Source organism: Ranitomeya variabilis, chromosome 1, assembly GCF_051348905.1.
Source record: "Ranitomeya variabilis isolate aRanVar5 chromosome 1, aRanVar5.hap1, whole genome shotgun sequence".
NCBI lineage: Eukaryota > Metazoa > Chordata > Amphibia > Anura > Dendrobatidae > Ranitomeya > Ranitomeya variabilis.
In genome coordinates this window covers 917892977-918037155 of record NC_135232.1, presented here as the reverse complement: position 1 = coordinate 918037155, position 144179 = coordinate 917892977, and positions in this window count along the sequence as shown.

Genomic DNA, 144179 nt, shown 5'->3' with positions numbered 1-144179 from the left:
AAAAACCCATAGCCACAGAGGAGAATTTTCAGGGAGGCGAATCCCAGCATTTAACCCGCACAGAGGGAGAAAGATAAATCTTCAGAAATAAGGCAAAGGAAAGGTATCCTCTACTGCAGGGAAACCAGGGCTGTCCCAGGCAAATATCATCAATATCTTGCGGAATTACCGGCCTACAGAAAAATTTGGCTTCCAAGTACTTAATAAGTATTAGAAAAATGAGCCTGCACCGGCTAATACTTTTAAAGAAATACAAACAACTTCTTTAAGCTGAATCTTGCATTATAGAAAAAGAAAAAAATAAATATCAGATTAAGTTAAGTCTAACAAGTCAACAAAGTCCATTTTGGGGTGTTCCTCTCTTGCCACCCCTGCTAATCAGACAATACTTTCTTCTTTTCTGAGTCCAACTGGAGGCAGAGGTGGATCCCCAGGGGCAGGAATGTCCCATTCTGGACTTTTAGGGACCTGGAGCCCCAATGCACCACAAAAGGCTGGAAGGTCCTCCAGAGAGCACAAAGTCGCTGAGACATCCTCTTTCAGGGCTGTTAGAGCTAAAGGAAAACCCCACCTGTAAGGGATTTTAAGGTCCTTCAGGATGGACAGCAAAGGCCTGAGGATTCTTTTTTTTTTGCAAAGTAATACGAGACAAGACTGGAAATAATTCAATTGCGGTATAAATATACAATATCTCCCACTGGCACCTGGCCTTCGTCATAATTCTTTCCTTGGTTTCAAAATCATGAAGGCAACAAATAATGTCTCGTGGATATGGTGATGATCCCTTAGGCTGTAGGGTCCGATGGGCTCGGTCAAATTTAATGGGTGTTGAGGCTGGGTCTCCTAGGATGGAGTTAAAGATGTCCTATTGGATTATTTTGATATTTTCCTGTTCATTAGGTTCAGGGACACCTCTCACCGTAATGTTAATTCTGCTGCCCTTATTATCCAAGTCCTCTAGCTGAACCTGAAGGTCTCTCACCATTTTCTGCTGCAAAATAGATGTCTGGTGTAACTCAGCCATATGAGATGTGGTGAGGTCATGTTCCCCCTCCAAAGAATCAATCCTGGATGACAAATGCGGAAAGTCTTGACACACACAAGCAATTTCAGACCTGCATGTGTCTTTAACTTCTGTTATTAGAGCTTTAAAGTCTTTCTTTGAGGGGAAACGTGAAAAGAACCTCATTCATTGTCAGGGCAGGTTCTCATCCATGTTTCCCTCTTCATCAGATGACCCCTCCATATAGTCACTTCCATCATCCTCATTCTCTGTTCTTGGGGTTGACCTAAGGGGACCCTTTTGGGAAATTAATAGCCCTTTTTTCCCAGTATTACTGCTCCCTTCCATGGGGGTCACTATACTTCCAGGCAATAACACAGGCTCTGCAGCTTGAGTCAGTCCAGGGGTGGGGGAGAGGTGGCCTCTACATCTGCCTGCGGCGATTCACCATTTTGTGCATCATTATGTTCAGAGGAGATCATTGTCTGCAGGACCCCATTAGTGCTGCGCTGCCTTGGGACTTCTCCCATGTTTGCATCCTCCTTACTCCCTTGTGGATCCAGCATCCGCTGGGTCCGATCGCTGTTCTCCTTCATCCAGGGCACCGTGTGCTGCGACCTGATTACTTTTAGCAGCCCACTCCTCCCGGTAAGATGGAGCCCGGATCATGGTGCCACTTTGTTCCCACAGGAAGACATCCAGAGCGGTTGCAGAGCCGGTAGACACCGCTTTGGAGAGTGCTGGAATTCTCACCCTTCTGGGACCCATCGGTGAGCGTGACAGAGCGCCGATGCAGGGCTCTTCAGTCGGTAAATGGAAATGCCTGGCAGGAGCTCTGCAGCCGCGCGTCCTCTCAGTCCAATATCCAGACACTCCCCCCGACACCATTGGTTTTAACATATCGTCTACTGGAAAATGGGGGGAAAATTCCAAGTGCGATGAAATTGCAAAGAAAGTGTGATCCCACAGTTGTTTTTTTTTATTTTTTTACCATGTTCACTAAATGCTAAAACTGACATGCCATTATGATTTTCCAGGTCATTATGAGTTCATAGGCACCAAACATGTATAGGTTATTTTTTATTTAAGTGGTGAAAAAAAATTCAAAAGATGGTTAAAAAAAATGGGTCTGTTTTCCGATATCCATAGCGTCTACATTTTCATGATCTCGGGTTGGGTGAAGACTTATTTTTTGCATGCCGAGCTGACGTTTTTAATGATACCATTTTAGTGCAGATACAGTATGATTTTTGAATCGCCCGTTATTGCATTTTAATTCAATGACGTGGCGACCAGAAAAACTAAATTCTGGGGTTTTGACTTTTTTTGTCGTTACGCTGTTTAATGATTGGGTTAGTTCTTTTTTTTATATTGATATAGAGGGTGATTCTGAACACGGCGATACCAAATATGTGTATGTTTGATTTTTGAATTTTTTTTATTGCTCTATTTTGAATGGGGCAAAAGGGGGGGTGATTTGAACTTTTATATTTTTTTATTTTTTCAATACTTTTAAAAGCAACTTTTTAGAAACTTTTTGCATGCTTCTATACTCTCCATGGGAGACTAGAAGCTGCAGTACTTTGATCAGCTCTGCTACATACAAGCAATGATCAGATCGCCTGTATGTAGCAGAAATTGTCACTTGCTATGAGCGCCAAGAACCAGGCTGTTAGAAGCATATGTCAGCTGTTCAAAACAGCTGACATGTGCTGGAAAAGATGTGGGCTTAGTGCCGGAAAGGGGTTAATACAGGTGTTCTCCTTTGTCGACCTATCACCTTTTGGGTTCAGCTTTATATTCTGTCCCCAAGCGTGCATTTCCTGCTCGTGATAGATTTATGTAGAAGTTCTGACATTGTATTGATGTTTGGAGCCAGTTTGTGAATTTTGAGCTAAGGATTTTCACCTTGTTGTTTCCTTGCTATAGGTAGCACCTCTCTTCTGTTTAACTTTAGTAAGTAAGCTGTATATTTGTTAAGAGTAAATACTTTATTCTTTTATTGGTATTTTGTTATTTACTTTACTATGGTTTTCGTTGTTCGGAACACTACTCTTTGTGTAGTTAATTCACACTCTGCTATGCCCTCTGGTGAAGCAACCTGACAGACTTTTAGGAAGTTTAGTTCCAAGTTGCAATCTAATAGTTCTTTAATTAGGGCTATCTCTTTACCCGCAGGCACCACTAGGGACTGTGGTGTCAGGATCTTTAGTCTGTACAGGAATCAGCAGACTCAGTTGTTGTTTTTTTTAATGTGTATCCTATTAATCCCAAGTGAGTTGCTACACAGGCATAACATAAACGCTGCCACCTACTAATACAAACCATATCAGATGGCGATGCTGGATGTTCTGCCTTTCTCAGTAAGGTTTTACGTATTTCTGCAATGCTAACTATCTCTTCCATTATGCTGGCGATGCCCCAACTGTGTTGGCGACTTCTTCCTCCTCCTCTTCTGCCTTTTGCTTCCACTGAGCTTCTACTGTGAGGTGAGGATGCCTTTAGTGGTGCAGCGTGCCCTTGTATATCCACATTTTCCAATATCTCTCTATTGACTGAAGAAAGAATGGTATGTTGTGCTTGTAGTGGGGATCCAGAAGGGTGGCCACTCAGCAATCAGCAAATGTCACCATCCCACCAACTCGGCGCTAGTTGCACAGGCACATCAGCAATGCAGTGTGAACCCAGCCTTCCCAGATGCAAGGACAAGTTGTTCTCGGTGGGAGGTGTATTGTCTGGGTCCTCTGTATTGTCTGCATCCCTCCAGCCATGCTCCAGTAAAGCCCTTTAGCTGCTTTGAGTGCCACCCTGCTGTGAACGCAGTTCTTCCTCATTTTCCTCCTCCTCCTTTTCCTCCAAAACTGTCCACGGCTTGATATTTGTGTACCTAGCAGATGTTGGTAAAGGAATCCATCCTCCAAGACGTATATGCCTGGCCTGATAATGGTGTGAATGGTCCCAGTTCTTCCTCCTCTTCCTCCTGTGCCACCACCTCATCCATCATCGCTTGAAGCTTTTTTCTTTCTAGGTGGCAAAGAAGTGGGATAGTATAGCTGAGGATGCCATCATCAGCCCTGGCCATTTTCATGGAGTACTCAAAGCAGCACAAGAAGGAATACATATCAGGCATGGAGGTCCACTCAATGGTCATGAATTGGTATTGTTCTGCAGAGCAACTCAACAGTGCGTGCTGCAGCTCAAACTACAGTATCACCTGCTGCTGCTGCTCTCACAGTCTATCCACATGTGCAAGGTCGAGTTCCACTTTGTGCGCATGTGACATATGAGGCGGTGAGCAGGATGCCTGAAGTGAAGCTGCAGTGCAAACAGGTGAGCAGCATCAAGGTGAAAATGCAGAAAACCCACACAGGTAGTATAGTTTCAGCAGAAGCTCTCTGACTTATCGGTGTATTTTTTAAGGAAGCTCTACACCGCCAGGCAAGGGATATGCTTCAAACCGGCTAGGCCCAGAGCTGCTACGAGACTTTGCCTGTTATTGCACATCATCAGGCTGGGTTTGAGGTTTAGTGGGAACCAAACACACATCTGTCTGTTCTTTGATCGCCATTCAAGATGAATTTCAGAACAGCCTTCTTTAGTTTACCCTTGGCTGTGCTGAAGTTGATGGTGCAGGTGTTATGCTGACTGGTGGAGGAGGCATTGGAGCAAGCGGAGTGGGAAGAAGAGGCAACATGGACAGGGAAACATCCCAAAAACATTGAGCAATCCTTCACAGTGGTAGGATATGCACAAAAATTCTTTCTGCGTCAGGCAAAGCCAACACAGCATTTAGCCAGTGGGCAGTTAGAGAGATATAATGTCCCTGCCCATACTTACTGGTCCATGTATCTGTGGTTATGTGGACCTGTACATTAATAGCATTGTTCATTGCATACTTGATTTTGTACACAACATGTTCGTGCAGGCCAGGGATGGCCCGCCGACAAAGTAGTGGCAGCTGAGAATCACGTACTGTGGGTCTGTGATCCCAATGTATTGTTAGCCCTTTATAAATCACTTATGTGTCCACATGCAGAATATGGGATCCAGTGTTTGGGGGATGTACAGCTAAACATTTTAGTGGGATGGTGTAGAGATGCTCAATGACACTGCTGGTGATGGTGTTGTCACTTCCTCTTGTTGCTGGGAGCAAGGTGGCCCTGTTGCTCAGGAGGGAGAGGAAAAGGCTGAGACTGCAGCAGAAGAAGGAGCAGGAGGAGGCTCAGATCTTTCCTTGTTTTTCGGGTGTGCACTCCACTGCAGCTCGTGTTTTGCATTCAGTTGCCGCGTCATGCAGGTGGTGCTCAGGTTTAGAACATTTATGCCTCGCTTCTGTCTCTGACCACACCAAGTGCAAATCACCCATGTCTTGTCAAGGAGCTCCTTTGAGCTGGCTTTGGTGTGCTCAGTTCATCAGCACTTCTCTCCTCTGCAAATCCCCTTATTGTCTCTCAATTCCACAAGGTATCCACTTCAAGCTACTAACACTGACCTACGAAGCCATCTATAATCTGTCTCCCTCATATATCTCTGAACTAATCTCCCAAAAACTCCAACCATGTAATCTCTGGTCCTACCAAGACTTTCTTCTCTCCTCCACAACCGCATGTTCCTCATTCAATCGCCTGCAAGACTTCTCTCCAGTATCCCCCATCCTGTAGAATTCCATGGCAAAACACATCCGATTATCCCCTACATTCTGAAATTTCAAGCGGATCTTAAAAGCCATGTCTTCAGAAAAGCTTACGGCCTGCAATGACCTCACTGCCATCTCATCAACACCCCACTGGTGCAGCCCCCAAAACTACTGTCTCCTTCCCCATTATCCTGTAGAATGTAAGGTCATAAAGGCAGGGCCCTCTCCCTTCTGCACCTGTCCCTCACTATTAGTTTTGTTCATTGAAATTTCTGTTTGTGTTATGTATATAACGTCTCCTCATGTACAGCACCATGGAATCAATGGTGCTCTAAAAAAAAAAATAATAATTATTCTCTGCATGTTGTTCCACACAGTCCTCACCCCTGCCCTCCTTGCCAGACTATACACAACAGAAAGCTGCAGCAGTTGGCACCTGTGTCTTTCATCATCAACAGAGTTGTGCTGTGGTGTTCCGCTGACTGTTTACTTCCTTGTAATCATATTCCAACAGAACAAGTGGTTGATCATCAGTGCACTCAATTTCTTCCAATTGTTGGCCAGGTCCAGGTGTGTTATGATCCCAATGGCAAGGATCTCAGAGATTACAGCAAAAAGTCTGCAAACATAAATACCAGCTCATAGGGACGTGGTAACTAGGCTGACCATATACCTGATCCTAGCACAAACACTAACAGTAGCCGGGGAACGTGCCTACGTTGATCCTAGACGTCTCGCGCCAGCCGGAGAACTAACTAACCCTATCAGGGAAAATAAGACCTCTCTTGCCTCCAGAGAAAAGACCCCAAAGTAATACAAGCCCCCAACAAATAATAACGGTGAGGTAAGAAGAAAAGACAAACGTAAGAATGAACTAGATTTTAGCAAAGAGAGGCCCACTGACTAATAGCAGAAAATAGTAAGATGACTTATATGGTCAGCAAAAAACCCTGCAAAATATCCATGCTGAATATCCAAGAACCCCCAAACCGACTAACGGTGAGGGGGGAAGAATATCAGCCCCCTAGAGCTTCCAGCAATATCAGGAATCACATTTTGTACAAGCTGGACAAAAATATGAACAAAGTACAATAACAAAAAATAAGGAAGCAGGACTTAGCTTATCTTGCAAAGAACCAGGACCTGAAGACAGGAGCAAACAGAAATGAACTGATTACAACGATGCCAGGCACTGGACTGAGAATCCAGGAAGTCTAAATAGCAACACCCCAGGCCTAACGAAGCAGGTGAGTACCAACCTGGTAAAAGACAATCCAAGTGCCAAATCACTAGTGACCACAAGAGGGAGCCAAGAAGTATAGTTCACAACAGTACCCCCCCTTTAAGGAGGGGTCACCGAACCCTCACCAAGACCACCAGGGCGACCAGGATGAGCAGCGTGGAAGGCACGAACCAAATCGGCCGCATGAACATCAGAGGCGGCCACCCAGGAATGATCCTCCTGACCATAGCCCTTCCATTTGACCAAATACTGAAGCCTCTGTCTAGAGAGACGAGAATCCAAGATCTTCTCTACCACGTACTCCAACTCGCCCTCAACCAACACCGGAGCAGGAGGCTCAACAGCAGGAACCACAGGCACAACGTACCGCCGCAACAAAGACCTATGGAACACGTTGTGAATGGCAAAGGACACCGGAAGATCCAAACGAAAAGAAACCGGGTTAAGAACTTCCAAAATTTTATAAGGACCAATAAAGCGAGGCTTAAACTTAGGAGAGGAAACCTTCAGAGGGACATACCGAGAAGACAACCAAACCAAATCCCCAACACGAAGTCGGGGGCCCACACCGCGGCGGCGGTTGGCAAAACGCTGAGCCTTCTCCTGTGACAAGTTCAAGTTGTCCACCACATGATTCCAAATCCGCTGCAACCTATCCACCACGGAATCCACCCCAGGACAGTCAGAAGACAACATGACCCGAGGAGAAACGAGGATGAAAACCAGAGTTGCAGAAGAATGGCGAAACCAAAGTAGCGGAACTAGCCTGATTATTAAGGGCAAACTCCGCCAATGGCAAGAAGGTCACCCAATCATCCTGGTCCGCAGAAACAAAACATTTCAAATAAGCCTCCAGTGTCTGATTAGTTCGCTCCGTTTGACCATTAGTCTGAGAATGGAAGGCAGATGAAAACGACAAATCAATGCCCATTTTAGCACAAAAAGATCGCCAGAATCTGGACACAAACTGGGATCCTCTGTCGGACACGATATTCTCCGGAATGCCGTGTAAACGAACCACATTCTGAAAAAACAAAGGAACCAGATCGGAAGAGGAAGGCAACTTAGGCAAGGGTACCAAATGGACCATCTTGGAAAAACGATCACACACCACCCAGATGACAGACATTCCTTGAGACACCGGAAGATCAGAAATGAAATCCATGGAAATGTGTGTCCAAGGCCTCTTCGGGACGGGCAAGGGCAGAAGCAACCCGCTAGCACGAGAACAACAAGGCTTAGCCCGAGCACAAGTCCCACAGGACTGCACAAATGACCTCACATCCCGTGACAAGGAAGGCCACCAAAAGGACCTAGCCACCAAATCTCGGGTACCAAAAATTCCCGGATGCCCTGCCAACACCGAGGAATGAACCTCGGAAATGACTTTGCTGGTCCATTTATCAGGAACAAACAGTCTGTCGGGTGGACAAGAGTCAGGTCTACCAGCCTGAAATCTCTGCAACACACGTCGCAAATCAGGAGATATGGCCGACACGATTACTCCCTCTTTAAGAATACCAGCTGGCTCCGATACTCCAGGAGAGTCAGGCACAAAGCTCCTAGAAAGAGCATCAGCCTTAACATTCTTCGAACCAGGCAGGTACGAGACCACAAAGTCAAAACGAGAGAAAAACAATGACCAACGAGCCTGTCTAGGATTCAGGCGCTTAGCAGACTCGAGATACATCAGATTTTTGTGATCAGTCAAGACCACCACACGATGCTTAGCACCCTCGAGCCAATGACGCCACTCCTCAAATGCCCACTTCATGGCCAACAACTCCCGATTACCAACATCATAGTTCCGCTCAGCAGGCGAAAACTTCCTAGAGAAAAAGGCACATGGTCTCATCACAGAGCAACCAGAGCCTCTCTGTGAAAAAACAGCCCCAGCACCGATCTCAGAAGCATCCACTTCAACCTGAAAGGGAAGTGAGACATCAGGCTGGCACAAAACAGGCGCCGAAGTAAACCGGCACTTCAGCTCCTGGAAGGCCTCCAGAGAAAGCCTTCTCCTAATCATTCATTTTATGCAGAACAAGAAAACGAATCACCTCCCGATGTTCAGGAGTCATGCACATGGTCACTTGTGTCCAAAACTGCGGTTTATTTTCCGCCAGTGGCGTAGCATCAATTCCTCTGAGAGGAATAGGAATTTTTAAAGGCACCAGGACAAAACCGCAGCGCTTGGCAAACGACAAGTCCATAAGACTCAGGGCAGCACCTGAATCCACAAACGCCATAACAGGGTAGGAAGACAATGAACAAATTAAAGTCACAGACAAAATAAATTTAGGCTGCAAATTACCAATGGAGACAGGACTGACAACCTTGGTTAGACGTTTAGAGCATGCTGATATAACATGTGTAGAATCACCACAGTAAAAACACAGCCCATTCTGTCGTCTATGATTTTGTCGTTTGGTTCTAGTCAGGATTCTATCACATTGCATTGCTGGATCGGGGTTTCTATCACATTGCATTGAAACAAGTGTCTGTTCAGACAACACCGCCAGAGGATTAGCGGATTTGCGCTCCCGCAAATGCCGAACAATCTGAATAGCCAGCGCCATAGAATCATTCAGACTTGTAGGAATTGTGAAACCCACCATCACATTCTTAATGGCTTCAGAAAGGCCATTTCTGAAATTTGCGGCCAGAGCACATTCATTCCATTGAGTAAGCACGGACCATTTCCGAAATTTTTGGCAATACACTTCGGCTTCATCCTGGCCCTGAGAGATAGCCAGTAGAGCTTTTTCTGCCTGAATTTCAAAATTAGGCTCCTCATAAAGCAATCCGAGCACCAGAAAAAACGCATCAATATCCGCCAATGCCGGATCTCCTGGCGCTAACGAGAAAGCCCAATCCTGAGGGTCGCCACGCAAAAAGGAGATAACAATTTTAACTTGCTGAGCTGAATCTCCAGACGAACGAGGTTTCAAAGATAGAAACAATTTACAATTATTCCTAAAATTCCTAAATTTAAATCGATCTCCAGAGAACAGCTCAGGAATAGGTATCTTAGGCTCAGACATAGGACTGCTAACAACAAAATCCTGAATGCTCTGCACTCGTGCAGCAAGCTGATCCACACTAGTAATCAAGGTCTGAACATTCATGTCTGCAGCAAAGCTTACAGCCACTCTGAGAAAAAGGGGAAGGAAGAAAGAGGAGAAAAAAAACAAAAAACTCAGAACTCCTTTTCTTTTAATCCCACTTCTGCAATGCATTAACTATTCATGGCCTGGCATACTGTTATGATCCCAATGGCAAGGATCTCAGAGATTACAGCAAAAAGTCTGCAAACATACCGTATATACTCGAGTATAAGCCGAGATTTTCAGCCCAAATTTTTGGGCTGAAAGTGCCCCCTCGGCTTATACTCGAGTCACGGTCGGCGGTGGGGTCGGCGGGTGAGGGGGAGAGGGCGCTGAGGCATACTCACCTAGTCCCGGCGATCCTGTCGCTCCCCCTGCCCGTCCCACGGTCTCCGGGTGCAGCAGCCTCTTCCCCTGAGCGGTCACGTGGGACCGCTCATTAGAGAAATGAATAGGCTGCTCCACCTCCCATAGGGGCGGAGCCGCCTATTCATTTCTCTAATGAAGCGGTGCCGGTGACCGCTGATAGAGGAAGAGGCTGCGGCACCGAAGACCAGCTGTCCGGGGGAAGGAGCGGGACGCCGGGAGCAGGTAAGTATCGCATATTCACCGGTCCTCGTTCCACACGCCGGGCGCTGTCTCCATCTTCCCGGCGTCTCTCTCTCTCCTCACTGACTGTGCAGGTCAGAGGGCGCGATGACGCATATAGTGTGCGCGCCGCCCTCTGCCTGATCAGTCAGTGCAGGGAGACGCCGGGAAGATGGCGCCGAGGAGCTGCAAGAGAGGTGAGTATGTGTTTTTTTATTTTTATTGCAGCAGCAGCACAGCTATGGGGCAATAATGGACGGTGCAGAGCACTATATGGCACAGCTATGGGGCAATAATGGTGCAGAGCACTATATGGCACAGCTATGGGGCAATAATGGTGCAGAGCACTATATGGCACAGCTATGGGGCAATAATGGTGCAGAGCACTATATGGCACAGCTATGGGGCAATAATGGTGCAGAGCACTATATGGCACAGCTATGGGGCAATAATGGTGCAGAGCACTATATGGCACAGCTATGGGGCAATAATGGTGCAGAGCACTATATGGCACAGCTATGGGGCAATAATGGTGCAGAGCACTATATGGCACAGCTATGGGGCAATAATGGTGCAGAGCACTATATGGCACAGCTATGGGGCAATAATGGTGCAGAGCACTATATGGCACAGCTATGGGGCAATGGTGCAGAGCACTGTATGGCACAGCTATGGGGCAATAATGGTGCAGAGCACTATATGGCACAGCTATGGGGCAATGGTGCAGAGCACTGTATGGCACAGCTATGGGGCAATGGTGCAGAGCACTATATGGCACAGCTATGGGGCAATGGTGCAGAGCACTGTATGGCACAGCTATGGGGCAACGGTGCAGAGCACTATATGGCACAGCTATGGGGCAGTAATGGTGCAGAGCACTATATGGCACAGCTATGGGGCAGTAATGGTGCAGAGCACTATATGGCACAGCTATGGGGCAATAATGGTGCAGAGCACTATATGGCACAGCTATGGGGCAATAATGGTGCAGAGCACTATATGGCACAGCTATGGGGCAATAATGGTGCAGAGCACTGTATGGCACAGCTATGGGACAATAATGGTGCAGAGCACTATATGGCACAGCTATGGGGCAATAATGAACGGTGCAGAGCACTATATGGCACAGCTATGGGGCAATAATGGTGCAGAGCACTATATGGCACAGCTATGGGGCCATAATGAACAGTATGGAGCATCTATTTTTATTTTTGTAATTCACCGGTAGCTGCTGCATTTTCCACCCTAGGCTTATACTCGAGTCAATAAGTTTTCCCAGTTTTTTGTGGCAAAATTAGGGGGGTCGGCTTATACTCGGGTCGGCTTATACTCGAGTATATACGGTAAATACCAGCTCATAGGGACGTGGTAACTAGGCTGACCATATACCTGATCCTAGCACAAACACTAACAGTAGCCGGGGAACGTGCCTACGTTGATCCTAGACGTCTCGCGCCAGCCGGAGAACTAACTAATCCTATCAGGGAAAATAAGACCTCTCTTGCCTCCAGAGAAAAGACCCCAAAGTAATACAAGCCCCCAACAAATAATAACGGTGAGGTAAGAAGAAAAGACAAACGTAAGAATGAACTAGATTTTAGCAAAGAGAGGCCCACTGACTAATAGCAGAAAATAGTAAGATGACTTATATGGTCAGCAAAAAACCCTGCAAAATATCCACGCTGAATATCCAAGAACCCCCAAACCGACTAACGGTGAGGGGGGAAGAATATCAGCCCCCTAGAGCTTCCAGCAATATCAGGAATCACATTTTGTACAAGCTGGACAAAAATATGAACAAAGTACAATAACAAAAAATAAGGAAGGAGGACTTAGCTTATCTTGCAAAGAACCAGGACCTGAAGACAGGAGCAAACAGAAATGAACTGATTACAACGATGCCAGGCACTGGACTGAGAATCCAGGAAGTCTAAATAGCAACACCCCAGGCCTAACGAAGCAGGTGAGTACCAACCTGGTAAAAGACAATCCAAGTGCCAAATCACTAGTGACCACAAGAGGGAGCCAAGAAGTATAGTTCACAACACAGGTGGCTGGCCCATGGAACAAAAGCCAGCAGACTCATCAAAAAAGCAGAATTGACTGCTGTATTACTTGTGGCTCAGACTTCTTGCCTGATTTGTAAGGAGGTGAGGTGGAAGACAGATGCCCATGGGTCGCCGGTGCAAAATTTATGCTTTCAGCAGGGGACTGGGTGCAAGACAAAACAAAAGAACTGAAAGCACTCTCAGGCAACCAATCTAAAACAACCTCTACTTGTTCTGGCCTCATCATTCATCCAGCAGTACTTGTGCCTACAGTGAGGCAGTGACCCTTGTTACAGCTAGGGGTCTCTGTTTGTGCTCCCCAGGATACATATGGAGGCATATTGAGGCTATGGGAATGCATTGTGGTAACAGGCGTAGCTGGGATTGCAATGGTGAAGCAGTGACTGATTCACATGTAGGGGTCGCTGTGTAGTAGTCTCCCCAGGATATGCACCAAGGTGTATGAAGGCCATAGGTGTGCATAACAGTCACGGGCATAACTGAGACTGCAATGCAGGTTAAATGTAATAATAAATAAGGTTAGTCTTGGACATGTTAGTGTCCAAGGCAGATGTAGAGGAGACTTGCTCTGGGATGTTGTGTTGTAAAACAGACTGAAGTATGATAGTGTTGCAGTCTGTTCCATTCTGGACCCAGGAATTTCAAGTGGTTTGAGGTCGCAGGCTTCTTTGTTAAAAGCCCTGCAAGGAAGGGTATGGGTGTGTCAGGTGTCAGGTCAAGCTGTAATAATTATAAGGGATAACTCAGGAGACTCTTTGCATGGAACAAGACAACTACAGGACACAGTTTTATAAGTGGTAAAGTCTATATTATCACACGGTGATTCAAACAGGTGCAGAGAGAAACTCAAGTCCACAACACTTGGTGCAAATAACAAATGCAGCTCAGCAGTCTATAGGAAACTTCAGAGGAAAATGCAATCATGCAGAAAGTCTATGAATCACAATTATTCTTGAGGATACTTGACACGAATAAATCCTTGTCTTAGTCCAAACACAGATAGATAAGCTTATAAGGCAGTTCAAATAATATCTTAGCTCAACCAGGGAGGCCTGGTTAATAATCTCAGGTTTTTGCAGAGCAGCAAACAGCTTACATGTCCAGCAAATGCAGATGGAAGTAAATACGAGCAGCAGATGAAGGAGGATTACTGGAACTGGTGTATGCAGCAGGAACTCAGAGCAGAGTAGCAGGATCACCACACAGGTTCACAGGAGCAGGTATATAGCCAGGGAGTAATCAGAGGTCAGGAGCTGGATGCAAGGCAGAATACTCTAGCACAGACTGAAGGCTGGGGTGGAGTTTTATAGCAGGAAGACACAGTGCACATGAGACCAAAGACGCCATTTTGGAAAAGGGCAGTAATGCACAAAAGGTAAAAAATGTTCAGAGTCCTGACACAAGCCTGTGTCAGGGTCAGAGTCAGTGTCCGGCTGGTGTTTGGAGGAGAGCAGGAGGCTCTGCTGAGTTTTGTTGGTGTGCAGTGACACAGGACAGAGCAGAGCCAAACAGCCAGGGAAGCTGAGATGTCTGGCACCCACAGCGTACACAGCAGTGCTGCCGTCCATGGTAACTTGTCTCAGATGTGGACAGTCCTGAGCCCGAAGGTGAACTGGAGTTGGATGTCCTGTGCCAAAAGGAGGACTGGCATGTGTAACGGCCTCAAATAGCTGGATATGGTGCCTGGCTGGGACCTGTAGGATATCAAGGACTGTGTACGACTGTGTGAGTAAAAAGACTGTGATATAGCAGTGCAGGACATCCACGGGAACTAGTCAGAGGAGGACTGGCATGTGTAGTGCCTGCGACATGTAATGCTGTGTGAATAGAGACTTTGATACGGCGTGCAGACACCCACGGGAACTAGTCAGAGGATGACAGGCGTGTGTAGTGTCTGTATAATGGAAGGAAGCTGTATAATATGTGATCGCAACTAATGGAGTGAAGCTGTGTATAAGAGACAAAGGAAGTCTGGCATGTTTAGGGACTATGATTTAAAGCCGTGTACTAAGTGATGCTATGAACTGGTGTGAACTGAGCACTAATGATATGCACTTGTGTGAAATTTGGACATTTATTGTTTGAAGTAAACACATTAAAGAGACTTTTGTGTTTGAATTTTGTGGGTCACTGCCTCATCACTGCGTACGGTGCTACCGCTGCACTACACTCCGAAATTACACAGTACGTCTTATCACCTGCGTCAAGGGAAAGCTGTGGAGTCAATAACCAAACCTCTGACTCCAACTTCTCAATTTCCCTTACTCCCGACTCCACGACTCTGACTCCACAGCACTGCCTCACTACTGAGCATGTACATAAGGTGCAGCACAGATTCCTCTCAAATAAAAACCTACATCCTTAGATCAGGAATGGAACACACATTTATAGGACATTTCATAACTTTCTCAAATGCTTATTAAAAAATTTGTAGCACATACTGCATTGAACTACTGTACCCAATCATTGCATATTTTAGGAGTTGGACTCAGTCCATTTTATACTGACTCTGACTCACCAAAATGTACACCATCTTCGACTCCATGACTCTGAGTTCACAGCGCTGATAGCAGGCACATATCGACCACGTTCTCTTTCTTCCTGCAGCGGCTGCATCACCTCCAGCAGTAACACGACCACATCCCCTATTTGACGCTCTCATTGTTTTGAACACAAAAAAGTGCAGTGTATTGCATGGCCTGTATACAGAGAGACAATAGCCAGTAGATTATTACTCTTCCTGTTTTCAGAGTACCGTAACCCCTCAAAAAACTGAAAAAACTCAAAACCAGTATTGGCTACCTGCTCCTCTTACGCCTCTCCCACCTACATCTGCACCTTAACCTCCTTCTCCACTTGGACCTCTGCATCATGGTTCCAGATTGTTATTTTATTTTTTTTTACTCTATATTCTTTTACGTCAATTCCCTAACAAAAACAAAAACAGTGTTGGGTACCTCCTCCTTTGCCTCTTCCATTTACACCACCACTTCCACCTCCTACTTCTCTACCACTTGGACCTCTGCCTCATTGATCAAGATTATTATTTTTTTTCTTTTTTGTATCCTGCATTATTTTAAATCATTTCCCTATCCACATTTGTTTGCAGAGCAATTGTCCATTTAGTTCCTTTGTAGACCACTGGCCCTGACTATGAACATTTTATAGCAATTTTAAAACACTGAAGTTCGGGTCTCTAGTGACTTCTTTCAGGTTCGGTTCCGGGTTCAAGTTCAAATTTGGACCCGAACTGAACTTTTTACTGTATGTTCATCGAAACCAGCAAACCCAAACATCCATGGGTTCTCTCATCTCTTGCAAACTGCAGCCTAGCTTTTTTATGTCTCTGTATCAGCAGTGTGGTCCTCCTGGGTCTCCTGCCACAGTGTTTCATTTTAAATTTATTTCGATTAATTTTTCTCTGCCATCCATGTCAAGAGAGATTCGCTACAGTGCCATGGGTAGTAAACCTCTTGATTATGTTGCACTCTGTGGATGAAGGAACATCAAGATCTCTGGAGATGGACTTGAGAATGTTGATATTTTTCAACAATTTTTGTTCTCAAGTCTTCAGACAGTTCTCTTCTCCTCTTTGTGCTCTCCATGCTTAGTGTGGCACATGCAGACACACAATGCAAATATTGAATCAACTTCTCCGCTTTTTATTTGGTTTCAGTTGTGATTTTCACATTCACACCTGTTACTTGCCACAGGTGAGTTTGAATGAGCATCACATGCTTGAAAAAAAGTTGTTTACCCACAATTTTGGAAAGGTGACAACAATTTTGCCCATCCAATTTTTGAGGTTGTGTGTGAAATTATGTCCAATTTGCTTTTTTTCTCACTTTTTTTGTGTTGTTCCAATATACAGAAAGGAACTAAAAGTGTATAACAAAATATATGTAATTGCAATAATTTTCTAAGAAAAATACTTCATTTTCTGGAAAAATTTCAAGGGTGCCAACACTTTTGGCCATGACTGTATACCTTGTTGTTCTTGTAATTCATGATAAGCAGTATTCTGGTCTTGATTGATGTTCACAAAAAGCAACAAAAAGCAAATAAAAACAGTACCCCAATTTGCTAGGAAGTAGAGCTTTCACTCACGTGGTCTACCTTTCTAAAACTGGTTAAGTATACGTTAATAAAGGTTTTGTAAATGGGCTGTTTTACAAAATTACTTCAAATGACCTTTGTCTCCTTGAATTCTCACCCTTCCATTGTTTGTTTTTGTTACAAATACTGTAAAAGAAATACAGGATGGCAGATTATATTTCTGAGATTCAAGGTTAGTAAGAAGAGATTTTACCGTGGAGACAAATCAATCAAAATGAGTCATCAGTGCTTATGTGAAAACACCATTAAAATAGCATTTTTTGTTCTGAAATAATGGAAACACTAAGAGCATCTTCACTTCCTACTCACCAAGCAAGTATGTTCACAAGCAAACAATGCCAACTAATTCCTTTGCAAATGAAGTGACATCTTGTGCACACTGGATTCATAGATTTTATGTCTGAAGAGACAGATGCAGCTTTTTCAATGCACTTAATCCCAGTAGGGAAAATAAAATGTGAAGGAGGTTTGTCACACATGCAATTGCGCACATTGGAGGACATCCTGTTAATTTGAATCGTTCTCCCATGATTGGCTGTGGTGTTGTACCAGCTCATTGCTGACAGCTGGAAGTGCCTTTCCTATGACAAAATTCTAGGAAAGAACAGCAGCAAGGAGATGTCAAGTGTATCCCACAAAATAAGGAACATTTTTACAGAAATGAATCAGTATTTGGGTTGAACATTATTTTTTTATTTGGAACTCTGCTGAAGGGCCTCATTGACCTTTTCAGACCATCTGAGCTAATAAATCCTTAGACCTCCAGTTCCGAAATGTTTTGGGTAAGGTCAGGATGGCAAATTTCCCTCTTCTACAATATCAGATGTTATGGTAATTCCTTTTAACTAATGAGTAAGAGCAAAGGAATGTCTTCAAACCTCATCTAGACCCAGTGGAATCTGTTGAAAATGTATGACAGCTGTGAGATTTGGCTGGACTTTTTATGAATGTATGAGAGCTGGCAGAAGAAAACTGGGATGACTGATTGTACATATAATGTGTACATAATATTTGTTTCACAACCTCTTGTTTCAAACAGCAAAACAATATTAAAGTGTAATCAATGAGATCTCCCATCACAATATATATAGCGACCTCGCGGGGAGGTTGGTAAGCGGACGGCACAACAAACTCACAATGGGATGCAAAAGAGGGGAAAAAGGCCCTATCAATAGAGAAATTAAGGAATGGTCACCTCCTGCTAAAACCTGAAATTCTCCCTGTACTTCCCTAACACCCTAAGTGGGTCCTTTCCCCCACCGCCATCAGGAACCTAATCCCTAGTTGTCACCTCACACTGCCCTGGCTAGTGAACTGGCTGGCAAGGATTGCTAGCCTCACCACTGCAGGGGATAGTGACAAACACAAAAGGGATGAGGATAAAACACCACACTTAGCTTCCAGACACAGCTAGTAAGCTCCACACCGCAGATGACACTGAAGCCAGACTCTAAACTCCACTCAGTGTAGGATGGGACACCAGGACCTCAAACAGCTGATACACGCTAGCACCAGAGAGCTACTCACACATCGGCTGGTCTCCAGAGAATCTCTATCACCAACAGTCAGATGATGCATCAGGTGACCATTTAAACGATGGTGGGAGTGGTCACCACCCACATCAGCTGACCCAGCAGCACTGCAGTTACACCAGATTGCCAGCAGGGTAAAAACTGACATTAACTCCCAATAGTCCTGAAAGGAAAAAAGCTACTTTAAAAACAGAGTGGAACCAGAGCTGCCACGTATCCAAAAATGGATCATGATATCACCATTATTGTATCTTGTGACCGAGAACTGAGAACAGCATTACTTAAAGGGAACATTTCAGCAGGATTGTGCTGAGTAACCTACAGACAGTGTCGGGTTTTCGCAGTTATACTGATTAAAATGATACCTTGGTAGATGTAATCCATCTTGCAGTTGTTGTTTAATCTTTATTTTCAGTTAATGAGATTCTTCAGGGTGGCCTGTGGGAGGGGTTTATGTGGTGCTCTACTTAAGTATTCATACTGATGGCTTATGACAGGTCACTGATCCTTCAGTGACCTGCCCCGTATTTTACATACTGATTATTATATATTGCAGCATGATCGCATCTATAATGTGCATTAAATTGTTTTATTTAGTCATATACATTGATTCTGAAAGAAAATCTTTCTTAAAATGGCGCCAGCTAGGCCTATGCAGTAGCATCTCTCTGCGATCTGATAGATATTACTGCATAGGCGCCGACGGTGCCATCTTGGTAGAGACAATTTATTTCTTCCTCTAACAAAATGACTAGTGTTGAGCATTCCGATACCGCAAGTATCGGGTATCGGCCGATACTTGCGGTATCGGAATTCCAATACCAAGATCCGATACTTTTGTGGTATCGGGAATCGGAATCGGAAGTTTCCAGTGTATGGTTCCCAGGGTCTGAAGGAGAGGAAACTCTCCTTCAGGCCCTGGGATCCATATGAATGTGTAAAATAAAGAATTAAAATAAAAAATATTGATATACTCACCTGTCCGGAGGCACCTGGACATCACCGCTGGTAACCGGCAGCCTTCTTTGTTTAAAATGAGCGCGTTCAGCACCTTCCATGACGTCACGGCTTCTGATTGGTCGCGTGCCTCTCATATGACCGCCACGCGACCAATCACAAGCCGCGACGTCATCCCTCAGGTCCTAAATTCCCTTCTAGGAATTTAGGACCTGAGGGATGACGTCACGGCTTCTGATTGGTCGAGTGGCGGTCACATGAGCGGCACGCGACCAATCAGAAGCCGTGACGTCATGGAAGGTGCTGAACGCACTCATTTTAAACAAAGAAGGCTGCCGGTTCACAGCGGTAAGGTCCAGGCTGCGTCGGAGAGGTGAGTATATCAATATTTTTTATTTTAATTCTTTATTTTACACATTAATATGGATCCCAGGGCCTGAAGGAGAGTTTCCTCTCCTTCAGACCCTGGGAACCATCAGGGATACCTTCCGATACTTGAGTCCCATTGACTTGTATTGGTATCGGGTATCGGTATCGGATCAGATCCGATACTTTGCCGGTATCGGCCGATACTTTCCGATACCGATACTTTCAAGTATCGGACGGTATCGCTCAACACTAAAAATGACTAAATAAAACAACTTAATGCACATTATAAATGCGGTCATGCTGCAGCACAGGAACTGCTGCCGTCAGCACCTGCCTGCTGAATGTGATTTTTTTCAATACATATAATAATCAGTATGTAAAATAGGGGGCAGGTCACTAAGGGATCAGTAACTTGTCATAATCCATCAGTATGAATACCTAAGCAGAGCACCACATAAAGACAGGTTAACACAGAACACAACAATCTCATTAACTGAAAACTGAAAATAAAGATTAAACAACAACCACAAGACAGATTTCTTCAACAAGGGTATCATTTTAATCATTGTAATGCCACCAACCTAACACTGTCTGTAAGTTACTCAGCACAATCCTGCTGACAGATTCCCTTTAACAAAGAAAACTCCTTCCCATTTCAATCTGTCAGCAATAGCACCACATGGAAGAGAAATGCCAAAAGACCACAAAGATGAAAGATGAATGCGTACAAATTGATCAGCAAGCTTTACTTATCAGTCAGAATACTGTAGCAAAAGTAATGCAAAAATTTAACAAAGATTGAACTGCAACCATCTCTGTTGTGAACTCTATTTTTGGGCTCCCTCTAGTGGTCACAAGCGGTACTGTGTAGTGTTGTCTTTCTGCAGGTTGCAGCATCAGCTGGTTCGTTATCCTTGGTTGGTTTCCTATTTAGCTCACCTGGATACTCAGTTCCTTGCCTGCTATCAATGTATTCAGTGCTCTTCAGATTCCTTGTGGCTACCTTGCTCCCAGTCTCTCCAAGACAAGCTAAGTTTTGTTTGATCATTTTTTGATTATCAGCGTTCATTATGTTTTTAGTCCAGCTCGCTAAAATGTGATTTCCTCGCTTGCTGGTTGCTCTAGGGGACTGAGTTTCTCCCCCCACACCGTTAGTTGGTGTGGGGGTTCTTGAAATCTCAGAGTGGATATTTTGTCAGGGTTTTTTACTGACCGCATAGATTCCCTTTTCTATTTTCTGCTATCTAGTATTAGTGGGCCTCATTTGCTGAATCTGCTTTCACCCCTGTGTATGTGCCTTCCTCTTACCTCACCGTTATTATTTGTTGGGGGCTTCTATATCTTTGGGGATTATTGCTCTGGAGGCAAGAGAGGTCTTTCTTTCTCTCTAGGGGTAGTTAGTTCCTCAGGCTGGCTCGAGACGTCTAGGATTTTTAGGCACGTTCACCGGCTACTTCTAGTGTGTTTGGATAGGTTCAGATTTGCGGTCAGTCCAGTTTGCCACCTCCCTAGAGCTTGTCCTATGTTTGTTACTTAGCTGGAGTAATTTGTGATCCTCAACCACTAAGGATCAAAACAGTATAGCAGGCCTGAAAGTGTTTAATGCATCGCAGAAGTGGGATAAAAAGAAGACCTGAGTACATTTTTTTTTTCCTCCCGCTTTTCCTTTGCTGCAGTCTGTTTAGCTTCTTTCATCCCCTTGAACTCTGGGTGGTTTTGAGCTCAGCTGCAGACATGAATGTTCAGACTCTGACTTCTAGTGTGCATCATCTTACTGCACGGGTGCAAAGTATTCAGGATTTTGTTATTCGTAGCCCTATGTCAGAACCAAAGATACCCATTCCTGAGTTGTTTTCTGGAGATAGATCTAGGTTTCAAAATTTTAAGAATAATTGTAAGTTATTTCTATCTCTGAGACCTCGTTCCTCTGGTGATTCCGCTCAGCAAGTTGATATTGTTATCTCCTTGTTGCGTGGCGACCCTCAAGATTGGGCTTTCTCTCTGGCGCCAGGAGATCCTGCATTGCTTAATGTAGATGCATTTTTTCTGGCTCTTGGACTGCTTTATGAGGAGCCTAATCTTGAGAATCAGGCAGAAAAAGCGTTGCTGGCTATCTCTCAAGGTCAGGATGAAGCAGAGGTGTATTGTCGAAAATTTCGGAAATGGTCGGTGCTTTCTCAATGGAATGAGTGTGCCCTGGCTGCAAATTTCAGATAAGGTCCTTCTGGTGGCCTTCCTTGTCGCGGGATGTGCGTTCCTTTGTGCAGTCTTGTGGGATTTGTGCTCGGGCTAAGCCTTGCTGTTCTCATGCCAGCGGTTTGCTTTTGCCTTTGCCTGTTCCGAAAAGGCCTTGGACGCACATTTCCATGGATTTTATTTCGGATCTTCCAGTATCTCAGAAAATGTCTGTCATCTGGGTGGTGTGTGATAGTTTTTCCAAGATGGTCCATTTGGTGCCCTTGCCTAAGTTGCCTTCTTCCTCCGATTTGGTTCCTCTATTTTTTCAGAATGTGGTTCGCTTGCACGGCATTCCTGAGAATATTGTGTCTGATAGAGGATCCCAGTTTGTGTCCAGGTTTTGGCGGACCTTTTGTGCTAAGATGGGCATTGATTTGTCTTTTTCATCGGCCTTCCATCCTCAGACTAATGGCCAAACCGAGCGAACTAATCAGACGTTGGAAACTTATTTGAGATGTTTTGTTTCTGCTGATCAGGATGATTGGGTGACTTTTTTGCCTTTGGCCGAGTTTGCCCTTAATAATCGGGCTAGTTCTGCTACTTTGGTTTCGCCTTTTTTCTGCAATTCTGGTTTCCATCCTCGTTTTTCCTCGGGTCAGGTTGAGTCTTCTGACTGTCCTGGGGTGGATTCTGTGGTAGATAGGTTGCAGCAGATTTGGAACCATGTGGTGGACAATTTGAGGTTGTCACAGGAGAAGGCTCAGCGCTTTGCCAACCGCCGCCGCGGTCTGGGTCCCCGACTTCGTGTTGGGGATTTGGTGTGGCTGTCTTCTCGGTATGTTCCTATGAAGGTCTCCTCTCCTAAATTCAAGCCTCGCTTCATCGGTCCTTATAAGATCTTGGAAATCCTTAACCCGGTGTCTTTTCGTTTGGATCTCCCAGCATCGTTTGCCATTCATAATGTGTTCCATAGGTCTTTGTTGTGGAGGTATGTGGTACCTGCGGTTCCTTCTGTTGAGCCTCCTGCTCCGGTGCTGGTCGAGGGCGAATTGGAATACGTGGTGGAGAAGATTTTGGATTCTCGTATCTCTAGACGGAGGCTTCAGTATTTGTTTAGTGGAAGGGCTATGGTCAGGAGGATAATTCCTGGGTTGTCGCCTCTGATGTTCATGCGGCCGATTTGGTTCGTGCCTTCCACGCGGCTCATCCCGATCGCCCTGGGGGTCTTGATGAGAGTTCGGTGACCCCTCCTCAAGGGGGGGGTACTGTTGTGAACTCTATTTTTGGGCTCCCTCTAGTGGTCACAAGCGGTACTGTGTAGTGTTGTCTTTCTGCAGGTTGCAGCATCAGCTGGTTCGTTATCCTTGGTTGGTTTCCTATTTAGCTCACCTGGATACTCAGTTCCTTGCCTGCTATCAATGTATTCAGTGCTCTTCAGATTCCTTGTGGCTACCTTGCTCCCAGTCTCTCCAAGACAAGCTAAGTTTTGTTTGATCATTTTTTGATTATCAGCGTTCATTATGTTTTTAGTCCAGCTCGCTAAAATGTGATTTCCTCGCTTGCTGGTTGCTCTAGGGGACTGAGTTTCTCCCCCCACACCGTTAGTTGGTGTGGGGGCTCTTGAAATCTCAGAGTGGATATTTTGTAAGGGTTTTTTACTGACCGCATAGATTCCCTTTTCTATTTTCTGCTATCTAGCATTAGTGGGCCTCATTTGCTGAATCTGCTTTCACCCCTGTGTATGTGCCTTCCTCTTACCTCACCGTTATTATTTGTTGGGGGCTTCTATATCTTTGGGGATTATTTCTCTGGAGGCAAGAGAGGTCTTTCTTTCTCTCTAGGGGTAGTTAGTTCCTCAGGCTGGCTCGAGACGTCTAGGATTTTTAGGCACGTTCACCGGCTACTTCTACTGTGTTTGGATAGGTTCAGATTTGCAGTCAGTCCAGTTTGCCACCTCCCTAGAGCTTGTCCTATGTTTGTTACTTAGCTGGAGTAATTTGTGATCCTCAACCACTAAGGATCATAACACATCTCACAGAAAAGTTCAGGCTGACTACGGAAGCTAACGCTTAAACAGGAGCAATTTCTGATGAGAAGGGTTGAAGAAAATCTATATGCAAGTTCACTGCAGTTAGATAAAGAAGTTGGAAGCCAAACTGAGGTGAGTGTTTCCCTTGACACAATATGGCTTACACTGAAGTGGAATGGCATGCATCACACCGACAACCGGAGTTTTTTAGACTCATACTTCCTTTCCTTTTAAAAAATACTATGTCTATAAGCATGTATTAAATAAAACAGAGTCTATCTGAGAAAAGAGTTGGATTCCAGACAAGAAATACAAATAAAACCATATCCTTTATTGAAAATACCAATAAAAGCCAAAAGGGGATAATACTAAAAAAGTTGTATCTATCAGGCAAGACTTACATGGATCAAATATGAATAAATAAATAAATAAATGCATACAAAATGTATGGCTGTGATATTGTAAGTACAATATACAGAGTATGAGGATGCTGAGTTAGGCAGGACACAGAGAAGACAGAGGTGCAAGTGACAGACAATATGTCAATCTATATGAAGTGCAAATGAGTGCTAATACTTATAATTGAGATTAAATATGGAAAAAAGTGTGATCAGTAAAAAAAACATAAAACTCGAAGAAAAATGCAAATAGAACATACTCTATTAAGTGGTAGCTAATTCAGCATCTGAAAGGTGGAAACATGGTCATATCAAATAGTTAATAAATACCTAAATGTGGCCATCCAATGAAAGGTATAATATTAATTACCCATCCTAAGGGAAAACACACTCTTTTAGCTGAGGATTTGTCCATGGCATGAAGAAAATGATCTGGGTAAGTATTTAGGTGTACAAGGGCCAATCCAAAAAAGGACCCGATAATCTATGACTACTTGAAATAGTGGTCATTAATTACCCCAAAACTTATGCTGGATGCTGGTACTTTTGTAGTAGAAAAGATCAGAAAAGGAAGATGAATACAGACCCATGTGATCAAGTGACCCCAAATTTCAGACACGGGATTATGACGTTGCATGTGGGCATGTGGGCATCAGTTAAATTGCCCCCTTATATGTATAATGTGGCCAAAAACTAGTTAAAAAAGGATAACACTGCAATACACAACACAGCCGATGCTAGGTAGCTAGGTAGCTGTAGATGGTGTGCATTCACATGAAGTGATGTATACTTTGTAGAGTCTGAATTGTTCATCTTAAAATCAAAATCTCTTCAAATAGCTAATCAGTGGTTGTGCCAAAAAATTATTTTACTAATTTAAAGGGGTATTGCAGGTGGAAAAACTTACTGGCTTTCTCTGTAAGAAGTTCCCACACCTCCCTGCTACCAAATTTCCCCTTCAGCCCTCTGCAGCCATTCTTATGGTCTGTTATCATTTACATTCTGAACTTCCTGCAAGATGTTGCCTTGTGACTTGAGAGTATATTTTCCAAGTGACAGAGCTGTATTTGCCACACAGCTCCCTGTTATGACCCCAGTGGACAGGGTCTCAGAGGAACGTGTAAGTCTGCAAGATACAAAAATCCAGCTCATAGGGCTGTGGTAACTGGGTTGACCAAATAGCTACTCCTAACGCCAACACTAGAAGTAGCCGGGGATCATGCCTACGGTGATCGCTAGATGACTCGCGCCAGCCGGAGAATCTAACTACCCCTAGGAGAAGAAAACAAAGACCTCTCTTGCCTCCAGAGAAAGGGACCCCAAAGCAAGATACAAGCCCCCCACAAATAATAACGGTGAGGTAAGAGGAAATGACAAACACAGAAATGAACCAGGTTCAGCAAAGAGAGGCCAGCTTACTAATAGCAGAATATAGCAAGATAACTTATCTGGTCAACAAAAACCCTATAAAAATCCACGCTGGAGATTCAAGAACCCCCGAACCGTCTAACGGTCCGGGGGGAGAACACCAGCCCCCTAGAGCTTCCAGCAAAGGTCAGGATACAGATAGGAACAAGCTGGACAAAAATACCAAACAAAACAAAAGCAAAAAGCAAGGAAGCAGACTTAGCTTGAAAAACAGGAACCAGGATCAGAGGACAAGAGCACAACAGATTAGCTCTGATTTCAACGATGCCAGGCATTGAACTGAAGGTCCAGGGAGCTTATATAGCAATGCCCCTGAACTAACGGCCCAGGTGAGGATATAGGAAAAGACAGACGCTCCAGAGTCAAATCACTAATGACCACTAGAGGGAGCAAAAAGCAAAATCACAACAGCTCCCTCACTATCTTTTTCACTAGTCACCATCTTCAACTACAAAGCACAATTATGAGACTTACATAAAGTCTCAAGATGGATAAATTGCTGCCCGCATAGTTTTTCCTTTCTAACATTCCTCCCACTGTAACTGATATGTCCTATCCTAAGACTTTCCTGCTGCCAGTAATGTTACATGTACTGACTCTGGCCAGCTCACTTTACTGTATGCAAGCAATGAGTCACATAATGGATTAATTTATTAGAATGTATTCTAGAACTCTGGAACACCAATCACCATCCTCTCAGGCTATTGGTAAAAAAGGGTTACATTTCTTTGTGGAGCCTGCACTGTTTCTATGGCTTCTGACCCAATACTGTGGCTATTTAGTGAAAGTAACAAAATGACCCAAACCTCTCAGAATTATATTTTATCACTTTTTGTGCATGAATTAATATGTTAATTCAGCACACCACAGAAACACCTGAATATACTGTATTTCCAACAAAAACATCTTTTATGCAAGTAATTAATGTGATGCAGCTTAGATTTGACAGGAAAGAACCTGTGGTATTAGATTGATTCACGATAATTATGAGATGTCTGCCTTTATTGCCTATGGGTGAACACAATATGAGTCAAGATTGAAAACAAAATCATCTGCAATTGTACTACAATATAGTCTATAGTAAATTTCCTGAAAGTCAATCACAAAATGTTTTTCGTGAAGTTGTTTTGTAATGTCGAAGTTTAGCTGGCACTGAAAGAGGAGACTGACTGGAAAAGAGCAGGGGCCTAGGAATTCAGCAGAGGATCAACAGGGACCTGCACTGCACTGAAAGTAAAGGGGACGAATAATATTGCACGCCCCACTTTTCAGTTTTTGAATTTCCACGAAAATTTTAAAGAACCAATAAATTGTATTCAACTTCACAATTGTGTTCCACTTGTTGTTGATTCTTCACCAACAATTTACATTTGGTATCTTTATGTTTGAAGCATGATATGTGGGAAAAGGTTGAAAAGTTCCAGGGAGTCGAATACTTTCGCAAGGCACTGTAGCTTTGTTAAGTTTCCAGTTACAGCTTTCTGCATTGTAATATATTTCGGGGACACGGTATAAACACATTGTGCATTTGTACTAGCAAAAATCTGTATGCTACAGATGCACATGCATCTCCTAGCATGCCATAAACTCTGAACAGCCTCTGACTTATCCAGATAACCTCTGCTGTCCACTACTAGGACTTGACTGTTGTCTGTGCTTGCCATAATAACAACTCACTGCTGTCATGAGTACCTTGTTTATTTGCATATCCAATCTCCTCAGTACGTCACATCAATTTGCAGTGGTGGCTATCAATGTAAGATACAAGTAAAGAAAGGTCTTTAGTACAAATAGCATATTTTACCATTATGGGCTTTATTAAAGAGGTTATCCACTACTTTTACTTCTGAAGGCTTATCCTTAGGATCGGCTAACATAGAAAAATTCTAAAAACACATACCATAAGGATACAGCCTTCCCAAAAACATGTCTGATGACAAATGCACTTCTTGCAGGATGCAGCATGCCCCAACTAATAAAGGCAGGGGCAGCACAGGTGCAAACTGCTGATAAAAACAGCCACCCATACACCTACCAGATTATGGAGGGGTTGTCTGCCTAGTAGAAAAAAATTGCACACCAATAGGGCTTGCGTAGAATGCCAGTCACACAGGTATGTGCAATGCCCCATAATATTATCTGTATGGCTGCCCAGCACTATATACAGCTTAGGCAAAAATTAAGAGACCACTGCAAAATTTTCAGTTTGTCTGATTTTTTTCGTTATAGGTATATTTTTGAGTGAAATGTAAATTGTTCTTTTATTCTATAAACTAATGACAACATTTCTCCGAAGTTCCAAGCAATACATTTTGCTTTTATTTTCTGAAAATAAGAAATCGTCAAAATAACAAAAAAATGCATTGCTTGCAGACCTCAAATAATGCAAAAAAAAACCAAAAAAACAAGTTCATAATCAGTTAGAAACAACAATACTAATGATTTAACTCAGGAAGTGTTCATAAATCAATATTTTGTGGAATAACCATGATTTTTAATCACAGCTTTCATGCGCCTTGGCATGCTTTCCACCAGTCTTTCACACTGCTTTTGGGTGACCTTATGCCACTTCTGAAACAAAAATGTGAGCAGTTCTTTGTGACTATCCATCTTCCTCTTGACTACATTCCATTCAATGGTGTTCAGGTCTGGGGATTGGGCTGGCCATGACAGGGATTTGATGTTGTGGTCCTTCAGCCACACCTTGATTGACCTAGCTGTGTGGCATGGCGCATTGTCCTGCTAGAAAAAACAGTCCTCAGAGTTGGGGAACATTGCCAGGGCAGAAGGAATCAACTGTTTTTCCAGGATAACCTTGTATGCAACTTGATTCATACGTCATTCGCAATGATTAACCTGCCCAATTCCAGCCTTGCTGAAGCATCCCCCAGATCATCACCGATTCTCCACCAAATTTCACAGTGGATGCAAGACACTGTGGCTTGTACGCCTTTCCAGGTCTCCATCTCACCATTAGATGACCAGGTGCTGGGCAAAGCTGAAAATTAGACTCATCAGAGATTACCTTACTCCAATCCTCTATGGACCAATCCTTATGGTCTTTGGAAAACTTCAGCCTGGCTCTCCTTTGCTTCTCATTGATTAAAGTCTTTTTTATAGCTTTACATGTCTTGAGTAGTGTTGAGCGATACCGTCCGATACTTGAAAGTATCGGTATCGGAAAGTATCGCCCGATACCGGCAAAGTATCGGATCCAATCCGATACCGATACCCGATACCAATACAAGTCAATGGGACTCAAGTATCGGACGGTATCCCTGATGGTTCCCAGGGTCTGAAGGAGAGGAAACTCTCCTTCAGGCCCTGGGATCCATATTAATGTGTAAAATAAAGAATTAAAATAAAAAATATTGCTATACTCACCTCTCCGACGCAGCCTGAACCTCAGCGAGGGAACCGGCAGCGTTGTTTGCTTAAAATTTGCGCTTTTCTTTCCTTACGTGAAGTCCCGGCTTGTGATTGGTCGCGTGCTGCCCATATGACCGCAACGCAACCAATCACAGCAAGCCGTGACGTAATTTCAGGTCATTCAGTATTTTAAAATTACGCTCCGGCTTTGTGATTGGTTGCGTCGCAGTCACATGGGCGACGCAACCAATCACAGCAAGCCGTGACGTAATTTCAGGTCCTTAAGGATTTTAAAATTACGTCCCGGCTTTGTGATTGGTTGCGTCGCAGTCACATGGGCGACGCAACCAATCACAAGCCGTGACGTCATGGGAGGCTGGACACGCGCGCATTTTAAAATGCGCGCGAGTCCAGCCTCCCGTGACGTCCCGGCTTGTGATTGGTTGCGTCGCGGTCAACCAATCACAAGCCGGGAGGCTGGACACGCGCGCATTTTAAAATGCGCGCGAGTCCAGCCTCCCGTGACGTCCCGGCTTGTGATTGGTTGCGTCGCTGTCAACCAATCACAAGCCGGGAAGCCATTTTAAAATGCGCGCGTGTCCAGCCTCCCGGCTTATGATTGGTTGACCGCAACGCAACCAATCACAAGCCTGGACGTCACGGGAGGCTGGACTCGCGCGCATTTTAAAATGCGCGCGTGTCCAGCCTCCCGGCTTGTGATTGGTTGACCGCGACGCAACCAATCACAAGCCGGGACGTCACGGGAGGCTGGACTCGCGCGCATTTTAAAATGCGCGCGTGTCCAGCCTCCCGGCTTGTGATTGGTTGACAGCGACGCAACCAATCACAAGCCGGGACGTCACGGGAGGCTGGACACGCGCGCATTTTAAAATGCGCACGTGTCCAGCCTCCCGTGACGTCACGGCTTGTGATTGGTTGCGTCGCCCATGTGACGGCGACGCAACCAATCACAAAGCCGGGACGTAATTTTAAAATCCTTAAGGACCTGAAATTACGTCACGGCTTGCTGTGATTGGTTGCGTCGCCCATGTGACTGCGACGCAATCAATCACAAAGCCGGAGCGTAATTTTAAAATACTGAATGACCTGAAATTACGTCACGGCTTGCTGTGATTGGTTGCGTTGCGGTCACATGGGCGGCACGCGACCAATCACAAGCCGGGACCTCACGTAAGGAAAGAAAAGCGCGAATTTTAAACAAAGAACGCTGCCGCTTCCCTCGGTAAGGTGCAGGCTGCGTCGGAGAGGTGAGTATAGCAATATTTTTTATTTTAATTCTTTCTTTTACACATTTTTACATTAATGTTGTTTCGATACCGATACCCGATACCACAAAAGTATCGGATCTCGGTATCGGAATTCCGATACAGCAAATATCGGCCGATACCCGATACTTGCGGTATCGGAATGCTCAACACTAGTCTTGAGTCCTGCCTCTAGGAGCCTGTTATGAACTTTTCTTACCATGCACTTCACCCCTGCCATTTGCTATTCCTTTTGTAGGTCACTTGATGTCATCCTGCAGTGGCTGAGTGACATTCAAATAAGATGACGGTCATCCAAGTCAGCGGAGAGTCATTTTCACCCTCTGCCAGTCTGTAGCTTTGTTTTCCTCAATGTCTGCTACTTGACCTTGTTATAATGGACTGCTGTTTTAGAAATTTTAAGGATGGAGGCAACATGACGCTCACTTTGTCCCTTTGCTAGTAAAGCCAGAATTGAGTCTTTCCTCACTCAAGACTTTTCTTTTCAACTCCTTTGGCATGGTTAAAAGTTATTTTTTCATTCCGGGGGGGCGTGGCTGGAGTCGAGGGAACAGGACGTGCCTCCATTGAGCTCCTTTACTGGCCGTCACTATCCAGCCAAATCTGCACTTTTTCACAACACATCAATAAGATTTAGAGACTTTTCCAGTATCGTCGCTGGCCTAGAGAACTTTTACACCTCTTTTGACCAGGTGGTTTGACAGTGAGGGCATACTCTGGCTCCGAGGCCTACACGTGGGCCTGGACCTGTTGGGGGATCCCCCCCTCCCGCCGGCAGAGACTGAGTGCTGTGTACAGTATTAATTTGAACAATCTGCCTGCAGTGGAGTAATCCACCCTCATCTGTGACTGAGCTCCCGCTGACTGGACCATCTGGACTGTTAAGCAGTGCCCGGAGATCTGTATATCGACTCCGGGAGGAGGTGAGGAGACGAGGGAGGGGACCTGAGCGTTGCGGCTCCGCTGGTCCACCCCGGCTGCTGTGACTGTCGCGGTCCTACTGCGCTCGAGCGCTGAAGAACAAGTGCCAGAGAGTCAGCACCGTCGCAGCTGAGGAGACCTCCTCGCCTCCCCCTGCGGGTGGAGCGGCTGATTACCGAGAGTGCAGGTGGGAGCTGCGGTGCGGTGCAGGAGAAGGTAGGAGGTTGTCGGAAGAGACGCGCCCTGCGGTCCCGTCGACTCGCCCCCCGTTCGCCGAGGGATTGACCTACAGGTGGAGGAGGGACCGCACTGATCTCCGGTCCGCTTCAGAGAGCCGAACTACAGGCTGTGCAACATTGCGGACACCTGCTGCCGACCCCCTGACCGGACCGCCTGCTTTTTGCTGCCGCCGGTGTACCTGGTGACCTGCGGGTTCTGCGCCGGTGCCCGCTGTTGGACTCCCGGTCCGGATTTCTGGAGGGTGAGGTACCGTTAGGAGATAATCTTCTTTTCAAGACATGATGAGTGTGAATAGTAAGGTGAGCTCCGGGTCCGTCACAGTTGCCTCCTTTAATGTAAAAGGCCTTAATACGCCCGCAAAAAGAAACCAAATTCTTAATCTCCTAAAAAAACAAAAAACCCAAGTAGCCTTCCTCCAGGAAACACATTTTAAAAGCGGAAGGACACCTAATAACTCCTTCTCCCCATATCCAACGTGGTTCAATAGCTGTAACTCTTCTGCGTCCAAGGGTGTTAGTATAGCCCTTAAAAAAGGATTACCATTCTCGCCCAAGGATACTTTGAGTGATCATGAGGGGAGATATGTTTTCGTTAAAGGGCACTTAGCCAATACTCTGGTCACATTTGCTAACATCTATGCACCCAATAAACACCAAGTTCAGTGGATATCAAAAACACTAGAAGTATTACAACTTTTCACTGAGGGATTACTAATTTTAGGGGGAGATTTTAACATCACCTTAAATCCAGAGATTGACTCCTCAACGGCCTATCTTTCGTTTCCAAAAAATTAAGGAATAGTCTTCTAAACAAACTATCCAACCTACATTTCATTGATCCTTGGCGTATAATTCACCCTACCACTAAGAACTTCTCTTTCTTCTCCCCCCCTCACTCATCATACCATCGTATTGACCTCCTTATGATACAATCGAGATCCTTAAAATTCATTAAGTCCGCTAGCATTGGCTCAATCACAACCTCAGATCATGCACCAATCTTTATAGACATTGTCATCGACAACTTGCCCCGTCTAGCAACATCTTGGAGACTAAATGAGTCCCTATTAGATAACCCACAAAATCTTGAGAAAATAAAGTACACACTTTCGCGATATTTTCTAGAAAATGTCACGGAGGGTTCATTAACACCCAACATATGGGAAGCCCACAAAGCGGTACTCCGAGGAGAACTCATCTCAATCGGATCCCACACAAAAAAACAAAGGGACAAAGAGATGATGTCCCTTCTACACCAAATCGTAGTAGCAGAGCGCCTTCATAAAAAAACTAGCACAAAAGATCTTCAACAGGAACTAGTCGACCTCCGTACAAGATTAACCCCTTCATGACCCAGCCTATTTTGGCCTTAATGACCTTGCCGTTTTTTGAAATTCTGACCAGTGTCCCTTTATGAGGTAATAACTCAGGAACGCTTCAACGGATCCTAGCGATTCTGAGATTGTTTTTTCGTGACATATTGGGCTTCATGTTAGTGGTAAATTTAGGTCGATAATTTCTGAGTTTATTTGTGAAAAAAACGGAAATTTGGCAAAAAATTTGAAAATTTCGCAATTTTCACATTTTGAATTTTTATTCTGTTAAACCAGAGAGTTATGTGACACAAAATAGTTAATAAATAACGTTTCCCACATGTCTACTTTACATCAGCACAATTTTGGAAACAATTTTTTTTTTTGCTAGGAAGTTATAAGGGTTAAAATGTGACCAGTGATTTCTCATTTTTACAACAAAATTTACAAAACCATTTTTTTTAGGGACCACCTCACATTTGAAGTCATTTTGAGGGTTCTATATGGCTGAAAATACCCAAAAGTGACACCATTCTAAAAACTGCACCCCTCAAGGTGCTCAAAACCACATTCAAGAAGTTTATTAACCCTTCAGGTGTTTCACAGCAGCAGAAGCAACATGGAAGTAAAAAATGAACATTTAACTTTTTAGTCACAAAAATGATCTTTTAGCAACAATTTTTTTATTTTCCCAGCGGTAAAAGGAGAAACTGGACCACGAACGTTGTTGTCCAATTTGTCCTGAGTACGCTGATACCTCATATGTGGGGGTAAACCACTGTTTGGGCGCACGGCAGGGCTTGGAAGGGAAGGAGCGCCATTTGACTTTTTGAATGAAAAATTGGCTCCAATCTTTAGCGGACACCATGTCATGTTTGGAGAGCCCCCGTGTGCCTAAACATTGGAGCTCCCCCACAAGTGACCCCATTTTGGAAACTAGACCCCCCAAGGAACTTATCTAGAAGCATAGTGAGCACTTTAAACCCCCAGGTGCTTCACAAATTGATCCGTAAAAATGAAAAAGTACTTTTTTTTCACAAAAAAATTATTTTAGCCTCAATTTTTTCATTTTCACATGGGCAACAGGATAAAATGGATCCTAAATTTTGTTGGGCAATTTCTCCTGAGTACACAAATACCTCACATGTGGGGGTAAACCACTGTTTGGGCACATGGTAAGGCTCGGAAGGGAAGGAGCGCCATTTGACTTTTTGAATGAAAAATTATCTCCATCGTTAGCGGACACCATGTCGCGTTTGGAAAGCCCCTGTGTGCCTAAACATTGGAGCTCCTCCACAAGTGACCCCATTTTGGAAACTAGACCCCCCAAGGAACTCATCTAGAGGCATAGTGAGCACTTTAAACCCCCAGGTGCTTCACAAATTGATCCGCAAAAATGAAAAAGTACTTTTTTTTCACACAAAATTTCTTTTAGCCTCAATTCTTTCATTTTCACATGGGCAACAGGATAAAATGGATCCTAAAATTTGTTAGGCAATTTCTCCTGAGTATGCCGATACCTCATATGTGGGGGTAAACCACTGTTTGGGTGCATGGCAAGGCTCGGAAGGGGAGGCGTGCCATTTGACTTTTTGAATGGAAAATTAGCTCCAATCGTTAGCGGACACCATGTCGCGTTTGGAGAGCCCCTGTGTGCCTAAACATTGGAGCTCCCCTACAAGTGACCCCATTTTGGAAACTAGACCCCCCAAGGAACTTATCTAGATGCATAGTGAGCACTTAGAACCCCCAGGTGCTTCACAGAAGTTTATAACGCAGAGCCGTGAAAATAAAAAAATAATTTTTCTTTCCTCAAAAATGATTTTTAGCCCAGAATTTTTTATTTTCCCAAGGGTAATAGGAGAAATTGGACCCCAAATTTTGTTGTCCAGTTTGTCCTGAGTACGGTGATACCCCATATGTGGGGGTAAACCACTGTTTGGGCGCACGGCAGGGCTCGGAAGGGAAGGCACGCCATTTGGCTTTTTGAATGGAAAATTAGCTCCAATCATTAGCGGACACCATGTCGCGTTTGGAGAGCCCCTGTGTGCCTAAACATTGGAGCTCCCGCACAAGTGACCCCATTTTGGAAACTAGACCTCCCAAGGAACTAATCTAGATGTGTGGTGAGCACTTTGAACCCCCAAGTGCTTCACAGAAGTTTATAACGCAGAGCCGTGAAAATAAAAAATGTGTTTCCTTTCCTCAAAAATATTTTTTAGCCCAGAATTTTTTTATTTTTGCAAGAGTAACAGGAGAAATTGGACCCCAAAAGTTGTTGACCAGTTTCTCCTGAGTACGCTGATACCCCATATGTGGGGGTAAACCACTGTTTTGGCACACGTCGGGGTTCGGAAGGGAAGTAGTGACGTTTTGAAATGCAGACTTTGATGGAATGCTCTGCGGGCATCAGGTTGCGTTTGCAGAGCCCCTGATGTGCCTAAACAGTAGGAACTCCCCACAAGTGACTCCATTTTGGAAACTAGACCCCCAAGGGAACTTATCTAGATGTGTGGTGAGCACTTTGAACCCCCAAATGCTTCACAGAAGTTTATAACGCAGAGCCGTGAAAATAATAAATGTGTTTCCTTTCCTCAAAAATATTTTTTTAGCCCAGAATTTTTTATTTTTGCAAGACTAACAGGAGAAATTGGACCCCAAAAGTTGTTGTCCAGTTTCTCCTGAGTACGCTGATACCCCATATGTGGGGGTAAACCACTGTTTGGGCGCACGTCAGGGCTCGGAAGGGAAGTAGTGACATTTGAAATGCAGACTTTGATGGAATGGTCTGCGGGCGTCACATTGCATTTGCAGAGCCCCTGATGTGCCTAAACAGTAGAAACACCCCACAAGTGACCCCATTTTGGAAACTAGACCCCCGAAGGAACTTATCTAGATGTGTGGTGAGCACGTTCAACCCCCAAGTGCTTCACAGAAGTTTACAACGCAGAGCCGTGAAAATAAAAAATCATTTTTCTTTCCTCAAAAAAGATGTTTTAGCAAGCAATTTTTTATTTTCACAAGGGTAACAGGAGAATTTGGACCCCAATATTTGTTGCCCAGTTTGTTGTGAGTATGCTGATACCCCATATGTGGGGGTAAACCACTGTTTGGGCGCACGTCAGGGCTCGGAAGGGAAGTAGTGACATTTGAAATGCAGACTTTGATGGAATGGTCTGCGGGCGTCACATTGCATTTGCAGAGCCCCTGATGTGCCTAAACAGTAGAAACACCCCACAAGTGACCCCATTTTGGAAACTAGACCCCCGAAGGAACTTATCTAGATGTGTGGTGAGCACTTTCAACCCCCAAGTGCTTCACAGAAGTTTATAACGCAGAGCCGTGAAAATAAAAAATAATTGTTCTTTCCTCAAAAATTATGTTTTAGCAAGTAATTTTTTATTTTTGCAAGGGTAACAGGAGAAATTGGACCCCAACAGTTGTTGCCCAGTTTGTCCTGAGTACGCTGGTACCCCAAATGTGGGGGTAAACCACTGTTTGGGCGCACGTCGGGGCTTGGAAGGGAGGGAGCACCATTTGACTTTTTGAATGCAAGATTGGCTGGAATCAATGGTGGCGCCATGTTGCGTTTGGAGACCCCTGATGTGCCTAAACAGTGGAAACCCCTCAATTCTAACTTCAACACTAACCCCAACACACCCCTAATCCTAATCCCAACTGTAGCCATAACCCTAATCACAAACCTAACCCCAACACACCCCTAACCACAACCCTAACCGCAACACACCCGTAACCCTAATTCCAACCCTAATCCTAACCCTAATCCCAACCGTAGCCCTAATCCCAACCCTAACCACAACTGTAACCCCAACACACCCCTAACCCTATCCGTAACCCTAACCACAAGCCTAATCTTAACCCTATTTCAAACCCTAGCCCTAATTCCAACCCTAACTCTAATTCCAACCCTAACCCTAAGGCTATGTGCCCACGTTGCGAATTCGTGTGAGATTTTTCCGCACGATTTTTGAAAAATCTGCAGGTAAAAGGCACTGCGTTTTACCTGCGGATTTACAGCAGATTTCCAGTGTTTTTTTGTGCGGATTTCACCTGCGGATTCCTATTGAGGAACAGGTGTAAAACGTTGCGGAATCCGCACAAAGAATTGACATGCTGCGGAAAATACAACGCAGCGTTTCTGCACGGAATTTTCCGCACCATGGGCACAGCGGATTTGGTTTTCCTTAGGTGTACATGGTACTGTAAACCTGATGGAAAACTGCTTCGAATTCGCAGCGGCCAATCCGCTGCGGATCCGCGGCCAATCCGCTGCGGATCCGCGGCCAATCCGCTGCGGATCCGCGGCCAATCCGCTGCGGATCCGCTGCCAATCCGCTGCGGATCCGCTGCCAATCCGCTGCGGATCCGCTGCCAATCTGCTGCGGATCCGCTGCCGATCCGCGGCCCATCCGCTGTGGATCCGCTGCCAATCCGCTGCGGATCCGCTGCGGATCCGCGGCCGATCCGCTGCGGATCCGCTGCCAATCCGCTGCCGATCCGCTGCGGATCCGCGGCCGATCCGCTGCGGATCCGCTGCCCATCCGCTGCCGATCCGCTGCGGATCCGCGGCCGATCCGCTGCGGATCCGCTGCCAATCCGCTGCGGATCCGCTGCCGATCCGCGGCCCATCCGCGGCCCATCCGCTGCGGATCCGCTGCCAATCCGCTGCGGATCCGCGGCCGATCCGCTGCGGATCCGCGTCCGATCCGCGTCCGATCCGCTGCCGATCCGCTCTGTGTGCACATGCCATAACCCTACCCCTAATTACCCTACCCGTAACCCTAACCCTACCCCTAACCCTACCCCTAGTTCTAACCCTAGTTCTAATCCTAACCCTAGAGGAAAAAAAAAAAAAAAAAAAATTCTTTATTTTATTATTGTCCCTATGGGGGTGATAAAGGGGGGGGGGGTTATTTATTATTTTTTTATTTTGATCGCTGTGATAGAACCTACCACAGCGATCAAAATGTACCTGTAAGGAATCTGCCGACTGGCAGATTCGGCGGGCGCACTGAGCATGCGCCCGCCATTTTCCAACATGGCGGCGCCCAGCGAGGAGACGGACGGACACCGGGAGGATCGGTAAGTATGAAGGGGTGGTGGGGGGGTGGATCGGAGCACGGGGGGGGGGAACGGAGCACAGGGGGGGTGGGTCTGGGCAAGGAGGGAGCGGACAGGAGGACGGGGGAGCCGGCAGGCGGACGGAGGGGACCGGACCCCATAACAGAGGACGGGGGGGGCGATCGGTGGGCGTGGGGGGGGGTACTTCAGTATTTCCAGCCATGGCCGATGATATTGCAGCATCGGCCATGGCTGGATTGTAATATTTCACCATTTTTTTAGGTGAAATATTACAAATCGCTCTGATTGGCAGTTTCACTTTCAACAGCCAATCAGAGCGATCGTAGCCACGGGGGGGTGAAGCCACCCCCCCTGGGCTGAAGTACCACTCCCCCTCTCCCTGCAGATCGGGTAAAATAGGAGTTAACCCCTTCACCCGATCTGCAGGGACGCGATCATTCCATGACGCCACATAGGCGTCATGGGTCGGATTGGCACGGGTTTTCATGACGCCTACGTGGCGTCATGGGTCGGGAAGGGGTTAAAAGACTTGCTTAATGTCAAATCTGCTAAGATCTTTATGCAATGTAGGCATCGATTCTATTTGCACGGGAACAAAAACAGCAAACTAACCTCCCACCTTCTCAAAAAACAGAGGGAGAGCAAATTTATAAAGCATATTTACAATAATCTTAACGCGAAGGTCGACAGATCCGAAGATATTGCTGAAGCTTTTAGATACTACTACCAATCCCTATACAATTTAGAGCCCCCAGGCTCCATGAAAGATTGCAAAGTTGCGACAGATAAAATAAAAGATTTTTTGGCCCCTCTCTCTCTCCCTAAGGTTCAATCCAAAGACCATGCAGCCCTCCTATCTCCAATTACCAGTCAAGAAATTAACGACACTTTAAAAAATATGGCAACCAACAAAACTCCGGGCCCAGATGGCTTCCCACTGTCATACTACAAAAAATTTTCGGATTTACTCCTTCCACAATTGACTCACTTGTTTAACTCCTTTCTTGCGGGAGTTATCCCAACAAGACAGACGTTAGAAGCACACATTTCTGTTATTCCCAAAGAGGGTAGAGATGATGGTCAGTGCAGCAACTATCGACCAATATCTCTATTGAACTCTGATCTAAAACTTTGGGCTAAAATTCTTGCATCCAGGATCAATAGAATCCTTGAAACCCTGATACACCCTGACCAAGTGGGGTTTGTCAGAGGTCGTGAAGGGAAGGACAACACATTGAAAATTCTTTTGGCCATCTCACACGCCAGACGCTCCGGAACCCCGTTGGCTCTATTATCGACTGATGCCGAAAAGGCTTTTGATAGAGTCAGTTGGCATTATATGGTATGCACTCTAGAGAAGTTTAACTTCCCACAACCTCTTATTGATGCCATCATGACTCTCTATTCAACCCCAACCGCCAGAGTTAGAGTCAACGGGCTGCTTTCGGACCCATTCGAGATAGGAAATGGGACCAGACAAGGCTGCCCTCTCTCTCCTACGCTCTTTGTGTTGGTTATGGAGACACTAATACAGAAAATAAGACAGGAAGAGTCAATAAGGGGTCTAACCGTAGATCACACAGAATTTAAAACGGCTGCTTTCGCAGATGACCTTATGATCTTGATCTCAAATCCTAAATCTGCATTCCCCTCTATTTTGAATCTTCTCGAGGAGTTCGGGGTCATCTCAAATTTCAAAGTAAATATGCATAAGTCAGAAGTTATGAACGTCTCCATATCAGACGAGGATGCCTTATATCTCAAAAAATCTACCCCATTCAAATGGCTTACAGATAAATTGAAATATCTAGGAGTCTTTCTTACTGCAAACCCCTCTACACTTTATAAACACAATTTTGAACCTCTCCTGGTCAATCTTCAAACACTCATAAAAACCTATGACTTACCATACATTTCTTGGATTGGAAGAATAAACATAATTAAATCATACATCCTTCCAAGGATATTCTACCAAATGAACATGATTCCTATTCCCCTTCCCAAAACTTTCTTCACAGCAATTAATAACATTGTCAAAGGGTATGTTTGGAGGGGAAATAGACCCAGACTCCCTTTCAAAATAGTCTCACTTTCGAAAAAGAAGGGGGGACTGGGACTTCCGCATTTTGAAACTTACTACCGGGCGATCCATTTGGCCAGGTGGATTTCTCTGGCCAGATCTGAATTATCCCAAAAAACAGCTAATCTTGAAATTTTACTGCTAGGAGGAGGAGCTGAAAAATACCTTTGGACCTCAGCCGTTCCCCCAAAAAACTCCCTTGAAGAAATAACTAGCAACACACTATCCATTAGAAGGAAACTGATCCCAAACAGCTGGCCATATTGTCTCTTCTTGGATAACATGCCTCTAGGAGTAATACCTTGGCTTATTGAACCAAAATATATAGACGCATTTGATCTCTGGGACTCTTTACCGAACCTCCCAATCTCACATTTACTTTCAAATCAAATAAAGTGCATAAATAATTGGCCATGTGAGGCCAAGAAGCGTCCCCGAGACTTCATACAAGTACACCATGTTCAACATATCATATCTAAACTGAGGTCAAACATTCAAAATATACCAGGCTGGCTCTGGCTTGAGCTTATACTAAAACTCAATCCCAAACCCCCTAAGTTGATATCTAAACTATACCACAACTTAATTTCCCCAAACATTAATTTTAAACCCTTATATCTATCCTCTTGGGAGTCTGAGCTAAACATATCTCTCTCCAATAGTGAATCAGATCAAATATTAGGACACTCACATGGGTTCTCAAGATGTGTCCTGTTACAGGAGAATGCATTTAAACTCACTTCCAGATGGTATAGAACCCCCGAATCGCTCTATCATTTAGGCCTCTCTGACTCTCCTCTTTGTTGGAGATGTATGAAGGCAAAAGGCTCGTTATCACACATTTTCTGGTCATGCCCAGCTATCACAAACTTCTGGAAAGACGTTTTCGACCAACTCCGCCAGTTGGGATTAATAACTCACAACCTAACACCTCAAGAAGCTCTATTGTCACTTCCCACGAAGTCCTATAAGCCGAAAAAACATGACCTTCTTCCTCTTCTAGTAGCGGCAGCCAAACATCTAATCTCTTTACATTGGAGACAAAAAAAAAACCCTCATATTGATGAATGGACCAAAAAAGTCCAAGACATCTGTAGGATGGAGGAATTATCTAGCTGGGATTCTCACTCACACGATAAATTCTTTCAAACATGGTTACCATGGCAAATGTTTAATAACTCGCCCGCTCGGCCCTCCACTAACCATTCTTCTTAACCAACACAAATTTGTTCCCCTGAGGAATCTTTTGGCCTATTGACAATGCACTGTGATGGACCCGGACACTACTCAATCACCTAGCTCTATTAGTATCACCTAATATTCTCTATTGCACTCGTTTTCAACTGGTTGAATTTATCTGTCTAGTCTCTGATATTTTTCAGTCTAATTGTACCTGTCATCCTCAGACGAAAGAACTATAGATAGAATTCTCTACTTCGATCACTTTCTTCCTCGGTACCTCTTCCCCCCCACTTCCTTTACAGTTTTTTTACAGTTCTTTGTACAGTTTGGATTGCTATCGGTTCAGATGTTTAATTACTTTTCATTTTCCTGTAGCATCTCGGGATATATATCCCGAATATGGTGACCCATACTCGCCGACAGTATTCAACACAGGTGGCCAAAGAAAGGGTCACCCTTGTTGATAATAATATGCATTTGTATGGTACTACTATTGCATTCTGAAGTTTGTAACATTTTATTTCTGATTCCTTTGTACCACTTTGTTATTCATGTTTTTTGAAAATTTGAAAATAAAAATTAAAAAAAAAAAAAAAAAAAAAGTTATTTTTTCATTCCTATTACTTTTGGGATATTACTAGTACTTGTTTTGCCATCCAGCTTGTCCTATTGCAAGAGGATTGTGAACACCACAGCAGTGTTTTTTATACTTTCCTTAAATAAAATTTGGTTCAGGTGACCACCTAATCAGAAGCACATTAATAAAATGAGGTGTACTCTGGTTGGAATTCAACTGACACTGGAATGGAATGGCTGTCAGACATGTAGAGAAGCTGATTTTTGTAAAACTGTGCAGTGGTCTCTTAATTTTTACCAGAGCTGTATATGCACTGCACAGGGACAGATGCCCTAATACACCAAGCCAACAAAAAGAGGCCTAGCTGCATCCTGCACGAAATGATAAAAAGTGCAAAAAAATTAATGCATATGATACATACATTAAATGAGGCATTGGTTAATATTTTGGCCAAAATAGATAAGCTTGCAACCCAACGTCAAGGGTTCTCATGTTTAGGATCGGTCATCAATCTTTAATTGGCTGGGATCCGGCAACTGGTATCTCCGTTGATCAGCTGCTATTGGTGGCAGCGACAGTGGCCACTTGCCAGAAATGCTTACTTACGGAGCTGGTCATCTACTTGTAGTGGCCGCAACAGCGTACTACACTTTTGCCTGCCATACAAATCAATATGAGGTGTAGTACAAGCCCAGGCCACTACAAGTAGATGGGAACTCTGCAAGGAAGTACTTCAGTCCAGCTGTTCGGTGGGGGTGCCGGGTGCCGGACCCGGTCCAATCAATCATTGATGACCTATTATGAGTATAGGTCATTAATAGTGTTGAGCGATACTTTCCGATATCGGAAAGTATCGGTATCGGAAAGTATCGGCCGATACCGTCAAAATATCGGATCCAATCCGATACCGATACCCGATCCCAATGCAAGTCAATGGGACGAAAATATCGGAATTAAAATAAACCCTTTATAAACTTGTAGGTTCATTCTACATGAAGGAAAACAACTAAGAATAATGTAGGATGTATTGGGGGACGTGGCGGAGATATTAAAGGGACAGAGGTTTAGCCCAATGTAATAGAATAGCAGGATTTTTAATTTTTTTTTATGAAGTTCGGCGTTAGAAAGAATTTGACTATGTTATTTTTTTTTTTTTTTATGTCAGATATTGATGTTTCACTACTTCCACGCCCTTCACCTTCTTTTTTACTTCTCCCACGCTTTCTTCTTAATTATCCTCATCATCAGCTTCTTTGACATCAACTTCTTCACCTTATTCATCTTCTTCTTCATCTTCTACCTATTATTTTTTGGGTTACATTGTTCATATTCTTTTTATTTTACTATTATCTTCATCATATTCAACTTCTTCATCATATTCTTATTTGTGACAGGCATTCCCGTAGTTGTTATCTATAAAAGTTTGAAGATTACACCTTCCGTTCTGCCTGTCACAAACCAGTTACATTTGTCCGCGTTCAGTTTGGCCTGCAGCATCAGGCTTTATCCAGGGGCACCACGAGGAGGAACGGACTCACCCCCATACACTGCTTAGTCTTCTTCTGCTTATAATTTACATAATATTTTTTTGCTCTGATATTTTGTGTTATGCTTAATGTCCTTCTGCTCTTTGTTCTGCAGCCTCTTGTTCTTCTGCTTCTCGGTCTTCCAGGTCGTCGTCGTCTCCAGGGTCGTCGTCTCCGGGGTCGTCGTCATCGGGGTGGTCTCCGGGGTCGTCGTCATCGGGGTGGTCTTCAGGGTCATCGTCTCCAGGGTCGTCGTCATCACGGTGGTTGTCGTCTCTGGTGTCGTCGTCATCTTAGGGGTGTTCTTCCGGGTCATCGTGTTTAGTCTCTTGAACTTGGAAATGTAGCAGAAGGTACAAGAAGGCTGAGAAAATGCCGAGAACCAGCTGATGGAACTGGAACTCGGATGGCTACCCGAAGGTCCAAGAGCCAATGGAACTACCGAGGACCAGCTGACGTTACTGGAACCCGGTTACTAAGCAGGAGGTACCCGTGCCTGAAAGCACTACCAAGGACCACCTGACGTTGGTGGAACTCGGATACCCAGAGGGAGGCACCTAAGCCAAAGGCTCTGCCCGGAACCAGCTGACGGTACTGGAACCAGGATGGGGAGCAGAAGGTACAAGAGCAAAAGACACTGCCGAGAACCAGCTGACGGTGCTGGAACCCGGATGGGTAGCCGAAGGTCCAAGAGCCAATGGAACTACCGAGGACCAGCTGACGTTACTGGAACCCGGTTACTAAGCAGGAGGTACCCGTGCCTGAAAGCACTACCAAGGACCACCTGACGTTGGTGGAACTCGGATACCCAGAGGGAGGCACCTAAGCCAAAGGCTCTGCCCGGAACCAGCTGACGGTACTGGAACCAGGATGGGGAGCAGAAGGTACAAGAGCAAGTGTCTGCGTGGCTTTTGCAGGACACGATGCCGGCTGCACAGCAGGGGAACAGCTGGCGGTGCTGGACCCCACTGACACATTGGCTGGTGTTTTTCTCTGTGCAGCTAGCACATCTGGGCCCCAACTGGCGGTGTGTTAGAGCCCAGGGACAGCAGGAGGAGGAGCAGGAGGAGGAGGAGCAGGGGGAGGGGAGTGTAGGCCGAAGCCTGCACTGGCGGCAGCTTTGGGTGTGTTGTGTCTGCGTGGCTTTTGCAGGACACGTTGCCGGCTACACAGCAGGGGAACAGCTGGCGGTGCTGGACCCCACTGACACATTGGCGAGGTGTTTGGCTCTGTGCAGCCAGCACTTCCGGACAGCAACTAGCGTTGTTGGAGCCCGGGCTCTGCAGGTGGAGCAGAGTGTAGGCCGAAGCCTACTTGAACCGATTTCAAAGGTCACCTTTAACCCCCCCTCAGGGGTTAGAAAGTAGAAGAGCCACAGCTTATGCAGCAGTAGTGCTGCACAAGTCAAAGGTTGCTCTTTTAATTTTTCTCCTTGCACACGCTGAATGAAACACGTATAACATTTAGCCCTTTATACAGTCAAACTGTGTAATGGAGGCGCGAGTTCCCTTTGTAATGAGACGCAGCACAGGTGTCAAGAATCCCACCTTGGTGCTGGGTGCAGCCTCCCGAGCGTTGTTATTTGCTGTACAGGAGTCTGCGCTGTCGTGTTATCCCCTGGCCTAGCGCCGTTAGCGCTGCCCATCTTCTGGCATCATGTAATGTCGGCCGGTGCGGTTCGCGATGACCATGAATCCCAGCCCCGCAGTGTCTTAACATTGTTAAAACACTGCGGGGCTGGGATTCAGGGCCTGGCGCAGCACATATGTTGGCCTCTCACACTCGGGTCCTTACACCCGCTTCAGACTGTGCGGCGTCATCTGATCCCTTATCGCATGCCACGGCCATGAAGCCGCACAGTCCGAAGAAGGCGGAAGGAGAGGAGGGACAGGCGAACTGATGCACTGATCCTGCCCATCAATCACACCCTCGCAGTCCCAATAAATAAGACACCGAGGGGCGTTGTGTGGGTCAGGGCGGCCGCAGAGGCGCAGGCAGCCAAACAATGATGCCAGAAGACGGGCAGCGCTACCAAGGGGGTTGCAGCGTGTCATTACAAAGGAAAGTCACACCACCGGGACGGTTAAATGGTCACACAGAGGACACATTGCAGACGTGTTTTCAGTTCCACATGTGCGAGGAGAATACGTTTCTGAGCCACCTTGCACACATGCAGCATTACCGCTGTACAAGGTGGCTGGATAACGTAAAAACGCCTGGGGGAGGGGGGACAGGTTCCCTTCAATTTCAGTTCTTGTGTCTGCGTGGCTTTTGCAGGACACGTTGCCGGCTGCACAGCAGGGGAACAGCTGGCGGTGCTGGACCCCACTGACACATTGGCTGGTGTTTTTCTCTGTGCAGCTAGCACATCTGGGCCCCAACTGGCGGTGTGTTAGAGCCCAGGGACAGCAGGAGGAGGAGCAGGAGGAGGAGGAGCAGGGGGAGGGGAGTGTAGGCCGAAGCCTGCACTGGCGGCAGCTTTGGGTGTGTTGTGTCTGCGTGGCTTTTGCAGGACACGTTGCCGGCTACACAGCAGGGGAACAGCTGGCGGTTCTGGACCCCACTGACACATTGGCGAGGTGTTTGGCTCTGTGCAGCCAGCACTTCCGGACAGCAACTAGCGTTGTTGGAGCCCGGGCTCTGCAGGTGGAGCAGAGTGTAGGCCGAAGCCTACTTGAACCGATTTCAAAGGTCACCTTTAACCCCCCCTCAGGGGTTAGAAAGTAGAAGAGCCACAGCTTATGCAGCAGTAGTGCTGCACAAGTCAAAGGTTGCTCTTTTAATTTTTCTCCTTGCACACGCTGAATGAAACACGTATAACATTTAGCCCTTTATACAGTCAAACTGTGTAATGGAGGCGCGAGTTCCCTTTGTAATGAGACGCAGCACAGGTGTCAAGAATCCCACCTTGGTGCTGGGTGCAGCCTCCCGAGCGTTGTTATTTGCTGTACAGGAGTCTGCGCTGTCGTGTTATCCCCTGGCCTAGCGCCGTTAGCGCTGCCCATCTTCTGGCATCATGTAATGTCGGCCGGTGCGGTTCGCGATGACCATGAATCCCAGCCCCGCAGTGTCTTAACATTGTTAAAACACTGCGGGGCTGGGATTCAGGGCCTGGCGCAGCACATATGTTGGCCTCTCACACTCGGGTCCTTACACCCGCTTCAGACTGTGCGGCGTCATCTGATCCCTTATCGCATGCCACGGCCATGAAGCCGCACAGTCCGAAGAAGGCGGAAGGAGAGGAGGGACAGGCGAACTGATGCACTGATCCTGCCCATCAATCACACCCTCGCAGTCCCAATAAATAAGACACCGAGGGGCGTTGTGTGGGTCAGGGCGGCCGCAGAGGCGCAGGCAGCCAAACAATGATGCCAGAAGACGGGCAGCGCTACCAAGGGGGTTGCAGCGTGTCATTACAAAGGAAAGTCACACCACCGGGACGGTTAAATGGTCACACAGAGGACACATTGCAGACGTGTTTTCAGTTCCACATGTGCGAGGAGAATACGTTTCTGAGCCACCTTGCACACATGCAGCATTACCGCTGTACAAGGTGGCTGGATAACGTAAAAACGCCTGGGGGAGGGGGGACAGGTTCCCTTCAATTTCAGTTCTTGTGTCTGCGTGGCTTTTGCAGGACACGTTGCCGGCTGCACAGCAGGGGAACAGCTGGCGGTGCTGGACCCCACTGACACATTGGCTGGTGTTTTTCTCTGTGCAGCTAGCACATCTGGGCCCCAACTGGCAGTGTGTTAGAGCCCAGGGACAGCAGGAGGAGGAGCAGGAGGAGGAGGAGCAGGGGGAGGGGAGTGTAGGCCGAAGCCTGCACTGGCGGCAGCTTTGGGTGTGTTGTGTCTGCGTGGCTTTTGCAGGACACGTTGCCGGCTACACAGCAGGGGAACAGCTGGCGGTTCTGGACCCCACTGACACATTGGCGAGGTGTTTGGCTCTGTGCAGCCAGCACTTCCGGACAGCAACTAGCGTTGTTGGAGCCCGGGCTCTGCAGGTGGAGCAGAGTGTAGGCCGAAGCCTACTTGAACCGATTTCAAAGGTCACCTTTAACCCCCCCTCAGGGGTTAGAAAGTAGAAGAGCCACAGCTTATGCAGCAGTAGTGCTGCACAAGTCAAAGGTTGCTCTTTTAATTTTTCTCCTTGCACACGCTGAATGAAACACGTATAACATTTAGCCCTTTATACAGTCAAACTGTGTAATGGAGGCGCGAGTTCCCTTTGTAATGAGACGCAGCACAGGTGTCAAGAATCCCACCTTGGTGCTGGGTGCAGCCTCCCGAGCGTTGTTATTTGCTGTACAGGAGTCTGCGCTGTCGTGTTATCCCCTGGCCTAGCGCCGTTAGCGCTGCCCATCTTCTGGCATCATGTAATGTCGGCCGGTGCGGTTCGCGATGACCATGAATCCCAGCCCCGCAGTGTCTTAACATTGTTAAAACACTGCGGGGCTGGGATTCAGGGCCTGGCGCAGCACATATGTTGGCCTCTCACACTCGGGTCCTTACACCCGCTTCAGACTGTGCGGCGTCATCTGATCCCTTATCGCATGCCACGGCCATGAAGCTGCACAGTCCGAAGAAGGCGGAAGGAGAGGAGGGACAGGCGAACTGATGCACTGATCCTGCCCATCAATCACACCCTCGCAGTCCCAATAAATAAGACACCGAGGGGCGTTGTGTGGGTCAGGGCGGCCGCAGAGGCGCAGGCAGCCAAACAATGATGCCAGAAGACGGGCAGCGCTACCAAGGGGGTTGCAGCGTGTCATTACAAAGGAAAGTCACACCACCGGGACGGTTAAATGGTCACACAGAGGACACATTGCAGACGTGTTTTCAGTTCCACATGTGCGAGGAGAATACGTTTCTGAGCCACCTTGCACACATGCAGCATTACCGCTGTACAAGGTGGCTGGATAACGTAAAAACGCCTGGGGGAGGGGGGACAGGTTCCCTTCAATTTCAGTTCTTGTGTCTGCGTGGCTTTTGCAGGACACGTTGCCGGCTGCACAGCAGGGGAACAGCTGGCGGTGCTGGACCCCACTGACACATTGGCTGGTGTTTTTCTCTGTGCAGCTAGCACATCTGGGCCCCAACTGGCGGTGTGTTAGAGCCCAGGGACAGCAGGAGGAGGAGCAGGAGGAGGAGGAGCAGGGGGAGGGGAGTGTAGGCCGAAGCCTGCACTGGCGGCAGCTTTGGGTGTGTTGTGTCTGCGTGGCTTTTGCAGGACACGTTGCCGGCTACACAGCAGGGGAACAGCTGGCGGTGCTGGACCCCACTGACACATTGGCGAGGTGTTTGGCTCTGTGCAGCCAGCACTTCCGGACAGCAACTAGCGTTGTTGGAGCCCGGGCTCTGCAGGTGGAGCAGAGTGTAGGCCGAAGCCTACTTGAACCGATTTCAAAGGTCACCTTTAACCCCCCCTCAGGGGTTAGAAAGTAGAAGAGCCACAGCTTATGCAGCAGTAGTGCTGCACAAGTCAAAGGTTGCTCTTTTAATTTTTCTCCTTGCACACGCTGAATGAAACACGTATAACATTTAGCCCTTTATACAGTCAAACTGTGTAATGGAGGCGCGAGTTCCCTTTGTAATGAGACGCAGCACAGGTGTCAAGAATCCCACCTTGGTGCTGGGTGCAGCCTCCCGAGCGTTGTTATTTGCTGTACAGGAGTCTGCGCTGTCGTGTTATCCCCTGGCCTAGCGCCATTAGCGCTGCCCATCTTCTGGCATCATGTAATGTCGGCCGGTGCGGTTCGCGATGACCATGAATCCCAGCCCCGCAGTGTCTTAACATTGTTAAAACACTGCGGGGCTGGGATTCAGGGCCTGGCGCAGCACATATGTTGGCCTCTCACACTCGGGTCCTTACACCCGCTTCAGACTGTGCGGCGTCATCTGATCCCTTATCGCATGCCACGGCCATGAAGCCGCACAGTCCGAAGAAGGCGGAAGGAGAGGAGGGACAGGCGAACTGATGCACTGATCCTGCCCATCAATCACACCCTCGCAGTCCCAATAAATAAGACACCGAGGGGCGTTGTGTGGGTCAGGGCGGCCGCAGAGGCGCAGCCAGCCAAACAATGATGCCAGAAGACGGGCAGCGCTACCAAGGGGGTTGCAGCGTGTCATTACAAAGGAAAGTCACACCACCGGGACGGTTAAATGGTCACACAGAGGACACATTGCAGACGTGTTTTCAGTTCCACATGTGCGAGGAGAATACGTTTCTGAGCCACCTTGCACACATGCAGCATTACCGCTGTACAAGGTGGCTGGATAACGTAAAAACGCCTGGGGGAGGGGGGACAGGTTCCCTTCAATTTCAGTTCTTGTGTCTGCGTGGCTTTTGCAGGACACGTTGCCGGCTGCACAGCAGGGGAACAGCTGGCGGTGCTGGACCCCACTGACACATTGGCTGGTGTTTTTCTCTGTGCAGCTAGCACATCTGGGCCCCAACTGGCGGTGTGTTAGAGCCCAGGGACAGCAGGAGGAGGAGCAGGAGGAGGAGGAGCAGGGGGAGGGGAGTGTAGGCCGAAGCCTGCACTGGCGGCAGCTTTGGGTGTGTTGTGTCTGCGTGGCTTTTGCAGGACACGTTGCCGGCTACACAGCAGGGGAACAGCTGGCGGTGCTGGACCCCACTGACACATTGGCGAGGTGTTTGGCTCTGTGCAGCCAGCACTTCCGGACAGCAACTAGCGTTGTTGGAGCCCGGGCTCTGCAGGTGGAGCAGAGTGTAGGCCGAAGCCTACTTGAACCGATTTCAAAGGTCACCTTTAACCCCCCCTCAGGGGTTAGAAAGTAGAAGAGCCACAGCTTATGCAGCAGTAGTGCTGCACAAGTCAAAGGTTGCTCTTTTAATTTTTCTCCTTGCACACGCTGAATGAAACACGTATAACATTTAGCCCTTTATACAGTCAAACTGTGTAATGGAGGCGCGAGTTCCCTTTGTAATGAGACGCAGCACAGGTGTCAAGAATCCCACCTTGGTGCTGGGTGCAGCCTCCCGAGCGTTGTTATTTGCTGTACAGGAGTCTGCGCTGTCGTGTTATCCCCTGGCCTAGCGCCGTTAGCGCTGCCCATCTTCTGGCATCATGTAATGTCGGCCGGTGCGGTTCGCGATGACCATGAATCCCAGCCCCGCAGTGTCTTAACATTGTTAAAACACTGCGGGGCTGGGATTCAGGGCCTGGCGCAGCACATATGTTGGCCTCTCACACTCGGGTCCTTACACCCGCTTCAGACTGTGCGGCGTCATCTGATCCCTTATCGCATGCCACGGCCATGAAGCCGCACAGTCCGAAGAAGGCGGAAGGAGAGGAGGGACAGGCGAACTGATGCACTGATCCTGCCCATCAATCACACCCTCGCAGTCCCAATAAATAAGACACCGAGGGGCGTTGTGTGGGTCAGGGCGGCCGCAGAGGCGCAGGCAGCCAAACAATGATGCCAGAAGACGGGCAGCGCTACCAAGGGGGTTGCAGCGTGTCATTACAAAGGAAAGTCACACCACCGGGACGGTTAAATGGTCACACAGAGGACACATTGCAGACGTGTTTTCAGTTCCACATGTGCGAGGAGAATACGTTTCTGAGCCACCTTGCACACATGCAGCATTACCGCTGTACAAGGTGGCTGGATAACGTAAAAACGCCTGGGGGAGGGGGGACAGGTTCCCTTCAATTTCAGTTCTTGTGTCTGCGTGGCTTTTGCAGGACACGTTGCCGGCTGCACAGCAGGGGAACAGCTGGCGGTGCTGGACCCCACTGACACATTGGCTGGTGTTTTTCTCTGTGCAGCTAGCACATCTGGGCCCCAACTGGCGGTGTGTTAGAGCCCAGGGACAGCAGGAGGAGGAGCAGGAGGAGGAGGAGCAGGGGGAGGGGAGTGTAGGCCGAAGCCTGCACTGGCGGCAGCTTTGGGTGTGTTGTGTCTGCGTGGCTTTTGCAGGACACGTTGCCGGCTACACAGCAGGGGAACAGCTGGCGGTTCTGGACCCCACTGACACATTGGCGAGGTGTTTGGCTCTGTGCAGCCAGCACTTCCGGACAGCAACTAGCGTTGTTGGAGCCCGGGCTCTGCAGGTGGAGCAGAGTGTAGGCCGAAGCCTACTTGAACCGATTTCAAAGGTCACCTTTAACCCCCCCTCAGGGGTTAGAAAGTAGAAGAGCCACAGCTTATGCAGCAGTAGTGCTGCACAAGTCAAAGGTTGCTCTTTTAATTTTTCTCCTTGCACACGCTGAATGAAACACGTATAACATTTAGCCCTTTATACAGTCAAACTGTGTAATGGAGGCGCGAGTTCCCTTTGTAATGAGACGCAGCACAGGTGTCAAGAATCCCACCTTGGTGCTGGGTGCAGCCTCCCGAGCGTTGTTATTTGCTGTACAGGAGTCTGCGCTGTCGTGTTATCCCCTGGCCTAGCGCCGTTAGCGCTGCCCATCTTCTGGCATCATGTAATGTCGGCCGGTGCGGTTCGCGATGACCATGAATCCCAGCCCCGCAGTGTCTTAACATTGTTAAAACACTGCGGGGCTGGGATTCAGGGCCTGGCGCAGCACATATGTTGGCCTCTCACACTCGGGTCCTTACACCCGCTTCAGACTGTGCGGCGTCATCTGATCCCTTATCGCATGCCACGGCCATGAAGCCGCACAGTCCGAAGAAGGCGGAAGGAGAGGAGGGACAGGCGAACTGATGCACTGATCCTGCCCATCAATCACACCCTCGCAGTCCCAATAAATAAGACACCGAGGGGCGTTGTGTGGGTCAGGGCGGCCGCAGAGGCGCAGGCAGCCAAACAATGATGCCAGAAGACGGGCAGCGCTACCAAGGGGGTTGCAGCGTGTCATTACAAAGGAAAGTCACACCACCGGGACGGTTAAATGGTCACACAGAGGACACATTGCAGACGTGTTTTCAGTTCCACATGTGCGAGGAGAATACGTTTCTGAGCCACCTTGCACACATGCAGCATTACCGCTGTACAAGGTGGCTGGATAACGTAAAAACGCCTGGGGGAGGGGGGACAGGTTCCCTTCAATTTCAGTTCTTGTGTCTGCGTGGCTTTTGCAGGACACGTTGCCGGCTGCACAGCAGGGGAACAGCTGGCGGTGCTGGACCCCACTGACACATTGGCTGGTGTTTTTCTCTGTGCAGCTAGCACATCTGGGCCCCAACTGGCAGTGTGTTAGAGCCCAGGGACAGCAGGAGGAGGAGCAGGAGGAGGAGGAGCAGGGGGAGGGGAGTGTAGGCCGAAGCCTGCACTGGCGGCAGCTTTGGGTGTGTTGTGTCTGCGTGGCTTTTGCAGGACACGTTGCCGGCTACACAGCAGGGGAACAGCTGGCGGTTCTGGACCCCACTGACACATTGGCGAGGTGTTTGGCTCTGTGCAGCCAGCACTTCCGGACAGCAACTAGCGTTGTTGGAGCCCGGGCTCTGCAGGTGGAGCAGAGTGTAGGCCGAAGCCTACTTGAACCGATTTCAAAGGTCACCTTTAACCCCCCCTCAGGGGTTAGAAAGTAGAAGAGCCACAGCTTATGCAGCAGTAGTGCTGCACAAGTCAAAGGTTGCTCTTTTAATTTTTCTCCTTGCACACGCTGAATGAAACACGTATAACATTTAGCCCTTTATACAGTCAAACTGTGTAATGGAGGCGCGAGTTCCCTTTGTAATGAGACGCAGCACAGGTGTCAAGAATCCCACCTTGGTGCTGGGTGCAGCCTCCCGAGCGTTGTTATTTGCTGTACAGGAGTCTGCGCTGTCGTGTTATCCCCTGGCCTAGCGCCGTTAGCGCTGCCCATCTTCTGGCATCATGTAATGTCGGCCGGTGCGGTTCGCGATGACCATGAATCCCAGCCCCGCAGTGTCTTAACATTGTTAAAACACTGCGGGGCTGGGATTCAGGGCCTGGCGCAGCACATATGTTGGCCTCTCACACTCGGGTCCTTACACCCGCTTCAGACTGTGCGGCGTCATCTGATCCCTTATCGCATGCCACGGCCATGAAGCTGCACAGTCCGAAGAAGGCGGAAGGAGAGGAGGGACAGGCGAACTGATGCACTGATCCTGCCCATCAATCACACCCTCGCAGTCCCAATAAATAAGACACCGAGGGGCGTTGTGTGGGTCAGGGCGGCCGCAGAGGCGCAGGCAGCCAAACAATGATGCCAGAAGACGGGCAGCGCTACCAAGGGGGTTGCAGCGTGTCATTACAAAGGAAAGTCACACCACCGGGACGGTTAAATGGTCACACAGAGGACACATTGCAGACGTGTTTTCAGTTCCACATGTGCGAGGAGAATACGTTTCTGAGCCACCTTGCACACATGCAGCATTACCGCTGTACAAGGTGGCTGGATAACGTAAAAACGCCTGGGGGAGGGGGGACAGGTTCCCTTCAATTTCAGTTCTTGTGTCTGCGTGGCTTTTGCAGGACACGTTGCCGGCTGCACAGCAGGGGAACAGCTGGCGGTGCTGGACCCCACTGACACATTGGCTGGTGTTTTTCTCTGTGCAGCTAGCACATCTGGGCCCCAACTGGCGGTGTGTTAGAGCCCAGGGACAGCAGGAGGAGGAGCAGGAGGAGGAGGAGCAGGGGGAGGGGAGTGTAGGCCGAAGCCTGCACTGGCGGCAGCTTTGGGTGTGTTGTGTCTGCGTGGCTTTTGCAGGACACGTTGCCGGCTACACAGCAGGGGAACAGCTGGCGGTGCTGGACCCCACTGACACATTGGCGAGGTGTTTGGCTCTGTGCAGCCAGCACTTCCGGACAGCAACTAGCGTTGTTGGAGCCCGGGCTCTGCAGGTGGAGCAGAGTGTAGGCCGAAGCCTACTTGAACCGATTTCAAAGGTCACCTTTAACCCCCCCTCAGGGGTTAGAAAGTAGAAGAGCCACAGCTTATGCAGCAGTAGTGCTGCACAAGTCAAAGGTTGCTCTTTTAATTTTTCTCCTTGCACACGCTGAATGAAACACGTATAACATTTAGCCCTTTATACAGTCAAACTGTGTAATGGAGGCGCGAGTTCCCTTTGTAATGAGACGCAGCACAGGTGTCAAGAATCCCACCTTGGTGCTGGGTGCAGCCTCCCGAGCGTTGTTATTTGCTGTACAGGAGTCTGCGCTGTCGTGTTATCCCCTGGCCTAGCGCCATTAGCGCTGCCCATCTTCTGGCATCATGTAATGTCGGCCGGTGCGGTTCGCGATGACCATGAATCCCAGCCCCGCAGTGTCTTAACATTGTTAAAACACTGCGGGGCTGGGATTCAGGGCCTGGCGCAGCACATATGTTGGCCTCTCACACTCGGGTCCTTACACCCGCTTCAGACTGTGCGGCGTCATCTGATCCCTTATCGCATGCCACGGCCATGAAGCCGCACAGTCCGAAGAAGGCGGAAGGAGAGGAGGGACAGGCGAACTGATGCACTGATCCTGCCCATCAATCACACCCTCGCAGTCCCAATAAATAAGACACCGAGGGGCGTTGTGTGGGTCAGGGCGGCCGCAGAGGCGCAGCCAGCCAAACAATGATGCCAGAAGACGGGCAGCGCTACCAAGGGGGTTGCAGCGTGTCATTACAAAGGAAAGTCACACCACCGGGACGGTTAAATGGTCACACAGAGGACACATTGCAGACGTGTTTTCAGTTCCACATGTGCGAGGAGAATACGTTTCTGAGCCACCTTGCACACATGCAGCATTACCGCTGTACAAGGTGGCTGGATAACGTAAAAACGCCTGGGGGAGGGGGGACAGGTTCCCTTCAATTTCAGTTCTTGTGTCTGCGTGGCTTTTGCAGGACACGTTGCCGGCTGCACAGCAGGGGAACAGCTGGCGGTGCTGGACCCCACTGACACATTGGCTGGTGTTTTTCTCTGTGCAGCTAGCACATCTGGGCCCCAACTGGCGGTGTGTTAGAGCCCAGGGACAGCAGGAGGAGGAGCAGGAGGAGGAGGAGCAGGGGGAGGGGAGTGTAGGCCGAAGCCTGCACTGGCGGCAGCTTTGGGTGTGTTGTGTCTGCGTGGCTTTTGCAGGACACGTTGCCGGCTACACAGCAGGGGAACAGCTGGCGGTGCTGGACCCCACTGACACATTGGCGAGGTGTTTGGCTCTGTGCAGCCAGCACTTCCGGACAGCAACTAGCGTTGTTGGAGCCCGGGCTCTGCAGGTGGAGCAGAGTGTAGGCCGAAGCCTACTTGAACCGATTTCAAAGGTCACCTTTAACCCCCCCTCAGGGGTTAGAAAGTAGAAGAGCCACAGCTTATGCAGCAGTAGTGCTGCACAAGTCAAAGGTTGCTCTTTTAATTTTTCTCCTTGCACACGCTGAATGAAACACGTATAACATTTAGCCCTTTATACAGTCAAACTGTGTAATGGAGGCGCGAGTTCCCTTTGTAATGAGACGCAGCACAGGTGTCAAGAATCCCACCTTGGTGCTGGGTGCAGCCTCCCGAGCGTTGTTATTTGCTGTACAGGAGTCTGCGCTGTCGTGTTATCCCCTGGCCTAGCGCCGTTAGCGCTGCCCATCTTCTGGCATCATGTAATGTCGGCCGGTGCGGTTCGCGATGACCATGAATCCCAGCCCCGCAGTGTCTTAACATTGTTAAAACACTGCGGGGCTGGGATTCAGGGCCTGGCGCAGCACATATGTTGGCCTCTCACACTCGGGTCCTTACACCCGCTTCAGACTGTGCGGCGTCATCTGATCCCTTATCGCATGCCACGGCCATGAAGCCGCACAGTCCGAAGAAGGCGGAAGGAGAGGAGGGACAGGCGAACTGATGCACTGATCCTGCCCATCAATCACACCCTCGCAGTCCCAATAAATAAGACACCGAGGGGCGTTGTGTGGGTCAGGGCGGCCGCAGAGGCGCAGGCAGCCAAACAATGATGCCAGAAGACGGGCAGCGCTACCAAGGGGGTTGCAGCGTGTCATTACAAAGGAAAGTCACACCACCGGGACGGTTAAATGGTCACACAGAGGACACATTGCAGACGTGTTTTCAGTTCCACATGTGCGAGGAGAATACGTTTCTGAGCCACCTTGCACACATGCAGCATTACCGCTGTACAAGGTGGCTGGATAACGTAAAAACGCCTGGGGGAGGGGGGACAGGTTCCCTTCAATTTCAGTTCTTGTGTCTGCGTGGCTTTTGCAGGACACGTTGCCGGCTGCACAGCAGGGGAACAGCTGGCGGTGCTGGACCCCACTGACACATTGGCTGGTGTTTTTCTCTGTGCAGCTAGCACATCTGGGCCCCAACTGGCGGTGTGTTAGAGCCCAGGGACAGCAGGAGGAGGAGCAGGAGGAGGAGGAGCAGGGGGAGGGGAGTGTAGGCCGAAGCCTGCACTGGCGGCAGCTTTGGGTGTGTTGTGTCTGCGTGGCTTTTGCAGGACACGTTGCCGGCTACACAGCAGGGGAACAGCTGGCGGTGCTGGACCCCACTGACACATTGGCGAGGTGTTTGGCTCTGTGCAGCCAGCACTTCCGGACAGCAACTAGCGTTGTTGGAGCCCGGGCTCTGCAGGTGGAGCAGAGTGTAGGCCGAAGCCTACTTGAACCGATTTCAAAGGTCACCTTTAACCCCCCCTCAGGGGTTAGAAAGTAGAAGAGCCACAGCTTATGCAGCAGTAGTGCTGCACAAGTCAAAGGTTGCTCTTTTAATTTTTCTCCTTGCACACGCTGAATGAAACACGTATAACATTTAGCCCTTTATACAGTCAAACTGTGTAATGGAGGCGCGAGTTCCCTTTGTAATGAGACGCAGCACAGGTGTCAAGAATCCCACCTTGGTGCTGGGTGCAGCCTCCCGAGCGTTGTTATTTGCTGTACAGGAGTCTGCGCTGTCGTGTTATCCCCTGGCCTAGCGCCGTTAGCGCTGCCCATCTTCTGGCATCATGTAATGTCGGCCGGTGCGGTTCGCGATGACCATGAATCCCAGCCCCGCAGTGTCTTAACATTGTTAAAACACTGCGGGGCTGGGATTCAGGGCCTGGCGCAGCACATATGTTGGCCTCTCACACTCGGGTCCTTACACCCGCTTCAGACTGTGCGGCGTCATCTGATCCCTTATCGCATGCCACGGCCATGAAGCCGCACAGTCCGAAGAAGGCGGAAGGAGAGGAGGGACAGGCGAACTGATGCACTGATCCTGCCCATCAATCACACCCTCGCAGTCCCAATAAATAAGACACCGAGGGGCGTTGTGTGGGTCAGGGCGGCCGCAGAAGCGCAGCCAGCCAAACAATGATGCCAGAAGACGGGCAGCGTTACCAAGGAGCTTGTTGCGTGTGTCAATACAAAGTCAAATCACACCTGAGGGACGTTTTAATGGTCACAGAGGACACATTTTAGACGTGTTCACTTCAACATGGGCAAGGAGAATAAGTTTCTGAGCCACCTTGAACACATGCAGCATTACTGCTGTTCAAGGTAGCTGTAAAACATAGAAACACCTGGGGGAGGGGGGACAGGTTCCCTTCAATTTCAGTTCTTGTGTCTGCGTGGCGGTCGCAGGACACGTTGCCGGCTACACAGCAGGGGAACAGCTGGCGGTGCTGGACCCCACTGACACATTGGCTGGTGTTTTTCTCTGTGCAGCTAGCACATCTGGGCAAAAACTGGCGGTGTTAGAGCCCAGGGTCAGCAGGAGGAGCAGGGGGAGCGGAGTGTAGGCCGAAGCCTGCACTCGAGCAAGTTGAAAGGAAACCTTTAACCCCCCCCCCCCCCAGGCGTTTGTAGCTGAAAGAGCCATTGTGTACAGCACTAATGCTGGAAAAGGTAAACTTAGCTCTTTTAATTATGGTCCTTGTACATGCGGAACCTAACATTTATGAAATGTGTCCCCACACAGCGTTAAACCGTCCGGTAGGTGGAACTTTCCTTTGTCGTGTGACGCAGCACAGCCATCATTTTTACCCCCTTGTCGCCGTTCGCCCCCTCCTCAGCGTTGTTTGAATCTGTCCCGGAGCCTGCGCTGTTAGGTTAGCCCATGGCTATGCACACATGTTGCGCTGCCCGTCTTCTGACCTCATTTGGTGTCAGGCTGGCTGCGCCTGTGCGGGTGCGTTGGCCGAGATCCCGCCTCGCAGTGTCGTCTCATGTAATCCCACCGCGGGCCTGTGATCCGTGCCCGTGCGCAGTGCATATCCTCTCCTCTCACTCCCCTCCCTACGGCTTTTTCAGACTGTGCGGTGTCACGGCCGTGGCATGCTATTAGGGACCAGCTGACATCGCACAGTCTGAAGAAGCCGTAGGGAGGGGAGTGAGAGGAGAGGATATGCACTGCGCACGGGCACGGATCACAGGCCCGCGGTGGGATTACATTAGACGACACTGCGAGGCGGGATCTCGGCCAGCGCACCCGCACAGGCGCAGCCAGCCTGACACCAAATGAGGTCAGAAGACGGGCAGCGCAACATGTGTGCATGGCCAAGGGCTAACCTAACAGCGCAGGCTCCGGGACAGATTCAAACAACGCTGAGGAGGGGGCGCACGGCGCCAAGGGGGTAAAAATGATGGCTGTGCTGCGTCACACGACAAAGGAAAGTTCCACCTACCGGACGGTGTAACGCTGTGTGGGGACACATTTCATAAGTGTTTGGTTCAGCATGTGCAAGGAGCATCACGAAAAGAGGCACTTTTTCCCTTTGCATCATCATTACTGCTGCACAAGGTGGCTCCTTCAGTAACAAACGCCTGGGGGGGGGGGGGGGGGTCAGGTTCCCTTACATTTAACTTGTTGTGTCTGCGTGGCGGTCGCAGTACACGTTGCCGTATACACAGCAGGGGAACAGCTGGCGGTGCTGAACCCCACTAACACATTGGCGAGGTGTTTGGCTCTGTGCGTACAGCACTTCTGGACGGCAACTAGCGGTGTTGGAGCCCAGGGACAGGTGGAGGAGGAGGAGGTTGGAGGAGGTAGGAGGAGGTAGGAGGGATTGCCACACACACAGCAGGGGAACAGCTGACGTTACTGAACCCCAATAACAGAGGAGGGACTGTTGACTGTGCGTACAGCACTTCTGGACGGCAACTGGCGGTGTTGGAGCCCAGGGACTGGTGGAGGAGGAGGAGGTTGGAGGAGGTAGGAGGGATTGCCACACACACAGCAGGGGAACAGCTGACGTTACTGAACCCCAATAACAGAGGAGGGACTGTTGACTGTGCGTACAGCACTTCTGGACGGCAACTGGCGGTGTTGGAGCCCAGGGACACGTGGAGGAGGAGGAGGTTGGAGGAGGTAGGAGGGATTGCCACACACACAGCAGGGGAACAGCTGACGTTACTGAACCCCAATAACAGAGGAGGGACTGTTGACTGTGCGTACAGCACTTCTGGACGGCAACTGGCGGTGTTGGAGCCCAGGGACACGTGGAGGAGGAGGAGGTTGGAGGAGGTAGGAGGAGGTAGGAGGGATTGCCACACACACAGCAGGGGAACAGCTGACGTTACTGAACCCCAATAACAGAGGAGGGACTGTTGACTGTGCGTACAGCACTTCTGGACGGCAACTGGCGGTGTTGGAGCCCAGGGACAGGTGGAGGAGGAGGAGGTTGGAGGAGGTAGGAGGGATTGCCACACACACAGCAGGGGAACAGCTGACGTTACTGAACCCCAATAACAGAGGAGGGACTGTTGACTGTGCGTACAGCACTTCTGGACGGCAACTGGCGGTGTTGGAGCCCAGGGACAGGTGGAGGAGGAGGAGGTTGGAGGAGGTAGGAGGGATTGCCACACACACAGCAGGGGAACAGCTGACGTTACTGAACCCCAATAACAGAGGAGGGACTGTTGACTGTGCGTACAGCACTTCTGGACGGCAACTGGCGGTGTTGGAGCCCAGGGACAGGTGGAGGAGGAGGAGGTTGGAGGAGGTAGGAGGGATTGCCACACACACAGCAGGGGAACAGCTGACGTTACTGAACCCCAATAACAGAGGAGGGACTGTTGACTGTGCGTACAGCACTTCCGGACGGCAACTGGCGGTGTTGGAGCCCAGGGACAGGTGGAGGAGGAGGAGGTTGGAGGAGGTAGGAGGGATTGCCACACACACAGCAGGGGAACAGCTGACGTTACTGAACCCCAATAACAGAGGAGCGACTGTTGACTGTGCGTACAGCACTTCTGGACGGCAACTGGCGGTGTTGGAGCCCAGGGACAGGTGGAGGAGGAGGAGGTTGGAGGAGGTAGGAGGGATTGCCACACACACAGCAGGGGAACAGCTGACGTTACTGAACCCCAATAACAGAGGAGGGACTGTTGACTGTGCGTACAGCACTTCTGGATGGCAACTGGCGGTGTTGGAGCCCAGGGACAGGTGGAGGAGGAGGAGGTTGGAGGAGGTAGGAGGGATTGCCACACACACAGCAGGGGAACAGCTGACGTTACTGAACCCCAATAACAGAGGAGGGACTGTTGACTGTGCGTACAGCACTTCTGGACGGCAACTGGCGGTGTTGGAGCCCAGGGACACGTGGAGGAGGAGGAGGTTGGAGGAGGTAGGAGGAGGTAGGAGGGATTGCCACACACACAGCAGGGGAACAGCTGACGTTACTGAACCCCAATAACAGAGGAGGGACTGTTGACTGTGCGTACAGCACTTCTGGACGGCAACTGGCGGTGTTGGAGCCCAGGGACAGGTGGAGGAGGAGGAGGTTGGAGGAGGTAGGAGGGATTGCCACACACACAGCAGGGGAACAGCTGACGTTACTGAACCCCAATAACAGAGGAGCGACTGTTGACTGTGCGTACAGCACTTCTGGACGGCAACTGGCGGTGTTGGAGCCCAGGGACAGGTGGAGGAGGAGGAGGTTGGAGGAGGTAGGAGGGATTGCCACACACACAGCAGGGGAACAGCTGACGTTACTGAACCCCAATAACAGAGGAGGGACTGTTGACTGTGCGTACAGCACTTATGGACGGCAACTGGCGGTGTTGGAGCCCAGGGACAGGTGGAGGAGGAGGAGGTTGGAGGAGGTAGGAGGGATTGCCACACACACAGCAGGGGAACAGCTGACGTTACTGAACCCCAATAACAGAGGAGCGACTGTTGGGACTGTGCGTACAGCACTACCAGGCAACAACTAGCGGTGTTGGAGCCCAGGGACAGGTGGAAAAGCAGAGGAACACAATGTAGGCCGAAGCCTGAGAAAGTCGAAAGGGAACCTTTAACCCCCCCCCAAGGCGTTTGTAGCTGAAAGAGCCAGCTTGTGCAGCACAAAAGATGCAAAAGGAAAAGGTGGCTCTTTTCATCATGCTCCTTGCAAACACAGAACTAAACACTTATAAAATGTGTCCCCTGCAACCGTAAAACCGTCCCGGAGGTGGGACTTTCCTTCGTAATGTGACGCAGCCCAGCCGTCATTCCTACCCCCCCGGCGCCGCGCACCGGCTCCTCAGCGTTGTTTTATTCCGTCCAGGAGCCTGCGCTGTTATGTTATCCCGTGGCCAGGCACACTTAGCGCTGCCCGTCTTCTGGCATCATTTGGTGTCTGGATGGCTGCGCCTGTGCGGCCGCGCTGGCAGAGAGCCCGCCTCGCAGTGTCTTCTGATTTAATCCCACTGGGGGCCTGGGATCCATGGACATGCGCAGTGCATATCTGAACCTCCACCTCTCACTCATCTCCCTATGGCTTCTTCAGACTGTGCGGTGTCACGGCCGTGGCATGCTGTTAGGGACCAGCTGACACCGAACAGTCTGAAGAAGCCATAGGGAAATGAGTGAGAGGTGGAGGTTCAGATATGCACTGCGCATGTCCATGGATCCCAGGCCCCCAGTGGGATTAAATCAGAAGACACTGCGAGGCGGGCTCTCTGCCAGCGCGGCCGCACAGGCGCAGCCATCCAGACACCAAATGATGCCAGAAGACGGGCAGCGCTAAGTGTGCCTGGCCACGGGATAACATAACAGCGCAGGCTCCTGGACGGAATAAAACAACGCTGAGGAGCCGGTGCGCGGCGCCGGGGGGGTAGGAATGACGGCTGGGCTGCGTCACATTACGAAGGAAAGTCCCACCTCCGGGACGGTTTTACGGTATCAGTGGACACATTTTATAAGTGTTAAGTTCTGCGTGTGCAAGGAGCTAAACAAAAATAGCTACCTTTTCCTTGGGCAGCATTACTGCTGCACAAGGTGGCTCTTTCAGTAACAAACGCCTTGGGGGGGGGGGGGACAGATTCCCTTACATTTCAGTTGTTGTGTCAGCGTGGCGGTCGCATGACACATTGCCGGCTACACAGCTGGGGATCAGCTGACGTTACTGAAACCCAATAACACTGGGTCGTATGTTTTGACTGTGCAGACGGCACGTCTGAGCCTCAACTGGCGGTGTTGGAGCCCAGGAATTTAAGTTCAGGTGGTAGAAAGATGAACACAACAGGAGACCTGGATAACGTATACAGTGACCTAATTATTCAATCAGGAGGAGGAGTGGCAAATTCCGGCGAGATCCAGGCCTTGTTCATTTTCAGGAAAGTAAGCCGGTCAACGTTATCGGAGGATAGTCGCATGCGACGGTCAGTTAGTACACCACCTGCAGCACTAAAGACACGTTCCGATAATACACTGGCCGCAGGGCAAGACAGCACCTCCAATGCATACTGGCTTAGCTCTGGCCATGTATCCAGCTTTGAGACCCAAAACTTGAAAGGGGAAGAGCCGTCTGGGAGTACAGCAAGAGGGCAAGACATGTAGTCTGTCACCATCTGACGGAACCGTTGCCTCCTGCTGACTGGAGCCGTCTGTGATGGTGTAGACTTTTGTGGCGGGCACAGAAAACTGTGCCACAGTTCGGCCATACTGGTCTTGCCTTGGGCAGAGGCACTGCTTCTGCTCCCTCTTTGTGCAGAGCCTCCACCACGGCCTGGACGCACTGAGCTGCTTTGGAATGCACTAGCAGCACTTCTCTCAGTTGGAATGGAGAAGATGATGGAATTGACCAGTGTGTCTTGGTACTCCCGCATTTTTCGCTCCCGGTTCAACGGTGTGATGAGGCTTTCTACGTTGTCCCGGTAGCGAGGATCGAGGAGGGTGAACACCCAATAATCAGACATGTTGAGAATGTGGGCGATGCGGCGGTCGTTTCTCAGGCACTGCAGCATGTAATCCACCATGTGCTGCAGACTGCCAACTGCCCAAGAAACGCTGTCCCCTGCTGGAGGCGTGATCTCTGCCCGCTCGTCATCACCCCACCCTCGCTGTACACACTGACTACTGGACAATTGTGTAACTCCCTCCTCTGGACGGATGTCTTCCTCCTCCATTGACTCCTCCTCATCCTCCTCACAAACGGTCCCCTGCCTACGCGTTTGTGAGGAACCACGTGGCGCTGACTGTCCAGAAGATGATGGAAATGGTGAATCCTCATCCTCCACCTCTTCCACAACATCATCCCTTAGCGCTTGCAGTGATTTTTCAAGCAGGCAGATAAGGGGGACAGTCATGCTGACTAGTGCATCATCTGCACTCGCCATCCGCGTGGAATAATCAAAGGGACGCAAAACCTGGCAGACGTCATTCATAGTGGCCCACTCTGTGGTTGTGAAGTCTGTACGGCGCTGACTGCGACTTTTTTGCGCCTGAAGCAGCTGGTACTCCATTACAGCTTGCTGCTGCTCACACAACCGCTCCAACATATGTAACGTGGAATTCCACCTGGTAGGTAGGTCACATATGATGCGATGTTCCGGCAGGCGGTGTCGGCGCTGCAGAGCCGCAATGCGCGCTTTTGCCGTGCTGGAACGCCGCAAGTGAGCACACTCTAGGCGGACCTTGTGCAGCAGTGCATCAAGATCCGGATAGTCCCTCAAAAAGCTCTGCACGACCAAATTGAGCACATGTGCCAGACATGGGATGTGAGTGAGGTTGCCGAGGCCCAGAGCTGCCACCAGATTTCGGCCATTATCACACACTACCATGCCTGGCTGGAGATTCGCTGGCACAAACCACACATCGCTCTCCTGCTTGATGGCATTCCAGAGCTCCTGCGCTGTGTGGCTACGATTCCCCAAGAAAATTAATTTCAAGACGGCCTGTTGACGTTTGGCCACGGCTGTGCTCATGTCGGTCGTAACAGGTACACGTTCATCACGGGTCCATGTGGAGGTGGACTGTGACGGCTCCTGCAGCGATGATTCTGAGGAACTGGTGTAAGAGGAGGAGTCAATGCGTACAGAATGGATTCCGGCAATCCTTGGAGTGGGCAGGACACGTCCTGCGCCACTCGCACGGTCTGTACCCGGCTCAACGACATTAACCCAATGGGCAGTGAGGGAAAGGTATCGCCCCTGTCCATGTTGACTGGTCCACGCATCGGTGGTGAGGTGGACCTTGCTACTGACGGCGTTCAGTAGCGCGTGTTTTATGTGTCCCTCCACATGCTTCTGCAGGGCAGGGACGGCTTGCCTGCTGAAGTAAAAGCGGCTGGGCACATTGTACTGTGGGACTGCCAATGACATCAAGTCACGGAAGCTGTCAGTCTCCACCAGCCTGAATGACAGCATTTCCAGTGACAGAAGTTTGGCAATGCCTGCAGTCAGAGCCTGTGCTCGTGGGTGGTTTGACGAGAAAGGCCGCCTTTTCTCCCATGCCTGTACTACCGATGGCTGTAGACTGGGCTGGGAGTGTGTGGATGACTGGGAAAGTGGCGCTGCGGGTGGAATTACAGCGGGTCTCTGGACAACAGGGGCAGAGGTTCTTCCACGGCGATCCTGGGAGGACGCCGAACCAGCTGCGTGTGAGGTAGAGGAAGAGGCAACACGAGCTGAAGAGGTGGTAGCTGCCGCTGTTGGTTGGCCTACCTCTTCAGTGTGTTTTTCTAACTCCGCCGGGTGCCTGTTGCGCACATGTTTCCACATGTTGGAGGTATTGAGGTTGCTGACATTTTTCCCTCTTTTGACTTTTTGATGACACACGTTGCATCTGACATAGCAAATGTCATCTGCAACTGTGTCAAAAAAGGACCAGGCACTGCAAGTCTTGGGAGCGCCCTTTTTGGCTTTTGGAAGAGACATGCTCCTAACGGGTGCCAAAGCGGAGGCTGCAGGATCCGCAGTCTTCCCCCTCCCTCTCCCTCTTTGGGCCGTACGGGGAATCTCTTCCTCAGAGCTGCTCCCACCACCTTCCTGTCCCTCACGCCAAGATGGGTCGAGGACCTCATCATCTACACTACCCTCTGCCCCCAACTGCTCCTCCTGGGTAGTCTCAGCAGCAGAGCACGCACCAGTAAGTGGCACCTGAGTGTCATCATCAGCTGATGCGGCCTGCGATGTGGTGACCGGAGCCACTGGCCCACCCGCCTCTTCAGAGGAAGACAGAAAAAGCTGTTGGGCATCACTGCACCCTGCCTCTTCTTCCATTTCTCCAATGCTGCTTGGCTGGCCCCCTGTTTCCAAGCCAAGAGATTCAGAGAACAGAAGTAGAGACGGCTCCTGTCCTGGGCTCTCTGTCTGCCTGGGCAATTTGGCAGGTGGTGAAGAGACAGATGGCTGCTCTCCAGTGCTCTGTGTCTGAGAGGATGTGGCACTAATGGAAGTTGATGCATTAGCTGCCATCCATCCGACAACAGCTTCAATTTGTTCTTCACGCAGCAGCGGTGTACGGCGCTCGGACACAAAGCTTCGCATGAACGACTGTTGCCTGGTGAAAGTGGGTGCTGATGAGTCACCGGTGCCCGCAGCAGGCACAGAATCCCCACGTCCCCTCCCTGCTCCGCGCCCACGCCCACGCCCACGTGCCTTACTCACTGCCTTCTTCATCTTGGTTGACTGATAAAGATAAGCAGAAAAGTACTAACGGATTTGTGTGCTTATTCCTGAGCAACTCCTCCTAACAGGTATAAGAAGCACTAATTATCTAAAGTGTGGACTAGACTTTAATATGAGCTAATGTGGCCTACAGAAATGTAAAGTGGTGTAACTGGTGTGTTTGGTGAACTTTATTATTTATTTATTTTTTGGGGGCTGAACTGACAACAGATAGAGCTGCAGTCACACGGAGATCGTGCAGACAGACGTAAACGGCGCTACAAGGCCCAAAAACCCTCCTCTACTTTATCCTATGTAGTGTTTTTCCACAAATTAGCTGGAGACGGGTGGAAAGACACTAATAGGATTTTTTTGAATAAATTAGCAGCAGACTACACTATTTGGAAAAAAAAGAAAATTGATTTGGCGGTATGACGCAGTGAAAAACCCTGAGCTGGAGACAACCAGGCTATAGCTGCTCACAGATTACAGGGCGAGCTGCAGTCACACGGAGACCGTGCAGACAGCCGTAAACGGCGCTGCAAGGCCCAAAAACCCTCCTCTACTTTATCCTATGTAGTGTTTTTCCACAAATTAGCTGGAGACGGGTGGAAAGACACTAATAGGATTTTTTTAAATTAATTAGCAGCAGACTACACTACTTTGAAAAAAAAGAAAATTGATTTGGCGGTATGACGCAGTGAAAAACCCTGAGCTGGAGACAACCAGGCTATAGCTGCTCACAGATTACAGGGCGAGCTGCAGTCACACGGAGACCGTGCAGACAGCCGTAAACGGCGCTGCAAGGCCCAAAAACCCTCCTCTACTTTATCCTATATAGTGTTTTTCCACAAATTAGCTGGAGACGGGTGGAAAGACACTAATAGGATTTTTTTAAATTAATTAGCAGCAGACTACACTACTTTGAAAAAAAAGAAAATTGATTTGGCGGTATGACGCAGTGAAAAACCCTGAGCTGGAGACAACCAGGCTACAGCTGCTCACAGATTACAGGGCGAGCTGCAGTCACACGGAGACCGTGCAGACAGCCGTAAACGGCGCTGCAAGGCCCAAAAACCCTCCTCTACTTTATCCTATGTAGTGTTTTTCCACAAATTAGCTGGAGACGGGTGGAAAGACACTAATAGGATTTTTTTGAATAAATTAGCAGCAGACTACACTACTTGGGAAAAAAAAAAAAAAGGAACAGTATGAGGCAATGAACCACCCTCCCTGAACTGAATACAACCAACTATGGATGGCCTATGTGGCTGCACTCAGACTGGAGACTGGGCTGCACTCACACACACACACACACAGACCCTGCAGATCGCTGTGAAAACAGCGCTACAAGGCAAAAGCAAGGTGAATAGTAGGTGAACACAGCGGTTGCTAAATTAGCCTTTGGAAAGCACAAAGAAGCAAATCGCTATCTCTAAACTGTCCCTCAGTCAGCAAACAGCGTCCTGTCACTAACTGAATTCACAGCAGAGTGATCGCAAAATGGCGCCAGCGACTTTTAAACTGCATCATGACATCATTACACCAGCCAATCACAGCCTTGCCAGTAGTTTCATGCCCTCCATGCTAAACAGGATGTGCCCACACTTGGAATCAATCTCATTGGCTGAATTTCTGCTTTTTGAATCTTAGAACTTCCGATTCCGGTATCCGATACGCGGCAAGTATCGGAATCCCGGTATCGGAATTCCGATACCGCAAGTATCGGCCGATACCCGATACTTGCGGTATCGGAATGCTCAACACTAGTCATTAATGCAAATGTAGTAGATAACCTCTGTAGTATTACATTGTCTATAATGTTTTGATATATATTGAAGATTAGCATGTGCCCATTTTATGTCTATATTCTATATAGAATACTAACAAATGCAAATTTCTGAATTGAATGACTTCAAGAATTTCAAGCGATTTAACTCAGTGTCAAAATAATTATTGTCACTTAAGGCAAAGAATTTGTTGCTCATCTTATCTCACAGCAGGAATAATATAGATATAGTTTTGTTCCCCATTAATCTCACTTATAGGGACTGGTGTTCTCTCTCACGCAAAGCCTTTTTTTTTTTAAATCATTAACAAGTATGACATAACCTTGGTCTTATTAAAGACTAACATTGGTGTTATTTTTCTCACTGATCACTAGTTCAGAAATCCAGAAATTAGACAATGATATGAAGATTGAATGACATTTTGACAGAACTCAAGAAAGCAATAAAGTCAATCAAATATTTATAATGGGAAATCTGAACTATGTGTCTGCATACACAAATAAGGTAATAGCTTTACACCAAAAAGAGGGTATTTACCGTGTCAGTCATATCAACTCATATTTGTTAGGATAAACAATGTACTGTAACTATGGGATCTTCTGAGAAGAACATGTTCAAACACAATGTAATTGTATGGGCAACATGTGCTTTGAGAATTCATTTTTACAACATCCCTCAGGATGAATTTTATTCATACAAATGTTAAAATGTCCATGACTGACAGATATGTTGCCCTCTATCAATCAACACTTTACCTATGGTAATAGCATATAAAACCTGCCTTTGAGTTTTGTCACGGTCAATATTCTAGTTGTCCTTGAGATAAATATGTTTATTTATGGAAGCTACACAGTGAGTATTGAATAAAAAGCAAAAAAGCAATATAAAAAAAAGAAAAACTACAAATTAGCTGTAATCATATTCAATGGAAGTAATTTCACTGTGGAAAGGCCCATTTTATAAAATATAATTAATTGCATGGTCGTATTTGTATTTGTCATTCAGTGACTTTGACAATAAGTGAATGCATGCACTATTTCATATTTTAAAGATTTTTCAGATGATTTATATGACTATCAAACCAATAACAGTGCTGGGTTGGTGACTTAAAAGGTATTGGTCACCACATTTGACCTATCTAAACTATTAATATGGGCAAACAGGTTATAGAATGCTGATAAAGGTAGGACTGTTATGTCTCATAGCAGATGCATTTTTGTTGATAAATCATATATAATTATAACTGACACATCTGCAGGTAACTCTCAGCTTCAGCTTCCAGATCACAGTTAAACATTTGATTGCAAGAAGACAAATTACATTTCTCCTGTTCATTGTTAGTTACTTGTATCACACTGGTAACTCCCCCTTTTATTTAAAATTATCTCTGGATGCGGAGATATCTACTAGACAGGATCCTTCCCATAGCCTGGAAAAGGTAATTTACGCAAGATGATTAAAAATGATTTCTCAACAGCAAGACATCTGAGGCATACAGGTAGGACCCTTCTTATGCTGTCTGTAACCTGCATGCCCATATTAATCGGTCAAATGTGTCAGATTCCCTTTAAAGAATTACTAAGCTTTTTTTAATATCATTGTTCAGCCTCTGCAAATTTTTTTGTAATACATTTCATTACTTATTTTGATCTCTTCTCTCCTTAAAATCATGCTGAATTGTTGTTCTAACTGACTTGTTCAAGCATCCTATGAAATTGAATTCAACTACTGCTCAGCAAGAACCCATACTCTATAAACAGCCTGTCAGGATTCAAACCCAGCATTTCCTGAACACCAGATGGCAGCTCCCCCCTCTGAGTTATTCAGTTCACTGAACAGTTCCATGCTAACCCAAATACTTGTATCTGTGTTGTTGCTAATGTCTCCACCCTGAGTTTCCTGTTGGTCACCAGCCTGAGTTCCTGATTGGCTCATCCTGATTGCACACCCTATTTAAACATGGCCTTGGTCTCCTTTCCTTGCGTGATTATTGAGCTACCAGCCTCTAGTCAAGCTTCCTTCCACCTGCTGCTTCTTCTTTCGACATTGCTGCTCCTGATATCGACCTCTGGCTTTCCTGACTATGATTACTGCTTATTCCTTCAAATGCCATTGCTGCTCCTTGTAACGACCTCTGGTTTTCCTGACTACAATTCCTGCATATTTCTTCAAACTACATTGCTTTTCCTGTGTACCGACTCCTTGGTTATCCCTGAGAATGCTGCCTGCTGATGCTGCCCCTAGTGGTTGCAATATCACTACTTCAAACCACGTCAGTCCCTAACAGAATAATCACGCACACAAATTGAAGTCTATTGCAGCCCAAATTAGGCAAAAAGTTGCTGCACTTCAGAATTTAGGTACGACATTCCAATAAAAATTTTACAAGTTACAAACACAGTTGTTGGGTCAGCATAAGGTAATTATTGAGTTGCAGAGGCAACTTTTGAAGTTGCGCAACTCAGGCCCAGAATCAAACGCACGCATGTCGCTGCCTGCAGAGTTCAGTCGGGATCATTATCATTACCGTGGATTCCTAAGGGTACCGTCACACAGTGGCATTTTCATCGCTACGACGGCACGATTCGTGACGTTCTAGCGATATAGTTACGATCTCGCAGTGTCTGACACGCAGCAGCGATCAGGGACCCTGCTGAGAATCGTACGTCGTAGCAGATCGTTTGAAACTTTCTTTCGTCGCTGGATCTCCCGCTGTCATCGCTGGATCGTTGTGTGTGACAGCGATCCAGCGATGCGTTCGCTGGTAACCAGGGTAAACATCGGGTTACTAAGCGCAGGGCCGCGCTTAGTAACCCGATGTTTACCGTGGTTACCAGCGTAAAAGTAAAAAAAAACAAAACGTACATACTCACCATCTGATGTCCGTCAGGTCCCTTGCCGTCTGCTTCCCGCTCTGACTGTCTGCCGGCCGGAAAGTGAGAGCACAGCACAGCGGTGACGTCACCGCTGCACTCTGCTCTCACTGTACGGCGGCACTCTGTTGTGTATCCGCTTTTTGGGCTCCCCCGGTGGTTGCTGGTGGTACTGGTGACTTGTTTGCACTTTGCTGCTTCTGTTCACCTGCTTCCATCAGTGTTTGGGAGTTTCCTATTTAGCCTTGCTCTCCAGTCATTTCCTTGCCGGTCATCATTGTAACCAGAGTCTTTCGGTTGCATGTTCCAGCTACTAGTCTGCTGATCAGCTAAGTGGACTTATTGTCCTTATCGTTTTTGTATTTTTGTCCAGTGTACAGTTTTGTCATTTTCTGTTGCTGGAAGCTCTTGTGGTCTGATATTGCCACTCCTGTGTGATGAGTTGACACAGGAGTCTTAAAGTAATTTCAGGATGGTTTTTTGAAAGGGTTTTCAGTTGACCGTGAAGTCCTCTTTTGTATCCTTCTGCTATCTAGTAAGTGGACCTCTCTTTGCTAAATCTACTTTCATACTGTGTATGTCTTTTCCCCTGAAATCACCGTTAATATATGTGGGGGCTGCTATCATCTTTGGGGAATTTCACTAGAGGTAAGCCAGGTCTGTTTCTTCCTCTACCAGGCGTAGTTAGTCCTCCGGCTGGCGCGTGGCATTTAGGAAGCCGTAGGTATGCTCCCTGGCTACTATTAGTTGTGTGGTAGATTTAGCTCACGGTCAACTCGAGTTTCCATCACCCGAGAGCTCGTTCGTTATTTATATGTTTCTTACGTTCCCTTGCCATTGGGAACCATGTCAGTATGACCGGCCCGTGTTAAACTTATTGGCAGAAGAAAGGAGAGAAAAAAAAAGTCTGTAAATTTTATTTTTTTTTTCTTTTTCCCTATGCTTGCTTCATAGTTGGATCAGTTGTATTTCAGCTCTAATTACAGCCTTTGCCTTTCTCTCCTTATAATCCTTGAATGGCTCTGAGCTCACCTGTTTAAAGATGGATCCCCAGAGTTTGGCTGCAGGTTTAAATAATCTTGCTACGAAGGTTCAAAATTTACAAGATTTTGTTATGCATACTCCTATTTCTGAACCTAAAATCCCTACACCAGAGGTGTTTTCCGGAGATAGATCTCGGTTTCTGAATTTCAAATATAATTGTAAATTATTCCTTTCTCTCAGACCTCACTCCTCAGGAGATCCTGTTCAGCAGGTTAAGATTGTAATTTCTTTGCTGCGAGGTGACCCTCAAAATTGGGAATTTTCATTGGCACCAGGGGATCCTGCGTTGCTCAATGTGGATGCGTTTTTCCTGGCTTTAGGGTTGCATTATGAGGAACCTAATTTAGAGATTCAAGCTGAAAAAGCTTTGATAGCCCTATCTCAAGGGCAAGATGAAGCTGAGATATACTGCCAAAAATTTCGTAAATAGTCTGTGCTTACTCAGTGGAATGAGTGCGCCTTAGCGGCAAATTTCAGAGAGGGCCTTTCTGATGCCGTTAAAGATGTTATGGTCGGGTTCCCTGCGCCTACGGGTCTGAATGAGTCCATGACAATGGCAATTCAGATTGATCGGCGTTTGCGGGAGCGCAAACCCGTGCACCATTTGGCGGTATCTTCTGAAGAGACGCCAGAGAAAAAGCAATGTGACAGAATTATGTCCAGAAGCGAGCGGCAGAATTATAGGCGTAAAAATGGGTTATGCTTCTATTGTGGTGATTCTGCTCATGTTATATCGGCATGCTCTAAACATACTAGGAAGGTTGACAAGTCTATTTCAATTGGCACTTTACAGTCCAAATTTATTTTGTCTGTAACCTTGATTTGTTCATTATCAGTTATTACCGTGGATGCCTATGTGGACTCTGGCGCCGCTCTGAGTCTTATGGACTGGTCCTTTGCCAGGCGCTGTGGGTTTGATTTAGAGCCTCTGGAAGTCCCTATACCTCTGAAGGGTATTGATTCTACACCTTTGGCTTGTAATAAACCACAGTTCTGGACGCAAGTGACTATGCGTATGACTCCAGACCATCAGGAGGTGATTCGCTTCCTTGTGTTGTACAATTTACATGATGTTTTGGTGCTTGGATTACCATGGTTACAGTCTCATAACCCAGTCCTTGACTGGAAAGATATGTCTGTGTTAAGCTGGGGATGTCGGGGGGCTCATGGGGACACTCCTTTGGTGTCCATTTCGTCATCTATTCCATCTGAGATTCCTGCATTTTTGTCTGATTATCGTGATATTTTTGAAGAGCCTAAAATTGGTTCACTCCCTCCTCACAGGGATTGTGATTGCGCCATAGATCTGATTCCTGGCAGTAAATTTCCAAAGGGTCGTTTGTTTAACCTATCTGTACCTGAACATGCTGCTATGCGCGAGTATATTAAGGAGTCCCTGGAAAAGGGACATATTCGTCCTTCTTCATCACCTTTAGGAGCCGGTTTTTTCTTTGTCTCTAAAAAGGATGGCTCTCTGAGGCCTTGTATTGATTATCGACTCCTGAATAAAATTACAGTCAAATATCAGTATCCGTTGCCTTTGCTGACTGATTTGTTTGCTCGCATAAGGGGGGCTAAATGGTTCTCTAAGATTGATCTTCGTGGGGCGTATAATTTGGTGCGAATTAAGCAGGGGGATGAGTGGAAAACCGCATTTAATACGCCTGAGGGCCATTTTGAGTATTTGGTAATGCCTTTCGGCCTTTCTAATGCACCTTCGGTCTTTCAGTCTTTAATGCATGATATTTTCCGTGAATATTTGGATAAATTTATGATTGTGTACTTGGATGATATTTTGATTTTTTCTGATGACTGGGAGTCTCATGTTCAGCAGGTCAGGAGAGTTTTTCAGGTTTTGCGGGAGAATTCTTTGTGTGTAAAGGGTTCAAAGTGTGTTTTTGGGGTTCAAAACATTTCCTTTTTGGGGTACATTTTTTCCCCTTCTTCTATTGAGATGGACCCTGTCAAGGTTCGGGCTATTTACGACTGGACGCAGCCTACTTCTCTGAAGAGTCTTCAGAAATTCTTGGGCTTTGCTCATTTTTATCGTCGATTTATAGCTGGATTTCTGGCGTTGCTAAACCTCTGACGGATTTGACTAAAAAGGGTGCTGATGTTGCCAATTGGTCCCCTGCTGCTGTGGAGGCCTTTCGGGAGCTTAAGTGCCGCTTTTTGTCTGCCCCTGTGTTGCGCCAGCCTGATGTTTCTCTTCCCTTTCAGGTTGAGGTCGATGCTTCCGAGATCGGAGCGGGGGCGGTTTTGTCGCAGAAAAGTTCCGACTGCTCAGTGATGAGACCTTGTGCGTTCTTTTCGCGAAAATTTTTGGCCGCCGAGCGAAACTATGATGTGGGTAATCGGGAGCTTTTGGCCATGAAGTGGGCATTTGAGGAGTGGCGTCATTGGCTTGAGGGTGCCAGACATCAGGTGGTGGTTTTGACTGATCACAAGAATTTAATTTATTTGGAGTCTGCCAGGCGCCTGAATCCTAGACAGGCACGTTGGTCGTTGTTCTTTTCCCGGTTTGATTTTGTGGTCTCGTACTTACCGGGTTCTAGGAATGTGAAGGCAGATGCTCTTTCTAGGAGTTTTGAGCCTGACTCTCCTTGGAATTCTGAACCTGCTGGTGTCCTTAAGGATGGGGTGGTTTTGTCTGCTGTCTCTCCAGATCTGCGACGTGCTTTGCAAGAATTTCAGGCGGATAGACCTGATCGTTGTCCGTCTGGTAGACTGTTTGTTCCTGACGATTGGACCACTAGAGTCATCTCGGAAGTTCATTCTTCTACTCTGGCAGGTCATCCGGGAATTTTTGGCACCAGAGATTTGGTGGCTAGATCCTTCTGGTGGCCTTCCCTGTCTCGAGATGTGCGTGTTTTTGTGCAGTCTTGCGATGTGTGTGCTCGGGCCAAGCCTTGTTGTTCTAGGGCTAGTGGGTTGTTGTTGCCCTTGCCTATTCCTAAGAGGCCTTGGACGCACATCTCTATGGACTTTATCTCGGATCTCCCTGTTTCTCAGAAGATGTCTGTCATCTGGGTGGTGTGTGACCGTTTTTCTAAAATGGTTCATTTGGTGCCATTGCCTAAGTTGCCTTCCTCATCTGAGTTGGTCCCTCTGTTTTTTCAAAATGTGGTTCGCTTGCATGGTATTCCGGAAAACATCGTTTCTGACAGGGGTACCCAGTTCGTGTCTAGATTTTGGCGGGCAGTCTGTGCCAGGTTGGGCATTGATTTGTCCTTTTCGTCTGCATTCCATCCTCAGACCAATGGCCAGACGGAGCGAACTAATCAAACTTTGGAGACTTATTTGAGGTGTTTTGTGTCTGCGGATCAGGATGATTGGGTTGCCTTTCTGCCGTTGGCGGAGTTTGCTCTTAATAATCGGGCTAGTTCTGCCACTTTGGTTTCTCCTTTCTTTTGCAATTCAGGGTTTCATCCGCGTTTTTCATCTGGTCAGGTTGAATCTTCGGATTGTCCTGGAGTGGATGCGGTAGTGGATCGGTTGCATCGGATTTGGGGACAAGTGGTGGATAATTTGGAATTGTCCCAGGAGAGGACTCAGCAGTTTGCTAACCGTCGTCGTCGTGTTGGTCCCCACCTTCGCGTTGGGGACTTGGTGTGGTTGTCTTCCCGTTTTGTCCCTATGAGGGTTTCTTCTCCCAAATTTAAGCCTCGGTTCATCGGTCCTTATAGGATTTTGGAGATTCTTAACCCTGTTTCCTTTCGTTTGGACCTCCCGGCATGTTTCGCTATCCATAATGTGTTCCATCGGTCGTTGTTGCGGAGATATGAGGTACCGGTGGTTCCTTCTACTGAACCTCCTGCTCCTGTGCTGGTGGAGGGTGAATTGGAGTACGTCGTAGAGAAGATCTTGGACTCCCGTATTTCCAGACGGAGACTTCAATATCTGGTTAAATGGAAAGGCTATGGTCAGGAAGATAATTCTTGGGTAACTGCCTCTGATGTTCATGCCTCGGATTTGGTTCGTGCCTTTCATAGGGCTCATCCAGATCGCCCTGGCGGTTCTTGTGAGGGTTCGGTGCCCCCTCCTTAAGGGGAGGGTACTGTTGTGTATCCGCTTTTTGGGCTCCCCTGGTGGTTGCTGGTGGTACTGGTGACTTGTTTGCACTTTGCTGCTTCTGTTCACCTGCTTCCATCAGTGTTTGGGAGTTTCCTATTTAGCCTTGCTCTCCAGTCATTTCCTTGCCGGTCATCATTGTAACCAGAGTCTTTCGGTTGCATGTTCCTGCTACTAGTCTGCTGATCAGCTAAGTGGACTTATTGTCCTTATCGTTTTTGTATTTTTGTCCAGTGTACAGTTTTGTCATTTTCTGTTGCTGGAAGCTCTTGTGGTCTGATATTGCCACTCCTGTGTGATGAGTTGACACAGGAGTCTTAAAGTAATTTCAGGATGGTTTTTTGAAAGGGTTTTCAGTTGACCGTGAAGTCCTCTTTTGTATCCTTCTGCTATCTAGTAAGTGGACCTCTCTTTGCTAAATCTACTTTCATACTGTGTATGTCTTTTCCCCTGAAATCACCGTTAATATATGTGGGGGCTGCTATCATCTTTGGGGAATTTCACTAGAGGTAAGCCAGGTCTGTTTCTTCCTCTACCAGGCGTAGTTAGTCCTCCGGCTGGCGCGTGGCATTTAGGAAGCCGTAAGTATGCTCCCTGGCTACTATTAGTTGTGTGGTAGATTTAGCTCACGGTCAACTCGAGTTTCCATCACCCGAGAGCTCGTTCGTTATTTATATGTTTCTTACGTTCCCTTGCCATTGGGAACCATGACACACTCAGAGCGAGAAGCGGACGGCAAGGGACCTGACGGACATCAGATGGTGAGTATGTACGGTTTGTTTTTTTTTACTTTTACGCTGGTAACCACGGTAAACATCGGGTTACTAAGCGCGGCCCTGCGCTTAGAAACCCGATGTTTACTCTGGTTACCAGCGAACCTCGGCATCATTGGTCGCTGGAGAGCGGTCTGTGTGACAGCTCCCCAGCGACCACACAACGACTTACCAACGATCATGGCCAGGTCGTATCGCAGGTCGTGATCATTGGTAAATCGTATAGTGAGACGGTACCTTAAATCAATGCCATATTTATTTCCAGATATAATCTGCTCCATTTACCAGTGACAGGAAAAGGGTTCTGTTTATCATTAATCTCCTGACTGATGAGGCACTTGAATGGGCCTCACCTTATGTGGAATAGAATGCTGACCTCCTAAGTGACTTAGTTTATTTCATCACTGCTATGGACCAAGTATTTGATGACCCAAAGCGTTGTGCTACATCTGAAACCAAATTGCATAATCTATGTCAAGGGCAGTGCTCTGTAGCGGAAAATACATTTGAATTCCGACTCTGGGTGGCAGACACCACATGGAATTTAGGTGCCCAGAGGAGTCAATTTCGCCAAGGATTATCAGAGCTAATAAAAGATGAACTTGCAAGGATTGAGACCCCTGATAATTTGGAGGACTTTATTCAGCTATGCATCCGAATTGATCAGAGACTCACTGAACGAAGAAAGGAAAGGCTGTGAGTGGTTTGGAAACACCCCTAACTACTCCTTTACTCAATCAGCATAAAAAAAAACCAACATGAAATGGAAAGTGTTCCTGAACCTATGCAAATTGATGTAATCTGTAAACCTCTCTCTGCAGTAGGGAAGGAGAGGCTGCGTACAGAGAATCTATGTCTCTATTGTGGGGGTACTGGACATTTTGCCATCACCTGTTCTAATAAAAGGACCATAGCCTTCACAAATGCCAGGACTGCACATTCCCAGCAGCCACAGCACATCCTGGCAGCATCCTCTCTAAAACAGCCACGCTGAGTGATGACGTCATCCAGCTGCACTGAGTCAGACAGGAAGTGCCGGGCAGGAAGGAGGACCACGTCGGATCCCTCCAGCTCTGGTCCCAAGCTGCAGGGATCGCAATCAGGGTTTGCCACCCTTTAAGGGCCCACCTCCGAGGCTCCGATTCAGCAGCACTGGCAGGCAGTGTTAGCCTCAGTCTGCGGCTAACCCTGCCCGATATTAAAGTGAAATGGTATTCACTCCTCTCCACACCCATGGGGGCATGGGGAAGCATGAATATTCATTTCTCTGTAGCAGCGGGGACAGGCTCCTTTCTCCAGCTGCTGCTCTCTGGGACCGGGAGGGCCCCCCTTGACTCTGGGACCCCATAGCAGCTGGGTGTGCCGCTATTAGGGACACGCCACTTGCTGGAGGGCCCCTGAAGCAGTGGGGGCCCTAGGCATTTGCAGGCAAATATGCCAACAGGTGTCAGTGCCTGGGCCCACTGAAGAATCCTCCGGTTTTCCGGTGGGCCAGTACGACCCAGTCTAGATGACATTCTTATATATTCAGGTACCTTGAAGGGGCATCGCAGACATGTCCAGTTAGTCATGGAAAAACTACTGGAAAACCATCTCTATATCAAACTCAATATATGTGAATTCGAACAAACCAGAACTCAATTTCTGGGATATATCATCTCCTCAGAAGGTCTGAGCATGGATCTCAGTAAAATCAAAGTGGTAGTTTACTGGCCTACTCCAAGAATTTTAAAAGACGTTCAGCGCTTTATAAGATTTGTAAATTTCGACAGAAGATTCATTAAAAACTTTTCAAACATAATTTTACCAGTTACTTCACTCACAAAGAAATCCAAAGTCTTTTTTTGGTCTCCAGAGGCACAAATGGCTTTTGACAAACTAAAGACACTTTTTACTTCTGCACCATTACTTGTCCATCCAAACCTTGAACAGCTGTTTGTTGTGGAAGTAGATGCCTCAGACTCTGCAGTGGGAGCTGTTTTATCACAGCGACTTGGAGACAAAATGCAGCTTAATCCTTATGCATTTCCTTCTCATACCATGACAGCTGCAAAAAAGAACTATGACATTGGGATTAAAGAACTTTTAGCCATGAAAGTTGCCTTCTCCAAATGGAGACATCTTTTGGAAGGGGTCAATCACCCGGTGACTGTTCTTACTGACCACAAAAATTTAGAATTTATCTGTACAGCTAAGAGGTTGTTTGCAAGACAAGCACCTTGGGCTTTATTTTTCATCAGGTTTAATTTTATAGTTTCTTATTGGCCTAGTTCAAGAAATGGCAAGGCTGATGCTCTGTCCAGGAATTTTGTAGAACCTGGACCACAGGAGAGGTCTAGCACTGACTGAACAATTCTACGTCCAAAAGTTTTTTGGGAAATACTGGACTCCAAAGAATTTTTGACGAAAATGAAAGAGAGATACTAAACTGACTTCTTTCTTAAAAATCCTTCAAAATACATTGATCTTTCTTTTAAGGAGGCATTTTGGATGCAGAACCACCAATTATATGCCCCCGAATCTGCTCGACTTGAAGTCCTCAAACGTGTCCATGATTCTAAACTAGTAGGATACCCTGGAGTAATGAAAACGCATTAACTACAATTTTGCACTTTTTGGTGGCCTAATTGTAGGAATGATGTGAGAAAATACATTTCTTCCTGTTCAGCATGTACACGAAACAAGATGCCATGATCTTCTCCTCTAGGACTTCTTCAACCTCTTCCAGTTCTATCTAGACCTTGGAGATCAATCTCAATGGATGTTATCGTGGACCTACCTCACTCAAAAGAAATTGCCGTTTTCCTTGTTGTTGTGCATCGGCTCACAAAGATGGCCCATTTTATTCCGACTAAAGGAATTCCTACTCCTGAACAAACCGCAGAATTAGTGGTCATAGACTGCATGGAATTCCTGACAATGTCATTTCTGATAGAGGTTTACATCAAGATTTTGGAAAACCTTCTGTACAGCGTTAGGAGTTACTGTCAATTTGTCTACAGCATTCCACCCACAATGCAATGGCCAGACTGAAAGAAAGAACTAATTAAACCCTTGAACAATGCCTGCGCTGTTTTATTTCTTACCTACAGGATGACTGGGTGGATTATCTACCAACAGCAGAATTTGCATAAAATAACTCCAGACACAGTTCTACATCCCAAAGGCCATTTTTTGCTAACTATGGCTAGCACCCAGTATTTATTCCTAATCTTCAATGTAATACTTTGGTTCCTGCTATTACAAACAGACTTACAGAAAGCTCAAAAAGAACTAACTGAGATGTTACAAAGGGCCCCAGAAGATCACAAAGAGACAGCAGATAAATGTCGCAAAGCCCCTACCAGGCTCGGACTGGCCCACCGGAGAATCCTGCTGCCTAGAGCCCCCACTGCTTCAAGGGCCCCCATTCCCCCAGGGGCCCCCAGCCAGTGGCTATGGGGCCCCTGAGTTAAGGAGGCCACCCTGTGCTAGCCTAGCAGCAGCTGGAGACAGGATCCTGTCCCCGCTGCTAAAGCAAAATTATTATTCACGCTTCCCCACGCCCCTATGGGCGTGGAGAGGCATGAATACCATTTCTCTTTAATAGTGGGCAGCGTTAGCCGCAGGCTGCAGCTAACACTGTCCTCATGTAAAGCCCCACCACTGCACCACACACATGCACACACACATGCAGGCACACAGACACACAGCCCAGCACATCCCAGCATCCTGCTTCCTGTCTGAGACAGCCCAACTGGATGATGTCATCACCCAGCGCGCTGTCTCAGACAGAAAGCTGCCGATGAGGAAGAGGCTGCCAGGATGTGCTGCTGCTGCGGGGAGGTGAGCTGTGCTATGTGTTGGTTTCCCTGCGTGTGTGTATGTGGTGTGGTGCTTTGTGTGTGAGTGTAAGAGTGATGGGGTGCTTTGTGTGTGTGTGTGTGTGTGTGTGAGGGGTGGTGGGGAAGGACAATGATATTGGTAGGGGAGGCAATGATGCAGTTGATGGGCAATGATGGCGGTGGGGGAGACAATGATGGAGGTGATGGGCAATGATGGTGGTAGGGGGAGGCAATGATGGAGGTGATGGGCAATGATGGTGGGGAGGCATTGATGGAGGTGATGGGCAATGATGGTGGGGAGGCATTGATGGAGGTGATGGGCAATGATGGTGGGGAGGCATTGATGGAGGTGATGAAATGGGCAATGATGGTGGTGGGGGGAGGCAATGATGGAGGTCATGATGGAGGTGATGAAATGGACAATGATGGTGGTGGGGGAGGAGGCAATGATGAGGTGGTGGAGTGGGCAGTGGTGGGGGTGGTGGGGAGAATGATAGGGGTGGTGGGGGAGAAGGCAATGATGGAGGTAGTGATGAGGACAATGATGGGGTGGAGAAGGGTTGCATTATACTTTATGAGAGGGCTACATTATGTTCTGTGGGGGGACTGCATTATTCTCAGGTGACTACATTATATTCTTGGGGGCTACATCATACTATATGAGGGGGCTACAGCATACTCTATGGGGAGGCTGTATTATATTCTGTGGTGGGGCTGCATTATTCTCTCAGGGGACTACATTATATTCTGGGGGCCTACATATTACTATATGAGGGGGCTACAGTATACTCTATGGGGGCTGCATTATATTCTGTGGTAGGGCTGCATTATTCTCTCCGGGGACTACATTATATTCTGGGGGGCTACATCATACTATATGAGGGGGGCAGCATTATGTCCTATGAGGGGGCTATAGTATACTCTATGGGTGGGCTGCATTACACTATATGAGGGGAGCTGCATTATAACCTATGAGGGTGCTTCAGTATATTCTATGTTGGGGATGACTACGTTATACCTGAGGGGGTTGCATTATACTTTGTGGGGTGCTGCATTATATTCTATGAGAGGGGGCTGCATTACATTTTATGAAGGGGGCTATATTGTATTCTGAGGGAGACTACATTATATTCTATGAGGGGGCGGCATTATATTTTATGAGGGGGCAAAATTATATTCTATGAGGGGGCTACCCCTCTATGATTCTAACCCAATCCCTGCCACATAATTAAGACATGTACTACCTTATATTATACCTTATTAGCGTGTTTTACCAAACAATTGGTGGTCTTGTATTTATTTATATGAAGCTACTGTACATAGTGGGCCCCAAGAATGATTTTCTCTGGTGGGCCCAAGGTGCTCCAGTGAGACACTGGCCCCTACTACCCTTGACAGTATGCACTCCATTTAACTACTTGCTGTGTCTGCCAATTTATTACTGGATTGTGCAGAGCGAACCAAGGAAATCCCAAGAACACCGGTGAAGGTAGACCTTCTAGCGCATAACTGTCCAATACCTCAGTGTGCATGGCCCCCACCTAAAGCCGCAAGTCTCGGACAACTTGAGTAAAATGACCCTGTCTAATTGGGTGGAGTCAATGGCAATTATGGGTATGGGTCTGAACATAGTATGTGCGATGAGTCCTTGGACCTGGACGAACCTAGCATCGATCAAATTAAACCACGCCTCACTATCCAGAAATGCAGACACAAGCACCTTAATTCCACCCATGTGTATTATGGCTGGTAGAAAAAACTATGTCCTACCCATATAGGTGATAAGTACACCTGGGTTGCTAACCTCCTTGCAACCCGGGCCCTCTAGTTTTCTGGCGGTTGTTTACTATGTGGTTGGGAAGAATATGTGCCCATGAAGTGACCCTTTTTACGACAAAAGAAACACACACCCCTTACACTGGACAACAGACAATTTACCAGAATATGATGCCACACCCACCTGCATGGGTTCCTCAGCAAGTTCAGTGCTGACCTCCCTCGACCCCGAACCTCCCGCACCCAGAGGTCACTCCCTATGTCTTTGGTGAAGATGGCGATCAACTTGGCTGCCACAAGGGAGTCAGGGGTCTCATACAGAGCTAAGGCATCTTTCACCCTTACTGTAAGCCCCTCGCAGAACTGACTAAGGAGTGTGGGGTCATTCCACTTGGGGTTTGCGGCACACCTCTGAAACTGAAAGCAATATTCTTCCACTGGGCGGTCTCCTTGCTGAAGTTGGCGCAGTGTGGACACAGCTAAGGAGATGCAATCGGGGTCATCATACACAAGGTCCAGTGCCTGAAAAAATCCCTCCACTATCTGCAGCGACTGCGAGTCAGACAGAAGCGAAAACACCCATGCTTGGGGGTCCCCCTGAAGGAGCAAGATAACTATCCCCACACATTGCTCCTCTGTACCTAGGGAAACAGGAATTAACCTGAAGTAAAGTTTACAGGCCTCTCGGAAAACAACAAACTTGTCACGCCCCTAGAGAACCTGTCCAGCATTGCAACCTTGTGCGCCGCTATGGTTTACCTGAGAGATGAGATCCCCCCCCCAGATGTATCAGAGTGTTGAAAAACCACCATGCGTAAATCCACCACCTCCAGACTGACCTGCTGCAATTGCCCCATCAGAGCTGAGATAGGATCAATCATTGATCAAAGAAAATGGTAGCTATCACAGCTAATGTCACGACACAGGGACTAGGGGCACCTTTCCTGGCCCTAACACTAGGGGGCGCCCTAGCTCGCCCTGCTCCCCGGGATGCTTTATCTCCGAAGTTAGCCCTCCATCTGTTCTCTTCCCCCAGCCATGAAAGAGGGGGCGCTACTGTGCACCACAGTACATCAACCCGACAAACAGCGCAACACAGACAAGGGTTAACGGAAAACTCCAGACACACAAAATATTCAAACACTTATAACAGAGGAATCCACTGGGGTGTGTAGGAAAGGGAAAAAAAACAAAATAGAGAAGGATAAGTAATTGCCACGTGTACAAACCAAACAAAAGTCGCTAATAGCTCCTCCAGCTCTCCTTCTCATACCAACTCCTTTCCCTCCATTTGCCATGCAGCAATAAAGCTAGCTCTGATGAGGATTAGTAGCAGAGCTACTGTTATTAAAAGCTTTGAAATGTTGCTACGTTTTGGTTCAATTCGATGCTGCACTAAAATTGTGAAACTTTTGGGTTTGTCACATCATTTTCACCTACCTCGAACAAAGTTGGTGAAGCTGGGGTGGGATGAGACAAGTGCATTCAATGTAATTCAATTCAGAAAATGGTGCCTTTTTTTTACCAAAGTTTGAATTTTTTTTCACCGTATAAATAAAAAATAACCTTGACATGTTTAGTGTCTATGAACTCATAATAACCTGGAGAATCATAATGGAAGGTCAGTTTTAGCATTTAGTGAACATGGTAACAAAAAAAAATAACTGTGCAATTGCACTTTTTTTGCAACTTCACAGCAATTGAATTTTTTTTCCCCATTTTCCAGTACACGACATGTTAAAACCAATGGTGTCATTCAAAAGTACAACTTGTCCCACAAGAAACATGCCCTTACAGCGGGGAAAAAAGTATTTAGTCAACGACCAATTGGGAAAGTTCTCCTACTTAAAAAGATGAGAGAAGCCTGTAATTGACATAATAGGTAGACCACAACTATGAGAGTCAAAATGAGAAAACAAATCTAGAAAATCACCTTGTCTGATTTGGCAAGATTCATTTTGCAAATTATGGTGGAAAATAAGTATTTGGTCAATAACATAAGTTAATCTCAATATTTTATTATATATCATTTGTTGGCAATGACAGTGGTCAAACGTTTTCTGTAAGTCTTCACAAGGTTGGCACAAACTGTTGGTGGTATGTTGGCCCATTCCTCCATGCATATCTCCTCTAGAGCAGTGATGTTTTGGGCCTATCACTGGGCAACACTGACTTTCAACTCACTCCAAAGGTTTTCTATGGGGTTGAGACCTGTAGACTGGCTAGGTCACTCCAGAATGTTCATATGCTTCTTACAAAGCCATTCCTTCATTGCCCTGGTGGTGTGCTTGGGATTATTTTCATGCTGAAAGACCCATCCACATTTCATCTTCAATGCCCTTGCTGATGTTTTTCAGGAGGTTTTCACTCAAAATCTCACAATACATGGTCCCATTCATTCTTTCATGTACACGGATCAGTTGTCCAGGTCCCTTTGCAGAGAAACAGCCCCAAAACATGATGTTGCCACCCCAATGCTTCACAATAGTTATGGTGTTCTTTGGATGCAACTCAGCATTCTGTCTTCTCCAAACACGATGAGGTTTGTTTCTACCAAACAGTTCTACTTTGGTTTCATCAGACCATATGACATTCTCCCAATACTCTTCTGGATAATCTAAATGCTCTGTAGCAAACTTCAGATGGGCCCAGACATATACTGGCTTAAGCAGGGGGACACGTCTGGCACTGAAGGATCTCAGTCCCTGGCAGCGTAGTGTGTTAATGATGGTAGCCTTTGTTACGGTAGTCCCAGCTCTATGCAGGTCATTCACTAGGTCCCCTTGTGTGGTTCTGGGATTTTTGCTCACCATTCTAGTGATCATTTTGACCCTACAGGGTCCTGCGTGGAGCTCCTGATCAAGGGAGATTATCAGTGGTCTTGTATGTCTGCCATTTTCATATTATTGCTCCCACAGTTGATTTCATCACACCAAGCTGCTTGCCTATTGCAGATTCAGCTTTCCCAGCCTGGTTCAGGGGTACAATTTTGTTTTTGGTGTTGTTCAACAGCTCTTTAGTCTTAAGGATAATGGAGTCTGGAGTGTGACTGTTTGAGGTTGTGGACAGGTGTCATTTATACTGATAACAAGTTCAAACTGATGCCATTACTACAGATAATTAGTGAAGGACAGAGGCGCCTCTTAAGGAAGAAGTTACAAGTCTGTGAGAGACAGAAATCTTGCATGTTTATAGGTGACCAAATACTTATTTTCCACCATATTTTGTAAAATAAATCTTGCAAAATCAGACAAGGTGATTTTCTGGATTTGTTTTCTCATTTTGACTCTCATAGTTGTGGCCTAACTATGAAGTCAATTACAGGCCTCTCTCATATTTTAAGTGGGAGAACTTGCACAATTGGTCGCTGACTAAATACTTTTTTTTTCCCCACTGTACATGGCCATTTTGACAAAAAAATAAAAAAATTATGGCTCTGGGAAGAAGGGGAGCATAAAACGAAAGCGCAAAAAAGAAAATACCTCTGGTCATGAAGGGGTTAAAACTGGATAGAAATCCTCACAGGAAAAGTGAACTTCCATGCAACTAAGCATCCCTAAACAACTTACATTCTATTTTTCTCCTTGAAATGTCATCCTTTTTTTAAATTCTCATGCATACTAACAGGCGCTTTGTTATAACTTCTTTTTTTTCCTATGCGACATCAGCGCAAGTGGCGTGAAAACATTTCCCACAGTGCTCGCGCTGACATCAAAAAGGTGAAGTGAGTTTATTGGCTGTGAACTCACAGGACCTGTCTGATAGCACCGTGAGCAGAATAACTTTCTCAGGCTAGCAGTGCCCTCAGATAGGTAATAAGAGTTCACAGGGAGACACTGAGCACATACTGCTCAGTCTCTCTGCTGGATGACAGGCTGTATGGTTGCATCATGCAGCCATACAGCCTGCCATCTAGATGTAGCCTAGCTAGACCTGTCATGGGACAAATGGATTAGCAACATTGTGTAGTATGTGATATATTTTTATAATGATTTCAACACTCCAATTAATTAATACGTATGATAGAGATATGGATTGGTTTTATTATATAATATACAGAATATATATGTACTTTCAATGGAGTCCACAGAAGGTTACATGTCAATTGTCCAGAATGTAAATGACCCAGTAATTTACACTTATCTTCAAACATGAGAACCAAGGGAATATCATGTAAATGCTAATTAGACAGATACTTGTTAAGCCCTGAGGGATGCCAGGTGGTGTTCTTATCTATTTGGCCTGAAGGCTTCAGTACACACACCATGATATAGATAAAAAGCCTTCAGATAAGATTCAGTGGTCAGTTTTAACATATAAATTGAAGTATTGCCTGAGACTGGGGACACAGATGGAAGAGAGAGGACACTGAGAGACCAGGCTGATTGACTCCTATGTAATGTATGACTATTGATTATGTGCTATATTGATTGACTGTTTATATTTACTATCTTTTATTAAGTAAATTCATTTTAGTTTATTCAATTGTCATGTGAGCATTTATTTATTCATCACAATTTCTTGAACCATAACGTAACAAGTGGTGTCAGCAAGTGGGAATTGTGTCTTGAATAAAAATGTTTTCAAAATTGAATAAGTTTGTTAAGAATAGGAAAGCAATTGAGAGTAGTGTCAGATCCTTGACAGAATGGGTGTTGTTAAGACCGTGGACCCCAATGGCACAGTAATGTAATAAGTGTATGGAGGGACAGCATTTAGCAAATCCCCAGGATGTGGCTGCAAAATTTGATCTCTCAAGGCATGATGCAAAGGAGCAAAAAACAGCAGCAGCCGTTGGATGGGTCTGTGTCCAGGCACTGCAAAGTTTGCAGGAGGAGATTGATAATTTGCATTTAGAGCTGCATACAGCTATAGAGCAAAGGATCAGCTTGCAATCAGCTTTGAGAGATCAAGTGAAACAGCATGATAAAATGCAAAAGAGTTTTGAAGAATATGTGATAACAAATATGAATAAGAATAAAAGCAGTAGGAGACAGCAGCCAGTGTCAGATAGTCATACTGCACATGTTAGAACCATGATTGCACATGAGAAATGGTCAGATTTGTTAGAATGTGATGACTTAGAAAATGAGGTAGAATTGCATGCCAGACCTATTGTAGTAACAAAGACCAAGAGAGAAGTCACTCAGCATAGGGGAGATAGGATGGATGCAGGAGATGCAGCTGTTGGTCCAGAATCCGCCATGACAGAGGAAACTAGAAATTATACAGCAGGGGAACTAACAGAATTAGCCACAAGATACAGACAGCAAGCAGGAGTGGATTTATTAACATGGATTCTCAGGTTATGGGATTATGGAGCCAATACGATAATCTTGAACCGTCTTGAGGGCATAGAAATTGCTAGTATTTGTATTTATCCCATGGTTCATTTAAAAATGAGACGTGCAAGGGACACTACAGAGAATTTTTCCCTATTGCATTTGGTGAGGGATTCTGTGGCACAAGTGTATGATTCTCCTATTGAATTAATATGACAAACACGATGGGAGTCTCTTGCAGATGCAGTTCAGAGACTGAGAGAAATCGCATGTATAGGTAGTATAACTCGCATTCTTTTGCCAGATATGAGTGATCACTTTGCTGTTGTCGAGGATTGGAAGGGGCCAGATGCTGCAGTGATGACAGTAATGATGAAAAATAAGTTCATAGAAGGTGCCCCAGCTACTTACAAATTCCCATTATTCACCATGTTCAGTGCGCTCATGGGAAACTCCGCTAATGTATATACAGTATGCAGTTTAATCTCTCAGTTATCTGCTCTAGAAAAAACAAAAGTGTCAATAGACAGAGTAGATCAAGAAAGACAGCAGAAAGGAGCTGTTTGTGACCTGATAGCTAGTGGAGTTCCATTCCAGGAGATCGATGGGATCCCTATTTGTGACCTGTTCAGAAGATGGCACGATCTGAGGGGTAAAGGCACATTGAAAATCGCCAGGCCCAGGAGGGTGGCGACAAATGAAATAGGAGGTTGGAAGGATAGAGGTGGGACACTGTTGTGGATTCTGTTTTTGGGCTCCCTCTGGTGGTTACAACTGGTACTGGGTGACTTTGGTGGGTTGCGGTCTCTGGTTTCCACCTGTCCATCAGTCGCTGGGTGTTTCCTATTTAACCTGGCTTTCCTGTCATTCCCTTGCTGGCTATCAATGTATCAGTGTGTGTCTCTGTTACCTGCTCCTAGGCCTTCAAGACAAGCTAAGTCTGTATTTCCCTGTTTCATGATTGCTTTCATGTTTTTTTTAGTCCAGCTTGCAGATATGTAATTCTCTGCTGCTGGTTGCTCTAGTGGGCTGAAATTACCACTCATGTACCATGAGTTGGCACATGAGTTCAAGTAATTTCAGGATGGTATTTTGAAGGGTTTTTCAGCTGACCGCGCAGTTCACCTTTTGTATCCTCTGCTATCTAGCTTAAGCGGGCCTCATTTTGCTGAATCTGTTTTCATAACTACGTTTGTGCCTTCCTCTCATTTCACCGTCATTATATGTGGGAGGCTGCTATCTCTGTGGGAATATTTCTCTGGAGGCAAGTGAGGTCTGATATTCTTCTGATAGGGGAAGCTAGATCTCCGGCTGGCGCGAGACGTCTAGGGGCCCCCCAGGAACGTCCCCCGGCTACTGTTAGTTGAGTGTTGAGGTTCAGGATCGCGGTCAGCTCAGGTTCCATCACCTTAGAGCTCGTCCTGTTTTTGCCCGTGTTATGTTGACAAATTCCCTGCCATTGGGAATCATGACAGTATAGCCGGCCCACAAAGTGTTAATTGTTTGGGCTGAAGCAGGAGAAAAAGAAGTGTTGAAGGGAAATTTTTTTTTTTTCCCCTCAGAGTTTTGCTGCCTAGCCCTTAATTGCTGTCTAGCTGCTTCTTACCTCCTCTTAACCCTTCAATGGCTCTGACCTTAGCTGTTTAACATGGATGTCCAGAGTTTGGCTTCCAGCCTGAATAATCTTGCTGTAAAAGTTCAAAATATACAGGATTTTGTTGTTCACACTCCTATGTCTGAACCTAGAATTCCTATTCCAGAGTTTTTTTCTGGAGATAGAATTCAGTCCAGAAGTGAACGGCAAAATTATAGGCGGAAAAATGGATTGTGTTTTTATTGTGGTGATTCAGCTCATGTTATATCAGCATGCTCTAAACGCACAAAAAAGGTTGATAAATCTTTTGCCGTTAGTACTCTGCAGTCTAAGTTCATTTTGCCTGTAACTCTGATTTGTTCACTGTCATCCATTTCCGTCGATGCCTATGTGGACTCGGGCGCTGCCCTGAGTCTTATGGATTGGTCTTTTGCCAAACGCTGCGGTTTTAGTCTGGAGCCTCTGGAAGTTCCTATTCCTTTGAAGGGAATTGACTCTACACCATTGGCTATGAATAAACCGCAGTACTGGACACAAGTGACCATGCGCATGACTCCCGTTCATCAGGAGGTGATTCGCTTTCTTGTACTATATAATTTACATGATGTACTAGTGCTTGGTCTGCCATGGTTACAAACTCATAATCCAGTCCTGGATTGGAAAACAATGTCTGTGTTAAGCTGGGGATGTCAGGGGGTTCATGATGATGCACCTCTGATTTCAATTGCTTCATCTACTCCTTCTGAGGTCCCTGCGTTTTTGTCTGACTATTGGGATGTTTTTGAGGAGCCTAAGCTCAATTCGCTCCCTCCTCATAGGGATTGTGACTGTGCTATAGAATTAATTCCTGGCAGTAAGTTCCCTAAGGGTCGTTTATTTAATCTGTCAGTGCCAGAGCATACTGCTATGCGGAATTATATTAAGGAGTCCTTGGAAAAGGGACATATTCGTCCATCTTCGTCCCCTCTGGGAGCAGGTTTTTTTTTGTGGCTAAAAAAGATGGTTCCCTGAGGCCTTGTATAGATTATCGCCTTCTGAATAAGATTACAGTCAAATATCAGTATCCATTGCCATTATTGACTGATTTGTTTGCTCGCATTAAGGGGGCTAGGTGGTTCACTAAGATAGATCTTCGCGGTGCGTATAATCTTGTGCGGATAAAGCAGGGTGATGAGTGGAAAACCGCATTTAATACGCCTGAGGGTCATTTTGAGTATTTGGTAATGCCTTTTGGACTCTCTAATGCTCCTTCAGTCTTTCAGTCCTTTATGCACAATATTTTCCGTGAATATCTGGATAAGTTTATGATTGTGTATTTGGATGATATTTTGGTGTTTTCTGATGACTGGGAGTCTTATGTTCTACAGGTCAGGAAAGTGTTTCAAGTCCTGCGGGCCAATTCTCTGTTTGTGAAGGGCTCAAAGTGTCTCTTCGGAGTCCAGAAGATTTCTTTTTTGGGGTACATTTTTTCTCCTTCTACTATTGAGATGGATCCCGTCAAGGTTCAGGCGATTTGTGACTGGACACAGCCTACATCTGTTAAGAGTCTTCAGAAGTTCTTGGGTTTTGCTAATTTTTATCGTCGGTTCATTTCTAATTTTTCCAGTGTTGTTAAACCTTTGACTGATTTGACTAAAAAGGGTGCTGATGTTGCTAATTGGTCTCCTGCGGCTGTGGAGGCCTTTCAGGAACTTAAGCGCCGGTTTTCTTCTGCTCCTGTGTTATGTCAACCAGATGTTTCACTTCCTTTTCAAGTTGAGGTTGATGCTTCCGAGATTGGAGCGGGGGCGGTTTTGTCACAGAGAAGTTCCGATGGCTCGGTGATGAAGCCATGTGCGTTCTTTTCTAGAAAATTCTCGCCCGCCGAGCGCAATTATGATGTGGGTAATCGGGAGCTTTTGGCCATGAAGTGGGCATTTGAGGAGTGGCGCCATTGGCTTGAGGGTGCTAGACATTGTGTGGTGGTCTTGACTGATCACAAAAATCTGATTTACCTTGAGTCTGCCAGACGTTTGAATCCTAGACAGGCTCGTTGGTCGTTGTTTTTTTCTCGTTTCAATTTTGTGGTTTCATACTTGCCAGGTTCAAAGAATGTGAAGGCAGATGCTCTTTCCAGGAGTTTTGTGCCTGACTCTCCTGGAGACTCTGGGCCTACTGGCATCCTTAGGAATGGGGTAATATTGTCCGCCGTCTCCCCAGACTTGCGACGTGCATTGCAGGAGTTTCAGGCGGATAAACCTGATCGGTGTCCACCAGAAAGACTGTTTGTTCTGGATGATTGGACCAGTAGAGTCATCTCCGAGGTCCATTCTTCTGTGTTGGCTGGTCATCCTGGAATATTTGGTACTAGAGACTTGGTGGCCAGGTCTTTTTGGTGGCCTTCCTTGTCAAGGGATGTGCGCACCTTCGTGCAGTCTTGTGAAGTGTGTGCTCGGGCTAAGCCTTGCTGTTCTCGGGCCAGTGGGTTGTTGTTATCCTTGCCTATTCCGAAGAGGCCTTGGACGCACATTTCCATGGATTTTATTTCAGATCTCCATGTCTCACAGAAAATGTCCGTTATCTAGGTTGTGTGTGACCGCTTTTCTAAGGTGGTTCATTTGGTACCCTTGCCTAAGTTGCCTTCCTCCTCTGAGTTGGTCCCTTTGTTTTTTCAGAACGTGGTTCGTTTGCATGGGATTCCGGAGAATATCGTTTCGGACAGGGGATCCCAGTTTGTGTCTAGATTTTGGCGGACGTTTTGTGCTAAGATGGGCATTAATTTGTCTTTCTCGTCTGCATTCCATCCTCAGACGAATGGCCAGACGGAGCGAACTAATCAGACCTTGGAAACTTATTTAAGGTGTTTTGTTTCTGCTGATCAAGATGACTGGGTTGCCTTTTTGCCACTGGCCGAATTTGCCCTTAATAATCGGGCTAGTTCTGCTACTTTGGTTTCTCCTTTCTTTTGTAATTCGGGGTTTCATCCTCGTTTTTCCTCTGGTCAGGTGGAGCCTTCGGATTGTCCTGGAGTGGACGTGGTGGTGGATAGGTTACATCAGATTTGGAATCAGGTGGTGGAGGGAGAATTGGAGTATGTTGTTGAGAAGATCTTGGATTCTCGTGTTTCCAGACTTAAACTCCAGTATTTGGTTAAGTGGAAGGGTTATGGTCAGGAGGATAATTCCTGGGTGGTCGCCTCTGATGTTCATGCAACTGATTTGGTCCGCGCCTTCCATGGAGCTCATCCTGATCGCCCTGGGGGTTCTCGTGAGGGTTCGGTGACCCCTCCTCAAGGGGGGGGTACTGTTGTGGATTCTGTTTTTGGGCTCCCTCTGGTGGTTACAACTGGTACTGGGTGACTTTGGTGGGTTGCGGTCTCTGGTTTCCACCTGTCCATCAGTGGCTGGGTGTTTCCTATTTAACCTGGCTTTCCTGTCATTCCCTTGCCGGCTATCAATGTATCAGTGTGTGTCTCTGTTACCTGCTCCTAGGCCTTCAAGACAAGCTAAGTCTGTATTTCCCTGTTTCATGATTGCTTTCATGTTTTTTTTAGTCCAGCTTGCAGATATGTAATTCTCTGCTGCTGGTTGCTCTAGTGGGCTGAAATTACCACTCATGTACCATGAGTTGGCACATGAGTTCAAGTAATTTCAGGATGGTATTTTGAAGGGTTTTTCAGCTGACTGCGCAGTTCACCTTTTGTATCCTCTGCTATCTAGCTTAAGCGGGCCTCATTTTGCTGAATCTGTTTTCATAACTACGTTTGTGCCTTCCTCTCATTTCACCGTCATTATATGTGGGAGGCTGCTATCTCTGTGGGAATATTTCTCTGGAGGCAAGTGAGGTCTGATATTCTTCTGATAGGGGAAGCTAGATCTCCGGCTGGCGCGAGACGTCTAGGGGCCCCCCAGGAACGTCCCCCGGCTACTGTTAGTTGAGTGTTGAGGTTCAGGATCGTGGTCAGCTCAGGTTCCATCACCTTAGAGCTCGTCCTGTTTTTGCCCGTGTTATGTTGACAAATTCCCTGCCATTGGGAATCATGACAGGACACCTGATAACAAAGTCCCTATTGCACCCGCCCCTTTGACTCCTCCAATACCATGTCTGTATTCCCTCATGGACTAATTAGATAAAAGTTGTGGAACATTCTATGAGCGTTGTGATTGAACAGTTTTGCCATTTGTTGATATCTAATGATGTTTGTTTTTGTTTTAATAGTTTGATGCGAAGAGAAAATCCTGTGAGCATATTATGACGTATGCTCTGGCTGAAATAATGAATTGAGTTTGGTCTTGGTGATGCATAAATATGCATTTATCATTTCAGGGTTTGTAATATGTTTTTAAATGGCAAAAGAACACAACAGACACAAGATGACTGTATGTGGAAGCCATGTAAAAGAAACATACAAGGAAAAGGGAGTGAACAATGAATTTAAATTTAGTAAGATGACTGATTAAAATTATGGGGGGTTGACTGAAGTAATAGATGACTTGATGACTAATTTGCTACATGTTTTTGTCACTGTATGTTGTTTGTGCAAAGGCCTGTATTTGTCATGGATATCCTTTGTTTAAATTTGTTCATAGCCACGTGGTATTTTTCATGGATAATTTTTTATTTTTTGTATTTTTATGAGCTCATTCTTTCAACTTTGTTTGCACAGTGATTAGTTTTTTTTCTTTTAAAAGGAACAATTTTCTCCTTTCAGCCCACCAAATGTTGAATTGGGGGTGGGGGTGTTAATTAACCTTTCGTTTGTTTGCAGGAATGAAAGAAGAGACCTTAGCCATCTGATTACCATGTGTGCACTGTAAATAGTTTTTTGTTCCTGCAGTACTCAAACAGGAATCCACTTAAATATAGATGTGTCTTTTATTTTATTGTTTTGAGTTTTTCACGTTTTTATGTTTTTGGGAATTGTATATTGGGTTTTGAAAAACGTATATGTTAAATAAGAAATGATTTTAAGTGAATGTTCATTAATATCAGTCTTTTGTTTTTGATTTGCATCTACACTTGACTGCATGTGTGAGTTACCCAAAGTGTAATTTTCTCGGTTCATATGTAAATGAAAAACTTTACTGAGTATTGAATGAATGCATTGCTGAAGTCAGGGACAGTATGTGGATGTAATGTGCTTGTTATTGATGTAAATAATTAATTTGTTCAAATTCAGCTAAAAAGCATATTATTTTGGGTTATGCTTTTTTAATGAAAAATGTGGAAACATTTAATGACTGATTTTGATTTTGATTATTAACATAATTTTGTCATTTTTATTGACATTATTTTACTAGAAATAATTTTGATCATTATTATGCAACTTTGATTTTGTATGAATTTGATGCATTTAATAACTGATGTTTGATATTCTGGAGTTATGTTATATTTCAGTTTATAAGTCCAGACATATGCGATATAAATATGATACTCATGTTTTATTTAGTAGAGTTATGATCTAGTATTAGAAATGTTTGCTACCATAGAAAATTTCAAAGTTTGTTTGGGGCATATTTTATTGGACCAGGTATTTTTGTTTTATTCATTTGATGAAGGGGTGGAGAAATAAGCCACCAGGACCAGAACTTTTGGACTGAGTTATCATAGACCAAGTTAATACATCTTGGATTGTTGCTTTGAACTGAACTTTTTCAAGTGTGACTTTGAATTTCTTTCCAATAGTGCAGGCTGTATCTGTGCAAATATCCAATTGAGTGCTGAGACCGAGCCCAGATGCTGCTAAGCCGTGATCAGGGTGAACCTCAGAACCGCCAGCTGATGACAAGCGAGGGGAGAACTAACCGTAGAAGCTTCTGCTAAATGGCATATAAAGTGGGGCCCTGACCAGCTGCAGCAATAGAAGATGAAGGGACTCAGCCATGGACACCTGCACCCCCCTCACCTGTTGCTTTGAAGAAACAAGGGGTTAATGTCATAAGGGCGGGGAAAGATTGTTTATGAGTCTGTCCTTTGGCCAACCAGGGAAAGCAGTGAAGTCATCTTGGCCTTTAGGCAAGAGAATAAGGGCACAATAATCCCTGTGCTTTCCCTGCAACGTAGACCACTCTATATTTGCGGTATAAAGAAGAAAAGAAGATTTCTGCAAAGATATTTTATTATCCCAGTACTTTTTGGTCCATTGTTTAGTTTTTGATTTTTGATTTTTATGTCCATTGTTTTTTGAACCAACATGGTTTTCTATTGGTAGCAAACAAACATATTAGGGAACAATAATGTATAATGGTTTATGAAGAATTTGAATAGATTAGTGGTAGGATATATTAAAGTGATTGAAATCAGGGGTGGAATGTGTAGTATGTGATATATTTTTATAATGATTTCAACACTCCAATTAACGTAACAACCATCTCTTTGGAAAGGTGAGGAATATTGTTGTATGGTTTTTTTTTAACTCTTTTGCAGGTGATGAGGGCATTGGGGGAATGGGCAAGGTCATAAGTATGGTTTAATTAAGATTTATTAAAGGAGTCTGTGTCATTCTTTCAATTAAATTAGATTACATTTTATTCTGTGTGTTTGTGTTTTTACACAATGTGACTATGGGGTTATTAATGGAGGCATCTTATTGACACCTCTCCATTACTAACCTAGGGTCTTGATGTCACCTGACATTACAAAGGTGACATCAATCCCCCCAACTAACACTCCACTTGCCATCGCTACAGGGCAATTGGGAAGAGCAAGATTAAGTGCTAGAACTGGTGCATCTTAGAGATGCACCTTTTCTGGGGTGGCTGAGAGCTGATGGTTTTAGCCTGGGGGCAGTAACCATGGCCCCTTTCTAAGCTATTAACATCAGCTTGCAGCTGTCTGCATAGCCTTTGCTGGTTATTAATTATAGGGGGAGCCTACATCATTTTTGGGGGGTCCTCCATTTTATTAGCAAGTTAAGGCTAATTATACAGCTGTGAGCTGATATTAATAGCCTGGGAAGGTCCATGGGTATTACCCCCTTCCCAGGCTATAAACAACTGCCCCTAGCCATCGGCTTTTCCCCTGTTGTTTAAGAAAATTACACGGGAGCCCATGCCATTTTTTTCCGAAAAATAATCTTTTGTTAATTAAATACATGTACAGTAAGCTGCACACACAGTGTACTAATTGTATTTGTCACTGACATCTCAATATCTACTAATTCTATGTGCATTTACTGTATGTAATCCATCTCTTCTATCCTGTTAGCTCCTGCAGTGATTTTACAGTACGCGGCAGATGAATTTTTGCTTTTCTTCTGTTTATCTATCTATCTATCTATCTATCTATCTATCTATCTATCTATCTATCTATCTATCTATCTATCTGTTATATATCTACATATATATGTGTGTCACTGACATTTATTTACAGTTGTGCTCAAAAGTTTACATACCGAGGCAGAATTTTTGCTTTCTTTGCCTTTTTTCAGAGAAAATGAATGATAACAACAAAACTTTTTCCACACTCATGGTTAGTGGTTAGGTGAAGCCATTTATTGTCAAACTACAGTGTTTTCTCTTTCTAAATCATAAGGACAACCATGCGTATATAGTATATAGGGAGGTGTCAGCATACAGTACTTAATTCTGCTCAATATTAAATGATATAATTATTTTTCTCTAATATTAATTGCAATTGATATATTAATATTACAATTAAGCTAAATTAATTTAAGCCTATTGGTTTGTCTCTCCACAGTCATCACAGTTTCTCATGGCACCTTGGGAAAATTAATTGCTCACCCCTGGTGTAGACCATTGATCTACTTCTTTTCTTGCAGTACAGGAATGATTTTACAATCAGACACTAAAAGTCTTCCATGGAATAGGACTGTGCACTACAGCATGTGCAGCGTCAAGCAAAATGTTTTTTTGTATAAGCATCTATTTAGAGGACCATTGCTCAATCCATGGAGTGGCTGGTAGATACACAAGGAAATTACTTCACAGAAACGGACATTGGAATTGAGATCTAATAACAGTAAATTAGTAATGGGAATAAAAGCTGATGATGACCTTTGACACTCTCAGTGCAGGAATGAATGTATCGCATGGATTTATGTCTTTTTACATTAAGTAAGGAACTTGCTCCTCAGAGCATGTGGGGTCATCATAATAGAACCAGACCCCAATCAGAGGACAATAAAACATTTCTTATCTATGAACTCTTCCAATATTTAATTCTGCTCATGTCACTTGTCTTGTCTATGCCATTTTTCTGTGCTGTGTAGTGCATAAATATGTGATTCTTCAGAATTTCTTTTAGCCTATGCCTGATGAAGAGACCTGAGTAGTTTCGAAAGCTTGCAAGTTGTTACCATCTTTTCAGTTAGCCATTAAAAGGTATCAACCACTGAGGACTCTCAATTCTACTTATTTTTCTATCCACTGGCTAACACGGTACCAGGATATATATTTCCTGTAAGTTGAACCCATGGTTATGACAACTGGCAACTGTCACTATATGAGTGGTTGAAACCATGGATACTTAAGCTACTGCAATGCCTGTACATGAGGAAAGCGACATAACAAATCAGAAGAACTATACTCCATTTCTAATTGGAGGTATTTGCTAATATTATCATTACACCTAATACATATTGGGATAGGAACTTGGAGATGGAAATGCCCCATTAAACATACCTTCAACCTTAAAAACTATGAAACATAATCTATAATGGCAATGTGAACAAACCCTTATTTGTTAGTTTCTTTGTCGAATGAATGTAAATGGTGCCTAAATTAAAGGAGTTGTTAAGACTTGGGCTCAAGTCTATAGTCACTCTATGTGATTGAAGAATTGTGAATCCTCACAGCGTGCTCAGATTCCATGTCGCCCACCTGGAGCCGTGGGGTACTCAGTACCGGGTCCAGTCTTAAAGGGGATGTCACGGTGGCTGCAACCCGCTCCGTGGCCCTGGGCGCCCAATTAAAGGGGAAGGTCTTTTAAGGGAAATTGTGATAAAGTCTGTCGTGATGCCATCTGTGGTGTTCTGTCAATAGGGGGACTGACTCTGCTTTAAAGGGATCCTCTGGGGGATGTTGTTGCAGCAGTGATGGTGATGCTTCCCACAGGTGAAGCGGGGTCCCCAGGGCTCCCAAGGTGTGTGGAAAAGATAGACAGGGTCAGGAACGGGACAAAGCACAGAAAACAAGGATTCAGACCAGGGTACAAAGCACACTGGATAGCAGAAACAAGAGACACTGGACACAGGTACAGCCCAGGGTACAAAGCCCCCCTGGGTGGCTGAAACAAGAGAAACAGGACAGAGGTTCAGGCCAGGGTACGAAGACCCCCTGGGTGGCTGAAACGAGAGACACAGCAAGACAGGACCTGGCATCTCAGCAGCAATACACTAACTGTGGGGAAGCCACAAGTACCTGAGGCCTCTTGGCAATTGGTTGGGGACACCTTAGGAACATGAACACAGTCTCTATAAGAAACAGAAAGTGCCGGGACCGCCGTCCATACAGCCAGGAAGTATGCAGCAATCAAGGACATGACACCCAGAGAATGGAGCCGGCAGAGGACAGAACTCACAGCTTGGAGTGGTGAGTAAGAGGGGAGATGGGAAACCATGCAGTGTTGCCTGCAGGGATGTTACACAAATTACATACTTGTGGTCATGCACCTGCCAGTTCCAGCGCCGGAATCAGATTGTGTGCTGTGAGGATTCAAAATTCTGCAGTCACAAAAAAGTTTGCACAACCCTCTTTAATCTCAAGAATATTTTAAAGGCTGATTTGAAAATGGACACAAATTCATACTTTGCCTATTTCTGTATAAGGCATATCATAGTGTTCCTACAGATTTCAATGCCCTTGTCATATTTTGTAGTATGCTCCAGCCATGTGTCTCACTATATTTATATCTCTGGTTACAAATATTCTTTCATCTTCATTTTAAAAAGCATTTATTCAAGGACCTCACAGAAGGAATGAAATATATACTGACAATTGCTAAGAGTTGATGCTCTAAAGGCTGAATCAATGAACAAACTCTGTGGCTTCTAAGGTAATTTGTTCCTCCTGGGCAAATTTAAACCTGTAATTTACAAATACCTTTTACATAATAACCAATTTTAAAAAATCTACAAAATTCTACCATGTCTTATACAATAATATACTATTATAGGATTAGTAGAATGGCCTGTCTGAATTAATGGGCTATTCTCCTCACCTTCATAACTATTTACTCACACATATACCGTACATATCTATCTAAATCTATCTATATATAAACACAGATATACACTGCTCAAAAAAATAAAGGGAACACTTAAACAACAGAATATAGCTCCAAGTAAATCAAACTTCTTTGAAATCAAACTGTCCACTTAGGAAGCAACACTGTTTGACAATCAATTTCACATGCTGTTGTACAAATGGAATAGACAACAGATGGAAATTATTGGCAATTATCAAGACACACTCAATAAAGGAGTGGTTCTGCAGGTGGGGACCACAGACCACATCTCAGTACCAATGCTTTCTGGCTGATGATTTGGTCACTTTTGAATGTTGGTTGTGATTTCACCCTTGTGGTAGCATGAGAACAACTCTACAACCCACACAAGTGGCTCAGGTAGTGCAGCTCATCCAGGATGGCACATCAATGCGAGCTCTGGCAAGAAGGTTTGCTGTGTCTGTCAGTGTAGTGTCCAGAGGCTGGAGGCACTACCAGGAGACAGGCCAGTACACCAGGAGATGTGGAGGGGGCCGTAGGAGGGCAAAAACCCAGTAGCAGGACCGCTACCTCATCCTTTGTGCAAGGAGGAACAGGAGGAGCACTGCCAGAGCCCTGCAAAATGACCTCCAGCAGGCCACAAATGTGCATGTGTCTGCACAAATGGTTAGAAACCGACTCCATGAGGATGGTCTAAGTGACCGACATCCACAGATGAGGGTTGTGCTCACAGTCCAACACCGTGCAGGATGCTTGGCATTTGCCACAGAACACCAGGATTGGCAAAATCACCACTGGCACCCTGTGCTCTTCACAGATGAAGGCAGGTTCACACTGAGCACATGTGACAGACGAGACAGAGCCTGCAACATCCTTCAGCATGACCGGTTTGGCAGTTGGTCAGTAATGGTGTGGGGTGGCATTTCTTTGGAGAGCTGCACAGTCCTCCATGTGCTCACCAGAGGTAGCCTGACTGCCATTAGGTACTGATATAAGATCATCATACCCCTTGTGAGACCATATGCTGGTGCGGTTGGCCCTGGGTTCCTCCTAATGCAGGACAATGCCAGACCTCATGTGGCTGGAGTGTGTCAGCAGTTCCTGCAAGATGAAGGCATTGAAGCTATGGACTGGCCAGCCCGTTCCCCAGACCTGAATTCAATTGTACACATCTGGGACATCATGTCTCGCACCATCCACCAACGTCATGTTGCACCACAGACTGGCCAAAAGTTGATGGATGCTTTAGTCCAGGTCTGGGAGGAGATACCTCAGGAGACCATCTGCCGCCTCATCAGGAGCAGGCCCAGGTGTTGTAGGGAGGTCATACAGGCACGTGGAGGCCACACACACTACTAAGGATCATTTCTTTGTCTTCAGGCATTTCCACTGAAGTTGGATCAGCCTGTAACTTCATTTTCCACTTTGAGTTTGAGCATCATTCCAACTCCAGACCTTCATGGGTTATTAGTTGTGATTTATGTTGATAATTTTTTAGGTTTTATTGTTCTCAACACATTCCACTATGTAATGAATAAAGATTTATGACTGGAATATTTCATTCAGTGATATCTAGGATATGGGATTTTAGTGTTCCCTTTATTTTTTTGAGCAGTGTATATACAGGATATATAGATCTGTATATATATATATAAATATACATTCCTAAACATTGCAACACCAAGGAAAAAAGTCATGGGAGTTGAGAAAATCACAGGATCTATAAACCTGTTAATGATACACAAATGTGACATAATTGAAGCTTCATTTTAAAATGTCTATATTTAATGAGTATTGAGTATTAGTGCCACATGCAGAAATATCCACATTTAAATGTTGTCATTTGCATGCAATCAATGAGGTTATTAATAGTTGTCTAAGGAATGTTCAGCCACACTCAATGCACTTGGGAACACACATCATCAAAATCCTTTGCTGGCAGCTCCTTTTGAAACATCCCAGTGAAGCTGTAGGCCATGACAGAACTTTTAAGCCTTGAAAACAGCTCACAAAAACACGAACAAAACATTTACGGCCTTGCATTATTATGTTAAAAAATTGCTCGTGGCATATCGAGAAATATCTATGATTTGCATTTGCATTCATTGTGGCAGAACATTCTTCAGACAAGCATTAATAACCTCACTGATAAGATGCTAAGGCATGTAAATGCAGGTATTTCTGCACATGGCACTCTTACTCAATACTGAATAAATTCAAATGTTTTGAAAAATTTGCTTCCACTTTTTTGTCAATTGCAAATCCTTAACATATCTATTGATTTTCTGGTTTCCATAATTCCATAACATTTCCTTCTTGGTCTATCAATTTCAATGGTGATATATATATATATATATATATATATGTATATATATATATATATATATATATATATATATATATATATATATATATATATATATATACACTCACTGGCCACTTTATTAGGTACACCTGTCCAACTTCTTGTTAACACTTGATTTCTAATCGGCCAATCACATGGCGGCAACTCAGTGCATTTAGGCATGTACACATGGTCAAGACAATCTCCTGCAGTTCAAACCGAGCATCAGTATGGGGAAGAAAGGTGATTTGAGTGCCTTTGAACGTGGCATGGTTGTTGGTGCCAGAAGGGCTGGTCTGAGTATTTCAGAAACTGCTGATCTACTGGGATTTTCACGCACAACCATCTCTAGGGTTTACAGAGAATGGTCCGAAAAAGAAAAAAAATCCAGTGAGCGGCAGTTCTGTGGGCGGAAATGCCTTGTTGATGCCAGAGGTCAGAGGAGAATGGGCAGACTGGTTCGAGCTGATAGAAAGGCAACAGTGACTCAAATCGCCACCCGTTACAACCAAGGTAGGCCTAAGAGCATCTCTGAACGCACAGTGCGTCGAACTTTGAGGCAGATGGGCTACAGCAGCAGAAGACCACACCGGGTACCACTCCTTTCAGCTAAGAACAGGAAACTGAGGCTACAATTTGTACAAGCTCATCGAAATTGGACAGTAGAAGATTGGAAAAACGTTGCTTGGTCTGATGAGTCTCGATTTCTGCTGCGACATTCGGATGGTAGGGTCAGAATTTGGCGTAAACAACATGAAAGCATGGATCCATCCTGCCTTGTATGGAGCATCTTTGGGATGTGCAGCTGACAAATCTGCGGCAACTGTGTGATGCCATCATGTCAATATGGACCAAAATCTCTGAGGAATGCTTCCAGCACCTTGTTGAATCTATGCCACGAAGAATTGAGGCAGTTCTGAAGGCAAAAGGGGGTCCAACCCGTTACTAGCATGGTGTACCTAATAAAGTGGCCGGTGAGTGTATATATATATATATATATATATATATATATATATATGTGTATAACTTAAATTTCAGATTATAAGTTGTACTTTTTTCCCCCATGTTTGGGGTGAAATAGAGGTGCGCAGAGTGGGTGATTGCCTCCCAAGATCTCATCTCCCGATATTTCAAACTGTGCATGCACCACCTCCATTGATCCAATAAAAACAAAGGGAAGTAGGAGGACTCCACTGACATGTTAGGGCATGTTAGGCTGTGGGTTGAACTAGATGGACTTAAAGTCTTCCTTCAACCTTAATAACTATGTAACTATGTAACTATTTTCTGCAAGCCCGGAGCCAAGGCAAGGGGCAAGGGACGGGGAGGTGGACGTGATGCTGGTGGTGCATGCAGAGGACGAGGCCGTGGCTAAGCTGAAAGTACACTACAACAAAGACCCACGTCTTCTCACTCAACCTTCCTGTCCCAGTTTCTAGGGGACCGCAGCACACCACTATTGAAGCCAGAGCAGTGTGAAACGGTTGTTGGTTGGATAGCGGATAATACTTCCAGTCACTTAGCCACCACCACCACCACGTCTTCCACACGGTCAAGTCTGAGTAGCTGTGAGTCCAGGCCGCATATTACTCACCCTGGTCCTTCTTACTCCCACCATGCCAAGTGCCCAGAGACAGCTGATCCCACACTTAAGGTACCTTCACACTAAACGATATCGCTAGCAATCCGTGACGTTGCAGCATCCTGGATAGCGATATCATTAAGTTTGACAGGCAGCAGCGATCAGGATCCTGCTGTGATATCGCTGGTCGTTGGTTAAAGTTCAGAACTTTATTTGGTCGTCAGATCGCCGTGTATCGTTGTGTTTGACAGCAAAAGCAACGATACCAGCGATGTTTTACAATGGTAACCAGGGTAAATATCGGGTTACTAAGCGCAGGGCCGCGCTTAGTAACCCGATGTTTACCCTGGTTACCAGTGTAAAATGTAAAAAAACAAACAGTACATACTCACCTTCGCGTCCCCCGGCGTCCGCTTCCTGCACTGACTGAGCGCCGGCCGTAAAGTGAAAGCACAGCACAGCGGTGATGTCACCGCTCTGCTGTTAGGGCCGGCACTCACAGTCAGTGCAGGAAGCAGACGCCGGGGGACGCGAAGGTGAGTATGTACTGTTTGTTTTTTTACATTTTACACTGGTAACCAGGGTAAACATCGGGTTACTAAGTGCGGCCATGCGCTTAGCAACCCGATGTTTACCCTGGTTACCCGGGGACCTCGGCATCGTTGGTCGCTGGAGAGCTGTCTGTGTGACAGCTCTCCAGCGACCAAACAGCGACGCTGCAGCGATTGGCATCGGTGTCTGTATCGCTGCAGCGTCGCTTAGTGTGAAAGTACCTTTAGACACTCTGAAGAGTTTTTCACTTTTCCCTGTAAAGATTCTGGACTCTCAGCCTGTCAGCTTGAAGTGGGGCAAGATCAGATCTCATGTAGCAATGCCCAAAGATTTCAGCAGCCACAGTCACAAGAAAGCGACGGTGGGAAAGTGTCACAAGAGGTGGACGATGATGAGACACAATTGCCAGAAAGTCAGGAGGAGGAGCAGGGTGCAGATGTGGAAGATGAGGTGGTGGATGACATAGTAACTTACCCAACCTGGTAGGAAGACATGCAGAGCGAGGACAGCAGAACACATGAGGAAGGATGCATAGCACCCCAACAGGCAGGAAAAAGCAGTGTGGCGGCCGCAGACAGAAGACGTGCATCCGTTTCCTGTAACAACAACATGATGGAAGTTGCCATTCCAACTGTTAGATCTTCCCAAGTCTGGTTATTTTTTAAAAACTCTGACGATAACCACAAACAGGCCATTTACAGCACCTGCCCGCATCAGCATGGTTAGTAAAACTACCAGCATGACCACTAAAAGCATGATCAGGCACATGGCTGGAAAGCACCCGACTTTATGGGCCAAACCACAGGCTCCAGGAAAACTGACTGCAGATGACACCATTGCTTCTTCCACTTTTTTGTGTAGACACCAATCCTTAGTCCACGGTGCATGCGAAGATGTCTCTAGCCCTGCACCTGTTGTTGCTCACAGTCAACCAGCACCATCATCAATCCCTTCATGATCTCGTCCCAGCGCAGCCTTCAGTTGTCTATATCCCAGTCATTGGAACGCAAGCGGAAATATGCAGCTAACGCCCCACAGGCCACAGTACTAAATTCTCACATTTCTCGTCTGCTTGTGCTCAAATAATTGTTTTTTAGGCTTGTTGAGACAGAAGCTTTCCGCAACCTGATGGTGGCGGCCATCCCCAAGATACTCGGTCCCCAGTCGCCACTATTTCTCCCGGGGTGCTGTACCAGCATTACAATAGCCCATATCCCACAACATGTGCCCTCAACAACGCTGTTACTGGAAAAGTCCACCTAACCACAGACACATGGACAAGTGCTTATGGGCAGGGATGGTACATCTTACTGATGGCACACTGGGTTAACATAGTTGATGCCAGGACCCAGTCGGACCTTGGGATGGAACACATCCTCCTGATGCCGAGGATTGCAGGCCCTACATCAGTGAGGGTTGCCCCCACAGTCTATAGCTCCTGCACCTCCTCCTCCTCTTCAACCTCCATCTCTGAAATGAGCACATCAGTCAGAAGCTGGAAGCACTGCAGCACTGCCTCAGCCAAGCGACATCTGGCTGTGCTGAAGTTAATCTGCTTAGGTGACAAACCGCACAATGCTGAAGAGTTGTGGACAGCACTGAAAGACCAGTCAGATTTTTAACTGACACCACTGAACCTACAGCCAGGCATGGTCATGTGTGACAGTGGCCGGAACCTGGTGGCAGCTCTGAGGCAAGGTCAGCTCACACACATACCTTGCCTGGCCCATGTGCTTAACCTCATCATTCAATGTTTTCTCAAAAGCTACCCGGAGCTGCCGAATCTGCTAGTGAAAGTACGCCGCCTGTCTGCCTATTTTAGAAGGTCAGCTACAGCTTCAGCTGCCCTTGCCGTGCTTCAGCAATGTTTGCATCTTCCGGCTCACTGACTGGTGTGTGATGTCGCCACGCGGTTGAACTCTACACCGCATATGTTGGAAAGGATTTGTGAGCAGAAGAGGGTAGTTGTTGACTACTAGCATCAACAGGGCCATCTGTTGTGAATTTGGTTTCTGGGCTCCCCCGGTGGTTACTGGTGGTACTGTACTTGTGTGCTTCATCCCCTCTGTTCACCTGTTTCCATCAGGATGTGGGAGTTTCTATTTAGCCTTGCTCCTCAGTCATTTCTATGCCGGCCAACAATGTTACCAGAAGCCTTTCTGTTGCATGTTCCTGCTCCTAGACTACTATCAGCTAAGTTGGACTTGTAGTCCTAAGATTGTTTTTGCATTTTTGTTCCAGTTCTCTGTGTTTGAATATTTCTGAGGCTGGAAGCTCTTGTGAGCTGAAATTGCCACTCTGGTGTCATGAGTTGATATTAGAGTCTTAAAGTAATTTCAGGATGGTGTTTTGAAAGGGTTTTCAGCTGACTGTGAAGTTCCCTTTTCTGTCTTCCTACTATCTAGTAAGCGGACCTCAATTTGCTAAACCTATCTTCATACTTCGTATGTCAATTTCCTCTAAAATCACCGACAATATATGTGGGGGCTACTGTCTGCCTTTTGGGGAAAATTTCTCTAGAGGTAAGCCAGGTCTGTATTTTCCTCTGCTAGGGTCAGTCAGTCCTCCGGCTGGCGCTGGGCGTCTAGGGATAAAACGTAGGCACGCTACCCGGCCACTGTTAGTTGTGCGGTAGGTTTAGCTCACAGTCAGCTCGAGTTCCCATCTTCCAAGAGCTAGTCCTTTTGTATGCTTTACTACGGTCTCTTGCCATTGAGAACCATGACAGTTTGGCCGGCCAAGGGTTAAAATAATTGGCAGAAGAAAGGAGAGAAAAGAAGTCTGCAGAGAATTTTTTATTTTTTTTTTTCTGAGTTTGCTCATTAGTTGATTCACTTGCATCTCTGCTTACTGCAGCCTTCGTCTCTCTCTCCTTCTAATCCTTGAATGGTTCTGATTTCACCTGATTAAAATGGATCCTCAGAGTTTAGCTACAGGTTTGAATAATCTCGCTATGAAGGTTCAAAGTTTACAGGATTTTGTAATTCATGCTCCTATATCTGAACCTAGAATTCCTTTACCTGAATTTTTCTCCGGGGATAGATCTCGCTTCCAGAATTTCAAACATAATTGTAAATTATTTTTGTCTCTGAGATCTCGCTCCGCTGGAGATCCTGCACAGCAGGTCAGGATTGTAATTTCCTTGCTCCGGGGCGACCCTCAGGATTGGGCATTTGCTTTGGCACCAGGGGATCCTGCGTTGCTCAATGTGGATGCGTTTTTCCTGGCTTTGGGGTTGCTTTATGAGGAACCTCATTTAGAGATTCAGGCTGAAAAAGCCTTGATGGCCCTGTCTCAAGGGCAAGATGAGGCTGAAATATACTGCCAAAAATTTCGTAAGTGGTCTGTGCTTACTCAGTGGAATGAGTGCGCCCTGGCGGTGAATTTCAGAGAGGGTCTCTCTGATGCCATTAAAGATGTTATGGTGGGGTTCCCTGTGCCTACAGGTCTGAATGAGTCCATGACGATGGCTATTCAGATTGATCGGCGTTTGCGGGAGCGCAAACCTGTGCACCATTTGGCGGTGTCTACTGAGAAGGCGCCAGAGATTATGCAATGTGATAGAATTCTGTCCAGAAGCGAACGACAGAATTTTAGGCGAAAAAATGGGTTATGCTTCTATTGTGGTGATTCAACTCATGTTATATCAGCATGCTCTAAACGTACTAAGAAGGTTGATAAGTCTGTTTCAATTGGCATTTTACAGTCTAAGTTTATTCTATCTGTGACCCTGATTTGCTCTTTATCGTCTATTACCGCGGACGCCTATGTCGACTCTGGCGCCGCTTTGAGTCTTATGGATTGGTCCTTTGCCAAACGCTGTGGGTTTAATTTAGAGCCTCTGGAAGTTCCTATACCTCTGAAGGGTATTGACTCCACGCCATTGGCTAGTAATAAACCACAATACTGGACACAAGTAACTATGCGTATTAATCCGGATCACCAGGAGATTATTCGCTTCCTTGTGTTGTATAATCTACATGATGTGTTGGTGCTTGGATTGCCATGGCTGCAATCTCATAACCCAGTCCTCGACTGGCAAGCAATGTCTGTGTTAAGCTGGGGATGTCAGGGGACTCATGGGGACGTACCTTTGGTTTCCATTTCGTCATCTATTCCCTCTGAGATTCCGGAATTTTTATCTGATTATCGTGACGTTTTTGAGGAGCCTAAACTTGGTTCACTACCTCCGCACAGAGATTGCGATTGTACTATAGATCTGATTCCGGGCAGTAAGTTTCCAAAGGGTCGTTTATTTAATCTATCTGTGCCTGAACATGCTGCTATGCGGGAATATATTAAGGAGTCCTTGGAAAAGGGACATATTCGTCCTTCGTCATCTCCCTTAGGAGCCGGTTTTTTCTTTGTATCTAAAAAAGATGGCTCTTTGAGGCCGTGTATTGATTATCGGCTTTTGAATAAAATCACGGTTAAATATCAGTATCCTTTGCCACTGCTTACTGATTTGTTTGCTCGAATAAAGGGGGCCAAGTGGTTCTCTAAGATTGATCTTCGTGGGGCGTATAATTTAGTGCGAATTAAGCAGGGGGATGAGTGGAAAACCGCATTTAATACGCCTGAGGGCCATTTTGAGTATTTAGTAATGCCTTTTGGTCTTTCAAATGCCCCTTCAGTCTTTCAGTCTTTTATGCATGACATTTTCCGTGAATATTTGGATAAATTTATGATTGTGTATCTGGATGATATTTTGATTTTTTCGGATGACTGGGACTCTCATGTCCAACAGGTCAGGAGGGTTTTTCAGGTTTTGCGCTCTAATTCCTTGTGTGTAAAGGGTTCTAAGTGTGTTTTTGGGGTTCAAAAGATTTCGTTTTTGGGGTACATTTTTTCCCCCTCTTCCATTGAGATGGACCCTGTCAAGGTTCAGGCTATTTGTGATTGGACGCAACCCTCTTCTCTTAAGAGCCTTCAGAAGTTTTTGGGCTTTGCTAATTTTTATCGTCGATTTATAACTGGTTTTTCTGATGTTGCTAAGCCGTTGACTGATTTGACTAAGAAGGGTGCTGATGTTGCTGATTGGTCCCCTGCTGCTGTGGAGGCCTTTCGGGAGCTTAAGCGCCGCTTTTCTTCCGCCCCTGTATTGCGTCAGCCTGATGTTACTCTTCATTTTCAGGTTGAGGTCGACGCTTCAGAAATCGGAGCTGGGGCGGTTTTGTCGCAGAAAAGTTCCGACTGCTCCGTGATGAGACCTTGCGCGTTCTTTTCTCGTAAATTTTCGCCCGCTGAGCGAAATTATGATATTGGTAATCGGGAGCTCTTGGCTATGAAGTGGGCTTTTGAGGAGTGGCGTCATTGGCTTGAGGGGGCTAGACATCAGGTGGTGGTATTGACCAACCACAAGAATTTGATTTATCTTGAGTCTGCCAGGCGCCTGAATCCTAGACAGGCGCGCTGGTCGTTATTTTTCTCTCGGTTTAATTTTGTGGTTTCTTACCTGCCGGGTTCTAAAAATGTGAAGGCGGATGCCCTTTCTAGGAGTTTTGAGCCTGTTTCCCCTGGTAATTCTGAACCTACAGGTATCCTTAAGGATGGAGTGATATTATCTGCTGTTTCCCCAGACTTGCGACGGGTCTTGCAGGAGTTTCAGGTGGATAGACCTGATCGTTGCCCGCCTGGTAGACTGTTTGTTCCGGAGGATTGGACCAGTAGAGTCATCTCGGAGGTCCATTCTTCTGCGTTAGCTGGTCATCCTGGAATCTTTGGTACCAGGGATTTGGTGGCTAGGTCCTTCTGGTGGCCTTCCCTGTCGCAAGATGTGCGAGGTTTTGTGCAGTCTTGTGATGTTTGTGCTCGGGCCAAGCCTTGTTGTTCTCGGGCTAGTGGATTGTTGTTATCTTTGCCTATTCCGAAGAGGCCTTGGACTCACATCTCCATGGATTTTATTTCTGATCTCCCTGTTTCTCAGAAGATGTCTGTCATCTGGGTGGTGTGTGACCGTTTCTCTAAGATGGTCCATTTGGTCCCCTTGCCTAAATTGCCTTCCTCATCCGAGCTGGTTCCTCTGTTTTTTCAAAATGTGGTTCGCTTGCATGGTATTCCGGAGAATATCGTTTCTGACAGGGGAACCCAATTCGTGTCTAGATTTTGGCGAGCGTTCTGTGCTAGGATGGGCATTGATTTGTCTTTTTCGTCTGCTTTCCATCCTCAGACTAATGGCCAGACCGAGCGAACTAATCAGACCTTGGAGACTTACTTGAGGTGTTTTGTGTCTGCGGATCAGGATGATTGGGTTGCCTTTTTGCCCTTGGCGGAGTTTGCCCTCAATAACCGGGCTAGTTCTGCCACCTTGGTTTCTCCTTTCTTCTGTAATTCGGGGTTTCATCCTCGTTTCTCTTCCGGTCAGGTGGAGTCTTCGGATTGTCCTGGAGTGGATGCTGTGGTGGAGAGGTTGCATCGGATTTGGGGGCATGTGGTGGACAATTTGAAGTTGTCCCAGGAGAAGACTCAGCAGTTTGCCAACCGCCGTCGTCGTGCTGGTCCTCGTCTTTGTGTTGGGGACTTGGTGTGGTTGTCTTCTCGTTTTGTCCCTATGAAGGTTTCTTCTCCTAAGTTTAAGCCTCGGTTCATCGGCCCGTACAAGATATTGGAGATTCTTAACCCTGTGTCCTTTCGTTTGGACCTCCCTGCATCTTTTTCTATTCATAATGTCTTCCATCGGTCATTGTTGCGCAGGTATGAGGTACCGGTTGTGCCTTCCGTTGAGCCTCCTGCTCCGGTGTTGGTTGAGGGTGAGTTGGAGTACGTTGTCGAGAAGATCTTGGACTCCCGTGTTTCCAGACGGAGACTTCAGTATTTGGTCAAGTGGAAGGGCTACGGTCAGGAGGATAATTCTTGGGTGACAGCCTCTGATGTTCATGCCTCCGATTTGGTCCGTGCCTTTCATAGGGCTCATCCTGATCGCCCTGGTGGTTCAGGTGAGGGTTCGGTGCCCCCTCCTTGAGGGGGGGGTACTGTTGTGAATTTGGTTTCTGGGCTCCCCCGGTGGTTACTGGTGGTACTGTACTTGTGTGCTTCATCCCCTCTGTTCACCTGTTTCCATCAGGATGTGGGAGTTTCTATTTAGCCTTGCTCCTCAGTCATTTCTATGCCGGCCAACAATGTTACCAGAAGCCTTTCTGTTGCATGTTCCTGCTCCTAGACTACTATCAGCTAAGTTGGACTTGTAGTCCTAAGATTGTTTTTGCATTTTTGTTCCAGTTCTCTGTGTTTGAATATTTCTGAGGCTGGAAGCTCTTGTGAGCTGAAATTGCCACTCTGGTGTCATGAGTTGATATTAGAGTCTTAAAGTAATTTCAGGATGGTGTTTTGAAAGGGTTTTCAGCTGACTGTGAAGTTCCCTTTTCTGTCTTCCTACTATCTAGTAAGCGGACCTCAATTTGCTAAACCTATCTTCATACTTCGTATGTCAATTTCCTCTAAAATCACCGACAATATATGTGGGGGCTACTGTCTGCCTTTTGGGGAAAATTTCTCTAGAGGTAAGCCAGGTCTGTATTTTCCTCTGCTAGGGTCAGTCAGTCCTCCGGCTGGCGCTGGGCGTCTAGGGATAAAACGTAGGCACGCTACCCGGCCACTGTTAGTTGTGCGGTAGGTTTAGCTCACAGTCAGCTCGAGTTCCCATCTTCCAAGAGCTAGTCCTTTTGTATGCTTTACTACGGTCTCTTGCCATTGAGAACCATGACAGCCATCGATATTCAGTTCAGACTCCACACATAAGACCTCATGAGTGGACATTGAAGTCAGACATATGTACCATCATCAAAAACTTTGAGGACTGCACCAAGATGGTTAGCAGCGATGATGCCATAATTAGAGTCATCATCCCTCTTCTCTGCATTCTGAAAATCTCTCTGCTCACAATTAAAGAGGATGCATTGCAGGGGGAGCATGAAGACATGGACAAGGAACCATGGAGGGTGATTACACTCAGCCTAGTCTCATGTTGTCCCAACGTGGATTGGTAGACAATGAGGAAGAGGAGGAGGAGGAAGAACAGGAGCTACTTTTATGCGCTATAGATGGTACTATAAGCACAGCTGTCATACCGTCTGTTCAGTGTGGATGGCCTGAGGACAGGGAGGAGGATGAAGAGGAGGACAGCATTGTCAGTCGTCCTGTTGGTGAGGACAGAGAGTCTTGTCTGTTAGCAGTCTGGCATGCATGGCAGACTTTATTTTCTGCTGCATTTACCGTGACCCTCACATTATTAAAATTTTTGGTGATACCTATTACTCGTTGGTGACACTTCAAGACCCACGCTACAAGAAGAACTTTCATTCTCTTCTTCCAGAGGCAAACAGGTGTAGTAAAATGTTACAGTACCAGAGTGCCTTTGTAGCAGAATTACTAAAAAAATTCCCATCTGAGAACGCTGGCAGTATACGGCAGAGTTTGTTGTAAAACCAAGGAGTACAAGTGAGAGAAACAGAAGTACAATCCAGCACAGGCAGGGGAACATGTTGTGAAATTGGATTCTGGGCTCCCCCGGTGGCCACTGGTGGAATTGAACTTGTGTGCATCATCCTCTCTGTTCACCTGTTCCCATCAGGATGTGGGAGTCTCTATATAACCTTGCTCCTCTGTCAGTTTCATGCCGGTCAACAATGTAATCAGAAGCCTTACTTTGCATGTTCCTGCTACTAGACAACTCCCAGCTAAGTTGGACTTTCGTCCTTGTTTGTTTTTGCATTTTGTTCCAGTTCACAGCTGCTGTTTCGTTACTGTGTCTGGAAAGCTCTTGTGATCTGAAATTGCCACTCTGGTGTTATGAGTTAATACTAGAGTCTTAAAGTATTTTCTGGATGGTGTTTTGATAGGGTTTTCAGCTGACCATGAAAGTGCCCTTTCTGTCTTCCTGCTATCTAGTAAGCGGACCTCGATTTTGCTAAACCTATTTTCATACTACGTTTGTCATTTCATCTAAAATCACCGCCAATATATGTGGGGGCCTCTGTCTGCCTTTTGGGGAAATTTCTCTAGAGGTGAGCCAGGACTGTATTTTCCTCTGCTAGGATTAGTTAGTCCTCCGGCTGGCGCTGGGCGTCTAGGGATAAAACGTAGGCACGCTACCCGGCCACTGTTAATTGTGCGGCAGGTTTAGTTCATGGTCAGTTTAGATTCCATCTTCCAAGAGCTAGTTCTTATATATGCTGGGCTATGTTCTCTCGCCATTGAGAATCATGACAGGAACATTGGCAAAGTTCTGGGACAGGGGCAAGGGGTGCTGTCACAAGAAGTGCAATGTTTGGGAAAATACTGAGGGAGTACCTTGCTGATCATACAAACATCCTCCGGAATTCCTCTGTGCCTTTTAATTATTGGGCATCCAAGCTGGACATGTGGCATGAAATGGCTCCCTACGCCTTGGAGGTCCTGGCCTGCCCTGCTGCTAGCATTCTGTCAGAGCGGGTTATTAGTGCCGCTGGTGGAATTATAACTGATAAGCGCATCCACCTGTCAACTGAAAATGCTGACAGGCTGACTCTTATAAAAATGAACAAGGGCTGGACTGGGCAAGACTCGTGTACACCACCGAATGAAAACAGCGAAACATAACCTCAAATACTTGTCTTTTTTGTTGAGGTGTATTCTCATGCACCTCTTCATAACCATACATGGGTATACGCTTCCTGATTTGATCTATTTGGTGTTATCCTCCTCCTTATCCTCATCCTCATCATCCACAACCACTAGAACACCAGGGTGAACGTATTCCGTGATGCAAAAGTCACTCAATTTTTGGGCAAGGGTGTTTTTATGATACCCGTTACTAATTTGAAACAAAAAAAAATGTTACTCCCCCAGGGGGAAATGTTTGTCAGCCCATTCATTTAGTGTATGGGGATTACAAGTGTAGGAGACCCGCTCCTTTAAATTGGGCCTAGTTTTTAATGAGGCCTTCCTCCACGTCTCATCATTCTCCGCCACTAGAACACCAGGGTGAACGTGTTCAATGCTGCTACAGCCAGTCAATTTTTTGGCAAGGGTGTCTATGATCCCCAAAAAATATTTTTTAAAAATGTACCCCCCATGGGGAAATGTTTGTCAGCCCATTCACTTAGTGTATGGGCATTACGAGTCTAGGAGACCTGCTCCTTTAAATTGGGCCTAATTTTTAATGAGGCCTTCCTCCATGTCTCATCATCCACCGCGTCTCATCATCCACCGCCACTAGATCACCAGTGTTATCGTGTTACGTGCTGCTACAGCCAGTCAATTTTATGAGTCTAGGAGACCAGGTCTTTTGTAACGGGACAGTTTCTTTTAGGAGGCCCTCCTCCATGTTTCTTCCAAGGGGGGATTTGGGTGTGTGCAAATTTTGGTCAAGGCGGCCCTTGCATTTAATGCATAAGGAAACAGTATGGCAGGACCAACTGAAGAATGTTAAGTGGGTTTTCCTGTGGCCATCCAGTACCTGGGTTCAAAGGCTTCTTGGGGTGCATATGACTTGGTAGAAGGGCAGGCCTTGCAGTCAATACATAAGAAAACAGTATGGGATTACAAAATTAATAATGTGAAGTGGGTTTTCCTGTAGCCAACCAGTACCTGGGTTCAAAGGATTCTTGATGTGCATATGACTTGATAGCAGGGCAGGTCTTGCATTCAGTGCAACATTTTTTCAGGAAGCCCTCCTGTACCTCTCATGAAAGGGGTATTGGAGTGTGTCTTAATTCTTGGCAATCGAGCCGCTCACTGCATAGGCAATAACTGCATAGGAGACCCACTGTTTAATAATGGTCATTTAAGAATATTAATGCCGCCTGATGCTCCTCTAAAAATAGGCTTTGTGACTTTCAGAGTCCGTCCTTCATAAATGAAACAAGTTGTGTCTCCTTATGTGTCTCACACCACATGGCCAGCTAGGGTTGTTAAATGTTACAATGATATTTCCCAGTGAATGCATTTGTATTGGTTGAAAACAATGTTAAAGTTGAAAAAAGCATCAAAAACGCTGCGCGTGAACATAGCCCAAGTGGTGGAGGAACATTTTGGTCTGGGGTTAATTATTTTGCCTTATATACAAGTCATTACCCTGGAAAGGATGTACCTTAACATATTTCCCAGCAAAATCCATTTTGTTTTTGTTTTTGTATGTTTTTTGGTGCACCTGTACAAATGGCGTGAAACTCTGACAACATTGCTTACAGCTGTGTCCTAGGAGTCAGAAATGCTTCCAGGGCGATCCCAATGATGTTCCCGTGTTATTTGAGCAATGTTGCCATCATTTTCAGATGTTTTTAGACCTTAACACCTTCATGACCCGGGGTATTTTCATTTTTTCGTTTTCGTTTTTCGCTCCCCTCCTTCCCAGAGCCATAACTTTTTTTATTTTTCCATCAATATGACCATATGAGAGCTTATTTTTTTGCGGGACAATCTGTACTTTTGAACAACATCATTGGTTTTAGCATGTCATGTACTAAAAAATGGGAAAAAAATTCCAAGTGCAGTGAAATTGCAAAAAAAGTGGAATCCCACACTAGTTTTTTGTTTGGCTTTTTTGCTAGGTTCACTAAATGCTAAAACTGACCTGCTCTTTTGATTCTCCATGTCATTACGAGTTCATAGACGCCAAACATGTCTAGGTTGTTTTTTATATAAGTGGTGAAAAAAAATTCCAATTTTTGCTTTTAAAAATAAAAAATTTGCGCTTTTTTCCGATATCCGTAGCGTCTCTATTTTTTATGATCTGGGGTCGGGTCAGGGCTTTTTTTTGTGCACTGAGCTGGTGTTTTTAAGGGTACTATTTTGGTGCAGATAGGCTCTTTTGATCGCCCGTTATTGAATTTTAATGCAATGTTGCGTCAACCAAAAAAACGCAATTCTTGCGTTTCAATTTTTTTTTCCGCTACGCCTTTTAGCAATCAGGTTAATCCTTTTTTTTATTGATAGATTGGGTGATTCTGAACTCGGTAATACCAAATATGTATACATTTGATTTTTTTTATAGTTTTATTTTGAATGGGGCGAAAGGGGGGTGATTTCAAATTTTATATTTTTTTATTTTTTTCATATTTTTTAAAACATATTTTTTTTACTTTTGCCATGCTTCAATAGCCTCCATGGGAAGCTAGAAGCTGGCACAACTCGATCGCCTCTGCTACATAGGAGCAAAGCTCAGATCGCTGCTATGTAGTAGAATTGTTGCATTGCTATGAGCGCCGATCACAGGGTGGCGCTCATAGCAATCCATCATCAACAACCATAGAGGTCTCAAGGAGACCTCAGGTTGTCATGCTGATGTATTGCTGACCCTCGATCACGTGACGGGGTCAGCGATTCACTCATTTCCGTCTGGATGGCCGGAAGCGCTAGTTAAATGCCGCTGTCAGCGCTTGACAGCGGCATTTAACTAGTTAATAGCGGCGGGTGAATCGCGATTCCACCCACCGCTATTGCGGGCACATGTCAGCTGTTCAAAACAGCTGACTTGTCCCGGCTTTGCAGGGGACTATCCCGACTGAGGTCAGAAAGGGGTTAAAAGGACCCCAGGGGGGATCACAGTAAAAATAGTCGGGTTTCCCACAGACTTACATTGGGATCGTTGCTCTGGTCAAGTACCCGAGTATTCTAATTTGCTCCACCCGAGCAATGAGCACCCGAGCATTTTAGTGCTCACCCATAACTATTGTTAATCTGTAACAGCAACACACATCTACCTTCAATGAGGTGTCTCAGCTTTCTGAAACTCTTGCCACTCATTCTCATCACATGAAAGATTTCTCATTACACCCAGATGAAATTGAAAATAGTTGGGGCCATAACAATTTGAAGCTGTGGAATCTATCTCGGTTTGTTTTGTCAGAACATTTATAAAATATTCACTATCTTCAATACGATCCTGGCAAGGACAAGAACATTGAGTTAGACAAAGACCACAAAGTTATTGGTCCTAAAATTAGGGAACCAAATTGACCGAGAGATGTGATATGCAGGGCCCATTTCTATAGCAGAAGGAAGATATCCTCAGTAGAGATTGAAAACTGGATCTCGTCCTACATAATGGGTCTGAATCCTACTTGATTTTAAGCTACTTTCTTGGTACAGGGTAACCTCTAATCTGCACTCTCTCATGCCTAGTGTCTCTTCTTCCTGCTGGAGATGTGAAGGTTGAGCCACGCTTTTACATATTTTTTTGTAATGTCTTCTTAACCTTTCTCATTTTTGGTCATAGGTTTACAGAATTACCTCCGTATTTACAGACATTGTTCCTAAGTTTCCTGCCTTGTTCTTATCACAGTCATGCAACTTTCCTCTCATGTACTTATATGCAACATCTTCTCTTGGGTAGTTAGTAAGTTTACATACACATTAGAATATTGATGGGCTTCACAAAAACTGATTTGATATGCCGACACTGAACCAATTTTCATAATCAGTTTTCACTACAAGCTATCTATATGAGGTTTAAGGAAGTATTTAGCTGGAAAATAATTCTAATACCCCTAAAGGGAACCTGTCAAGTGTTAATGGGTGTTTGATCTGCAGAAGGTTATTATAAAGAAGAAAGAACAGATTAAATTGATATATAGTGCTCAACATAAATGAGTAAACCCCAACTGATTTGTGAGAAAACCTTTAGTTTCCCTTCAGAATCAGCATTTTCAATGTTTCAATGAGATACCATAGACAAAATACTCCCACATTTGTGGGCCATTAATTGCAAACAAGATTTGTTATTTTGCACAACCAAAAAATTAATTGTCTTACCAAATTTATTCAAGACCATGTTGCAAAAATGAATACATCACAAAGTAAGTATTACGAATAAAGCTAAACTTTACACTACAAAATTCTAATTTAAAATACTTCAACCAGAGATAAATTCTTCTTGTTAACCCCTTTCTGGCATTGGATGTACTATTCTGCCCATGTGACCTGGGACTTTATTCCCATGGATGTAATAGTACGTCATAGGCGATCAGCCGCACTCACGGGGGGAGCGCGGCTGATCACAGCCGGGTGTCAGCTGTGAGAATCACAGACCGCTCCTGGCACTTTAACCCCCAGAACACTGTGATCAAACATGATTGCAGCATTCCGGAGTGCCCTTGGATCGGAGACCTTGCGGCATGACGCGGGGGCCCGATCGCTGCCATGGAGACCCAATGTCATCATGACGACACCCGGGCCTCCAGACCTGAGAGACTCACGCAGAAAAGTCCCCAAAATAGTGATCCGTATATCATCCGTAGGCAGAGTGTGTCAGCGTATTTTGCGCATGGCATTCTCCGTATGTAATCCGTATGGCATCCGTACTGCGATATTTTCTCACAGGCTTGCAAAACCAACATCGAATGGATTTATGTGCTCAAATGTTATTTAAAACATATATACAGTATCTATCTATATATATGTATATATATATATATATATATATATATATATATGTCATTGAGACACAGATATATATATATATATATATATATATATATATATATATATATATACTGTATTTATATTTAATTCAGCGCGAGATATGTGAAAAGCCGGTAATTCAATTGCTGGCTTTTCATTTCTCCTTCCCAAACCCGATAGGCTATGAGACATGGTTTACATACAGTAAACCATCTCATATCCCTTTTTTTTTGCATATTCCACACTACTAATGTTAGTAGTGTGTATGTGCAAAATTTGGCCGCTGTAGCTGCTAAAATAAAGGGTTAAATTGCGGGAAAAATTGGCGTGGGCTCCCGCGCAATTTTCTCTGCCAGAATGGTAAAGCCAGTGACTGAGCGCAGATATTAATAGCCTAGAGAGGGTCCATGGTTATTGGCCCTCCCCTGGCTACAAACATCTGCCCCCAGCCACCCCAGAAAAGGCACATCTGGAAGATGCGCCTATTCTGGCACTTGGCCACTCTCTTCCCACTCCCGTGTAGCGGTGGGATATGGGGTAATGAAGGGTTAATGTCACCTTGCTATTGTAAGGTGACATTAAGCCAGGTTAATAATGGAGAGGCGTCAATTATGACACCTATCCATTATTAATCCAATAGTATGAAATGGTTAATAAAACACACACACATTATTACAAAGTATTTTAATGAAATAAAGACACATGTTGTTGTAATATTTTATTAGACTCTTAATCCACCTGAAGACCATCGTCCTGAAACAAAGTTAAAAAAACAAACAACAATATTCCATACCTTCCGTCATTATGTCCCACGATGTAAATCAATCTGAAGGGGTTTAATTCATTTTACAGCCACGAGCTGTGCTAATGCACTTGCTCCTGCCTGTAAAACCCCGGGTACTGAATGGAAAGCAGGGTGATCTGTAGTTACCTTGAGTCGCGGTGATGCGCCCTCTGCTTGATGTCTCCATATAAACTCGAGCGTGGGAACTTTTCCAAGGCTCCAGTTCATGAGGACATCCAGCAGAGGGCGCATCACCGCAACTCAAGGTAAGTACAGGACAATCCCCTGCTTTCCATTCAGTACCCAGGGTTTTACAGGCACGAGCGAGTGCATTAGCACAGCTCCTGGCTGTAAAATGATTTAACCCCTTCAGATGGATTTACTTTGTGGGACATAACGACGGAAGGTATGGAATATTGTTGTTTTTTTTATTTTTCCTTTGTTACAGAATGAGGGTCTTCAGGTGGATTACCAGTATAATAAAATATTACAACAACCTGTGTCTTTATTTCATTAAAGGACTTTGTAATAATGTGTGTGTGTTTTCTTAACCATTTCATACTATTGGATTAATAATGGATAGGTTTCATAATTGACGCCTCTCCATTATTAATCTGGCTTAATGTCACCTTACAATAGCAAGGTGACATTAACCCTTCATTACCCCATATCCCACCACTACACGGAAGTGGGAAGAGAGTGGCCAAGTGCCAGAATAGGCGCATCTTCCAGTCACTGGCTTTACCACTCTGGTGGAGAAAATTAAGCGGGAGCCCACGCCAATTTTTTCCGCGATTTAACCCTTTATTTTACAAGCTACAGTGCCCAAATTTTGCACATACACACTACTAACATTAGTAGTGTGGAATATGCAAAAAAAAAGGGATATGAGATGGTTTACTGTATGTAAACCATGTCTCATATCATGTCGGGTTTGTGAAGGAGAAATGAAAAGCCGGCAATTGAATTACCGGCTTTTCTCTAACGCCGGTGCGTATTTCTCGCAAGTCACACTGCTGGTCCGTGTATAATCCGTATTTTTCTCGCCCCCATAGACTTTCATTGGCGACTTTTTTGCGCATTACGGTGACAAACGCAGCATGGTGCGATTTTGTATGGCCGTAGAAGACCGTATAATACGGATCGGTAAAATACGGCTGCTAGGAGCTGGGCCATAGAGAATCATTGGGCCGTGTGTTATGCGTATTTTACGGGTGTATTTTCTGCACTCATACGTCCGTAAACCTCGCCAGTGTGACGCCGGCCTAATAGAAACTGCAGCGCTGACATCTTCTATTGCATGCAGATCTGCATGCTATAGAACCTATGAACCTGCACAAAATGAGTGTCCCATAGTGGGACAAAGTGTAAAATTATGAATTAATAAAAAAAATAATAATAATAATTGTAAAAATATTTTAAAAAATAATAATAAAAAAAATCAATATTCATTCCATCAATAAATATTTGAATTAACCCCTTAACGACTGCCGATACGCCTTTTAATGGTGGCCGCTAAGGGTACCGTTAATTAACAGCGCTGTGGAAAAAGTGAATAGCGCCCCCCAAAGTCAGATTTTCTCTGGGGTCTCGGTTGCCAGGGGTAGCCGAGACCCCAGAGAACATGATTCGGGGTTTTTTTACCGACCCCCGAGTTGCGATCGCCGGTAATTAACCGTTTACCGGTGATAGCGAAAAAAAACCCCGCGATCTCCCTTTTAATTTCTCTGTCCTCCGATGTGATCGCACATCATAGGACAGAGAAATGGGGTCCCCGATAGCCCCCCGATACTCACCTGTCTCCCCCGGTGCTCCTCTTGGCTCCCGATGGGCGCCGCCATCTTCTTCCGGCAAAATAATGGCGGGCGCATGCGCAGTGCGCCCGCCAGCCGGTACCCGGAGGATCTTTGGGGTCTCGGCTGCCGGGGGTAGCTGGAACCCCAAAGAACATGATCTGGGTCAGTTCTTACCGACCCCTGTTTTGCGATCGCCGGTAATTAACTGTTTACCGGCGGTCACAAAAAAAAGAAAAAGCGATCGGTAATTCTCTGTCCTCTGATGTGATCGCACATCAGAGGACAGAGAAATAGGGGGATTCCGGGACCCTGCTATACTTACCGGTGTCCCTGGGTCCTCCTGCGTCCCCTCCTGCCCGCCGGCTTCTTCCTATGGAAAGAAAATGGCGGGCGCATGCGCAGTGCGCCCGCTCTCTGCTGCCATCTGCCGGCCGGCAGGAGAGAGGAGTTGGGGCTAAAATTAGGGTTAGGGTTAGGGTTGGGGCTAATTTAGGGTTAGTGTTGGGGCTAAATTTAGGGTTAGGGCTAGGGTTAGGGCTAGGGTTAGGGTTAGGGCTAGGGTTAGGCTTTTTTCACACTTGCATCGGTACGGGGCCATTGCAATGCGTCGGCCCGACGTACCGACGCACGTTGTGAAAATTGCGACGGATGCCACATGACACAAGTGTGAAAGTAGCCTTAGGGCTAGGGTTACGGTTGGGGCTAAAGTTAGGGCTAGGGTTAGGGTTAAATTTAGGGTTAGGGTTGGGGCTAAATTTAGGGTTAGGGTTAGGGCTAAATTTAGGGTTAGGGTTAGGGCTAAATTTAGGGTTAGGGCTAGGGTTGGGGCTAAAATTAGGGTTAGGGCTAGGGTTAGGGTTGGAGCTAAAATTAGGGTTAGGGCTAGGGTTGGGGCTAAAGTTAGGGTTAGGGCTAGGGTTGGGGCTAAAGTTAGGGCTAGGGCTGGGTCTAAAGTTAGGGCTAGGGTTGAGGGTAAAGTTAGGGTTAGAGTTGGGATTAAGGTTTGGATTAGGGTTGGCATTAGGGTTACGTTTGGCATTAGGGTTACGTTTGGGATTAGGGTTAGGTTTGGGATTAGGGTTAAGGTTAGGGTTGGGATTAGGGTTAGGGGTGTATTGGGATTAGGGTTAGGTTTGAGGTTAGGGTTGAGATTAGAATTAGGGGTGTGTTGGATTTAGGGTTTTGATTAGGGTTATGGTTGAGATTAGGGCTTTTTTGGGGTTTGGGTTGTGATTATCGTTAGGGTTGTGATTAGGATTATGGATCGGGTTGGGATTAGGGTTAGGGGTGTGTTGGGGTTAGAGTTGGAGTTAGAATTGGGGGGGTTTCCACTGTTTAGGTACATCAGGGGGTCTCCAAAAACGACAGCCAATTTTGCGCTCAAAAAGTCAAATGGTGCTCCCTCCCTTCTGAGCTCTGCCGTGCGCCCAAACAGTGGTTTACCCCCACATATGGGGCATCAGCGTACTCGGGATAAATTGCACAACAACTATTGGGGTCCAATTTCTCATGTTACCCTTGTGAAAATAAAAACTTGGGGGCTAAAAAATCTTTTTTGTGGAAAAACAAATATTTTTTTATTTTCACGACTCTGCATTATAAACTTCTGTGAAGCTCTTGGGCATTCAAAGTTCTCACCACACATCTAGATAAGTTCCTTGGGGGGTCTAGTTTCCAAAATGGGGTCACTTGTGGGGGGTTTCTACTGTTTAGGTACATCAGGGGCTCTGCAAACGCAACATGATGCCTGCAGACCAATCCATCTAAGTCTGCATTCCAAATGGCGCTCCTTCCCTTTCAAGCTCTGCCATGCGCCCAAACGGTGGTTTGGTACAATGTGTCATGAGAAAACAATGTCAGAATCACCGGAATCAGTTTAAGAGTTCAAGAGTTATAACCTCATAAAGGGACAGTGGTCGGAATTGTAAAAATTGTCCTGGTCATTAACATGCAAACCACCCTTGGGGGTAAAGGGGTTAAACAGGTGTTCAGCTAGAGGTTGACTATAAAAGGGTATTACTTAAAGAAAACCCCTTCCCATTTTATGTTGTCATTAATTGCATTACATGGAAGATAAATGCCACAAGACGTGATTAAGAAAATTTCTTTACACAAGAAAGATGAAGGCTACAAGAAGATCAGCCAAGCATTACTTATCAGAATATTGTAGCAAAAGTGATACAAGAATTTAACATAAATGGAACTGCATTGATCTCACACAGAAGTCCAAGATGACAACAATTAAACATATTCATTTTCGGATGAGAAGGGTTGAAGAAAATTGACATGTATGTTCACAGCAGTTAGCTAAAAAAGTAGAAAGCCAAACCAGGGTAAATGTTTGCCATGACACAATACGGCTTACTGTACACTGCAGAGGATTGGCATGTATGCAATTTTCCTAAAGCCCATGCACAAAAAAAAACACCTACAATTTGACACACCCCATGTGTAAAAATATGAAGACTACTGAAACTCTATACTTTGGATTGTTACCAATGACTTAAAAACTGTATGGCATTGATTTGAAGTATAAAGAAAATGCATGGTGCCCACAGTGAAACATGGTGATAGCAGTGTCTGTATGTGGGGCTGCATGACTGCTGCTAGTCTCATGGAGCTACATTTCATTGAGGGTATCATGAATTCACAGATGTAGAGCACTATATTGAAAGAGAAGATGCTACCATCTCTCCGTGCCCTTGATAGATGTGCACTTTTCCAACATGACAAGGAATCAAAACACACATCTAAGGCTATTGTTGCATTTCTGAAGAACAGGGTGAAAGTGCCAATCCAACACCTGAAGAAACAAGTTGAGCTTCACTTTTCATCCAGCAGGCTCTAACAGAGGTCGTTCTTGAAAAAGAGAAAAATATAAATTTTGTAATATGTCGCCAACTTGTTCATTGATTTGAATTGATGTCATTCTTAAAAATCATGGTGGTCATCAAAAATACTATATATACTAGTTTTTTACGTGGAGTGTATTCATTTTTGCATTAACTAATTTCATTAAAACTAAAGATTTTGCAATGAAAGTTATATCATTAACTTTACTTTCATGTCATGGCTTAAAATGTTCTATGAATCTCAGTATTGTAAACATTTTGGAAACAATTCTTGTGTTCAGTGAAATACCGTCCGTCTCTCGCACCTGCCAGGAGGGAACAGGAGCTACGCAGCGCAACAGACTGGATGACATAGGAGATGTCAACCACGTCAGTAAAGGCAGGAGGATGGCAATTGTGGGGTCAGAGGAGGCACTGAGCCGGGACCATAGATGCTGCTGATTAGCTTACTAGAAGGACAATAATTATTTTCTTAACTTTGCAAGCGGCTGGAATCTTGAAGAACGGCTTTTACATGTGGCTAAAAGACGGTGGCTACCGGTCTTACAGATTAAAGGGAGGCTGTCCCCATATAAGGTCTAGTCAAATAAATAAGGCAGCACACTGCGACGATAAAACATGCAAACATGAAACATGAAAATTGAACTGTATTGCTGCACTAGAAATATGAAAAAATGAGATCATTTAGCGCATAAATTGGCCAATTCATGTGTACCTGGTAGCCACATTAAGGCATCTTGTTTATTTGACTGTACACGAGTTGGTGACTCTAGGTTTAGCACCTGTTCACACTTAGTCTATGTTTGGATGTGACGGTCAGTGTTTTGAAATTTGTACCCATATAAGGTCTGGCCAGCATTTGTATGCCCTCACATAGTGTTCTAGAATGCACTCTATATGTCCCCAATCCTCTATGCAAGGCACAAAAAAGAGCTTTTATTATACTCACAGACAGCTCGGTCTGGGCGTCTCTAGTCTTGATCTGGCGCCTACCCTCTTCTTGTGATCGCTTTCCCGCTTCATGTGGAAGATGCATCCTACATCATGCATTCAGTGTCCTCTATCACACTCCTGTGCAGGTGCACTTCTCTTTGTCCTTCCCGGCTTTATTTCCAGGTCATCAGCACTCTTTGGCTTTTCCCAGTGCATACACATTACAGTACTTAGCTCTGCACTCAGCAGCCCAGAGAGAAGTGCACCTGCACAGGATCGCGATAGGTGACACTGTGTGGCTGATGTAGGATGTGTCATCCAGATGAAGCAGTAATGGAGGATGGCAATCTTAAGTTAAGACCAGCTATGCCTTGGTGAGCACAGTTGGGGAGTATAATGAAAGGTCATTTTTATGCCTTGCAGAGGGGATTGGGGACAGATATACAGCCTTCCATAGAGAGGCTGCCTATGGGGATGCATTACGCTATATAGGCTGCCTATGGGGAGTTCATTATACTATAGAGTTTGCCTATGGGGGTGCAGTCTACTATAGAGTCTGCCTATGGGGAGTGCATTATACTATATTGAGGACTATCTGGTGTATTAAGCAATATGGAGGATATCTAGGGAGCCATCATACAGTGGCGGAGCCATTAAACAGTTAAGGGGTCAGTATACTGTGTGGGTGATACTATACAGTGAGGGGGCATCCTACTCAGGACATTATTAAATGTAAAGTGGACACTTATTGTTATAGGGGAACTCAGGTTACTGTGACTATCAAAGGAGCACACGGGGCAATATTACTTTCTAGGGGGTAAAATATGGGCACTGTTTTCTAGGGCACTTGCACCCAGCATTACTATGTTATAGAGGGGTGCTTTAGAATTTAGAGGGTACAAAGAACCACACAGCAGGTGTAGTAATAGGGTCACATATGGCAGTAGCGGCTCAGTATTGGGGTATCAGGTGCAGTAATAGGGACACATACGGCAGCAGCAGCTCAGTATTGGGGTATCAGGGGCAGTAATAAGGACACATACGGCAGCAGCGGCTCAGTATTGGGGTATCAGGAGGATGAGGGGTTTGTGCAGGTTGGGAATAGATGGGGATGGGGCTAGAATATGAGAAGTGAAATGTGTCTTTGTTGTAATCTCTGGAGCCGAGTCCTGGCTGGAAGAAGTTGTCATGTCGGTCAGGGCAAGATGGGAAAAATGAATGATTCCATCAGAAAGAACGTCAGCGGTAAGTCACTATCTGTAAATATATTGTGATCTCTTATGTATTCTGTAGGGCTGGTATCTACCACTGACCATATGGAGGTAATATCAATATTGGTCTTTATATAGAGATTATTTTCAGTAACATCGCGGTCATCTGCTGAGGTTCTCCTACACTATTAGGCTGCCATTACACTATCAGTATTTGGTCAGTATTTTACATCAGTATTTGTAAGCCAAAAGTGGAACAATTAGAGGAAAAGTATATCAGAAACATATGCACCACTTCTGCATTTATCACCCACTCCTAGTTTTGGCTTACAAATACAGGCTCCTTTCCACTTGCGAGAATCACGTCCGATTCTCGCCGGTTAAAACCATGCTGTGGCACCGGCAATCCAGAGCGGACCATGCGGCCGCACAGCAACACATGGAGCCGCACGCTCCGCTCTGGATTGCCGGCGCCACAGCAAGTGGAAAGGAGCCCGTATTTGTAAGCCGAAACTAGGAGTGGGTGATAAATGCAGAAGTGGTGACGTGTTTCTATTATACTTTTCCTCTAATTGTTCCACTCCTGGTTTTGACTTAAAAATACTGATGTAAAATACTGACAAATACTGATAGTGTGACGGCAGCCTTAGAGTGCGTCGCCCAGCTGTAGTCAAGGTTACCTGGTTAGGGGCCCACTAAGAAGTTTCGCCCCCCCGAGCCAAAACCCTAGCTATGCCCCTGAGTGTAACCCTCTACGTTTGTTACCCAGTTATGGATTTCATACAGCCAAGTTTCCTTGATGCCCACCACATCATATTCTGTGACCGACATAAGAGTCTCCAGTTCATTAAGTTTGTTTGCGAGACTTCTTGCATTTGTCAGCAGACATTTAATACTATTAACACATTTGTAACTCCTACTCAGCTCCCTGCATTCTTTGCATATCCAGGACCCCCTAAATTCTCATTAACCCCTCATTTTTAAGGGCCTTCCTTCTCCCTCTAACTTTGCCATTATGTCAATGTTTACCATGACTGCTGGGTTTTTCCCAGGGCCACCCGGCAATGTGTATCCGATCCATAATATGTCGAACCCTAGCACCCAGCAGACAACACACTGTTCGGCATTCACTGTCTAGGAGGCAGATGACCCTGTCAGTCCACCTGATTATAGAATCCCATACCACCAACATCTGTCTTGTCTTTGCTGCACTCCTATTTCCCTCCTTCCTACAGCAGTCGTTTTCGTGGTTGCTAGGAGTAGCATGCTGCTATAGTGATCCTAGTCCTGGGCTTGCATTCCTAATATCAAACAGGCATATTTAATAGGTTGTGCCAGATCAGGACTTGGCTCTCTGTCACTTTTCATTCTATCACTTCTTGTAACTGTCACCCAGCTACGTACTTCTGGGTCCTGATCTTCCCCACCTCCACCCTCCTCCATATCATTGGCCCCAGCCAGCGCATGCTCAGTGAGCTCTAAACTCCTTTCCAGATTTGCAATGCCCCTAAGTGTTGCATATTTAGATCCATTACCTGGACTTCCAAACATGTAACTCGCTAACAACGAGACAGATTCACCCTCAAATAGCTGTTTTTGCTGCTTCTGTTTAGTATACTTTGACCAGCACTTCAAAATAAGCAGTCTGGATTTTATAAACTTAGTTCTTTCTGTCACGTCATGAGCAAAAGCAGGGGCGTAAAGCACTCCAAGAATAGAAAACACGAGAGAACACATAAATGTAATAAATCTGTACAACAAAGCAACAAAAATGAAAGTTGAAAATGTAAAAAAAGTACGGTTACAACGACACCTTTGGTCTGGCTATACTTCAATTTATGGAAGAAAAACAACAGAGATTAGATGGAATATATTTGAATTACTATATTGTTTTCTTTGCATGCTCCTAGTTATAGTTTTGACTGTCTTCCAGGAAGTTGATGAAGCACCAATTTTGTTTTTTAGCCAGTATTACATGTCATGTCAGAAACAGAAGAGTTGCCAAAACTATCACCCTTGCAGGTATCAATATTCATCTGGCTATACATAAAGATGTTTTACAGAAAGGGAGCTGAAAGTGACCATTGGGAACCCAGTACAAGTCTTCCCTCAAAAACTGTAAAATCACTAAATATTTTCAGAAAATACTAATTTTCTTCCACAGAAACAACATATAGAGCTCATACATTTGGTAAATTGTTTTTAAATTAGTTGTAACAAAATTATATGAAGTTTTCAATATCTGCACTAAAGTGGGTCTAGCTTTATAATTTAGGCCTATTTTAAAGTACTTAGTCTGAAGGGAATCTGTTAGCAGGCTTTTGCTATCTCATCTGCAACAGCATAATATAGGAAAAGAGACCCTGTTTCCAATGATGTATCACTTACGTAGTTTACTGGGTGCAGCAGCTGTGACACAATCAAAGTGTTTAGATGTAGCAGAGCTGAGAAAGCTAATCCCGCCCACACCAAGATCTAAATGTACATTGTCTATTGACAATGAGCTGTTGGTCAGAGGAGGGACCATGGTCAGACCAGGGCTCTTGTGCACAATGGTCCAGGACGTGTTAATCTACTGCTGATAAAATATTCATGCACACAACCTAATAAGTGACACATCCCTGAAAGCAGTGTCTTAGTTCCTACCTCATGCTGTCCTCAGATTATATAGCAAAAACCTGCTGACAGATTCTCTTTAAAGGATAATATTGCCACAGTAACATGCAAATCTACAAAACTAGTCTCCATATAATCGTGAAAAGGTTATTCAGTATCAATAATAAGTCAGTAGCTTAAAATTTAAAATGTCAAATTCAATCATTTTCCTAAAGTTTGTGCCACTCTGAGACTTTTGCCCACTTGGTTGCCCATAGCTACGTCCTGCAGTTCTTTCATGACAGGTTGCACATGTTCAGAAAATGCCTGCAATTATTCTATAGTGGACCTCCTCTTGTTAAATTGCATTGAAATGGTGCGTGCATGCACGATTACACCATCTTCACTGCACAGGCTATATATTTTAAGGGATGCATTTTGCCAGAACACCTATATATGCTTTTTTAAACCCTGGTTAGTACTACCTTCAAGAACCCAAACAAATTTGTGAATTAACATAATTAGTTGAAAGATCTAGATATAATTAAGAATAGGCATCATTTTTACCCAAAGATGGTTCATGACTGCACTAGGTGTCCCGACTCCCTTGACTTTTGTAGCGTCCTTTGTGTATAGTGTGCACTTTTCTTCGGTTTATTTTAATATTTTTAACAAAAGTTATATATTATATGTAATTCCTAGGTTTTATTTTGTGTTCATAGAAGGAATTAAGCTAATATAAGGGTTCAAATTTCCCAGACTTATTATCTGATCTATTCTATTCTAATGTGAATTCACACTGAATTTGATTCACAGAAAAAAGCTTATTTGATTGCAAGATGCACCTGAGTTACAATACATGCATAATTTTCAGACATTTACATTCCATACTTTTATGGGATTATTAGACAAATGACCCAGGGACAGTATACCAGGAACCATAAGCATTATGTCTTCCATAAGATAAAACTGATAATGACAATATCTATTTTTTATTGGTACAACCATTTCTCTAATTAATAATCTAACAGTAGCAGGCCTCTAATGAATCAGGAGCTTCTGACAAGTGGCATATGCCTCAATGTGTGCCTTGCCACAAATCTTACTCCATTTCCTGTTGGAGTAATATTGTGGTGTAGTGAGTGACACCGCTCATCATGAATATATCAAGTGGTAATCACTAGGGTTGAGCGAAACGGGTCGGCCATTTTCAGAAGTCGCCGACTTTTGGCAAAGTCGGGTTTCATGAAACCCGACCCGACCCCTGTGTGGGGTCGGCCATGAGGTCGGCGATCTTCTGAATCTGGTATCGGAATTCCGATACCGAGCTCCGATATGTTTGCGATATCGGAACTCGGTATCGGAATCCACATTTAAGTGTAAAATAAAGAATTAAAATAAAAAATATTGATATACTCACCTCTCCGACGCAGCCTGGACATCGCCGCTGGTAACCGGCATCTTCCGTTCCTAAGAATGGCGCTTGAAAGACCTTTCGATGATGTCACGGCTTGTGATTGGTCGCGGCGGCCCACGTGACCGCTGAGCGACCAATCACAACAAGCCGTGACGTAATTCTCAGGTCCTAAATTCCTCATTCTAGGAATTTAGGCCATGAGAATTACGTCACGGCTTGTGATTGGTCGCTGAGCGGTCACGTGGTCCGCCGCTACCAATCACAAGCCGTGACGTCATCGAAAGGTCCTTCACGCGCTCATTCTTAAGAAGGAAGGCTGCCGGAAAGAAGCAGGATGCGTCCGAGGGTGAGTATATACCTAATAGGAATATACTCACCCTCGGCTTCTTTCCGGCAGCCTTCCTTCTTAAGAATGAGCGTGTGAAGGACCTTTCGATGACGTCACGGCTTGTGATTGGTCCCGGCGGCCCACGTGACCACTCAGCGACCAATCACAAGCCGTGACGTAATTCTCATGGCCTAAATTCCTAGAATGAGGAATTTAGGACCTGAGAATTACGTCACGGCTTGTTGTGATTGGTCGCTCAGCGGTCACGTGGGCCGCCGCGACCAAACACAAGCCGTGACGTCATCGAAAGGTCTTTCAAGCGCCATTCTTAGGAACGGAAGATGCCAATTACTACCAGGGCGCGTCAGAGGGTGAGTATATCAATATTTTTTATTTTAATTATTTATTTTACACTTAAATATGGATCTCAGGGCCTGAAGGAGAGTTTCCTCTCCTTCAGACCCTGGGAACCATAGTATCCAATTGCACTGCATTGGGTTTCGCGTTTCGGCCGACCCCGACCCCGACTTTTTTATAGGATCGGCCGATTTCACTCGACCCGACTTTTGAGAAAGTCGGGTTTCGTGAAACCCGACCCGATCCTATAAAAATAAAAGTCGCTCAACCCTAGTAATCACCACACAGACGTGCTGACCCAGCACTGCCAACTTTGCCAGAGCTGGGTAAAAATGTGGTGACAATGGCAATGTAAGGGGATCGTAGAGACAGCGGGTACCTGCGTGCCAGGTCCGGAACTTGAGTGGCTGCATCCACTGTTCCCAGGGGGAAGCTTGAAGGAGGTGAACCTTCCCCTGCAGCCTGGGGGAAACCAGAGTGAGCCGGAGCTTCCTCCTTGACCAAGTGGGTGGGAAGAGCCAGAAAAGGGCACGCAGCAGCAGAGAGATAAAAGGAAAAAGCGCACAAAGCAGGTCAGTGCGGCGCCAGTGCAGAGCAGTGAGCAGCACGCTTTGCTTCCCCTACCAGAGACTGCCGGGGCTGTGACAAGCTGTGCTGCAGCACACCTGAAGGACGGGGTCTGCTGCATTGAGGGAAGTTTTGTGCCCAGCAGCAAGCGGGAGAGAGGGACTTCTGCAGAGCAAAGCCATGCAGAGCCAAGCCCTGCAGCGCCGTGCACACAGAGCAGAGCCATGCACATAGAGCAGAGCTGTGCAGATCGAGCAGACCAGAAGGACAGGGACTGCTGCGCTGAGGAGAGCTGCATGTCTGGCAGCAGCAGCCAGAGAGAGGAGTGCACCATTCGGGGAGCACCAGCATCGTGCAGGCCAGCATCTGCCATCTCCCACCACCAGCAGGGGGTATTAGAAAGGGAGAGTGATGTGCAGTGTGTGCCTGACAACTACGAAGCGAGGTGCAGTGTACCGGTGACTACCAGACAGCAAGGCTTCTAATGCTCCGTGTCTATGAGAGTGTAAGGAGACAGCAGGCAAGTAGGATGCAGAAAAGGAACATAGTCAGAGCAAGGGTTATAGGAGATTTAAGTCTACAGTGGATACTCCACGCAGGGAGAAGTAGAAGGAAATTTTCTGAATACAAATTACTGCAACTTGGAACACGGTAGTAAAACAAATAACTGAGACAATACGTTCAGAGGAAATAACTTATCAATCCGACGCAGTCCTCAGTGTATTCCCTGTGTGCAAATGGCGACGCCAAGGCAATGGCGCTGTGGAAATTTGGCGTTGTCCTAGAGAGGATGGCGTCTTGGGTCCTGTTGTGGGCGATTTTTCCTTGTGGTCCTGATGCCAGCTTTGGGTCCGGAAGGAGAAGGAATACACAAGGCAATGTCTCTGTCCTGCACGGCAGTTTCCCCTAAGTGGGGCCTGTTTAGAAGCTTAACAGGATAAAATTTACAATCGGTGGTACGACTCTCCGGTCTGCGTGGGCGCAAGGCTATGTCCCATACACGGGCCCTTTGTCTCACTGTCAGTGGTGTCAATGGTGTCAGCGGTGTCAGCGATACTCTGCGTTAGGAGCACGTACACTGACCTCTTGCTCACTGCACGTACCCGCCGTAACTGTCAGATTACTTGCATGCTGCAATTCCCTCAGCTTAGCCATGCCCCCTTTTCTCAACTGCCGCGAACAGTCCAGGGTCTTAAGCTTTCCTCCCTGCAACATAGATGACAGCCCCAACAGTTCCGCACCCAACACAGAGGAAGCACGCCTAGCTGGGTTCTCCTACTTACAGGTACAACACACGTGCCCCATAAGAGTGACTGGGAACAGGACAAACCCTTGCACCCTGACTGGCATTATAGATTTACCGAGCCACGTTGGGCTTGTACAGGACTGTGGCCCGTACCCTTGTCAGATGCTACAGCGGGGACCAGTGAGTGCTTTGGTCCCAGAGCATTCAAACAGCATAGAATCACCCCCAAACACCCCCACCGCTGACAGAGACTGTTAGGGGAGTCGTGCGGGTACCACGTGGGGCTCAGATAGTGCCGTGGCCCACGCTTCTCCAGCTACATCAGTATATGGACTAGGGCCCAGCGAGGTACCGGAGACTGACCGCTGCCGCCAGAAGATGGAGCATTGATGCCCACAGGACCTTCCTGGAAAAGATACTGCATCGGTTCTTGTTGGCGCTATTTATTTCATGGACTTAGGAACCACTGACTTTCTTCAGAACTCCCGTTGTCTGAACAGTTGCCCTTCCACTCTCCATATCCTTTACCTTTTATACTGTTTCAATTCCCTGTTTAACTCATTGCCTCCCTGCATGAAGTATTCCCCTGTTACATTAAAGACTGTTATACTTGTTAACCCATGCTCTGCCTCCTGCCCATCACTGCATCCCACGTTCCTGCTAGAACCTTACAGCAAAAGTCCCAAAATTTTAGTACAGCTTTGAGTTGCACCAAAACTTTGAGACTTTTCAAAGCTTTTTACTTCAGATTTCTGATGTAAAAGCTTTGATGAAGCAAGCCAAAGTTTGTACCTTCAGTCATAGCACTTGCATTTTTTCTTGACTATAAGAACTTTTGCTTGTACAATAAGTATAACATGCAGGATGCACATCCTATTGTACAGTTCTAGTGTCATACAAAAGATATGTGAGTTATTAACTGCTGTGTCTTCCTGTGTTTAAAATTTCCAAAAACCTTTAAATACACAATGTTGTTTCTGTCATCATTAACACAAGATTCTCTCATCCATTTGGTATTTAAAGCCATCTGTTTTCCTCTTGGAAAAAATATATGGACATTAACCTTGATAGTTTCTTAGACATTGCTCATTCTAAAGTTCTTTTAAAGACAGGAAAATACACATTTTACAAACATAGTAATATTTTTTATAGTGCATTGATTAAAGCCAGGTTGTCCTGGCTATAGTGAGCATGAAGCCTAGAATTTATTATTGCTAATATGTGATACATTGTCTGTAAAAAAATAAATAAAATAATGATGTTTGTGACAACACAGCATTTTATCTTAATTATTCAGACGTCTGTTTTCAGTAAGCCAGAAGGTATAGACTGTTATCTTTATATTGACTTTTCTTGAAGGTTGAATTAATATTGGTAAATTGATGAATGGTTGTTATTTACATCTTATATCAGTTCCTACAGTTTATTATACTGTTATCTTTGCAAAATAGGGATGCGGGGTCACTGAATAATGATGTTTGCTGATATGTTGATTACACATTACCAGGCCTAAAGGTACCGTCACACTCAGCGACGCTGCAGCGATATAGACAACGAGCCGATCGCTGCAGCGTCGCTGTTTAGGTCGCTGGGGAGCTGTCACACAGACAGCTCTCTCCAGCGACCAACGATCAGGGGAACGACTTCGGAATCGTTGAAACTGTCTTCAACGATGCCGAAGTCCCCCTGCAGCACCCGGGTAACCAAGGTAAATATCGGGTTACTAAGTGCAGGGCCGCGCTTAGTAACCCGATATTTACCCTGGTTACCAATGTAAAAGTTAAAAAAAAACCACTGCATACTCACCTTCTGATGTCTGTCACGTCCCCCGGCATCCGCGCTGCTGCTCAGAGCTTCCTTCACTGAATGTATCAGGGCTGGCAGAGCACAGCGGTGACGTCACTGCTGTCCTCGGCTTTACGGCCGGCACTGACACATTCAGTGCAGGAAGCTCTGAGCAGCAGCGCGGACGCCGGGGGACGTGGCAGACATCAGAAGGTGAGTATGTACTGTTTTTTTTTTTACTTTTACAATGGTAACCAGGGTAAATATCGGGTTACTAAGCGCGGCCCTGCGCTTAGTAACCCGATATTTACCCTGGTTACCATTGTAAAACATTGCTGGCATCGTTGCTTTTGCTGTCAAACATGACGATACACACCGACCTAACGACAAAATAAGGTGCTGGCCTTCTAGCTCCGACCAACGATATCACAGCGGGATCCAGATCGCTGCTGCGTGTCAAACACAACGATATCGCTATCCAGGACGCTGCAACGTCACGGATCGTTGTCGTTCTCGTTGGAAAGTTGTTCAGTGTGAAGGTACCTATACACTTTGTTGCCTTGCAAACATTGAAGAATAAACAAAATAATCAAACAATGCAAGTTAATCTCATCACCCCTTCCTCTTGACCTGTGGATAACGGCTTGAAGAACAGCTGTGAACTATAAAAAAGGCATATGTGTCTGTAAAAATGTACATCCAAATATCTAAGAGATCCAAAGAACTCTAGACTCTATACAAAACCACAGCCAGGAACACTCCACAAGACAGCAACCATGACTTCATGGCTCCATTACGAGGGACACAGATTTGACACTATACTGGATGCCAGCTTAGAATACCACGAGTCCAGCTAAAAGAATACAGATCAGATCTGTTCCTTTGACCATCACAGAACCCATGAATACATTTGGGGTAGTCAGGATTTGGACCAACTGGTCACCTGAACCCCATGGATACATTTGGGAAAGCCAGGATTGAGACCCACTGGTCACCTGGCTCCGTGAAAATGTTGAGAGAAGCCAGGTTGTGACCCTCCAGTCACCTGCACTTGTACCTCAATGACTGTCAGATTCCTAAGCTTGTCATTATCTGATGTCTGTGGTGCCACAGTTGGCGGTTGTCAGCCCTGGAAGCTCTGAAGTTATAGCTTCTCTTATCTCCGTGAGTCAGCAGAAGGACTCTGTAATTTTGTGCCATCTTGGGTATTTTTCTGGGACTGTTCTATATGTTTTTTGCCTGTTTTGTGGTTCTATAAAGTATTGCCACACCGTTTTACCATCACCATGTGTTGTCTGAGTAGTATTATTCTCACAGAAAAAAGGAGAGTGAGCATTCAGTGGGATAATCCCTGGTCCATGCAGTTTAGGCTAGCAAGCTAGAGCACCCGCTAACAACCGTGTCTCCACAAAGTTCTTCACTGTTAAAGCAAGAAACTGTTTTGTTAGATAATCTCTTTCAACTTTCCATATGCCTTGACATTATATTTGATCGGAATCATGCATTTTTAGAAAAATGATCTGCCAGTTTTCATTAAGACCAAGAATAGTAGTAGGGTGTACTAATAGGATGTGTTTAAATGAGCTGTTTATGAGTGTTTTTTGCCCAGTTTTATGGTGTAATTTTTGTAACTGCTACAAAATTGGGCCAGTTTTCAATATTTTTTCAAAATTTAGAAAACTTACTGCAAAAATTGCCACATAAGCCTTCAAAAATGGAATAATGAGTATCTGCTAAAAAAAATTTTAGTTGGACTAATATACTGTCATTGATATAATGACTTGTTGAAGTAGTTTGTGGTTAGTTCTTTATATGAATGAAGTGAAAATGATATGGTCTTTCATTGCATTCTGTAAATCTTTTTGACTGGGTAAGGATTTCCTTTGTCTGTTGTTCTCATAAATTATAGTGTAGCCTGGACATCATTGCAAATAATATGTCTCATTTAGCCTCAGTGATCAATAAAATAGCTTGTCTAAGTTCTCCATCCACTACGCCACTCATAAACTGGCAGAATGCCCACTGTCTACAACTCTGATTTTTAATGCTTTCTTAAGCCACCTTGAATGATCAGTCAGTTCTCAGGAACCCTGACAGCAGCTGCAGCCAGCTGTGTTGTAAAGGAAGAAAACATCCGATAGACCAAAGTCCAGACTGTACTTGTATCCCAGATGAACCCTGTCTAAAATGGTGGAAACACATCTTTCTATGCTGAGTAACAGTTTCCACAAGGAAGTTCATTATAAGGATGGTTCCATATGTTTTTTTCGTACATGTAGAAGAAGTCTTCCATTCTTGTACCATATAGTGAGTCATTTCATTTTGAACATTTTACTTCAACCAAAATGCTGCATCTTTATGACTCTGACACAAGGTAAGGAGCCTGGAAACAGTGGATGCCAGTTGCTATAGTATCTGTATTTGTATTAGTATTTGGAAAAAGAATCATACATTCGAGGGAACACAGTGTGTGACCTGCATTAAGCAAAAACATAAGAAAAATGAAAAATCTTAAGACATTTTAAAGGTTCTCCTAAGAAATAACAGTATCATGTAATGTATATACATGCAGCACCCCAGGGTCCTGGTCGTTGCAGTAATATCATTTTCCTCTAGGGGGAGTGGTGTTATGTTTGGATGCAATAAAGGAGATCTCTTTACCAGGTACCACAAACATACAATGCAATTCATACTTCAGTCCACCAGGGGGAGCTATGCTCCTATTTATTAGGGCACTCTTCACAATTAGGTAAAACTGGTGGCCTGGATAGGAAGTTAGGCAGTTGCTAGCTGAGCTCTGCTCAGGTAGTTGGTCCCTGACAGGGGTGGGAGCCTGTCAGAGGCCTGGACAGAAGGTCACGGAGCTGCGCCTGCTGTTGTGAACTATACTTTTTGGCTCCCTCTTGTGGTCACTAGTGATTTGGCACTTGGATTGTCTTTTACCAGGTTTGTGCTCACCTGCTTCGTTAGACCTGGGGTGTTGCTATTTAAACTTCCTGGATTCTCAGTCCAGTGCCTGGCTTCGTTGTAATCAGTTCACTTCTGTTTGCTCCTGTCTTCAGGTCCTGGTTCTTTGCAAGATAAGCTAAGTCCTGCTTTCGTATTCTTGATCATTTGCATTGTTCATATTTTTTGTCCAGCTTGTACAATATGTGATTCCTGTTATTGCTGGAAGCTCTAGGGGGGCTGATATTCTCCCCCCACACCGTCAGTCGGTTTGGGGGTTCTTGGATATTCAGCGTGGATATTTTGCAGGGTTTTTTGCTGACCATATAAGTCTTCTTACTATATTCTGCTATTAGTCAGTGGGCCTCTCTTTGCTAAATCTAGTTCATTCTTACGTTTGTCTTTTCTTCTTACCTCACCGTTATTATTTGTTGGGGGCTTGTATTACTTTGGGGTCTTTTCTCTGGAGGCAAGAGAGGTCTTATTTTCCCTGATAGGGGTAGTTAGTTCTCCGGCTGTCGCGAGACGTCTAGAATCAACGTAGGCACGTTCCCCGGCTGCTGTTAGTGTTTGCGCTAGGATCAGGTATATGGTCAGCCTAGTTACCACTTCCCTATGAGCTGGTATTTATGTTTTGCAGACTTTGCTGTAATCTTTGAGGTCCCCTGCCATTGGGATCATAACAGTAAGCCAGGCCCATAAATAGTTAATGCATTGCTGAAGTGGGATTAAAAGAAAAGAAGTTCTGAGTTTTTTTTTTTTTTTCTTCCTCCCCTTTATTTCTGAGTGGCTTGAAGCTTTGCTGCAGACATGAATGTTCAGACCTTGATTACTAGTGTGGATCAGCTTGCTGCACGTGTGCAGGGCATTCAGGATTTTGTTGTTAGCAGTCCTATGTCAGAGCCTAAGATACCTATTCCTGAGCTGTTCTCTGGAGATCGATTTAAATTTAGGAATTTTAGGAATAATTGTAAATTGTTTCTATCTTTGAAACCTCGTTCGTCTGGAGATTCAGCTCAGCAAGTTAAAATTATTATCTCCTTCTTGCGTGGCGACCCTCAGGATTGGGCTTTCTCGTTAGCGCCAGGAGATCCTGCATTGGCGGATGTTGATGCGTTTTTTCTGGCGCTCGGATTGCTTTATGAGGAGCCTAATCTTGAAATTCAGGCAGAAAAAGCTCTACTGGCCATCTCTCAGGGCCAGGATGAAGCTGAGGTGTACTGCCAAAAATTTCGGAAATGGTCCGTGCTTACTCGATGGAATGAATGTGCTCTGGCCGCAAATTTCAGAAATGGCCTTTCTGAAGCCATTAAGAATGTGATGGTGAGGGTTCGGTGACCCCTCCTTAAAGGGGGGGTACTGTTGTGAACTATACTTTTTGGCTCTCTCTTGTGGTCACTAGTGATTTGGCACTTGGATTGTCTTTTACCAGTTTTGTGCTCACCTGCTTCGTTAGACCTGGGGTGTTGTGAATTAGACTTTTTGGCTCCCTCTTGTGGTTACTAGTGATATGACTCTGGAATTGTCTTTCCTCAGTTTGGCACCCACCTGGGTCGTTAGTCCAGGGGTGTTGCTATATAAGCTTCCTGGATCCTTAGTCCAGTGCCTGGCATCGTTGTAATCAGATCCTTTCTGTTTGCTCCTGTCTGCTGGTCCGGGTTCGTGCAAAATTAAGCTAAGTCCTGCTTCTTTGTTTTTTGGTTATTTGCTTGCTTTCATTTTTGTCCAGCTTGTACTAAATGTGATTCCTGACCTTGCTGGAAGCTCTAGGGGGCTGGTGTTCTCCCCCCGGGCCGTTAGACGGTTCGGGGGTTCTTGAATATCCAGCGTGGATATTTTGATAGGGTTTTTGCTGACCATATAAGTCATCTTACTATATTCTGCTATTAGCTAGTGGGCCTCTCTTTGCTAAATACCTAGCTCATTCTTACGTTTGTCTTTTCCTCTTACCTCACCGTTATTATTTGTTGGGGGCTTGTATCCAACTTTTGGGGTCTTTTCTCTGGAGGCAAGAAAGGTCTTTCTTTTCCCTTCTAGGGTTAGTTAGTTCTCCGGCTGGCGCGAGACGTCTAGAACCGACGTAGGCACGTTCCCCGGCTGCTGCTATTTGTGGTGCTAGGATTAGATATATGGTCAGCTCAGTTACCACTGCCCTATGAGCTGGTTTTTTATGTTTGCAGACTTAGTAATTATTTCTGAGACCCTCTGCCATTGGGGTCATAACAGTATGCCAGGCCAACATTGAATGTTTAATGTATTGCAGAAGTGGGATAATAAGAAAGGAAATTCTGAGTTTTTTTTTTTTTTTCCTCTCTTCTTCCCCTTTACCTCTGAGTGGCTTGTGCTTGCTGCAGACATGAATGTCCAGACCTTGATTACAAGTGTAGACCAGCTTGCTGCTCGTGTGCAGGGCATACAAGATTTTGTTACCAGTAGTCCTATGTCTGAACCTAAAATACCTATTCCTGAACTGTTTTCTGGAGACCGATTTAAGTTTAGGAATTTCAGGAATAATTGTAAATTGTTTCTATCTCTGAGACCCCGTTCATCTGGAGATTCAGCTCAGCAAGTTAAAATTGTTATCTCTTTTTTATGGGGCGACCCTCAGGATTGGGCTTTCTCGCTAGCGCCAGGAGATCCGGCATTGGCAAATATTGATGCGTTTTTTCTGGCGCTCGGATTGCTTTACGAGGAACCCAATCTTGAAGTTCAGGCAGAAAAAGCCTTGCTGGCTATTTCTCAGGGCCAGGATGAAGCTGAAGTGTATTGCCAAAAATTTCGGAAATGGTCCGTGCTTACTCAGTGGAATGAGTGTGCTCTGGCCGCAAATTTCAGAAATGGCCTTTCTGAAGCCATTAAGAATGTGATGGTGGGTTTCCCCATTCCTACAAGTCTGAACGATTCCATGGCGCTGGCTATTCAAATTGACCGGCGTGTGTGGGAGCGCAAAACCGCTAATCCTCTGGTGGTGTTGTCTGAACAAACACCTGATTTAATGCAATGTGATAGAATTCAGACTAGAAATGAGCGGAAAAATCATAGACGTCAGAATGGGTTGTGTTTTTACTGTGGTGATTCTACACATGTTATATCAGAGCATCTAAACGCCTAACAAGGGTTGTTAGTCCTGTCGCCATTGGTAATTTGCAACCTAAATTTATTTTGTCTGTGACTTTAATTTGCTCATTGTCTTCTTACCCTGTTATGGCGTTTGTGGATTCAGGCGCTGCCCTGAGTCTTAGGGATCTGTCATTTGCCAAGCGTTGTGGTTTTGTTCTTGAACCGTTGGTAAATCCTATTCCTCTTAGAGGTATTGATGCTACGCCATTGGCGGAAAATAAACCGCAGTTTTGGATGCAGGTAACCATGTGCATGACTCCTGAACATCGGGAGGTGATTCGTTTTCTTGTTCTGCATAAAATGTATGATTTGGTCGTTTTGGGTCTGCCATGGTTACAGACCCACAATCCAGTCTTGGATTGGATGGCAATGTCTGTGTCAAGTTGGGGCTGTCAGGGAATTCATGCTGATTCTCCGCCGGTGTCTATTGCTTCCTCTACTCCTTCGGAAGTTCCTGAGTATTTGTCTGATTATCAGGATGTATTCAGCGAGTCCAGGTCCAGTGCTCTGCCTCCTCATAGGGACTGTGACTGCGCCATAGATTTGATTCCAGGTAGTAAATTTCCTAAGGGAAGACTATTTAATCTGTCTGTACCTGAGCATGCCGCAATGCGTTCGTATATCAAGGAGTCTCTGGAGAAGGGGCATATCCGTCCATCCTCTTCCCCTCTTGGTGTGGGATTCTTTTTTGTGGCCAAGAAGGACGGATCTTTGAGACCTTTTATTTACTATCAGCTTCTGAATAAAATCACTGTTAAATTTCAGTATCCTTTGCCTCTGTTGTCGGACTTGTTTGCCTGGATTAAAGGTGCCAAGTGGTTCACCAAGATAGATCTTCGTGGTGCGTACAACCTTGTGCGCATTAAGCAAGGAGATGAATGGAAGACTGCATTTAATACGCCCGAAGGTCATTTTGAGTACTTGGTGATGCCTTTTGGGCTCTCTAATGCTCCCTCAGTGTTTCAGTCCTTTATGCATGATATTTTCCGGAAGTATCTGGATAAATTTATGATTGTTTATCTGGATGATATTCTGGTTTTCTCTGAAGATTGGGACTCACATGTGGAGCAGGTCAGGATGGTGTTTCAGGTTTTGCGTGAGAATGCTTTGTTTGTTAAGGGCTCAAAGTGTCTCTTTGGAGTACAGAAGGTTCCCTTTTTGGGGTTTATTTTTTCCCCTTCTGCTGTGGAGATGGACCCAGTCAAGGTCCGAGCTATTCATGATTGTACTCAACCCACGTCAGTTAAGAGTCTTCAGAAGTTCTTGGGTTTTGCTAACTTCTACCATCGTTTTATCGCTAATTTTTCTAGCGTTGTTAAACCTTTGACGGATATGACCAAGAAAGGTTCTGATGTTGCTAACTGGGCTCCTGCAGCCGTGGAGGCGTTCCAAGAGTTGAAGCGCCGGTTTACTTCGGCGCCTGTTTTGTGCCAGCCTGATGTCTCACTTCCCTTTCAGGTCGAAGTGGACGCTTCTGAGATTGGGGCAGGGGCCGTTTTGTCGCAGAGAGGCCCTGGTTGCTCGGTAATGAGACCATGTGCTTTCTTCTCTAGGACGTTTTCGCCTGCTGAGCGGAATTATGATGTTGGCAATCGGGAGTTGCTGGCCATGAAGTGGGCATTTGAGGAGTGGCGTCATTGGCTCGAGGGTGCTAAGCATCGTGTGGTGGTCTTGACTGATCACAAAAATTTGATGTATCTCGAGTCTGCTAAACGCCTGAATCCTAGACAGGCCCGCTGGTCATTGTTTTTCTCCCGTTTTGACTTTGTGGTCTCGTATTTACCAGGTTCAAAGAATGTGTAGGCTGATGCTCTTTCAAGGAGCTTTGTGCCTGACTCTCCTGGAGTCGCAGAACCAGTTGGTATTCTTAAAGAGGGAGTTATCTTGTCAGCCATTTCTCCTGATTTGCGACGTGTGTTGCAGAGATTTCAGGCTGGTAGACCTGACTCTTGTCCACCTGACAGACTGTTTGTTCCTGATAAGTGGACTAGCAGAGTCATTTCCGAGGTTCATTCCTCGGTGTTGGCAGGGCATCCGGGAATTTTTGGCACCAGAGATCTGGTGGCTAGGTCCTTTTGGTGGCCTTCCTTGTCACGGGATGTGCGGTCATTTGTGCAGTCCTGTGGGACTTGTGCTTGAGCTAAGCCTTGCTGTTCTCGTGCCAGCGGGTTGCTCTTGCCCTTGCCTGTCCCGAAGAGGCCTTGGACACATATTTCCATGGATTTCATTTCAGATCTCCCGGTGTCTCAGGGCATGTCTGTCATCTGGGTGGTATGTGATCGCTTTTCTAAAATGGTCCATTTGGTGCCTTTGCCTAAGCTGCCTTCCTCTTCCGATCTGGTTCCTGTGTTCTTTCAGAATGTGGTTCGTTTACACGGCATTCCTGAGAATATTGTGTCTGACAGAGGATCCCAGTTTGTTTCCAGGTTCTGGCGATCCTTTTGTGCTAGGATGGGCATTGATTTGTCGTTTTCGTCTGCCTTTCATCCTCAGACTAATGGACAAACGGAGCGAACTAATCAGACTCTGGAGGCTTATTTGAGGTGTTTTGTTTCGGCAGATCAGGATGATTGGGTGACCTTCTTGCCGTTGGCTGAGTTTGCCCTTAATAATCGGGCTAGTTCCGCTACTTTGGTTTCGCCATTTTTCTGCAACTCTGGTTTCCACCCTCGTTTTTCCTCGGGACATGTGGAGCCTTCTGACTGTCCTGGGGTAGATTCTGTGGTGGATAGGTTGCAGCAGATCTGGAATCATGTGGTGGACAACTTAAAGTTGTCACAGGAGAAGGCTCAGCGTTTTGCCAACCGCCGCCGCGGTGTGGGTCCCTGACTTCGTGTTGGGGATTTGGTATGGCTGTCTTCTCGATTTGTTCCGATGAAGGTCTCCTCTCCTAAATTTAAGCCTCGCTTCATCGGTCCTTACAAGATATTGGAAATCCTTAATCCTGTGTCCTTTCGCTTGGATCTTCCGGTGTCGTTTGCCATTCACAACGTGTTCCATAGGTCTTTGTTGCGGCGGTACGTTGTACCTGTGGTTCCTTCTGTTGAGCCTCCTGCTCCGGTGTTGGTTGAGGGCGAGTTGGCGTACGTGGTGGAGAAGATCTTGGATTCTCGTCTCTCCAGACGGAGGCTTCAGTATCTGGTCAAGTGGAAGGGCTATGGTCAGGAGGATAATTCCTGGGTGGTTGCCTCTGATGTGCATGCGGCCGATTTAGTTCGTGCCTTTCACGCTGCTCATCCTGATCGCCCTGGTGGTCTTGGTGAGGGTTCGGTGACCCCTCCTTAAGGGGGGGGTACTGTTGTGAATTAGACTTTTTGGCTCCCTCTTGTGGTTACTAGTGATATGACTCTGGAATTGTCTTTCCTCAGTTTGGCACCCACCTGGGTCGTTAGTCCAGGGGTGTTGCTATATAAGCTTCCTGGATCCTTAGTCCAGTGCCTGGCATCGTTGTAATCAGATCCTTTCTGTTTGCTCCTGTCTGCTGGTCCGGGTTCGTGCAAAATTAAGCTAAGTCCTGCTTCTTTGTTTTTTGGTTATTTGCTTGCTTTCATTTTTGTCCAGCTTGTACTAAATGTGATTCCTGACCTTGCTGGAAGCTCTAGGGGGCTGGTGTTCTCCCCCCGGGCCGTTAGACGGTTCGGGGGTTCTTGAATATCCAGCGTGGATATTTTGATAGGGTTTTTGCTGACCATATAAGTCATCTTACTATATTCTGCTATTAGCTAGTGGGCCTCTCTTTGCTAAATACCTAGCTCATTCTTACGTTTGTCTTTTCCTCTTACCTCACCGTTATTATTTGTTGGGGGCTTGTATCCAACTTTTGGGGTCTTTTCTCTGGAGGCAAGAAAGGTCTTTCTTTTCCCTTCTAGGGTTAGTTAGTTCTCCGGCTGGCGCGAGACGTCTAGAACCGACGTAGGCACGTTCCCCGGCTGCTGCTATTTGTGGTGCTAGGATTAGATATATGGTCAGCTCAGTTACCACTGCCCTATGAGCTGGTTTTTTATGTTTGCAGACTTAGTAATTATTTCTGAGACCCTCTGCCATTGGGGTCATAACACTGGGGTGTTGCTATTTAAACTTCCTGGATTCTCAGTCCAGTGCCTGGCTTCGTTGTAATCAGTTCACTTCTGTTTGCTCCTGTCTTCAGGTCCTGGTTCTTTGCAAGATAAGCTAAGTCCTGCTTTCGTACTCTTGATCATTTGCA